General features: G+C 40.3%; 1 protein-coding gene across 2 annotated transcripts; it reads left to right on the top strand.

The window, feature by feature from the left end:
* The first annotated feature begins 595 nt into the window (after nucleotides 1-595).
* Nucleotides 596-118272, top strand: LOC126191081 (Bardet-Biedl syndrome 4 protein). 2 transcript variants are annotated; one of them, XM_049931800.1, is made up of 11 exons: nucleotides 596-617; nucleotides 784-925; nucleotides 1064-1206; nucleotides 1356-1468; nucleotides 17543-17637; nucleotides 28522-28684; nucleotides 43749-43902; nucleotides 67329-67451; nucleotides 68081-68252; nucleotides 83872-84065; nucleotides 118037-118272. In XM_049931800.1, exons 2-11 carry the CDS (start codon nucleotides 811-813, stop codon nucleotides 118166-118168), a joined length of 1404 nt encoding a protein of 467 aa, XP_049787757.1. In that variant the 5' UTR covers nucleotides 596-617; nucleotides 784-810; the 3' UTR covers nucleotides 118169-118272. The 2 variants fall into 2 exon arrangements, with proteins under 2 accessions (XP_049787757.1, XP_049787758.1); XM_049931801.1 differs by lacking the exon at nucleotides 596-617 and having other exon boundaries at nucleotides 697-925; nucleotides 1070-1206.
* Nucleotides 118273-121896: the final 3624 nt, after the last annotated feature.

Genomic DNA, 121896 nt, shown 5'->3' with positions numbered 1-121896 from the left:
AAAATACGGCTTAGTTTGTCACTGTCGCTGTTCACATTATATTGCTGGAAAATGTTCTCGGTTTTTATAAACAACTCTTTCGGTAATGTGGTCCAAAATTTCGGCAAACGTGATGTTGTAGTTGTACTTCCGGTTGCTGTAGCGGAATCGTTCATTTGTACGCTCGTATCTTCCCGTTGATCTACCATCGTTGTGCTACACTGCTTTTTATTTGTGATTTCCACTGTATTCTTTTCCGTTCGGGGACACCAATGTAGCCGCTAACTATTATCCGACGCACTTGCGTCGACTCCAAAAACCAATTCTTTATTATTACGCTGATGAACACTAAACTATGACAACCAGTAAATTACAAAGATAAACAACGGCGGTGAACTTCTTAGCCGTCACAACTATCGACTCCGGACTACTGTCACTATAATACACAAATCACTGCTGTAATACGTCGCCACAATGTCATTGGTCAAAGGCGACGAGTTGTATCCCATTCTTCAGTTGCCCCGAGTAACCTTACTGTGTTTTTCACGAAACGTTCAAGAATATAACTGACGTAATATGTAATGATGACACTCGCTCCACTCCCGAATTTGTGGCAGGGAAAAAACGTATATTTAACGGTAAATTTATTTCTGGTAGGGCGGCAATGCTAGTTGTCGGTGGTTGCTAGGCAACGTGAACCCGCAAACAGAACGCTGTTCTGTGAGCGAAGTCAATGTTTTGGTAGATATCTTGTGAATGTTGTTATTGCTACAACGCCAGTAACGTGCGTGTTACACATTTTAGATTTTAATTGGTGAAGAGTCATAAATCATGAATTCTGTAAATACACATCATGGCATACCAAACGGTCGGCCCAGTGTTGGAATATCAAATTCGGCGCGAGTGTCAAGCGTCGCCAGAAGTGGTGTGGGGAGACAGAGAAAAGGTATGATTGATTGAAAATCTGTTTAACTGCATTTTAATTCTGTTAAGAATTTTGATTTTGCAGTGATTAACCACTTGGTAGGAAGGACGTAAGAGTTTGTTCTTCCACGTTTTGTTCTCACCAGTTTTCATGTTATAGTTCCAGATTGCCCGTTAATTGAAAGTCGTAATTGGTTGATACATCTACATTACGCACGAAAGGAATTCGGGATATGTAAAATATTAATCCAAGAAGAACTCGAGAAGAGCAAAGGATTCTCTGAATTCGCAAACTATATGCAGGTATCAACAAACAGTTATCTTCATAGTTGTAGATTTTGCAGATCGAGATTATCGTATACACATTAAAAATGTTCTGTGCAGAATATTCAATTTTACGTACTTATAATAACATGACAAACATGAATTAAAAATGTATTTACGCCTTGTAGGGTTTAATACTGAGGCATGAAGGAAGAATCCAAGATTCCCTAGAGTATTTTCAAACATGTCATGCCATTAATCCCATGAACGTAGACAACATCAAGCAGGTTGCAAGATCTCTGTAAGTAATATTTTGAAGGATTTGAATGAGATAACTCTTTTTAATTCTAAGATTTCATTTCATATTATCTACTACAAATTAATTACTTACTTGCCTTCGTACATAATGTTGTGTTACTTACTGCATGTATTGAATGCTACATTATTAACAGAAAATAGTCCATTTTCAAATGTGTAATTATTTATTTTCAATTAGCCCACACATTTATTTATCCCACACATTTATTTATCCAGGTATCATCGTACAATGATATACGATTTATAAATTATAGAGTGCAGCAATCAGTCATCCTTTTTTATGTTTTATTATGCAAATCCAGATTTCGGCTAGTAGCTGGCCATTCTCAATGCACTATTTTCTAACCTCAATGCATGTACGTCCCTGTTGTTCGGGTGTCAGTCTAAAAAAGGACACCTGATTGCTGCACTCTGTAATTTATAAGTCACATAACAGTCGCTGAGTGCACCCACTTTCTGAATGGAAGGTAACCTGATATTAGATTTGTAACCAAAATACAATTAGATTAGATTACATTCAGTTTTCATTCCATAGACCTTTATGAGATAATTCTCGTGGGTGTGGAACAAGTCAGAAAGTATAAAAAACATAAAACATTTGAATATAATACTGACTACCCTGATCATTTGTCAGGTGATGGTCAAAATAGGTAAATACATTACAGTAAACTGGATCTTCTTTAATAAACTGTCAGAATGAAATGTAATTATGCACTTTTAATAAATTTATCATACACGAAATATGTAATTATTACTGTTGTGATCCAATACTGTCAAAACTGAAATGTAACAGACTTTTTACTGAAGCTGGTCTAACACTCCCTGTTAAGATATTCATCTATTGAGTAGTAGGGGAGGATATGAAGTTCCTTGAACAGGTGTTTACATGATGTTCTTGAATTTGCACCACAAATGAGTCTTATTACATGCTAAAAGCTTTTGCTCGGTTTGTCAGGTTACCCCAGGATATGCCCCTGTTTGATAGAATAGAATGAAAATAAATTGCCAAAAAAAGTACATATACACCGGATATAGGGGCCTAAGTATGCTTTTATGAGGAAAGGAGAGATAGTCAGCTGTGACTCTGATGAAGGAACCATCCTTGCACTTGTCTGAAATGATTTTGGACTTAAATCAGGATGACTAGGCTGACAGAGCAAGGTACTTTCTCCAGAATATGAGGTCAAGGTATTAACAGCTGCACTGCCTCATTCGGTTGGTCCCTTTTGTAGAAAGTACTTTCATATAAACACTGTTTGCCCTTCATCACTGCAGACATCAAAAACGTCTGCTGATGATTTCAGACCCATGAACTTGCTGCGCTGTGCCCCTGCACTAACTCCAGTCCATAGGGAAAACTGATTCCAGGCTCGTAAACATGCCACTACACTATTCCCCATACATGTCTTCATATGCTCACCTCAGACTGACATCCCCCTCCACGATGAGTGTGATGCTGGACTTGGGACAATGACAAGACAATACTATCATGCATTATAGATCTTTTCACATGATTGTATTGCAATAGTGTTACAGTATCATAATGTGATAAGGAGGTTTGTTAACCCTCCGTTATTAACCACTATTCTGAATCATATAAGTAATCTTCTTGCTAAAACATTACATACAAAGAACGCTTTAGCTGCCTTTTTAAACAGGTGTATCTTAGTATCTTTTCATCTGCTTGGACATTTTATTATACAGCTTTATTCCATGATAGAATTTACCATTTTGAGATTTTTGTTTGTTTTTCCTTGGTAATTGTAAGTCCAGACTGGCTCTTGTTCCATGAGTACTCTTAATGAAATACTTAGCAATATTTTCTCTAACATGCGTAACAGATTGGAAGATGTACTCACATGGCACAGTATGTGTACTAGTACCCACGTTTTTAAACAGGTCTTTACAATGGGTCCGTCCACTACTTCTAGTTATTATGTTGTTATTCTTTTGGCCCTTTTCTGCAGTTTAAAAACTGTATCCATCTTTTGTGTCTTCGATCCCCAGAAAAGAATCCCATAGCCAAGATTTTAGAGTACGAAAGTATGCTACCACAAAACATTTGCTGTTAAAAACTGAACATGCTGGTGACTTTTTTTTTCTACCCTCTTCGTGTGTTTGTCCCATGTTAATTGACAATCAGTATTCATCCCTCAAATTTTTTGTTACGCTATCAGTAAATTTATTAACCATGCGCAACAGAAGTGTGTTCTCTCTATAATTCTGAAGTGCATACTGTTTTTTTTTATGTTCACTGTCAGTTTATTACACACTAACCAATCGTAAACATCCATGAAGGTTTCATTTTCTTTCTTTCATAGCAGTTGAATGACTATAATGTTGTTGTCACCAGGAGAGAGAACTTGTCCTTAATTATAGGTTATGGGGAGTTACTAAGAGATTATGGAAGTTAACATTTTACAATTTGAAGCTTTAAAAAGTTGGAAAAGGTACTGTGTACATTTCACTCACCTGTGCTACTAAAATGTTTTATAGATTGTAATGGTTTCCTTCCTGTGTACATAGTAAACTTGTCTGTGAATTATTTTGTCTCCATATCTTCCTAAGTGATGAGAAAAAATTTTCATTGTGCACATGTCTGCTTAGGAATAAAACTGCTTTCAGATCAAATCACATCGCAAGTTCAAGGCATTCATGTGTAAGCTTTTGTGGTTTTTCTAATCAGGTGATATCACAAGATACACAGTTCACCTATTTATCCATACTAAATAATACACAGGAGTAAATTATTAGAGACTGATGAAATATTTGATGATTTTGTGAAATTTTGTGTGTTCGGCGGTTTTATTTGTTTATTTGTCTTTTTACAATTTAAGTACATTATTTACGTGGTGTTTGCTGCTTAGGATTTCTTTAACTTAGTTTTTTGTCAAAAAGGCAAGGAATTATAATTTTTTGGTTCCTTCGGCAACTATTAACTTTCTGAAAAGACAAGCCTGATACAAATGATAATGCAAAATTAAACAGTGCAAATGATATTTGGAGTGAAAGTGGGGTAAAAATGAAAGTAAAAGATGATTGCAGTAATAGGGTACTGCAAAAGTAGGCCTAAGTACTGTAGCAAATTCAGATACTTATATTGGGAAGCACCAGAGTGTTAATACAGCGGATGGCAGAGTAACAAAACAATTTACAGCTGGACTAGGAAGGGCACCCTCCAAATTTGCCATGTGGTTACTGACAGCCTCTTCTCAAGCTTGACAGCTATGTGCTGGGAAAGTTTTTTATATATATTCAAAACAGAGTTGAAACCAATACACTACCCTATGTTTATGTGTTTCTTGTCTGACTTATTTTACTAAAGATTTATGACCACTGGATGTGTGAACTCTTTCTACTTTTTGCACATTGTTTTCCAAGTAAGAGTGGAAGTGCTTGTACTATATTCCTCTTATGCCTCGTGATCCTACCTTGTTTAGTAATATTTTATGCTCAACTGTATGAGAAGCCTTGAACAAGTCAAGGACTATGCTTGTAACACAGCCATTCTTATCAAGAGCTTCAAGTACCAGTTTTGTGAAATCTGTAGTGGCCAGCAGGTGTATTTCACCACTTTCGAAACCACACTGTGCTTTGTTTAAAAAGTTGTTTTTGTTCATGCAACTATTTAGTCTTTCCTTAATGACTGATTCAGTTATTGCTGTGAATACAACCATAGTGAAACTGGCCTGTATTTTCAATACCCTCAGCATTATCTTTGTTTAGTAAGGGCACTACTCGTAGGCACACTGGAGAAATACCCGACTAAAGGGCTCATTTTTTATGTTTGTTACTGGGGATTTTATGCTGTCTATGCACAACTTCAGAACAGAGAGTGAAACCCCATCTACGCCTGCTTACTTCTTATTTTTTAATTTCTGCAGTGACTTCCTGGTTTTAAGCTCTATTGTGGCCTGATCATCTTTTGTGAAATCCTTGCACATAGGCCACCATTTTCTGTCACATGATTCAGCCCAGCACTTGACTTGAAATGGCTGGTGATAGGATACTCCTCCCATAACTTCTCCTGTGCCATCACTGGTACCTACCAGCAGTGCTCTCTTCTTCCGTACTGTGTTACCCTGATTGATGCTTTTGTGGTTTTACTAATTTGGTGATGGTTATTTTGAGTAGTATCTGCTTCCTCATCCTTCCTATTGGTGTGCAGAGTCTGCTGTACATTTTCTTCTCCTACACCATCTTGAAGTTCCTCTCCGCTCAACTCCGACAGATGGAATGTGTTGCTAGTAGACACAACAAAATTGTCAGACTGTGTCCTCCTCCTGTTAGCCTTCCTACCACCTGCCAGCATGTCTTTTATTTCTTCCTTTCTTGTTGCTTCATCATTTACAACTCTGACAATATTTCAGGGACATAGTCTGCTGTACATTTTCTTCTCCTACACCATCTTGAAGTTCCTCTCCGCTCAACTCCGACAGATGGAATGTGTTGCTAGTAGACACAACAAAATTGTCAGACTGTGTCCTCCTCCTGTTAGCCTTCCTACCACCTGCCAGCATGTCTTTTATTTCTTCCTTTCTTGTTGCTTCATCATTTACATCATTTACAACTCTGACAATATTTCAGGGACATATTTTTTCAGACATTCAGTTTCATTATTCTTTTGTTCCAAATCTCCTCACATGAAGACATCAAACCCGGTGTTACTGTATTTCTTCTGTCTCATTAACTGTATTTTTTATAATGTGATCTCAAGCCGAGATGATACCACCAGGATGATGACAGTAACTTGTCTTGAATGCCAGAGATTAACAACTATTAAAACAGTTTGTATAAATTAAATATTCTGTCAAATCTTAATTTTTGTGTCATAGGTAACCCACAGAAACTTGCCATGTGTAAAGTGAAATTCATTTTCCTACTTTTTGTGTGAGACCATTTTTGGAGATCGAATGACACATTTTTGATGTCATATTGGAGAGTAATGTTGCATTCCCAAATCCTCTGTGACCTTCTTTCCACCATCATCAATATCTGTCTTCCCACTTCTATCTTATCCCCACCCTCCATATTTACCAGCACTTGAGATACCACCCTCGAATAAGGGAGAAATGGAGTTCGAATCCTCAACTGGCTACCTGGATTGAAGATTTTGTGCTTTTGCTAATTTGCTGATGGGTATTTTGAGCAGGGCTCTGTGAATTCACTTCCTCGTCCTTCTCCAATACAAACTTGGGCACCAAATTTAATGGCCATGTTGTTGATGCAGTGTGAAACAGTATAGTCTTCTCCTTTCTTCTCTGCATATTTGTTTTTCCCTCTCTTGTTTTGAACATAGATTTCCCTGTGTCCTCTAGGGCTGATGTAAATATTCTGCCACTCATTTCTATCAGAAAACAAGCTTGAGAAAACTTGCACTACAATAGTTGAATCTGTTGTAAATGACCCAGCATACAAAGAGGTAATCAACAGTTTGGGAAAAAAAAAGAAAAAAAAAAAAGAAAAAACGGAAAACCACAAAGCAGCAGGAACAGGTGGAATACCAAGGAAATGCTGAAATATGATGATCATAAAATTCATGAGAAATTATTTCATCTCATTCTTAAAATTTGGCAAGATGAAAAAATACCTGATGATTGGAAGGAATCAATCATTGTCCTTGTACACAAAAAAGCAGATAAACATAATTGCAGGAATGTCCCTATTAGTCATAGCTTACAAAGTACTGTCAGATGTAATGTAGCAAAGACTCGTCGCCTATACCAAGGATGTAATAGGTGACTCCCAGAATGGTTTTTGGAAAAATAGATCAAAATAGAAAGCATATTATACATCAAACTTGACAATGGGAATATAACAAGAGCATCTGTTCGTTGTGTGTTCATAACTTTCAGATAGCATACAATTCACTGCACAGAGAAATGGTATGGGAAATCATGGCAGAATATACACTCCTGGAAATTGAAATAAGAACACCGTGAATTCATTGTCCCAGGAAGGGGAAACTTTATTGACACATTCCTGGGGTCAGATACATCACATGATCACACTGACAGAACCACAGGCACATAGACACAGGCAACAGAGCATGCACAATGTCGGCACTAGTACAGTGTATATCTACCTTTCGCAGCAATGCAGGCTGCTATTCTCCCATGGAGACGATCGTAGAGATGCTGGATGTAGTCCTGTGGAACGGCTTGCCATGCCATTTCCACCTGGCGCCTCAGTTGGACCAGCGTTCGTGCTGGACGTGCAGACCGCGTGAGACGACGCTTCATCCAGTCCCAAACATGCTCAATGGGCGACAGATCCGGAGATCATGCTGGCCAGGGTAGTTGACTTACACCTTCTAGAGCACGTTGGGTGGCACGGGATACATGCGGACGTGCATTGTCCTGTTGGAACAGCAAGTTCCCTTGCCGGTCTAGGAATGGTAGAACGATGGGTTCGATGACGGTTTGGATGTACCGTGCACTATTCAGTGTCCCCTCGACGATCACCAGTGGTGTACGGCCAGTGTAGGAGATCGCTCCCCACGCCATGATGCCAGGTGTTGCTCCTGTGTGCCTCGGTCGTATGCAGTCCTGATTGTGGCGCTCACCTGCACGACGCCAAACACGCATACGACCATCATTGGCAGCAAGGCAGAAGCGACTCTCGTCGCTGAAGACGACACGTCTCCATTCGTCCCTCCATTCACGCCTGTCGCGACACCACTGGAGGCGGGCTGCACGATGTTGGGGCGTGAGCGGAAGACGGCCTAACGGTGTGCGGGACCGTAGCCCAGCTTCATGGAGACGGTTGCGAATGGTCCTCGCCGATACCCCAGGAGCAACAGTGTCCCTAATTTGCTGGGAAGTGGCGGTGCGGTCCCCTACGGCACTGCGTAGGATCGTACGGTCTTGGCGTGCATCCGTGCGTCGCTGCGGTCCGGTCCCAGGTCGACGGGCACGTGCACCTTCCGCCGACCACTGGCGACAACATCGATGTACTGTGGAGACCTCACGCCCCACGTGTTGAGCAATTCGGCGGTACGTCCACCCGGCCTCCCGCATGCCCACTATACGCCCTTGCTCAAAGTCCGTCAACTGCACATACGGTTCACGTCCACACTGTCGCGGCATGCTACCAGTGTTAAAGACTGCGATGGAGCTCCGTATGCCACGGCAAACTGGCTGACACTGACGGCGGCGGTGCACAAATGCTGCGCAGCTAGCGCCATTCGACGGCCAACACCGCGGTTCCTGGTGTGTCCGCTGTGCCGTGCGTGTGATCATTGCTTGTACAGCCCTCTCGCAGTGTCCGGAGCAAGTATGGTGGGTCTGACACACAGGTGTCAATGTGTTCTTTTTTCCATTTCCAGGAGTGTAGAATCCCCAAGAAACTCATCATCTTAGTCCAAGTGTGTATGGAGAAGGCAGTAAGCTGGGTGACACACTGTGACTCCAGTTGTTTTGAGAACAAAACTGGGCTGAAGCAAGGTGATGCTTTAACCCTGTTTATCTTCAAAAATGTCATAGGAATTGTGGTAAGAGAAACCAAATGAGCAACAAATGAAAACATCACAGATAAACACCCAAATATACTGATGTATTCAGATGAGATAATTTTAAGAGGAAATAACAGTGGTGAAACTGACACACTGTTCAAGAAGCTAAATAATACTGCCCTGAAAGTAGATTTAAAAACTAATGAAGAAAAAACAGAATACAAGATCCAGAGTGAAATTTTCACTGTGCACTGATATGAAATTTCCTGTCAGATTAAAACTGTGTGCCAGAGTGAAACTTGAACTCACGACTTGAGCCTTTTGTGGACAGGTGCTGTACCAATTGAGCTATCCAAGGATGTCTCATGACCTGTCATCACAACTTTACTTCTGCAAATACCTCATCTGCTACCTGAATCCAAACTTCACAGAAACTCTCCTCTTCGCAGATATCACACTAACAATTTTAAAGAATCTGGCTGTGATTTCAGTCACAACTAGAAGTTGTAAGTCTATGAAGTTTGGAATGTAAGAGTTGGGGTACTGTCAGAAATAGAGCTGTGAGGATGGGTTGTGAGATATGCTTGGGTAGCTCAGTCAGTAAACAATTGTCCGCAAAAGGCAAAGGTTCCACTTTGAGTTCAGTCCAGCACACAGTTTTAGTCTTCCAGGAAGTTTCAGAACACAAGATCATACAAGGGGAAAATATGACTGCAGGACAGTGTGATAACCTTTGCATAGAAAACTACACTTTCAAGAACACTCCCAACTTCAAACACCTTAGTGTAATTATAAGTGATTGCAATAGAAGACAAGTTGAACACCAAACCAGACTACAGACTGCAAAGTTTACTTTTCCCTCCAATAACTTCTATCCTCCAAACTCTGGACCAGGAAAATCAAGCTGGAACTTTACAACACCATCACCTGGCCAGCACTGCAATACAGATCCAAAGCACAGGGCATGACCAAAAGCAAGGAGCACCAGCTCTCAGTCTTTGAAAATATAGTGTTCCAAAAATTTTTGGGCCGCATTTGACTAAGCAACATGAAGATGGGTTTGGAGATTCAACAAAGAAATAATTAAGCTAGTCAACCAACCGATGGTAGTGAAAATCTCCAAAGCAAGATGACATTTGCAAAGGGCAGGCCATGTTGTCAGAATGGAGAAAGGCAGAATAGTGTGTCAGATATATGTTATAAGGTGGAAGCTGAAGACCCCCTGGAAGACCAAGAAGCAGATGGCGAGATGAGGTGACTGCAGAATGCTGGGTTTCACTGAGTGGGAGGAGGTGGCATAAGAACTGGAGGCAGATTGTGACAACAGTGCAGGATCATCGCGTCCCAAAGAAACAAACAAAGTGAGTGTTTTCTGTGAGACATATTCCTTAGTGGTGATTTTCATGCTATTAATACACTACTTCTTTTCCTTGCAACTTGACACTGATGACTTACACACTCAATATGTCTCTCCTTCTTAGCTAGGGGGAAAAAAACATTCCTGGACATAATACTTTAATTTGATTCCTGTTGCATATTTTTTAGCATTTTCATTTAACCATACAACTGTGTAGTGTTTATACTGGTTGTTAGAATCCTAGCACTTCCTCAAAACTGAAAATGAAGTACTGATTTATGTGTGTGAAATTTAGAAAATGAAATGAATAACTGAAGAAGAGAGAGAACTAAATACGTAAAAAATTAAGGATAGCTTACCTACTGACTTGTACTCGCCAAACAAACCACAGTCAGTCCTTGGCCTCACTCATTCCAGCCTTCCATACCTTCTTGTCAGCTGCATCTTCATCTCCCAGACCCAGTACCTGCATGTCTGCCATGGCATTATCCTTCCATTTCATTGTCACTCATCCTAATGGTCTCGTTCCTTCGGCTTATCTATCCATCACTGCCTTTATTACTACAGGGTGTTTCAAAAATGACCGGTAAAAAAAATGAACGGCAATAAAAACTACACGAGCAGCGATAGAAATACACCGTTTGTTGCAATATGCTTGGGACAACAGTACATTTTCAGGCGGACAAACTTTCGAAATTACAGTAGTTACAATTTTCAACAACAGATGGCGCTGCAAGTGATGTGAAAGATATAGAAGACAACGCAGTCTGTGGGTGCGCCATTCTGTACGTCGTCTTTCTGCTGTAAGTGTGTGCTGTTTACAACGTGCAAGTGTGCTGTAGACAACATCGTTTATTCCTTAGAACAGAGGATTTTTCTGGTGTTGGAATTCCACCGCCTAGAACACAGTGTTGTTGCAACAAGACGAAGTTTTCAACGGAGGTTTAATGTAACCAAAGGACCGAAAAGCGATACAATAAAGGATCTGTTTGAAAAATTTCAACGGACTGGGAACGTGACGGATGAACGTGCTGGAAAGGTAGGGCGACCGCGTACGGCAACCACAGAGGGCAAAGCGCAGCTAGTGCAGCAGGTGATCCAACAGCGGCCTCGGGTTTCCGTTCGCTGTGTTGCAGCTGCGGTCCAAATGACGCCAACGTCCACGTATCGTCTCATGCGCCAGAGTTTACACCTCTATCCATACAAAATTCAAACGCGGCAACCCCTCAGCGCCGCTACCATTGCTGCACGAGAGACATTCGCTAATGCACAGGATTGATGACGGCGATATGCATGTGGGCAGCATTTGGTTTACTGATGAAGCTTATTTTTACCTGGACGGCTTCGTCAATAAACAGAACTGGCGCATATGGGGAACCGAAAAGCCCCATGTTGCAGTCCCATCGTCCCAGCATCCTCAAAAAGTACTGGTCTGGGCCGCCATTTCTTCCAAAGGAATCATTGGCCCATTTTTCAGATCCGAAACGATTACTGCATCACGCTATCTGGACATTCTTCGTGAATTTGTGGCGGTACAAACTGCCTTAGACGACACTGCGAACACCTTGTGGTTTATGCAAGATGGTGCCCGGCCACATCGCACGGCCGACGTCTTTAATTTCCTGAATGAATATTTCGATGATCGTGTGTTTGCTTTGGGCTATCCGAAACATACAGGAGGCGGCGTGGATTGGCCTCCCTATTCGCCAGACATGAATCCCTGTGACTTCTTTCTGTGGGGACACTTGAAAGACCAGGTGTACCGCCAGAATCCAGAAACAATTGAACAGCTGAAGCAGTACATCTCATCTGCATGTGAAGCCATTCCGCCAGACACGTCAAAGGTTTCGGGTAATTTCATTCAGAGACTACGCCATATTATTGCTACACATGGTGGATATGTGGAAAATATCGTACTATAGAGTTTCCCAGACCGCAGCGCCATCTGTTGTTGAAAATTGTAACTACTGTAATTTCGAAAGTTTGTCTGCCTGAAAATGTACTGTTGTCCCAAGCATATTGCAACAAACGGTGTATTTCTATCACTGCTCGTTTAGTTTTTATTGCCATTTCAAATATACCGGTCATTTTTGAAACACCCTGTATGTTCTCTCCTCTACTCCTCACATGTCCATACTCCTGGGTCTTTTGGTTTTCACACTTGCTATGATGTCAGGTAGTGTGTATAATTGTCTGGGTTCTTTGCTTTTCCTTGTTCTGCACTGTTCATTTTCTTTCACTGGTCCATATATTTTTCTCAGTACTTTATTTTCAAAAGTGATGAGCTTTTTCTCTGCTTTTTTCAGGATCCATGTCTTGCTTGCTTAGTACACTATTGCTTTGATGATGGTCTGATATATTCTTATTTTTGCCTGCCTAGATAGTAACTTAGATCTTATAATGTTGTGTATTGCTCCTAGATATCTTCCCCTGGCTTGAATTTTCGAGCTAGCCACTGTGGCTGAGCAGTTCTAGGTGCTTCAGTCCGGAACCGTGCTGCTGCTACGGTTGCCGGTTCGAATCCTGCCTCGGGCATGGATGTGTGTGATGTCCTTAGGTTAGTTAGGTTTAGGTAGTTCTAAGTCTAGGGGACTGATGACTTCCAATGTTAAATCTTATAGTGCTTAGAGCCATTTGAACCATTTTTTGAATTCTCGTTACGATCTTAGGCAACTGAGACTTCAGTCATGTGTGTGTGTGTTATACTTGCATGAGTATACAGGGTGTTACAAAAAGGTATGGCCAAACTTTCAGGAAACATTCCTCACACACAAACAAAGAAAATATGTTATGTGGGCATGTGTCTGGAAACACTTACTTTCCATGTTAGAGCTCATTTTATTACTTCTCTTGAAATCACATTAATGATGGAATGGAAACATACAGCAACAGAACGTACCAGCGTGACTTCAAACACTTTGTTACAAGAAATGAATTCGCAGAAGTGTACCTGTGGATGCCAATCAGCTGCTGATAGTGCCTGCACACGCTGTACATGATACGGAAACAGCTGGTTCTCCCGTAGCACTCTCCATACAGTGATGTGGTCAACGTTACCTTGTACAGCAGCAACTTCTCTGACGCTGACATTAGGGTTATCGTCAACTGCACGAAGAATTGCCTCATCCATTGCAGGTGTCCTCGTCGTTCTAGGTCTTCCCCAGTCGCGAGTCATAGGCTGGAATGTTCCGTGCTCCCTAAGATGCCAATCAATTGCTTCGAACGTCTTCCTGTCGGGACACCTTCATTCTGGAAATCTGTCTCGATGCAAACGTACCGCGCCACGGCTATTGCGCCGTGCTAATCCATACATCAAATGGGCATCTGCCAACTCCGCATTTGTAAACATTGCACTGACTGCAAAACCATGTTCGTGATGAACGCTAACCTGTTGATGCTACGTACTGATGTGCTTGATGCTAGTACTGTAGAGCAATGAGTCGTATGTCAACACAAGCACCGAAGTCAACATTACCTTCCTTCAATTGGGCCAACTGGCGGTGAATCGAGGAAGTACAGTACATACTGATGAAACTAAAATGAGCTCTAACATGGAAATTAAGTGTTTCCGGACACATGTCCACATAACATCTTTTCTTTATTTGTGTGTGAGGAATGTTTCCTGAAAGTTTGGCCGTACCTTTTTGTAACAACCTGTATATGTGTGTGTTTGCTGTCTAATTCTGACAAAGGTCTTACTGTCCAAAAGCTATCATTTGTGACAGTCTTTTCGTTGTGCTTATCTGTGACTCAGCATCTCTGCTATATGGTGAGTAGCAACTTTCCTTTTCACAATATTGTTTTCTCTCTTCTGCGTTGGTTAAGTTTCTGATTGAAACTTCCTGGCAGATTAAAACTGTGTGATGGACCGAGACTCGAACTCGGGACCTTTGCCTTTCGCGGGCAAGTGCTGGCAGAAGTAAAGCTGTGAGGATGGGGCTTGGGTAGCTCAGTTGGTAGAGCACTTTCCCGCGAAAGGCAAAGGTCCCGAGTTCGAGTCTCGGTCCAGCACACAGTTTTAATCTGCCAGGGAGTTTCATATCAGCGCACACTCCGCTGCAGAGTGAAAATCTCATTCAGGTTTCTGATTGTTAGATGGTTTGGTCCTAACTGAGCTCTTCTTCCTATTACAATGAACTTTGTTTTATTTTCATTGATACTTAGACCTATTTTCTTAGCTTCTTCCATCAATACAGTTTGCAGTTTCTCCATGTCTTCCGTGTTCCTTCCTATCGCCAAAATATTATCTATGAAAGCCAGAACATTTATTTTTTCCCCTATGATGACTCCTGCACTTTCTTGTATTACTCTCCTCAGGATGCTGTTGAGTGCAAAATTGAACATCTCCCTGTCTCACTCCTGTTTTTACCTCAAATGTTTCTGTGAAGCCCCCTGTACTTTCACTCTACACTTTGATCCTATTACACACACTTTAGTTAGATTTGTCAGCATGTCCGTATCCCACACTTTGCCATTATCCTCCACATCTCCTATCTTACTGCACTGTCATATGCTTTGTTGAAGTTATAAACATACAGAAGGTATCCTGATCAGTTCTTATCTAGTATTTGTCTTAGTGTGAATGTTTGGTTGGCTGTTGACTTACCCTTTTGAAACTCCACTTGTGCTGTGTCTAATATTTCTTCAGTGTATGCGTTGAGCTTGTTCAGTATAATTCTTGGGGTTATTTTATAGCACATGAATGATAGAGTTATCCCTCTATAGTTCTATGTCAATATTTTGTCTCTCTTCTTGTATATGGGAAATACAGCAGCAGTTTTCCATTCCTCCGGCATTACTTCTTTCCTCCACTCCTCTTTTATGAGTTCGGCTAACCATTCTTATGTCTTGTCTCCCCCTTCTTTGGTGAGCTTTGCTGATATCATTCTGTGCTTGAGGCCTTCCCATTTCAGTCTTTTTATTGCCTCATTCCCCTTCATCAGAGTTGGCTCTTCGACTAGTGGTTGTACGTTCTGATTGTTTTCTGCCCTGTTTTCATTCTTGTAGGTGTGTACCAGATTGTTCAGTAGTTCTTTGAAGTATCTTCTCCAGTTCTCTAGATTCCCTTCATTTGTAGTGATCAGTTTCCCATTCTCATCCTTCATTATTACAGGCTTATCTCTGTACTCCTTTCTATAGCTTCTCATTGTCCTGTAAAACTATTTACTATTTTTCTGGCTGTAATCCTCCTCTGCCTTCTCTATCTCTTTATTTATGAGTGATGTTTTCTCTCGCCTGATTGCTCTGCTCATTTATCTCATGGCTGTCCTGTATTTTATTTGGTTTTCATAGTTATTATTGCTCATCATTGCCTGTGTGGCTGTCTTCCTGGCCTGAACAGCTTTTCTACATATTTCATTGAACCATGGTTTGCGCTTAATATTGCTATTATTGTTATCTCTTAATAGTTCCTGTGCTGTCTCCTTCTTGTTCCATTTTGTACTCATATCTTCATCTTCTTTCATATTGCTTTCATTCCATGATCCTGTGAGTCCATTTGTAACCTTAATCTTAAACAGTTTATTCACTTGGTATTCTTTTGGCCTACTCCCATATACTCTTTGGGCTCTTTTGCCTCAGTTGCTCTTACTTCATTCATCTTTATAAGCACAGGAGAATGTTCTAATCCTATCTCAGCCCATCTCATTGTCCTAACATCAGTTACTACCTTTTTCTGTTTTTGTCTATCAACATGTGGTCTATTTAGTCCCTAGTTAGATCATCTGGTGAGGTCAATGTTTCTATATGTATGTCTCTATGGGGAAATGATGTACTGACTATTTGCATGTTTCTGGCTGTGGTGAAGTTGATGAGGCTTCTATCATCATGAAATAGAATGTACAAGCTTAACATGCATATATATGGTTACCATTGATGTTCTTGCCCAATTTTGGCATTGAAATCTTCCAGCACAATTCTGATTTCGTACTGTGATAATCTGGAGCACATCTGGTGTAAGGTATCATAGAATTCATCTTTTATGTCTTCCTTCTTGTCCTCAGTTGGGGTGTGGACATATACTAATGAGATGTTTCTGTATCTACCTTTGATTCTGTGTCCTTTATTCATAAGCTTGGGTTGTTTGCCGTAACATTCATTCCAGTCGGAGGCGGGGTGTGAGCGTAGAGGAACCCTCCAGTTTTTTGCAATGTTGAATGGTTAGTCCAATGATTAACCTTCCCACTTTATCTGGACTTGGGACTGGATGGAAGGCTATCTTCCTCCCAGATGTTGTTAATTAGGAATAGCATGGCAGTAAAAAGAAAAATAAATGAAAGGATTGTGCTAGAATTTTTAGTATGAAAATTATCTGTAAAACTGTAAATTTAATAAGGAAAGTTAAGGAAAGTAATGGCAGAATGTAAATAATTTGGAATTAAAAGAGGCCACTCACTGAATAGCAGCAGTGTGAAATGTCTTTCTAATGTTGCAATATTATGAGAGGAAAGAATTGTTTCTCTAATTGCACTCTGTAGTATATGTCTATTGATGGAAGTTCCAGTATATTAATATTAACATTACAGTGTTATAGAAAGGAAATGAGAATCATGTTGCAGATGAGATTGGTACTTGCATATATATATCAGTTTTCATTTTGTGAGGTATCTGCTTGAAATTGTGTGATAAATATGAGGTTATTTAATTATTTTAATTATCTATTGCACTCTATTGAAAAAACACATTTCCATTCAAAATCAACTAAAGCTGCACAGAATGATTGCTTATTTGCTGTGTTGTCAAACTAGTAGGCACAGCAGTGCCCGTTGTCAGTACAATCAAAATATAGTAGTTTTTATTTTGTATTAATGTTGATTTTGTGGTATTCCAATAATCGTTTTAAGGTAGTTCATTTTTGTCTTCTATAACTTTTGATGCTGCTGAACATGGGTACTTGTCCTGGCAATTGTTTGATAATATTATGAATAACATTAGTTTTGTGCAGCTTTAGTTTACCATGAGTCAATACATTACATTTTAGCAGTATCAGATGCAAAAGATATGCCATTGTCATGTGTAACTAATTTGATTATTGTATGCCATACATGACTCTTATTCCCTTTGACTGTTATGTTCTTGTATGTGAACACTCAAAGTATGTATTAGATAAATGTGAAAAAACATCTCATGGTAATTTCAGATATGTTTTACAAAAAAAATTCTGGTAACTGTGCTACACCCAGCCTTTAAACTGTATGTTTATATATACTCATTCATTGTGTAATTTAATGTAAACATTCCAATCATAGGTATCTACTTGGAAGGCACAGATTGGCCTTAGAGGCGTACCGAGAAGCAGAAAGTCTTGTTCTCAAGCCTGAATGGGATATTTATCATAACTTAGGTATTCCTTAGAAAAAAAGCCTTTCCAGTTTTCTTCTCAATTGCTGGTTTCACTATTTTGGAAGCACATTTTTGCTTGAAATATGCTGAGAAAATTACAGTACAGATTTTTATGAATTATTTGAATTACTTTCTTGCACTTCTTTCTTTGCTACTGTTTTTGCAGTGATATACGAGTATATACTGAAACCTTTCAAACTTAACAGCAAAGAGCACAAAGAGCACCACACTGCATGTTTGCACTATAGTATGGCATGAAGTTCCTTACCATACGTTTTCATTTTGAAAATGTGCCATAATTTTAAGTGTACATAGCTGAAATATGTGCATTGTGAATAGCAATACAAAAGGGAAAATAAAATCTGCAATGTTAACTATTGAAACTGAAAGTTATTTTCACTTTTAAAAACCTCTCTACCTAATATACTGATTGGGCTACAGTCGCATTTCTTTTTATCTTACATAGATGTAGCCCTCTTTTGTTTATTCATTGTGCGTATGCCACTCAGTACACTTTGCTTTGTATTAAGGTGTAACAAAAGTTCTTCCTTTGTATTCCTGTGCCTGAATTTGAATTCCGTAAACCCTATTTGGTTATGAGCCCAGTCAAAATTTCACCACAGAAGTTTCTTCATCTTGCTTTGCTGCTTGACTGTGAGGAGCATTACCTTCTCCATTGTGCCTTAATTATGTATAAAATAACTGTAACATATACATATTCTGTATTTTGAGTTCACGCAAAGGTTTCAGTGAAACAAGCTCATCCATATTTAGGGTCATTCCATCTCAAATCAATACAGAAAAGTACAGTTTTCAACCTGACCATTCCCTGTTTTTATCAAGTTTGATGTGTTCATTACACAAGAGGAGAGAATGAAAAATGTCCAATTTCAGAATTATAGCACAAGTATGACAAAAGTAATGGCTGCCTGGAGCTCTAAAAATATGTGGAGTATTCAAGTAACACCGCTGACAAAGGCAGCTGCAACTTGTGTTCTAATAGAGATAGAACTGTGAATCAGATAATTCTGGAAAGGGCTAAGAACAAGCTTTCAAGTGATATCAATCATGGTCATATCCAAATTGTGTACTTATTTAAGATCAGTTACCTTAAACTTATGACGAAGCATGGCACCTTCAAAATTTCTGGAAAAAATGTATTTGTTTTTCATCTTATACCACACAACATAGTAAAAAGTCAAGTTGAGATGACATTTGACTTAGGAGATATAAATTAGTATCTACAGCTGTGTGATACAATAAAGCAGTATAAATTGAATGCAAACTGCATTAAATGACGTAAAGTAATGAAAAACATGTTAACTGTTAAAAAGATGTTGTGATAGCAACACACAGTCAGGTATCAATAGTAATGCACCAACAGCAATCATTTGTAATATGAAAAGTGAAAATGTGGATGCTTGATATGGTTAGTGGCATAACTACAGACCACAAAATGTGTGTTAGAAGTAGAAAAAAACACACCAAAGCAAGGGCTTGTAGCCTCAGATGTTGATTTAGTTGCATTAAATGACAGTCTGGGATTCATTGGTGAGTCACTGGTGGAAATAAAAAGACAAAGAGAATACATATGTGCAGATAATGTTCGAGAAAGTGTCTGAAGTATTCCAGAAAAAAAGAGGAGGAGGATGAAACAACTATGGAATCTAAAATTATACTGCAATTGAAACAGAAATTCAAAACCAGCACCACAAGTGAGGGAGAAGATCCAAATGTTGACACTTCTTCTGGAAAGTTGGAGCATTTGAAGGATTGAAAATGAATTTGGAACCTCAAACCATTTAGGAAATGGTTTACATCTGACACTGATTGTTAATGCATACAAACACTGTCTTGTTAAGGTCATTTGCAATCTTGCACAGCCAAAGCGTTCTATGCCAACATGTGAGAACTGCCCACGTACACATTCTTTCTTTCTTTAGGAGTGTTGTATGATGATAATGGACTTGATGATATAACATACAAACCATGGATATGTACGGATAGAATAACTTTCCAGATTGATCTATTTTCTGTGGAAGTCTTCTTGGAAAACATGTTGAAAAATTGAAAAGAAACTCCTGCTGCACTACTTTACAGTCATTCAACCGTCCAAATTTCTGAAACACCTGGAAGAGATGTTTTGTGACAATGAAAATTTTTTACATGTGGCTCTGCAGAGAATTATGCATTTGTCCTGCAGGATGAGCTCCAGGGGTCTCACTGGAGCAATGCACAGGGCGATTTGTTGTTTATTATACACACGCAGAAAACTGATCGCATTTCATTTATGAGGTCTGTCCAAAAAATCCTGGAACCTTTTTAATTTAATAGCAGTGGTGTGTTGGATTGGAGTGAAATGTGGTTGGCATTGTGGCACATGCGAAATTGTGCATGCCAATTGAAGAATGACTGTCTGAGAGATTGCAGAAGAATGTAACATGTCAGATGGATCATGTCATGAAATCCTGGCACAGCATCATGCAATGCATCATTTGGCGAGCAAGTTCATCCCATGGTTCATAAGTGAAGACCAGAAAGACCTTCACGTTGCAACCTGTGAGGAGCTATTGGATCACACGAATGAGAACAAGATGTTTGTTAAGAGAATCATAACTGGTGATTCTTTGTCATGAATTTGTGCTACAGGGACAAACCGTTAATCGATGGTAATGTCGGTACATATTGTGACACCTGTGAGAAAAAATTGTGAGAAGAAAACGGGCTGAAATGTGGTGAGACAATTCATGGTTCTTGCATCGTGATAACACGCCCGCACATTCATCCCTGTTCGTGCATTTCTATTGTACAAAAAACGAAATCTGATTAACTTCATGAGGTACCATTTCCATAGAACAACCCAAGTAGTTTTATTACTTCTCAGATGGCACTGTAGCCTAGTACAGACACCACAAAAAATTTGGAAACATACCTTTTCATCAAAGTGATTTCAATAACTGTGCAGAGTGGCTAAGGACCATATAACTGTGTCGCTGGTACCATCAAGAGACTTGCTCCCCATGCCAGTCTGCAGTGCATTTCAAACTCTCAGATAATAACACCCAGACAGTTGTTTGAGTGGTGTTCCAACAACATTGCAGTGTGTCACTTTTATGAAACTGAAATTGAGTATGATGAAGCATCTCTCCTTCAAGAGCGGTTATAGCTCAGATTTGCACAGTTGCAGGTACTTTACTCAGAAGTTACAGTGAGTTATTCCCACTGCCCATAACAAAATCCAAATGAATGTTTTCCCCAATTCATCATACACCAGAAATGAATATTTGACACAGATACAAGACTCATACCTTGGTGATATCACTAGGTTTGCTGTATGCATGTACAAAGATCAGTGCTGTCTTGGATGTGTTTTAATGTTAATGAGGATACCAGTTAGTTTCCTACATCTTCAAGACTGTTTACTTTTATTTGTATACCCCAAGAAATCTGATTCTTTACTGTGGACAAGGAAGGCATTCGTACAAAGGTTGATGTGAGAACTGCAACAGACCAAATGTTCACCAAGAACTGCATTAACAGTGTTATATCTTGCTTCCCAGTATTGAGGCATGGTAAGTCCTGATGATACATTCGTCATTTCATTTGTTTATTTGAACCTGTTTGCCATACATTCCACATGTTTTGCTGGGATGGTTATATCATGTTTTCCATCACTAAAGCTCAGATGTTGTAATCTGTTATCTAGCACATTGCAAATGCTTGCTATTGTTGAATTTGTATTGCTACCTTACTGTGCATTGCTATTGCACCATCTTTTTAACAGTTAACATTTTTTTCAGTATTTATGTCATTTTATTGCAGTTTGCATTCAATCTGTATTGTTTTATTGTATCACATAACTGTAGATTTTAATTTATATCTCCTAATCTAAATGCCATCCCAACTTGATTTTTACTATGTTTTATAGTATAAAATGAAGAAGTAAATATATTTTTTCTGAAATTTTGAATGTGATGTATTTTGAGACATTCAGGGTGAAGGTCTAGGTCACTGACCTTTACTATTTACATTGTTTGAATATGGCTATGATGGATATCATGTGAAAGCTTGTTCCTAGCCTTTTCCAAAATTACATTCATCTCTGTTAGAACAGGGGGGGGGGGGGGGGGCACCAAATTCATATTCTTGAAGAAAAAAAACCTTGTTTCACAAAGTGCCTAGCATCCAGTGCACAGTGGTCTATCTATTATTCATACGATTTTGAAATGCACCCCTGTTGGATTTTGAACATTTTTGAACACATTCTAAGTTGATTTCTGAATGAATCATAAGTTGATTTTTGAATGTGTCGCATCTAGAAATAAACTTTCCTGCAGACAAAAGGGGACAGGGCTATATGAGCTAAGTGGAATAAAGCCAGATGGGTGAATGCTAACCGCTGTTTATGTGGTTCACTGGGTTTGCGAATGATCAGTATTGTTATAATTACTAGCAAAATCTATAGATTCAGTCAATCAGAGTGGAAGTAAATGACCAACAGGGATAACAGGTTCGAAAGATTACGTGTTATCTTCTCGATGTATCCAAGAAAATGAAATTTTGACACAAAATTTTTGGCCGGACTGCTGAACTAGTAAGGGCGAGTTGTACAGTCCCCAACTAGCATCCGCTTAAGTTCTGTTCTGGGAGTAGCACTGAAAACGCGTTGTGATAAACCCTGACCGGAGAATAAACGGGGATAACTAAAGTGTTGACTGTGGCAGGGTTAGTGAAGTCAACCGGAGAAAGTTTTGACACTGGCAGGAATAGTCACAGAATTAGTGATGACAAGATTGTTTGTTAGAACGAGAAAGGAGAGGAAACAGAGACATCACACAAATTATGGAAGAATATGACCGTTCCAAATTTATATAAAAATTTTATACTACTACTTTTCGATTCATGCTTGAGAAGCTGCAGCATATGAATGAAATGTGAAACTATTTCCTAATATAAAGCTTTTTGCTTGTAGTAGGCCTAATAGACATTTGATATTGGTACTTCGTGAATTATATTCTGTCGTGTTATAAAAATGACCATTTGTGCCAGAACAATCTCGTTTATTTGGTGTGCGTTACAATTACTGCAATATTAGGCAGGCCTATTTTGTTTTATCTAGCAATCAAATCTAGTAATCTAGTAATCAAATCGAGAAACCATACCAGTCTTTGGTACTATTTTTTCAGTATTAGACGATGACATTTCATTTTTTGATGTAGCAAAAAGTTTTACAAAGTTTACACCATGTAAAGCTGTAGCAATATTAGAAAGAAAAAAAATGCTAGGACTTAAGGATTGAATAAATCTGTACTGTCTTGCTTGTCTCTTGTCTTTACTGGTTTTATGTATGCTATATTTAATTTTATGTCACAAAAAACAGCAAGTTATTAGCTAATAGGTAATAAAGAGTGCAAATTTTCTGAAGAGTTCTTGCTCTCCCAATTACAAGTAATCCCATCCAGTATTAATTGCAAGGGATTTTCTTTTTTTTTTTTAAAAAAAAAGAAAAAAAATCAAAGAAAAGAAAAGGGCAGGAGTCAAACTAGCTGACTGGGAGCAGGAGAGACACCACAGGAAATTTTAATTTCTACTGTCCTGAATATAGTTTGATGGCATCCATTACAAAATATTACACGTTTGAATTCCACAGAGCGAAATACAGTGACATAAGATAGAGGAATACTTTGTGAAGAAGCATGGCGTTGCACCTAGGCCCACTTAAGACCAAATAACATGTCTTACATTTCCTCGAACACATATGCTTTATGTATCAGATTCTTCAGAAAGATGTGTGCTACGAAATGAACATATTTTTGAAAAGTCTATTTTTTTTTTTTAAATTTTTGGCGTCCTACCTCACACGCTTGAGGGAGGGATCATAGATATGGGGCTGATGCACAGGACAGTCTTAGTTCTAGTGGGGAGGTGGGTGGTCTCCACGTTACCCGTGTTTACGTTTAGTGATTTTGCTGCTTCCTCTCCGTTTATTGTTCTCTCGTCAAATGAAAACAAAACGGATTTCTGTGGTCAGGAGCTTTCAAGTGAATTAAAATACATTCACATAATTATGGAAGGCTAAAATATGTTATTAGTTTGAGATTATATTTTATGTACATCTTTCTGATAGTCAAGCAATAATCGCCTTGTAGAACAATGAAGTTATTTTTGTCAGTTTTCTAAAGAAATTTGGCTTTTATTAATCTTTTCTGCTGAGGCATTTGAAACAAAGTGTTTAATTTCACACTATTGGCCTGTTTCAACTGTTCACTGTACGTTTTTGTCTTCTAGCATGTATGGCACAATGCCATAATAAAGAACTAAACACGAGACAATACACTACTGGTACTCCAAGAAAATTTATTCCCATATCTGGACATACAAATGTGCACTTTAAGCCAAAATATGCTTTTTAGTATGGTTCATGAAATTCCGATGCTCTTTTAGTATCATCTAATGTTTTGTTTCTTTTATGACATAATGTAAGATCTTTTAATGTTTTAACGTACCAACATATGGGGTTCCTATGTCATCGTAGCTACGCAATCGCGGTGATGCCAGTTATGTGGTGCTCTCCGGCAACTGCTGAAACGAACATATTTCTAACAGGTCGCAGGAAAATATTGCGAATGGTTATTTGAGAAAAGCTTTACTTAAAGTAAATTACCTTTCCTGCAAGGTGAACAATGTACAGGAATGTACGATGAAGTTTTCATCTTATTTGACTCTCATTTAAAAATCAACTCTTTGAGGATGACCATTTAGAAGAATTTCAAACCCAAAAGGTCAGACATTTATGTCGTTGTTAAAAATTTAACTGGCATGTTTCTGTGATGTGTCTTGAAGCGGGGGAAAAAAAAAAAAAAAAAAAAAAAAAAGAATCAACATGTGTGAAAGCTTAGCTTCTCTTGCAGCTTATTAATTTTTGCAGCTTTTTAATTTTTGAAACCAATGTTATATGTGAAAGCTTTTCTGTTCCTGTAACAACACTATGTATATTAATTTAAACCATTAGCTTTTCCTATTTGTGTGTTCACACTACTTAACAGTGATGTTGCTATTGACTGACTACATCTTGTGTCCTATGCTCTGGATATCTTCTGTCATCAGCTGGCGAGATCACGTGACATGAGCTATGACTGGCTTACAAAAGCACATCACAATCTCAATTTCAATGCTTTGGAAAGTAACATGCGGTGTTCGGTGTAATTTGAATATATACTTTCGTAATATGAAAATATGCTGTGTACCTGTTGCTGTCCTTCAAAGATCTTTCCAAACCTGTTTTTTTCCCGAGTTTCATTTTCTAAAGTTCCAGGAAATTCTATGCCGGTGTATAAAACCATAACCATTCAAAGGATTGATGTGTTTTACAGTTCTGAGGAAAAGTATACTGTCACTTAACAGGGAAAAAGTGTATTTTCACCCAGGAGAAAGTGTATTTTTAACCGGTAAATCTGGAAATTTTTTTTTCCTTGTCTGTGTATACACCCTGAAAGGAGTGACCCCCTTCGTCACCCAATACCACCCCAAACTGGAACATCTGAACCACATCTTACATAAGGGCACTGATTGTCTGTCATCATGCGCTGATTTGAGGGACTTCCTTCTCAACTCCACAACATCCTAGTCCATCCCTGTGCCACTCTCAATCCCAATCCCTTGCCACAGAGATCATAAATCTGTGGAAGACCCAGTTGCAAGACCTGGCTGATCCAACTGCCCAGCACTTCTTATTCGAGTCCTGCCATGGGCTTATTCTACGCCATCAGAGGCTGGGCGACCTGTAAAAGCAGTAATGTCATATACCAGCTCTGCTGCAATCATTGCACAGTTTTTTGTGTTTGTGTGACTACCAACTTAATTTCCACCAGGAAGAATGGCCAGTGACAAACTGTGGCTACCAGCAAAGTGGGCCACCCTGTGGCACAACATGCACCTGAACATAACATGCTTGATTTCAATTGCTGCTTCACAACCTGTGCCATCTGTATCCTCCCCTTCACCACCAGCTTTTATGGACTTCACAGATGGGAGTTATCCTTCTAACACGTTCTCCACTCCCAAAATTAACCGTTTTTCAACTTACAGTAACCTACTATCTCCACATCCTCCACCCAACAGTTTCCACCCCCTCTGTCCTATCACCTCCTCCCAGTTCACATCCCCTCACCCTCATTGTGTGCTGCTACCTGCCAATGCACCAACTGGTCTTATCCGCTTCTCTGCTCCTCTGGTTTTATGCTCTCCATATCTGACCCCCCACAGTATCCCAACACTGTGCTTGCTAGCCTTGTCCTGCTGCCATCTACCGTAGTCCCTACACACTTCACCAGACAGCATTCTTCTCTCCCCCACCTGTTCTCTGCTGTCCCTATCCCTTCCCCACCCCACTCTGGATTGCTGCTTTTGTTCAGTGCGAGAGTTGCATTCTGGCCACAGCAGCTCTGTGTGTGTGTGTGTGTGTGTGTGTGTGTGTGTGTGTGTGTGTGTGTGTGTGTGTGTGTGTGTATGAGTTATGCCTGCTTGTGTGAATGTGTGTGTATTTTCATTTCTGATGAAGGCTTTGGTCACAAGTTCAATGTGTGATAGTCTTTTCATTATGTGTTCCTGCAACTTGACATGAAATATTTATGTTGTTAGCCTGTTCTCATTCATTCGGTAGAGGTACCCAATGAAGATTTATCTTTGCTTTGCCATTACTTCTGATATTTTCATAGCTCTCCTTGTTACATTTTCCAACCATTTATAGTTTGTGTGGAAGCCACTATTTTTCTAGTAATCCAGCTTTCAAGTATTTCTATTCTGTCCAGCTTATAGTTCATCCTTAGTATTTACATGCACTTAAATATGCTGGTCTTACTGCTGTGGTATAGTGTTTTAGTTTTGTTTTTCTTGATATGCATGTTTTGTGCAAGATATTTTTTGTCAAGTAATATAGTATACTCTTCCCATTTCGTTAGCTCTTACACCTATTGCAAATTTTTCTAGTCCATTCTGCTGTATGTTTTGTCCAAGATATTACGAATGATGATGGAAATAGGATCACACTTGAGGAAGTGGAGAAAATGGTTAATAGATTGCAGTGCAACAAAGCGGCTGGGTTGGATGAAATTAAGTCGGAACTCATCAAATACAGTGGAATGTCAGGTCTTAAATGGCTACACAGGATAATTAAAATGGCGTGGGAGTCGGGACAGGTTCCATCAGACTGGACGAAAGCAGTAATCACACCAATCTTTAAACATGGAAACAGAAAAGATTGTAACAACTACAGAGGTATCTCTTTAATCAGCATTGTGGGTAAAATCTTCTCAGGTATTGTTGAAAGGAAAGTGCAAGTATTAGTTGAGGACAAATTGGATGAAAATCAGTGTGGGTTTAGGTCTCTTAGAGGTTGTCAGGACCAGATCTATAGCTTACGGCAAATAATGGAGAAGTGTTACGAGTGGAACAGGGACTTGTATCTATGCTTCATAGATCTAGAAAAGGCATATGACTGGGTTCCTAGGAGGAAGTTATTGTCTGTTCTATGACATTATGGAATAGTAGGCAAACTTTTGCAAGCAATTAAAGGTCTTTACATAGATAGTCAGGCAGCAGTTAGAGTTGACGGTAAATTGAGTTCATGGTTCAGAGTAGTTTCAGGGGTAAGACGAGGCTGCAACCTGTCTCCACTGTTGTTCATATTATTTATGAATCATATATTGAATACAATAGACTGGCTGGGTGAGATTAAGATATGTGAACACAAAATAAGTAGTCTTGCATATGCGGATGACTTAATTGTGATGGCAGATTCGATTGAAAGTTTGCAAAGTAATATTTCAGAGCTAGACCAGAAATTTAAGGACTATGGTATGAAGATTGGCATCTCCAAAATGAAAGTAATGTCAGTGGGAAAGAGATATAAACGGATGGAGTGCCAAATAGGAGGAACAAAGTTAGAACAGGTGGACAGTTTCAAGTACTTAGGATGCATATTCTCACAGGATGGCAACATAGTGAAAGAACTGGAAGCGAGGTGTAGCAAAGCTAATGCAGTGAGCGCTCAGCTACGATCTACTCTCTTCTGCAAGAAGGAAGTCATTACCAAGACTAAGTTATCTGTGCACCGTTCAATCTTTCGACCAACTTCGTTGTATGGTAGCGAAAGCTGGGTGGATTCAGGTTACCTTATGAATAAGGTTGAGGTTACGGATATGAAAGTAGCTAGGATGATTGCAGGTACTAGTAGATGGTAACAATGGCAGGAGGGTTTCCACAATGAGGAAATCAAAGAAAAACTGGGAATGAACTGTATAGATTTAGCAGTCAGGGCGAACAGGCTTAGATGGTGGGGTCATGTTACACGCATGGGAGAAGAAAGGTTACCCAAGAGGCTCATGAGTGCAGCAGTAGAGGGTAGGAGGAGTCAGGGTAGACCAAGGAGAAGGTACCTGGATTCGGTTAAGAATGATTTTGAAGTAATAGGTTTAACGTCAGAAGAGGCACCAATGTTAGCACTGAATAGGGGATCATGGAGGAATTTTATAAGGGGGACTATGCTCCAGACTGAACGCTGAAAGGCATAGTCAGTCTTAAATGATGATGATGGTGATGATTTAAATTTACTAACTCATTCTATTTTATAAGTTTGTGTTTGTGTATTTTGGTAGATTTTTTGTATGAATTTTGCTTTTCCAGTTGAATGTGTGACTTGTGAGACTAGTTCTACACTGTGTTCTTTCCAGAAGATGGATTTATTGAATTTTTTCCATTTTATTTGTTTATTTTTAAACATGTTCTGCTGGCAAAATATTACTGTTTAAATGACATGTTTTATTTAATCTGTCATAGAAAGTAATGTGTAGAATAGCAACAACCTTAGTTCTTATGTTTCATGTAGGCATGTGTCTCCTGCACCTAAATGAAAGGGTTAAAGCAAAAGAATGCATTTCGAAGGCCATTGATTTGAGCCGCCAAGAATGTTCCTACGTAGCACTTGCAAAAATATACCTGCTTGAGAACGATATTGGTGCTGCAGTTAATGTATATAATGCAGCATGCAGGTAAGCATTTCTTGTTGTTTATAACTAAGTATGATACAGGGAGAATGGTAAACATGTAAAATTTGGTGGGTATAAATTACTAATGAACATCTGTATCTTAAAAAATCTTGTAAATAGTAAGCATGTAGCCATATCTGCAAATGAATGTGTAATGTGAGTGTAAACTGACTTGTTCTACAGCATTACAATTCACCTTACAAATAGTCCATGGAACATGAAACAAACAAACTAACTTATGAGGTGGTGGTTTGTACTAATTAAGACACTCACCACAGCATTCCTCGGACACCTGACAAGTCCTACAGTTCCAGAAATGCTCTGCCAAGCCTCTAGGCCATCACAATCTGTCCTCGGTCAAACTCAGATAGATTGCGTGCTTTCCCCTTTCTACACACAGACAGCATGCTCACTGATACTACGTGCACTGTGCGTGTGTCTGACTAGCATTCATTCCTCGCCAGATGGTGCTGCTATCACCTGGGTGGGTTTATGTCGCTAGTAGGTTGGTGGTCCTAATGTTCTGGCTGATCAGTATAAGTAGATGGTGCTATAACTGAGTAATCGTTTCAATCCCCCAAATTCCTCAACATGCAAACTAAACTTACATCCACAAAAAGAGCCACAATCCACCACCTAAAAACTGATCCTGACCTTATAATCCTACCTGATGACAAAGGCTCCACCACTGGTGATTCGACCACAAGGATTTCCTGGCAGAAGGACTTCATCACCTGTCAGATTCATCCACCTACAATCCCTGCCACAGTGATCCCATCCCAGAAATCCAGCAGGATCTCCAGTCTCTCCTCAAATCCTTAGGCCCATCCCAGAACCTCTCCCCAGAGTCCATCTCTCTCCTCACCCCTGCTATTCCCTGCTTACCTCCTACATGCTTCCTAAAGTCTATAAACCCAGCCGTCCGGGACATCCCATTATGGCCAGTCACTGTGCCCCCACTGAGAGAATCTCTGCTCTTGTAGACAACACCTTCGGCCTATTATCCACAACCTATCTTGCTATATAAAAGATATCAACCATTTCCTTCTCCAACTCTCCACAGTTTCTGTTCCTTTACCACACGGTGCCCTCATCATCACTATTGTGAGGTCTCCATTTACACTAACACTCCTAATGCCAATGGCCTTACAACTATTGAACTCTACTTTTCCAAACGCCTGATGAATTCCAAACTCACCACTCACCAGCTCCTTTGTAGTCACCATGACCAACTATATTCTCACCCACATTTACCTCTCCTTTGAAGACACTACCTACAAACAAATCTGGGGTATGACCATGGGCTCCTATATGGCACCATCTTGTGCCAACCTATTCATGGCCATCTAGAGGAATCTTTCCTAAACACCCAGCATCTGGATGAGGGTAAGGATGCCCTATCTACATTCCTCCAGAACCTCAACCTCTTCTTCCTCATTCATTTCACCTGGTCCTACTCAACCCACGAAGTCACCTTCCTCAATGTTGATCCCCATCTCAAAGATGGCTATATCAGTACCTCTTCTGTCCATATCAAACCAACCAACTACCAGCAGTCTCTCCACTTTGACAGCTGCCTCCCACTCCATACAGCCTACACACCCATGGCCATCGCATCTGTAGTAATGAGCGGTCCCTCTCTAAATAAAGGGGGTCTCGCTGAGGCCTTTACAGATTGTAATTACCCTCCCAACCTTCTACAATCGTCCGTGCATTAGCTTTCCAGTTAACCAACACCTCCCAAAGTCCCACCATTTGGCTACAGAGGAGCATTCCCCTTGTGACTCGGTACTACCCAGGTCTGGAGCAACTGAATTACATTCACCGCAGTTTTGACTCTTTCTCGTTGTGCCTTGAAATGAGAAATGTCTAACCCACTATCCTTCCCACCCCTGCCACAGTGGTATTCCACCGCCTGCCGAACCTACACAATGTCCTCGTCCATCCCTACACAACCCCTGCTCCCAACCCCTTGCCTCATGGCTCATATCCCTGTAATAGACCTAGATGCAAGACCTGTTCCATACATCCTCCCGCCACCACCTATTCCAGTCTGGTCACAAACATTACCTATCCCATCAAAGTCTGGGCTACCTGTGAAACCAGTCATGTGATCTACAAGCTAAGCTGCAACCACCGTGCTGCACCCTATGTGGGCATGACAACCAACAAACTATCTGTCTGCGTGAATGGCCACTGACAAGCTGTGACCAAGAAACAACTGTACCACCCTGTTGCTGAGCACACCGCCCAACATGACCTTCATTTCAGTGACTTCTTCACAGCCTGTGCCATCTGAATCCTTCCCACCAGAACCACTTTTCTGAATTGCGCACATGAGAACTCTCCCTGCAGTATATCCTGTGTTCCTGTAACCCTCCTGGCCTCAGTCTTCGTTAGCCATTGTTCTTACCCATCTAGCCCCCGTCCCTGTTCCCTCTCCAGTGCTACATAGCTCTCTAGTCCATCAATGCATCCAGTCTTTTTACTTCTCTTCTTTTCCACTATGCGCCCCCCCCCCCCCCCCTCCCCCACTCACCATCTAACCTCCCAATTGCATTTAGCTGCCCTAGTCTCCACCTCATCCCTGCACGCTCCCAGCAGCACTTTGCAGCACTTTGATGTCCCCCACCTCTACCCAGCCATCTCTCCCCCTCCCCTTCCCAGCCTTCCTTGCTCCTACGCAGTTGCCTCTCCCATAATGCACTGCTGCTTGCAGTCTAGCTCCATGGCTGCAGCTGCCTGAGACTGCCTGAGACTGTGGTCTTATGTGTGTAAGTTGTGTGTAAGTTTGTTGGTTGTCATGCCCACATAGGGTGCAGCACGGTGGTTGCAGCTTAGCTTGTAGATCACATGACTGGTTTCACAGGTAGCCCAGACTTTGATGGGATAGGTAATGTTTGTGACCAGACTGTCTATTTTTGACAAAGGCCTTGTTGGCTGAAAACTAACATTCTGACAGTCTTTTTGTTTTGCATTTCTGCGACTCAGCATCTCCGCTATATGGTGAGTAACAACTATCCTTTTCATAATATTATTACAATAATCAAACACATTTACTTATCTTTTGAGAAGCAGTCATGTGGAACACAACATGCATTTCCAGTCTCTGAATAAAGTCTTTTGTCAGCTCAGTACTAAACTATCTTTCTAGCTGCTCTGGTTCTTGTGGACCTAACTAGCTATGACATCGACAGCCTCTGTCCAGTGAAGCCGAGCTATCGAACTGAGGAGACGATCTGCACTGACGAACTCACCTCTGAGCACTGCTGTTGACGTCCTTTATATGTGAGTGCTGGAGAGGGCATTGTGTAGTGTAGTCTTCCCAGAGAGGGGAAGCGCGGCACCAGATTTGCATATACTGCCATGCTGGCACTACCACTCAGTGTCCACAGATATTATTGTATATGCTAGCAAGCATCTGACAGCCAGTGCACAAGTGGTGTCATTTGATGACACGACAAAAACTGTAAAGGGGTGAAGTCCAGGGACCTTGGTCTTCAAGAGAAGTGACCATTACTGACAATTAATCTTTCAGGGAATGTTAGGTTTACATGATCTGTCACCTTACAACTAGAACATACAGAGACCTATATGCTGGAAGAACATACCCATCCTCCCAGTTGAACGAACTCCTTCCAATAAGTTTATTATTCTAGAATACCAGGTACACCAAGATCGCTTGTAACAACCAATCTCGTCATCTCTGATATTTCAGAATAATGAAACACGTCAGATCACCCCCCAGCAGTTGACACAATGTCATCTTCCAATAATGATGGAAGCTCATTTTCAAGTAAGTCTGGGTAACAGGACTCTGTAAGGTGATGAGATAACACATCAAGTCCAATCTACAGGTTGCTTATCATCACACATAGCACATTTACAGAGAAGTGTTCATAGAAAATGTGTACCCAAAAGCATTTGAGTTTTTTTCGGACCACAGATTTGAGTTAGAGTGTAATTGATACCATCATGGATGAAAGAGCAAACAGTATTAATTGGGCTATTCAACCATTTGCAACTAGCCAGTGACAAAATTCTAATTGTATACCTTCTCACTGTCAAAGGTACTGAATACACTGAAAATGATATGGGTGGACACCCCACATACATAATGTCCACTATATTCTTTTATATGTGTAGAAATTCTGCACATGCTTGTTGAAGGACTATGTTCTACCAACTAAATAATGTCTTATGCGTTGTCAATGATTAGTTCATTTGAACTCTCAGATAAAACATGATGCAAGGTTGTGCATCAATCTGTCACAGTTTAGTGAAAATACAAGTAAACACTCTTGAATCTGATACTTTGCAGTTAGACAATCATTTACCATATTCTCTACAAACAGCAGCAGCGTTTCCAGTACAAAATCCGTATGTAAACACTGTATCGGTGTACTCTGCATCTGTAAATGTTTTCAGTGTTCGTAAATGGTATAGCAGAATTGGCCAACAAATCATAATGACAGATTGAAAAATTCAGTTAGATAAACACAAGCACAACTTCACAACTAGAACTTCAGGACAAAAATGAATAAACCCGTAGCAACTGCAGTACAAACACACAAAATGAAATTTATCTCTGTAAGCAGCTGTCTCTCTGTAACCAATAAAAGTTTGGTATTGTTATGTGGAATGTTTTATTCAAATTAATTTATGCTACCACCTCTCCTGAAACATCCTTTATATGGGCTGACAACTGTATTTCACAATAACAAAGTCTATCTTTCTTTAATTAGAATTATCTTCTTGATCTCTTCTTTTAGTTTCTTACGAGATATTCGCAAGAACTTTTACAAATATTCATGGCAGTACTTTTTTTGAAAGTGGTTTTATACCTCTTGCCTTCCACTTCTACAATTTACCATGAGGCTTATATTTGAATGTATCATTCCGGATAAGTTGACACTTCAGAAACTCTCTTGTTATCTGAACAGATAATTTTGCCCACATAAAACGAAGCATTTCTTGAAGGTCTCACTTTCCCCTCACAGCCTATTCTCTTTTCTGATATTACATGCCACAACAAAATTAGTTTCGCCCCACTTGAACGGTTTTCCTCTGTGTATCATGCATACTGTTTTGCACCTTCAAATGAACTAGACCCGTGGTCTAGGGGTAGCGTCTTTGATTCATAATCAAAACGTCTTCGGTCGCGGGTTCGATCTGCGCCACTGCCTAAATTTTGATAAATAATCAGCATTGACGGCGGAAGACTTCCGACATAAGAAGTCAGCCTCATTCTGCCAACGGTCTTGTCAAAGAGGGCGGAGGAGCAGATAGAGGTTCAGGGCACTCTCTTGTCCTAGGGGTGGGAAATTGCCCCTAAAGGTGGAAGAATCAACAATGATCAACGACATGAGGATGCAGAAGGCAATGGAAACAACTGCATTAAAAGACACGTAACGTGTATCCACAGGACATGTGGCCTGTAATTGAAGAAGTGTCATGATGATTTCTCCATTGGCAAAAGATTCCGGAATAGTCCCCCATTCGGATCTCCGGGAGGGGACTGCCAAGGGGGAGGTTACCATGAGAAAAAGATTGAATAATCAACGAAAGGATAATGTTCTACGAGTCGGGGCGTGGAATGTCAGAAGCTTGAATGTGGTAGGGAAGCTAGAAAATCTGAAAAGGGAAATGCAAAGGCTCAATCTAGATATAGTAGGGGTCAGTGAAGTGAAGTGGAAGGAAGACAAGGATTTCTGGTCAGATGAGTATCGGGTAATATCAACAGCAGCAGAAAATGGTATAACAGGTGTAGGATTCGTTATGAATAGGAAGGTAGGGCAGAGAGTGTGTTACAGTGAACAGTTCAGCGACCGGGTTGTTCTAATCAGAATTGACAGCAGACCAACACCGACAACAATAGTTCAGGTATACATGCTGATGTCGCAAGCTGAAGATGAACAGATAGAGAAAGTGTATGAGGATATTGAAAGGGTAATGCAGTATGTAAAGGGGGACGAAAATCTAATAGTCATGGGCGACTGGAATGCAGTTGTAGGGGAAGGAGTAGAAGAAAAGGTTACAGGAGAATATGGGCTTGGGACAAGGAATGAAAGAGGAGAAAGACTAATTGAGTTCTGTAACAAGTTTCAGCTAATAATAGCGAAGTTCAAGAATCACAAGAGGAGGAGGTATACTTGGAAAAGGCCGAGAGATACGGGAAGATTTCAATTAGATTACATCATGGTCAGACAGAGATTCCGAAATCAGATACTGGATTGTAAGGCGTACCCAGGAGCAGATATAGACTCAGATCACAATATAGTAGTGATGAAGAGTAGGCTGAAGTTCAAGGCATTAGTCAGGAAGAATCAATACGCAAAGAAGTGGGATACGGAAGTACTATGGAATGACGAGATACGTTTGAAGTTCTCTAACGCTATAGATACAGCAATAAGGAATAGCGCAGTAGGCAGTACAGTTGAAGAGGAATGGACATCTCTAAAAAGGGCCATCACAGAAGTTGGGAAGGAAAACATAGGTACAAAGAAGGTAGCTGCGAAGAAACCGTGGGTAACAGAAGAAATACTTCAGTTGATTGATGAAAGGAGGAAGTACAAACATGTTCCGGGAAAATCAGGAATACAGAAATACAAGTCGCTGAGGAATGAAATAAATAGGAAGTGCAGGGAAGCTAAGACGAAATGGCTGCAGGAAAAATGTGAAGACATCAAAAAAGATATGATTGTCGGAAGGACAGACTCAGCATACAGGAAAGTCAAAACAACCTTTGGTGACATTAAAAGCAATGGTGGTAATATTAAGAGTGCAACGGAAATTCCACTGTTAAATGCAGAGGAGAGAACAGAAAGGTGGAAAGAATACATTGAAAGCCTCTATGAGGGTGAAGATTTGTCTGATGTGTTAGAAGAAGAAACAGGAGTCGATTTAGAAGAGATAGGGGATCCAGTATTAGAATCGGAATTTAAAAGAGCTTTGGAGGACTTACGGTCAAATAAGGCAGAAGGGATAGATAACATTCCATCAGAATTTCTAAAATCATTGGGGGAAGTGGCAACAAAATGACTATTCACGTTAGTGTGTAGAATATATGAGTCTGGCGACATACCATCTGACTTTCGGAAAAGCATCATCCATACAATTCCAAAGACGGCAAGAGCTGACAAGTGCGAGAATTATCACACAATCAGCGTAACAGCTCATGCATTGAAGCTGCTTACAAGAATAATATACAGAAGAATGGAAAAGAAAATTGAGAATGCGCTAGGTGACGATCAGTTTGGCTTTAGGAAAAGTAAAGGGACGAGAGAGGCTATTCTGACGTTACGGCTAATAATGGAAGCAAGGCTAAAGAAAAATCAAGACACGTTCATAGGGTTTGTCGACCTGGAAAAAGCGTTCAACAATATAAAATGGCGCAAGCTGTTCGAGATTCTGAAAAAAGTAGGGGTAAGCTACAGGGAGAGACAGGTCATATACAATATGTACAACAACCAAGAGGGAATAATAAGAGTGGATGATCAAGAACAAAGTGCTCGTATTAAGAAGGGTGTAAGACAAGGCTGTAGCCTTTCACCCCTACTCTTCAATCTGTACATCGAGGAAGCAATGATGGAAATAAAAGAAAGGTCCAGGAGTGGAATTAAAATACAAGGTGAAAGGATATCAGTTATACAATTCGCTGCTGACATTGCTATCCTGTGTGAAAGTGAAGAAGAATTAAATGATCTGCTGAACGGAATGAACAGTCTAATGAGTACACAGTATGGGAGAAAGACGAAGGTAATGAGAAGTAGTAGAAATGAGAACAGCGAGAAACTTAACATCAGCATCGATGGTCCGAAGTCAATGAAGTTAAGGAATTCTGCTACCTAGGCAGTAAAATAACCAATGACGGATGGAGCAAGGAGGACATCAAAAGCAGACTCGCTATGGCAAAAAAGGCATTTCTGGCCAAGAGAAGTCTACTAATATCAAATACCGGCCTTAATTTGAGGAAGAAATTTCTGAGGATGTACGTCTGGAGTACAGCATTGTATGGTAGTGAAACATGGACTGTGGGAAAACCGGAACAGAAGAGAATAGAAGCATTTGAGATGTGGTGCTATAGACGAATGTTGAAAATTAGGTGGACTGATAAGGTAAGGAATGAGGAGGTTCTATGCAGAATCGGAGAGGAAAGGAATATGTGGAAAACACTGACAAGGAGAAGGGACAGGATGATAGGACATCTGCTAAGACATGAGGAATGACTTCCATGGTTTTAGAGGGAGCTGTAGAGGGCAAAAACTGTAGAGGAAGACAGAGATTGGAATACGTCAAGCAAATAATTGAGGACGTAGGTTGCAAGTGCTACTCTGAGATGAAGAGGTTAGCACAGGAAAGGAATTCATGGTGGGCCGCATCAAACCAGTCAGTAGACTGATGGAAAAAAAAAAAAAAAAAAGAAATACAGTGGGAAAGTCTACATAGTCACATCAAACATCAGAGGAGTTTCGTCCACCTTCGCTGTTTGGCTTAGTTCCATAACTGGTTTTCTTTCGATGTTGAATGATAAAGAGATGGAAAGATAATATTTTCTCTTCATACTCTTGTGGCATTTTCTGAGATATTTGGGTTTTTGTTCACATGCTAAGTCCATGACACTTCATAAACCTGTAACACCAACCAACACCACCATTACAGTCTGTTAAGTTCCATTATGGTGCTAGCTTATAAGCATGTATTTAAATCATTTCTGTATTAATTCCAATGCCCTATAGACGGAGTCCTTGAATCCATGTCAATATGTCACCTAGTTTTGGCCATTTTGCATTCAGTCCTCTATTTGTACATTTAGTCTTCCTCCTTTCTTCTTCTTCTTCTTCTTCTTTTTTTTTCCTAGCCTGCCAAATTGTGAATAGTTTTTCCTGTTGGTGGAGGACCAAATTGTCCCTGAGCTGATCTGTTTCCAAGTTCTTCTGCATATGCTATTACTTTCAATTTATAGCCTGCACCTTTTATTTTTTTCCATTACAAAACTAGCTACTAACAAAAATATTGCAGCATTACCGATAACACAAATCACTTTCAATTCAAATTCACCGTGGAATGACGCATTATAGGGTAGACAGTGTTCTGGGTTTGTGACAGCGGGGTGGGAGGAGATAGTGTTAGCAAGCTTGTGAATCCCTGAAACTTGTGTTGATGACATTGGTTTACTGTTGCTGTCAGTTGAATCCAGTGTTGCCAGATTGAGATAGATTTCCTGTGGCATCGAGTATATGGCCCTTGTAAGACTGACAGGAATTTTACATGAAACACTGGACATTTTTATATTAATTGCAAGCATAAGATGCACCTGAATTTTGGTGGCAATTTTCTAAAGAAAAAAGAGCGTCTTATGGTCCGTAAAATATGATAGGTAAAAATCATTTACTTAACTCAAGGAGTTGCTGAACACAAATGCAGACAGATCCACAAATGCAGACAGATCCAAACTGAGTATCTAGAAGATTCCAGGTCCATAGCCAAGCCATAATGCACTAATGACTAAGAGAGAGTCTGAGTACTCACATACATAGTAGACACCATGCTAAAGGGGACTGATGATAGCTTGTGATGGCCTCTTATTCATTTTTATTATGGTGCTGTCTGCAATGGCCAAGGAGGATGAGTCCTTCGAGAGACCATTGGTTGGCAGCCATGGTTGCTGCATAGCTGCCTGTAATGGTGGTAATAGGAATGTCTGGTGCCAACTTATGTTTTACAAATTGAGACACTCAGCTTGGTGTCTGTGGCAGACAACACTACAGTGATCAGTGATCTTATTCCTTTTCCTGAACTGAAATAATTCACTTATCTCACTGAGTTCTTCAGAACCATTGCCTTCCCTGAAACATATAACATGGTCCAGCCTGGAAAAGCAGTTTAAAAGAAAGGATTCACTTATACGTTTCAATGGGGTGCATAAAATTTACTCTCTCATAGCTGAAAAGAGAGTTCATTCTATCTGGTCTGACTTAAGCTACTAAATAAAGCAAGGTCTTGGTTAAAGTCTGTAGTACTTTAGCAGTACACATACCACTTCCACGTCTGCCCTGATGTGAAAACATACGGTACTTGATCAAAGTTTTACTATTCATGTCATTCACACAGCATATTACCTAATTGGAAGTCAGCATAAGTACGGTACTCATGGCCAGTTGTCCAATTGACCATAACTTTAACCAGTCAACAAACAGCTTTAAATTCCACACAGTATTCTTCAGTGTAGTATGCTTAGCCAGTGCTACACACTTCAACACTAGTCAGTAATCTAAAGTTTCTGAAATATGATTGGCTAGTATGTTAAACATCCCCCCCCCCCCCCCCCCCCCCCCCCAATATGGATCATGGACCTTGCCATTGGTTGGGAGGCTTGCGTGCCTCAGCGATACAGATAGCCGTACCACACATGCAACCACAACAGAGGGGAATCTATAGAGAGGCCAGACAAATGTGTAGTTCCTGAAGAGGGGCAGCAGCCTTTTCAGTAGTTGCAGGGGCAACAGTCTGGATGATTGACTGATCTGGCCTTGTAACATCAACCAAAACGGCCTTGCTGTGTTGGTACTGCAAATGGCTGAAAGCAAGGGGAAATTACATCTGTAATTTTTCCTGAGGGCATGCAGCTCTACTGTATGGTCAAATATTTTGGAGATAAAATAGACTTCCATTTGGATCTTTGGGTGGGGACTACCCAGGAGGATGTTGTTATCAGGAGAAACAAAACTGGTTTTCTACAGATCGGAGTGTGGAATATCAGATCCCTTAATTGGGCAGGTAGGGTAGAATATTTAAAAAGGGAAATGGATAGGTTAAAATTAAATATAGTGGGAATTAGTGAAGTTTGGTGGCAGAGGAACAGGACTTGTGGTCAGGTGAACACAGGGTATAAATACAAAATCAAATAGGAGTAATGCAGGAGTAGGTTTAATAATGAATAGAAAAACAGGAACACAGATAAGCTATTATGAACAGCATAGTGAATGCATTATTGTAGCCATGACAGACACAAAGCCTACATCCACCTCAGTAGCACAAGTTTATATGCCAGCTTCTGCAGATGGGGAGAGATTGAGGAAATGTATGATGAGATAAGAGAAATTATTCAGATAGTTAAAGGAATCAAAAATTTAATAGTCATGGGGGGGGACTGAAATTTCATAGTAGGAAAAGGAAGAGAAGGAAAAGTAGTAGGTGAATATGGACTGTGGGAAAGGAATGAAAGATGATGCGACCTGGTAGAATTTTGCATAGAACATAATTTAATCATAGCTAACACTTTGTTTAAGAATCATGAAAGAAGGTTGTATATGTGGAAGAGACCTGGATACACCAGGAGGTTTCAGATTGATTATATAATGGTAAGACAGATTTCGGAACCAGGTTTTAAATTATAAGACATTTCCAGGGGCAGATGTGGACTCTGACCACAATTTATGAACTGCAGATTAAAACTGAAGGAACTGCAAAAGGGCAGGGTTTTAAGGAAATGGGACCTGGATAAACTGAAAGAACCAGAGAGTTTCAGAGGGAACATTAGGGAATGATTTACAAGAACAGGGGAAAGGAACACAGTAGAAGAAGAATGGGTAGCTTTGAGAGAAGAAATAGTGAAGGCAGCAGAGGATCAAATAGGTAAAAAGAAGGTGACTAGTAGAAATCCTTGGGTAACAGAAGAGATATTGAATTTCATTGATGAAAGGAGAAGATGTGAAAATGCAAAAATGAATCAGGCAGAAGGGAATACAAACGTGTAACAAATGAGATTGACAGGAAGTGCAAAATGGCTAAGCAGGAATGGCTAGAGGACAAATGTAAGGATGTAGAAGCATATATCACTAGAGGTAAAATAGGTGTTACCTACAGAAAAACTAAAGAGACCTTTGAGAAAAGAGAACCACCTGTATGAATATCAAGAGCTTAAGCAGATAACTGGTCCTAAGCAAAGAAGGGAAAACAGAAAGTTGAAAGGAGTATATAGAGAGTCTACACAAGGGAGACGCACTTGAGGACAATATTATGAAATTATGAAAATGGAAGAGGATGTAGATGAAGATGAGAAGGGAGATATGATACTGCGTGAAGAATTTGACAAAGCACTGAAAGACTTAAGTTGAAACAAGGCCCCAGTCGTAGACACCATTCCGTTAGAGGTACTGATAGCCTTGGAAGAGCAACCATAACAAAACTCTTCCATCTGGTGAGCAAGATGTATGAGAAAGATGAAATACTCTCGGACTTCAAGAAGAATATAATAATTCCAGTTTAAAAGAAAACAGGAGCTGACAGGTGTGAAAATTACCAAATTATCAGTTCAATAACTCACTGTTGTAAAATACTAACATGAGTCCTTGACAGAAGGATCGAAAAACTGGTTCAAGCCGACCTCAGGGAAGATCAGTTTGGGTTCAAGGTAAATGTAGGAACACATGATACAATACTGACCTTACAACTTCTCATAGAAATTAGGTTAAGAAAAGAAAAACCTATGCTTATAGAAGTCGTAGGCTTAGAAAAACCTTGTGAAATGTTGACTGGAGTACTCCCTTCCAAATTCTAAAGGTGGCAGGGTTAAAATACAGGGAGCAAAATCCTGTTTATAATTTGTACAGAAACGAGATGGCAGTTATAACAGTCGAGGGGCATGAAAGGGAAGCAATGGTTGAGAATGCAGTGAGTCAGGGTTATAACCTATTCCTGATGTTATTCAGTCTGTTTATTGGGCAAGCAGTAAAGGAAACAAAAGAAAAATTTGGAGTGGGAACTAAAGTCCAAGAATAAGAAATAAAAACTTTGTGGTTTGCTGCTGACATTATTTTGTCAGAGACAGCAAAGGACTTGGAACAGCAGGAACAGAATAGACAGTGTCTTGAAAAGAGGATATAAGATGACCATCAATAAAAGCAAAACAAGGATAATGGAATGTAGTCAAATTAAATCAGGTGATGCTGAGGGAATTAGATTAGGAAACAAGACACTTAAAGTAGGAGATGAGCTTTCCTGTTTGGTAAGCAAAATAACTAATGACAGTTGAGGTTGGGAGAATATAAAATGTAGACTTGCAATGAGAAGAAAAGCTTTTCTGAAGAAGAGAAATTTGTTAACATCAAGTATAGATTTAAGTGTCAGGAAGTCTTTTCTGAAAGTATTTGTATGGAGTGTAGCCATGTATGGAAGTGGAACATGGACTATCAATAGCTTAGACAAGAAGAGAATAGAAGCATTTAAAATGTGGTGCTACAGAAGAATGCTGAAGATTAGATGGGTAGATATATAACTGATGAGGAGGTACTAATTAGAATTTGCGAGAAGAGAAATTCGTTGCACGCCCTGTTTAGAAGAGGGTATCGTTCGGCATTACACATTCTGAGGCATCAAGGGATCACCAGTATAGTACTGGAGGGCAGGGGGAGGGGGGGGGGGGGAGTAAAAATCATGGAGGGATACCAAGAGATGAATATAGTAAGCAGATTCATAAGAATGTAGGTTGCAGTAGTTACTCGGAGATGTAGAGGCTTGCACAGGATAGAGTAGCATGGAGAGCTGCATCAAACCACTCTTTGGACTGAAGACGACACACACTCTGAACTACTCAGTTTCTCAGCAAAATTCATATTAGGATATTTAATGCAAAACAACTAGAGCACTGAGCTGAATCTGTACATCTAGCATATTCAAATGTCTCCTGCTTCCAAAATGCACATTAGTTCTCCTCTCCAATTGGCTGTAGCCAATCAGTTTTGTAGCTATTCTTGAACAACATGCAAAATTCCTTCCTTGATCAATCCTCAACATCAAATTTAATGTAGTCATATGCCATAATATGTATTTTTCAAAAAGCAAAGAAACTCAAACAAACCCCTCTTTACTTATATTAAGTACAGAAATAAATATTTAGTTTTCAAAATAGCTAAACTGGCTATTTTACATTAAGCATTTCATGCCTTATATGTGACTGACTACATGATTACATAATTTGATTCATGGACTCGTTCATTAATCATTAACACCCCCTCATTTATTCTGACAGTGTAACAGATGAAAATAATAATGTCAAAATCAAACATTGGAAACTCCAGGTAGGAATATCAACAATGCAGGAAAAGACAGATTGCTTCTTTTTGTAAAGAAGACATGTAAGTTGCAGATAGGCACAATTAAAAGACACTTACATAAAGTTTTCGGCCAGAGCCTTCATCAGTAAAAGAGAAATATCGCACCATTCATGCTCACAAGCAAGCACATCTCATGCATATCTCGACCCGAGATGCTGGAGTTGGTGGTTATGTATGCTTGCTAGCATGTATAATGATCTGTGTGTTGTTGTTGTTGTTGTTGTGTGTGTGTGTGTATGTGTGTGTGTGTGTGCACGTGCGCAACTTAATGTTTTTCTTTACAGTAAGTAGCAGTCTGTCTTTTCCTACAGTGTGGTAAATAATAGTGACAGACAGCTGAAAATAATAATTACTGCTTGAAACTGACGCCATGACATAAAATATAATTTTATGAACATTAAATTCTGGGGGTAGTCTATTTACTGCTGTCTGACACGCAGTTGTATGCCAACCCAGGTAATCCTCCTCATTTCACATTCTGAGCTTTGGACCAGATGACGATGCAATTATGAAATAAATTGCCTAAAAGTTAATGCTGCAGTTGGAATATCTGGAAGTGAGTGGATTTAGCTGTGAAGGAGTTCTTAGTGACATACTAATGTTTTGTAGATATGAGTACAGTGCTTTTATTATCTAGCCTCTCAGATGCCATTACAAATGACTGAATTTTCTAATGAGAAGGGCAGAAAAGTACAGAGGACCAGCACCAATGTTATTTATTTCATTTATAATGATTTCAGTCAAGATCTAAGTGTTGTGATTTATGTTTTCTGAGCGCCTGTATTAAAATTTTCATTAAACAATGTCATGGGGAATTCTGTTATCGATACTTAGATTTCATAAACCCTCAGTATGTTTTGTAACTGTGATGTTTAATCTTGGCAAATATGTTTTGTCATTCCTTGTAACAATATAATTAATGTGCTGAAAAATTGTTAATTGTTTTTCAGCATATACCCAGAAAATTCTGACCTTGCTACAACTCTTGGTTTACTTTACATGAAACTTAGGGAGTATCAAAAAGCATTTGAGAAGTTGGGTTCCGCTTTAGCACATAACCCATCTTCAGCAAAGGCATTGTTGGCAATGGGTTCTATAATGCAGGTAAGTACCGTAATTTGTATGATGTTCATGTTATTGGGCGAATCTCTTTTGTTTGGATGCAGTCTTTAGTGATCTGAGCCGTAAAAATTTTTTTTTAAAAAAAAAGCATTAACCTCGCAATATCAGTATCAGAATCTAACCATGTTCTATATATTTTAAATCAAACAACGGAAAATCCAGGATGGAATGTAACAATGTTAGGGAAAGAAATTGCTGCTCACCATATAGTGGAAATGCTGAGTTGCATATAGGCACAACAAAAAGACTGTTACAATTAAAGCTTTCAGTCAACAAGGACTTTGTTGAAAATAGATCACACACACACACACACACACACACACACACTCACACTCACACTCACACTCACACACTCACTAACACAAATGCAACTCACTCACACATGACTGCAGCCTCTGTGTGGCTTCAGTTGGCTATATGCAACTCAGCATCGCTGCTATATGGTGAGTAGCAACTTTCCTTTTGATAATATTGTTACTTCATATTGTAAAATTTTTTTAAAAAAATGTTTATTGCTTTTAATGGTTTCTTATACCAGATTCCACAACTATTTCAAATTTTTCAGAAAAACTTAACCCAAAAATTTAAGGATTAGTGGTGAGCATGACTTTCAACAGCAAATGGCATATTCAAATTTTGAGATTCAGGACCTTTCTTACACATCTACATGCCTTTAAAAAGTATGTTGTGTCAATGACAGTTAATGAATTTTTTTAGCATAAAGCAATCCCCCACCCCTTTTTGGTAGTACATGTTATGCAAAATGCACTCATATTGCTAGGGTTAAAGAACTCAGAAGAAAGATGAAACAGGAAAGATGAAGAAAAACAACTGCTTTCATAAAGAAAATGAAACATTTACAAATGCAAAATTAACACAGTAAAAGACAAAACTGCTGTATGGGTACTTGGATAGGGCCATCCTGTGGAAATCCATGATGAAGGAGAGTGTTTTTGGAGTAGTAGTAGTAGCAGGCTCCATTGTATTTGTTACTCGAGTGTCCCTCAAAAACTATGTTGTTTAATTGTTTTGTGTGATATTGTAAGGCATAATCTGCAGACATTTGTCTTTGTTTTGTGAAATGTGTGGCTGTCAAGAAATATCAAGTAAATAATTGTGCACACTAACAATTTTGCATAGAGGAATTATATTTTTCTTGGATAAGAGATGGATGTTAAAGGAAACAAATACTCTTAACTGTAGCTAAGCATAAAATTGTAATGACAAAGAAATGCAAAGCAAATGTTCAAAAATGGAATAAAGTAAAGGAAATAAAATAAGAGAAGCCTCAAAATGGTGCAGGCGATTGTAGTGTGAGATGCGCGAGTCTGGGCACCATGTAGGTCCCTGTTTCCAAACAGCCAACAAATGTTGTTTGTGTACATTGTGTGATCACGGTCTGCAACTCACTGTTCTAAAGACAGATTGGTATTGGATATCGAAGATACATTGTGTCGTGGGACAGCAATGTTCCATCAAATGGTGAGGTTGCCAGACAAAACATTAGTACCATGCCACATCACAGTGCGGAGTGCCAGACTGTGAAAGTGAGTTTATTAGTGGCCATTTATAATGCAAAAAGTTAATATGTAGCTTCTGCATTGAGGAATTAGCAGTGATAGTAGCTGAATTTATGTATGGCCAAATTCGTATTCGTAATACATATCCTTGACAAAAGTTACATGGTATGTGTTCTAACTGGGAACACAAGGAAACAAAGCTGTAAAAGAGATACAATTTCTTGGACCCTCATAAAGTCACTACCCACATCAGGTGTCGCTTGTGTAGTGCTGCACAGCAGACCTGGTGACGGCAGTCCTTGATTAAACTGCTTCTAGGGGCCACTTCGTGTAGTTGTGGGCACACTGTTTGAATGCCAGTGTGCACTCCATTTGTCATAGTGACCTGACTTATGTGTATGCTATGAACAGTAGGTGTAATAATTGGTGAGTTACTACACGTCTCCTTCCTTGTGGGGTGTAAGATCAGGTGTCACTGTCTATAATGTTGTGACTGAAGACACATCTGTGGCATCTGTAGTGGTGCCAGGGGCGGGAGACAAAGGCACAAGAAGTTCCCGATCTGCCAGGACCAGCGAGTACAAATGAAAGTGCACAGGACTGGCAGCAGGGGGCAGGAGCCATATGGATGTCAGAGTCTATGACAAGGGAACCTTGCATACATAGTGATGATGATGGACTGCAGTGGAGAGTTTCTGGTGATAGAGACCCAGCTGCCATCCCTACTGACAGTGTTACCTGCTCAGCCCAGTGAGGGGCACTGGCAACGGGAAGCAAATTGTGCCATCGGTGCTGACAAATCCCTCACTGTCAGGGTAGACGGGCACAGCCAGGCCCATTCGACACCCAGAGTGTCCACGGCTGACAAAGAATGGGGCATCGGGACTGAGGAGGGGATCTTGTGCCCATCTCAGGGAGCAGCTGGTTCCGATAGCATACATTGGTGCGAACTGTGAGGATGAGGTGACCGTGCTGGCAGTGGATGAGGACTTGAATCTGGGGTGGGCACTGTCCAAATACCCTGGCATAGAGTGGTGTGCCAACTGTGATGTTGGCAAAACTGGTGCCACTGGGACATGCCTGCCTGGCAGCAAGAGGTTGAGTAGTGTCTGTGGCTGACAGCAATGCAGGAGCTCAGTGGGATTCCTGGCACCAATTGGTGTCGCTTTGTAAGAGCTTAAAAAATAAATGTGAGGGCCTTATTGGCTGGGAAATTTTCTACGTATGTACACATCTGTTTCTTAAATGTTTGGACAAGGCATTCTGCCCCACCATTCGACTGCGGATGGAAAGATGGCACTGTGATGTGGCAAATGCCATTGTGTGTACGCAGGTACTCGAAGGATTGTGCCACAAACTGAGGACCATTGTCTGAAACTGTAATGCAAGGCAAGCCTTCTGTGTTGAATATCTTCACCAGGACCTTGGCATGCATCTGCTGTCACAGACGAATGATGAACAACATAAGGAAAATGAAAAAAAGCATCAATTGCTAATGACCAGGGAGTGTCTAAAAAGGACTGGAAAAATGTTAGTGGATTTTTTCCTAGGGCTGTGTAGGGGCCATCCATGGCAAAAAAGCATTGCTTGGTAATGCCTGCTGACCCAAACACTTGCAGCAGGCTACAACAAAGTGTTCCACCTCTGGATTGCTGCCCGACAGAAGCACATGGCAGCACGCCGACAGTTTTGTGTGAAAGACCCCCTCATTGACCCTCGTGTAATAAACAGAGGGTCTCCTGCCACAGAGCAGCTGTAATCACAATGCAGGGAGTAAATCCTTTGATCGACGGGAAAATAACGCCATCCAAGAGGGAGGTTGTGGGATTGAAGGGACCAGACTGCTACGGTCATCGGTCTCCAAGAGGGAGAGGTGGTGGTGCAACTCATAAAATTCCAAAGTGGGTTCAATGCCCAGCCCAATAGATAGTTGGATAACCTATGTTGTGTGCTGCATATTACCTCCCAGAGCACTGGATCCTCCATTGTAGCAGAGCAGTATGGGAACTGGTGATGGGGAGCCATTCACCATGTGCCTCACCTCTGCATCTAGTTGAAAACCAAGCAGTCACTCCTGGTCAGACGAGTGATCAGGGCACATGGTGAGCAGGGAAAGAGCATCCATGTTTGCATGTTGTGATGTGGGACAGAAATGGATTTCGAAATTGTACCAGGATAAGAATAAAGTCTATCACTGCAGACGATAAGCAGCTTTGTCCAGTAAGAACACCAATAGGTTAAACAGAGAAACCAAGGGCTTATGGTCAACAATTAAATGAAATTTTTGCACCATACAGCAACACATGAATTTTTTTTAAATTGTGGAGCAAGAGCTTCTTTTCCCACCTGAGAATAATGTCACTGGGCCGATCTGAGTGTTTTCAACACAAAGGCAGTTGATTCAATGCCATCTGAATGGTGATGGGCCAGGACAACCCCTACCTTGTACTGGGATGTCTCTGTGGCCAGGTTGAAATTTTGCAGGACATTTTACAGCGTGAAGATTATCCTTAAGCCACACCAAGGAATGCTCACAGGGTGCACACTAAACAACAGGAGCACTTTTCCAAAGCAGTAGATAAGAAGGGTGGGCGATAGTATCCACTCTGGGAATAAACTTGTGATAGTATGCCACTTTTCCCTCAGGGGCTGAGCATTCATTTGGTGGGTATGGATTTGGCAATCCCAGGATTCCTGAGGTGGGGACTGGTAAGTGCTGCCAATCCTCTGTCGCCATGAGCTACGGACATGCTTCAGGGACCACTATATGGTGTGGCAGAGGGACGTTCTGTGTCATAGGCAATGGGCATCTTGGCTTGTCTGCCTGGACCATGAGGAAGGAAAAAACCTCTATAAAAAGCCCTAAATATCAAGGTATGAGGTGCATGGCTGTGGGGATGGAACATTTGTTAGTGGTAACCTGCCGTTCTTCAGTTGTTAAAGCTTACTCAGACAAGCAGGGCTCTGTCTGAGCAGACCTGTATTTCCCTAGCTGCTCATGTGACCAAGATGGAACCCTCAAAATTAAATTCTTTCACTCCCAGTTGAATGGGAATCAGCACCCAATCCAGCAATAGGGCTTATGTGGCCCATCCTCCTGACTCAGGGATCTTTCAGAGTACTTACGTTAATGGTAACAGAACGCATGCTGCTGGTCAGAATGCATTTTATAATTGTTAAGAGGAAGGCATCTTCGACAAAGTTTCCCTTTTTACATTCAAAAAGGTTTACAGGGAATTGCAGTGAATTTAAAATCTGTCAAGTGATTGTGCACTGAAACACTTGGTAGAAACTTTTAATTTCCAACAAGTAAAAAAACCACCAGAAAGTCAATCAGACAATTGTGTTGTGGAATGCTGTTGGTAGTAACTGTTGGTTTCCAACAAGTAAAGAACTTCCAGAAAACTCAATACTTGGGGAGTATGCAATAGAAACTGAACTGCTCAATACCTTGAACTACAGCAAAGGTGTTGTGCCTTGCAGGGATCTGATTGAGATTCTGAGGCAAGAACTGAAAGCTGAGTGGGCCAAAGAAGGCATTGTTGACATGCCAAACATAATGAAAAGGGTGGATGGCAATCTGATCAGACCAGACTCATTTATTCTACATTTAACAGCACAAAACTTCCAGACCATGTCATGATAGATTTGCTTTGCCTAAGCATGTGGCCTTATTTCTGCAACCCAGTGTACTGTTTCAAGTGCCAGTGCTTTGGGCACACTATTCTCAGTTGTAAAGGAGAAACCACTTGTTGCAACTATGGTAAGGCCACCCACAAAGGAGTTGGTTGTTCATCTCCTCCAAAGTGTGTCAGCAGCTCTGAGGATCACACAGTCTTGAGTAGAGACTGCTTGAAGAAAGGAAGAACCAGGAGATAAAAACAACAAAGTTCATCCCTTATAGAGAAACCAAAAAGATCTAGTAGGCCATGCAGCTACCCATTTTTGTTGCCTCCTTTGCTTCCATTCTCAAACAGCCAGTCCAGAAAACCAATGCTGCTACACAAACCGATGTTTCTAGTGTCAGCCCTAGTACCTGCATTTGTCAATGCACTTCTGCACTGCAGATTGGAGGTTCAAGATGGTAGGATACCTGCCATCATCAGTACATGGCTCTATCATATAAGCTCCCTGATTTAAGGGAGATAAATGGCACTGAAGTAATCTATCTGGAGCTGAGTGGCTTAACTGTTGTTTCAGTCTACAAACCACTGAATATCCAGTCGCCACTCCAGTCTTACCCTCTGTACCTCAGCCATGTATATACGTAGGTGATTTCAACAGCTGTCATGCCACTTGAGGTTATAAAACGATGACGATAATGGAGAGCAACTAGTAGAACAGGTAGAAGGGAAAAAAAACTTAGTATTAGTTATGATGCCAAAGAAATGAAAACCTTTGGTTCTGATAGGTGGCAGACTGGTACCAAACCTGACCTGTGCTTTCTCTCCACTGATTAAAACACACTTCCTTTGAGTCATACCAGAAAAGTCTTAAAAAGCTTCCAAAGAAGCCAGCACCACCCTACAATAATAAATACAGGGCTTGAGATACCTGTAATAAATTCCACTAACAAGCAAAGATGGGTTCCAGGAAAGTTAACTGGGATCAGTACACTGGAGGTTGACAGCAACCTATGTTGGATAGCCCCAAAAGTAGAAAGCTACAAGAGATTTGTGAGAGTCATCATTGGTGCATCCAAATGCAATGTACCACGAGGGCTCAGGAAACATTACATCCCTTGCTGGGATGACACAATAAAAAACATATATGCAGAATACCAACAGACTGAAAACCCTAGAGCACTGAATGAAGCCAGAAAGTGGAAATGGATGGACTTGACTTCCAGTTTAAATTTCATTCATTCAAGCAGAAAGGCATGGACATTATTAAGGAAACTTGGAACTGCAATGAATGTTTGCTGTCAGCAGCCAAAGAAAACACCACCAGAACTAGCATTACTCATCGGATCAAGAGCTAAGAAGGTCTCTATGGACACAACCACTAAAGAAAAGATAAAGAATGAACTGAATGAAGAAATAGCTACCTTCATGATAACACCACCTTATCAGATTCCTTTAATGAAAGAGAGATAAATGAGGCTATCAACACAGCAAAATTGTGGTAAGAAGCAGGACTGTATGGCATATTACATTAATTTATAAAACGGACTGTGCTGGGGAACATGGAAGAACTTGGGTGAAGAGGTTCTACAGTGATGCACTCAAGTCTGGAAAAGTAGCTCAACAGTTCAAAATTGCACATAACACTAACAATCCTCAAGTGCGAAAAGCAAGTAGAGGGCCCCTCAAGTTTCAACCCAGTTGCACTGCTAAGCACATCCTTCAAACTAATGGAGTGACTTACCCGTAGCAGAATTCAAGGAATAATAAATAATATAACTCCAGCATATCAGGCTGGCTTCAGAAGCCAGCGCAGCTGCTATGAACAGGTTTTAGCCTTGACTGCCTACATTGAGGCTCAATTCCAAAAGAAACTAAATACATTAATGGCCTTTGTTGATCTGTTAGCAGCATGTGATACTGTGTGGCTAGCTGGACTACTGGTGAAACTAAAAATCATCTCCCAAGCAGAAACTGACAAAACTTGCGGGCAGTATGTTAACCAACCATTACTTCAGGGTTAGTGTTGGACAAAACAGAGTAAGTTATTTACCATAAAAAATGGGCTTCTCCAAGGACAGATTCTCTTCAACTGTGTACCAGTGACACACCAAACACTACCAGCAAAAAGTTTTGCCATGCCAATGACCTCGCTATAGCCACACATACCAGCACACTTGGGAAACTCTTGGGTGACCTTTTCAATCGACTCAACCTCATGTGCCTTAATGCTGGAGCACCCATGTTCCTTACAGACTCCATGCATTCCTGTTCCCATTTGGACCTACCACTCTGCACTGCCAAGCTTCCCCATTGTCTCAAGTGGTCCTTTCTCTCCGACACATACGTGAGCGACCATTTCCCATGTGCTATCCATTTGCTGACTCTTGCCCCACCTGCATGTAAATCCAATTGGCAGCTTTCTAAGGCTTACTGAAACCTTTACTCCTCCCTGGCGACCTTCGACGAACGTTTGTTCAGTTGTGATGACCAGGTAGAGTACCTTATGAATGTTATCCTTATGACTGCAGGACATTCCATACCTCGAAACTTCATCTTTACCGTGTTGTGTCCCGGTCCCGTCGTGAACTGAGGCATGCCGCGATGTGATTTGCATGCAGGAATGTGCTCTCCATGCTTTTAGCCATCATCCTACTATGGTGAACAGTCTTTTTTTATAAACAGTTATGTGCGTAGTGCCATTGAATTCTTCAGGAGAGCAAAAAATCTAGCTGGATTTCATTTGCACATTCTTTTAGCAGTTTCAGTCTCTCTTCTGTCATGTGGGGCAACCTCCGTCAGCTCACTGGAACCAAGGTCCATTCCCCAATTTCTGGCCTGACCATAGCAGGTGATGTTATTGTGGACCCTACTGCTATCTCCAACACCTTGGACCAATATTTTGCAGACATTTCGAGCTCCACCCACTATCACCACACCTTCCTCCCTCAGAAATGAGTGGAGACTCTGGTGATATCCTCGTCCTCTCAGGATTGTGAATGCCACACTGCTGCCATTGCTATGAGGGAGCTAGACCATGCTCTTACTTCCCTCCGATCTTCCTCCCCAGGTCCAAACCATTTTCATATTCAGATGTTGTAACACCTTTCACTTGCCGGCAAGTACTTTCTCCTTCATACAATCACAGTTGTGCCTCCCCAGGGGCTCGCCACTCTTTAGCGAGTTCGTGCTTGACTACCATGGGGCCCAAGCCTTTGCAGCATTTTTTCCCCTTCCGTGCTGCGTGTCTATCCTCTTGTTCTTTTTCCCCTTCCTTGGGGAACATGTCAGGGCTATTTTTGTAAATGTATTCTGCGCTTTCAGTAGTTAATATCATAATACTCTCCACTGTTTTTCATTCCTTTTTCCTTTCTTTGTTCACCTTCTCCTACTGTTCCTCCACTTTGGCATTTGAGGTTCCTCTTTTTCTTCTTTCTCCCTGCGCACTCCTGAAGGCCGGCCCACGAGTCTGATGTGTAACAAGTGACCGGGTAACGCATAATTCCCAGCCACAGGCCAACAGGTAGGGTTCGCACGTACTCCCTGGTACAGGCCAGGCCCAGGGAGGCTTGATTACTTGAGCTGATAAGTTCTCAAATTGCTGATTGGTCCCTCTGTCAGCTGTTTGGGAGGTGTGACCTGAGGTCATCTAAGGTGGGTGTGCCCTCTTCTGGAAAAGGCCCCCATTTGGAAGGAGCACACCATCTGGCAGTCATGGGGGATTTTCTCACAATGGACCAATCATCTTCACAGTCAGTAGTTACGAAACATAAACGGAATGAGGCTAACTATTCAAAGATCGTCCTAGCTGCACCATGGTTCCTCGTGGCTTCACATACTGAATACGGTCAGTCCTTCACTCCAGTAAATCAGTTTGTTATTCAGAAAGGTGTTGATGTAATTGCTGGCCCTGTGAAATCCTGTTCTCATTTACACAGTGGCACTTTGCTTTTGGAGACTACTTCAGATTTTCAAGCACTACAGCTGTTTGCACCTTCATTCCTCCATGGGTGTTCTGTTTGTATTGAGGTCCATCAAACGCTGAATTCGTCCTGTGGTGTTATTTACACTAGGCTGCTCAATGGTCTGGCCGAGGCTGAAATCCGAATGTACCTCTCTAATCAGGGTATATAGCAATCCATCGGGTGATGAAAAAAGTAGATGCCTCCTTAGTGCCCACACATACTCTCTTGCTCACCTTTGATAGACTGGTTCTTTCATCAAAGATCAAAGGAGGTTATGAAGTATCACAGTCAGACTGTATATTCTGAACCCGATGTGCTGCTACCAGGGTCATTGTTACAGCCACAATTGAGAGTCATGTCGACACCTGGTCAAATGTGTAACCTGTGGTAGCAGTGCTCACAAGGGTGATTGTCTGCCTCCTCCTCCCACTGCATCAACAGCAATGGCGACCATGCCGCATCCTCCTGCGATTGCTCCATGTATCTCAATGAGCGGGCTGTCCAGGAGATCTGGATGAAGGAAAAAGTGCCTTATCCAGTCGCTCACAAGTTGTTGGCTCATTGGAAACCCTGCGTTCTACCATCTCACACCTACAGTACTGTTCTTGCTACATTTCGCTCCACAAAGGATGTGGCCATGCAGACATGCAACCTCAAATTTAGCACCGTGGTTGTGAAGTCACTCAGCATCACAGTGGTGTCCCCGTCTCCTCCTCCAGCTGTGCAACACACCACCAAACTTTTGGCTCACAGTGTGAAGTCACCAGCTACACAATTGGCAAGCTGGAAAGAACAGAAGGAATATTCACATGAAGACTTTCTAAGTCCCTCCAGCTAACCAACATCTGAGTCTTTCTCTGCCAACTGGAAACACTCCAAGAAGTCAAACAAATGCAAACGGTCTTCTCCTTCACAGACTTGGAGATCCTCTTCAATGTTATCACCACATGATACCCTTGTCTAGCCAACCTCCATGTCGTTGGTGCACACCATCAACTTTTTTTCTGCCCTGGACTCTGCAGACCAACAGAAGGAGAATGCCGACACTTCTGTAGATATCACGGAGCAGGACCCTCCTGCCTCCATGCCCTGCAGCAGCAACTCTTTGAAGGCTGGCACTCGGCAGCTGCTGAGGTGACATCCCTTCATTTTTTCCTCATCATGAATCTCCTCCAATGGAACATTCACAGTCTTTGATCCAACAAAGAGGATTTATGGCTACTCTTAGAATCACAGTATCGACTTGTTCTCAGGAAAAAAAATTCCGTCCCATGACTGCTTTGAGCTCTCACATTTCTTCCCAGTTCATTTTGACCTTCCCCCTGAGGATGGCATTCCATCTGATGGGGGAGTCATGCTGCTCATACGACATGATGTTCATAGTCAGCCCTTCTCCCTGACTACCCACCTTCAAGCTGTTGCATACATTTTCCTTCCTCACTTGACCTTTTCCCTTTATACCATTTACATCCCTCCGTCATACGATGTCATCAGGGCAGACTTCCACCAGCTTATTGGGTAGCTACCTCACCCCTTTCTGCTGCTCGGCGACTTAAATGTGCTCCATCTCCTTAGGGATTCTCCCAGAACCTATCAGAGAGGTGCCCTCTTGGCTGATCTCCCCAATCAACTTAACCTCTTCTGCCTTGACACAGGAGTACTCATGTTCCCATTTGGACGTATCCTTCTGCACTGCCCAGCTTTGCCCATTGTCTTGAGTGGTCCGTTCTCTCTGACACATACACAAGTGACCATTTCCCATGTGCTGTCCATTTGCTGACTCCTTCCCCACCAATGTGCACACCAAAATGGCAGCTTACTAAGGCTGACTACAGGTTTTACTCCTCCCTGGTGAAGGTCAACGAGCAACATTTCTGCAGTTGTGATGACCAGGTAGAATATTTTACAAATGTTATCCGTACCATCAGAGAATGTTCCATTCCTTGCACTTCCTCTTTACTATGCCGTGTTCTGGTTCCTTTGAGGACTGAGGCACGCTGCAACACAATTCAAACACAGACGTGCTCACTGTGTTTTTAACCATCATCCTATGATGGCAAACAGTGTTCATTATAAACAGTATTGTGCACAGTGTTGTCACATTCTTCGGGATAGCAAAAAAGCTAGCTGGATTTCATTCACTAGTTCTTTTAACAGTTACGCTCCTTCTTCCATCATGTGGGCCAACTTCCGACGGATCTCTGAGACCAAGATCCATTCCCTAATTTCTGGCCCGACAGTAGCAGATGATGTCATCGTGGACCCTATTGCTATCTCCAACACGTTGGGTCGCCATTTTGCGGAGATTTTGAGCTCCTCCCACTGTTGCCCTGCCCTTCTCCATCAGAAACGAAGGGAGGAGGCTTGGGCAATACCCTTCTCTTCTAAGAATCATGAGTACTACAATGCTGCCTTTTCTATGAGGAAGCTAGATCATGCTCTCACTTCATCCCGATTCTCCACTCCAGAGCCAGACGATGTTCACATTCAGATGCTGCAGGCAAGCACTTCCTGCTTAATACGTACAACCATATATAGGCAGAGGGCATGTTTCCCAGACGATGGCATGGAGCCACTGTCATACCCATACCTAAACCTGGTAAGGACAAACATCTTCCTTGTAGCTACTGCCCCATTTCTCTCATCAGGTCTGTTTGCGAGGTGATGGAATGTATGATTTATGTCGAGCTGGTATGGTAGCTTGAGACTCGCAATTTACTATCCACTGCACAGTGTGGATTTCGAGTCCACTGTTCTGCAGTTGACCACTTTGTCAATTTGTCCACCCATGTCATGAATGGTTTTCTGTGGAAATCTCAGACTGTGGTCGTGTTTTTTGGTTTGGAGAAAGCCTACAACACTTGCTAGAGGACTGGTATCTTTTGTACTATCTGCACATGGGACTTCTGTTTTTCAGGAATTTTTAAAAGACCGAGTTTTCAAGGTATATGTGGGTTCTGCCTTGTTGGACACCTTTATTCTGGAAAATGATGTGCCTCAGGGTTCTGTCCTGAGTGTTGTTCTCTTTGCTGTCGCCGTTAACCCTATAATGACCTGTCTCCTACTGGGCATCTACAGCTCTCTTTTCGTTGATGATTTTGCCATCCATTGCTGTTCTCCACAGATATATCTCATTGAGCGGCATCTTCAGAGGTGTCTTGATTATCTTTACTCATGGAGCATCAACAATGGGTTTCGTTTCTCCACTGACAAAACTGTTTGTGTGAATTTCTGGTGGTGCAATTGGTTTCTTCCGCCATCTATACGTCTTGGGTCTGTTGCTCTTCCGTTCATTGAAACTAAGAAATTCATGGGCTCATGCTTGATAGGAAACTTTCATAGTCCTCCCACACGTCTTACGCAGCAGCCCACTATATGCAGTCCCTTAGTGTCCTAAGTGTCCTCAATGGTACTTCCTGATGTGTAGATCACAGATCGAATCACCCTCCTCCATTTGTACCGGTCCCTTGTCCATTCGGAACTGTACTATGGGTGTTTCGTTTATGCATCTGGATGTCCGTCCCTTTTACGCTGCCTCAATACTATCCACCATTGTGGCATCTGTTTGGCCACTGGTGCCTTTTACACTAGCCCAGTATTCAGAAGCTGCCAAACTATCACTGTCCTACGTCCTTGACTTTCTTCTCAGCAGATATGCATGTGGCTTGTCTGCCATGCATAGCCACATATCCTATACCTCTTTCTTCAATGACTACTTTGATCGTCAATATGGGGCACGTCCTTCTTCTCTGTTACCTCCTCGAGTTTGCTTTCAGTTCTCTCTCAGGCAGCTTAACTTCACGCTACTTTCAACTTTTCGGTGGGTGCAAACCCTTCACTGCCTTGGCTTTGTGTGTCAGCCTGTGTTCACTTTGGCCTTCATTCGCTTGCTAAGGACACCACTCCAGCCTCTCCCTTTTGCCTTCAGTTTCATGACCATCACATCGAACTGATGGCTCTTTCACATCGAACTGATGGCTCTTTGACTGACCGTGGTGTCAGGTGTGCCATTGTCATTGGCATTGACGTTTTTTCAGTATTGGTTTCGGAACATTGCTCAGTATTTACAGCAGAGCTCTTTGCCCTGTATTAGGCCATGCAGTACATCCGGCAACACAGGCTTTACAATTGTGTCATCTGCTCAGACTCACTCACTGCCCTTCAAAGCCTCTGTGTGCTGTACACTGTCCATCCCTTAGTGCAATGGGTCCAGGAAAGCTGTCACTTTCTCACTCTTGATGGAGCCCATATGATGTTCATGTGGGTTGCCGGTCATGTCAGTCTGACAGGAAATGAGGCCGCTGATGTTGCTGCCAAGGCTGTAGTCCTTCATCAGCCCGCTAGTTCGTACATTCCCTCTGATGTTCTCCTTGTAGCCATCTGTCAGCAGGTGGTGTCACTTTGGCATCACCACTGGTCCTCCCTTCATGGTGACAAGGTCCATGTTATTGAGTCCCTCCCAGCAGCTTGGACGACCTCCTCTTGACTGTGTCACCATGAGGAGGTCATTTTAACTAGGCTGCGTATTGCGCATTGTCTTTTTAGCCATCGTCATTTGTTGAGTGGTGGTCCCCCACCACTTCTTTTCACATTGCACTCAACTTTTGACGGTCCATCATTTCGTGATGGAGTGCCCTTCCTTTAACCACTTACCTTTCATTTATGTTTGCCTTCTGAGTTATTGGCTGTTTTAGTGAATGACACATGAGCTGTCAACCACATTTTACTATTTATTCGTTGTAGCAATATGGTGAAGGCCATTTAATTTTTAGTTCTGGACCTCCGTTTCTTTATGGCGTGGTTTATAGACCTTTCTCCATGTCCCTGTTTTTAACTGTCTTCACTTCTGTCGATTGGTGTTCTACAGTTTTGACATGAGCACATATGAAACTAGTGGTTTTTGTACCCTAAAACAAAACAAACAAATAAACAGTTGCATTTGTGCATATGGCACATTTCCCAGATGCTGGCATGAAGCCACTGTAATACCCCTACTTACGTCTAGTAAGGACAAACACCTTCCTTCTAGCTGCTGCCCTATCTCTCTCACCAGCTGTGTTTGCAAGGTGATGGAAAGTTTTATTCATGGTCAGCTGATATGGTGGCTCGAGTCTCACAATTTACTAGCCATTGCACGGTGTGGATTTTGAGTGCGCCATTCTGCAATGGACCATCTCATCACTTTGTCAGCCCATGTTATGAACAGTTTTCTGCAGAAATACCAGACTGTGGCTGTGTTTTTGGATTTGGAGGAAGCCTACAACACCCGCTGGAGAACTGGTATCTTCCGTACTCTATACGTGTGGGGCCTATACATGTGGGGCCTCCATGGCCACCTGTCCCATTTCCTTCAGGAATTTTTAAAGTACAGAGTTTTTTGGGTACGTGTGGGCTCAGCCTTCTTGAACACGTTTATCCAGGAGGAAAACTAGTGGTTTTTGTGCCCTAAAACGAAACATAATCTTCTTTGCTATAGCCATTGACCCTATCATGGACGATTTCCCGCCAGGCATCTCTGGCTCCCTTTCCATTGATGACTTTGCGACCTGTTGCAATATACCACAGACCTACCTCCTTGAGTGCCATCTTCAGCAATGCCTTGATCATCTTTACTCATGGAGCATCGACAATGACTTTTACTTTTCCACTGACAAAACCGTTTTATGAATTTCTGGCAGTGCAACAGGTTTCTACCACTGTCTTTACGCCTTGGACCTGTTGCTCTTCCATTCACTGAGCATATGAAACTCCTAGGGCTCATGCTGGACAGGAAAATTCTTGGTCCTCCTATGTGTCTTACCTGCCTCCACGCTGTACCTTGTCCCTCAATGTCCTACGTGTCTTAAACGGTACTTCCTTGGGAGCGGATCAAACCACCACCCTCCTCCATTTGTACTGATCCCTTGTCCATTCAAAACTACCCTATGTCTATTTCGTTTTTTCATCTTCACATCCATCCATCTTATACAGTCTTAACAAAATCCACCATTGTGGAACATGTTTGACCTCTGGTACCCTTTACATTAGCCTCGTTGAGAGAGTCTATTCAGAAGCTGCTGAACTGCCACTGTCATATTGGTATGATGTCTTCCTCAGTGGATACACATGCTGTTTGTCAGCCATGCCCCACCACCCGTCCTACACCTTCTTCTCTGATGCCTCCCTTGACTGCCCTTGACACAGTGGGGCAGGCCCTTCTTCTCTGTTACCTCCCAGAGTTCACTCTCAACTACTGCTTCAGAAACTTAACTTCACACTACCTTCCAAGTTCCCAGTGGGTGTGAACTGTTCACTGCCTTGATTTTATGTGACAGCCCATGTTTATCTTGGACTTCATTCGCTTTCTATGGACACTACGCTGAATTTGATCTGTCACTGTAAGTTGATCCTTGCATGCAACTTAGTGATAGCACCTCTCTGTACATTGATGGCTTTAAGACTGGTTGTAGTGTCAGGCATGCCTTCATCAAGAACATTGCTTGATTTTTACAACAGAGCTCTTCACCCTCTGTCAGGCCACCCTCTATATCTGGTGACACAGGCTTTTCAATTTTCATATGCTCAAATTCTGTCAGTGCTTTTCAGAGCTCTGTGTGGTATACACAGTCCATCTCTTAGCACTGAAGGTGCAAGAAAGCTTCCACTTGCTTGCTGTTGAGGGAGCCACTGTGATGTTCAGGTGGGATCCTGGTCACGTCAGTCAGTCTGACAGGAAGTGAGGCTGCTGACTCTGCTGCCAAGGCTGCTGTCATCCTACCTTGGCCTGCTAGTTCTTGCAGTCCTTTGGATGAGCCCCATGTTGTTGCCTATTTGCAGGTGGTGTCACTTTGGGTTCATCACTGGTTTTCTCTCCATGGAATAACCTCTGGGGAACTAAACCTCTCCCAGCAGCTTGGCCAACCTCCTCTCGGCCCTCTTATCACGAGCAGATCATTATAGCTAGTTTGCATATTGGGTACTGTCCTCCTAGCCATCACCATTTGTTAAGTGGTGATCCCCCACCACTTTCTGCTTATTGTCATCAACCTTTGAAGGTTCATCATTTTCTGACCAAATGCCTTTTTTTTCTTACCACTTATTTTCCAGTGTATAGGTGCTGTCTGAGCTATCAACTGTTTTAGCAAATGTCACACTGGTTGTAGTCCACATTTTACTTTTTATCCATCATAGCAATATGGCGAAGGACATTTAATCTTTGGTTCAGGACCTCTGCTGTCTCTGGGATGTATTTTGTGGACCTTTCTTCAAGGGGAAGTCTTTGTTTTTAGCTCATTGCTTCTATCAATTGGGCTTAATGTATAGTCACTTTTTTTAACTTCTTTTACTTATTCGTGTTATAAGGTTATGACATGGGCACTTATGACTTCAGTTATTTTTGTCCAATTAGAGAGAGAGAGAGAGAGAGAGAGAGAGAGATATGCTGTTTTGATTTCGCGTCTAACAGGATCCAAAGGTAGGATTCGATCAAGTTGATTTCTGAAAAGTATTGATGCCAAGAACAAGGACGGGCAGAGGGTTGAGTGTGATATGTGCCATGAAATAGTTTGTGCAACTTAACTCTCGGGCAAACAGATCTGAAAACTCAGAAGACAAGGGACCCATTTCATGATAAGACATGTGGTCCAACACTAGATGCATCGCATCCATGATAGAAAAACTAAAGGAAGCAAAGGCATCTAACCCAAACAAATTTTCAGTGCTCACATCATCAACAATTATGTGTATAATGGAATGGACTACTGACTTGTAAACTGTGTCAGCTGTGGCTTGGCTGAGAATAATAGGAATCTGCTGTTGGTTATAGTTTGCCAAGTGACACTCGACACATGTCAGTGGTGGTGGGGACCCCAGCCTGGTGTACGTTTTTATGTTGAGTAGGAGCACTGGTGCCCTCACGTCAACTTCTAGGATTAATGGCTTATCCATCACCTGCGCTTCAATGTAAAATTGTTCTGGCCTGCAAACAATGGTGAATATAACAATGAAACAGTATGAATATCATGCCCATTGATTCCTGCAGTGACTCTTTGGGGGGGGGGGGGGGGGGGGCTTAAAGATTGACGTACCATTGCTATGTGACCTTTTTTTCGGGATACCCAGTACGTGGGTCAAGCCACGAGCTCATGCTGTAGGGAACAAGGAGGACACAAAGAAAGTGGTGTTCACTGTTCCTGTTGCCTACAACATGTTTGTCCATGTCAGCCCAATTGATTGGCTTGTTTGTATTGCAGCTACCTCCTCTGACATCCCCCTCCCTCAGTCCTGGTGCACCACTAGGCTCCATGTGCCAATACTGCACACTATCAACAATGGCAACATAACTCCAACCCTGTAACTGGCGGCCCACAGCATGGAAGACATTGAACGACTGTGCAATGTTCAAAACCTCTTGTAACATAGGATACTCAAACTGAAGGGCAAGTTGATGCACCTCCTTATCTGAGCCAGGATGAAAGATTGCATCTCTGATCATTGTGCACACATAACACTGAACTGGCATGACTGTGGCGATAAAGCTTGGTCACGTAAGCTTGATACAGTTTCTGCAGCTGTTTGTGACATTGTTAGAATTCACCACGTGCAGCAACCATATGCATATGCTTGTGGTAATAGGATAGGAAACAACACACAGTGTCAAAGAAAAGTGGCACTGATTCTTATAGAAGAGGTAACTGGCACAGCAAGTGATACATATGAGGCGGTATCCACCGTAAGGAAAGAGCCTCAAAGACCTCCGTGGCGGCACCTGAGTCTGTGTCAACATAGCTAACTACTGATCCAACACAGCTGTTGCAGAAGGGACTGGAATAAAGCCTCCATGGGAGAGTCGAATGGCAGAAAGACTACAGAATCTGAAACCTGCAAAAATTCTACCCTTGATGTAACTAATTATGTTCTAATTAGTTACACAAGGAAACACATGAAAAAGAGGTACAATTTACTGGGTCACAGGATAACACCCATAAGAAAATAGTGAAAGTAGTTTACATTTCTCGAAGACATTAATAACTGAGGTCCTTGAGCCCCATGCACGCCCATATAAAGATGCTATCCACATTAGGTGTTGCTGGCATGGAGCTATGTGTGCAGAGCAGACCTGGTATGGTGGTGAGTGACAGAGCTACCCCTGGTGACCGCCTCAGGTAGTTGCAGGTACACCGTTTTGAGTGTTGGTGTGCACTATGCTGGCTAAGCGGCTTGACTTACATCCGCTTTGGGCACTAGGTATAGTAATCAGCGTGTTACTACAGTATGTTCTACACAAGGCAAGGACCTGAGTGAGTGGAAGAAATATTGAACAAACCTTTCACAACTTCAGTATTTAATTGTTCAAGATAACATATGCATATAAACAGTATAACAATAATTAGAAGGCAGCACACACTTCCTTTACATATCATTTTCTTTTGTGGCAAATAACTTTAAGGAGAAAAAAAAAAAAAAAAAAGGAAACTGAAATTCTATCCCTTAATGTAGCTAGCTCTTACAATATTGAAACAAATTTCGTAATAAAAATGCTTTAGGATGACCATGTGCATTGTTGGCTTTTTTGTTAGCCTGTGTATTGTGAATATTTCTCTTTCAAATATTGACTCCATCCCGTGGGAGAACACTTACAGGAAAACCATTGATACAATTGAGTCAAAATCTGAAACAGAATTGTCAGTGAAGTACAACACTTAGCACTGAAAGCACATTTGTTAGAGGCATCAATGTATAGATAGAACAGAACTGCCCCCGGGATGGAGAAAACTGCTGTTCATACAAAAATAGAATATTTTAGAGTATGCAAACATTACAAGCAGAATAAACTTTGAGAATCTTCTAGAAATGGTAGATACTGAAAAAAAAATGTTTGCCGGTGATCAGATTTGGAGTGGCGACATACAGCACACCAGACAGTGATGGTAACCACTGCTTCTCACTGTGTGCAGTACAGCTCATGGCAGTATCTAATTCTCATGCAACCTTCATATGAAAACAAAGAAAAAAATTAAATTAAGAAGCCAAAAAAGCACAATGTACTTGACTATAACATAAGTGTAGTTAGATTAAGTTCAGTCACTCTCATTATACCACTGTTTGCTATGTTCCATGCCATTCTATTCCATTAATGTTTGTTGTGAGACCCACCATTTTAAATACATTGTGGGATGTTTTGACATGATTGTCTAGGTCATAAACAAATGTTCAGTGGTAATCAGCTAAAGTTGATTCTTTAATTTGTCATACACACAAAGTTTGGACCTGTATCACTCATTTTCTCCCAAATAGATTCTTTCTGTGTTCACAATGTAAGCACTGACCAAGGTGGCACAGAAGTTAGTATAATGAACTCACATTCAGGAAGATGACGATTCAAATTCCAATCAGGCCATCCAGACTTAGGTTTTCCATGATTTCTCCTAATTACTCAAGGCAAATGGCTCGATGTTCCCTTTGAAAGTGGATGACTGAGTTTCTTTCTCATCTGTCCTTGATTTGAGCTTGTAGTCTTTCTGTAATAACATCATTGTTGACAGGATGTTAAACTCTGATGTTCCTCCCTTCCTTTTTCACAATTTAAATGCTAAGCTTTCAGTAAGAGTTAATGGTCACACACAGTCTATACTGATGATACTCAGTATGCGATAGAGTATACATTGCAACACAATAGTTACTTCTTTGATTCTGGCTTGACCATGTGATCAGTTTGGATTCTGTGCTCCTGAACCTGCACTGTGCAGCTACACTGGTACAGATCTCTACTGCAGGTTCTTGACTGCCATGATGCACCACCCATAACTGATCAGAATTTTTTCCGTTATTGTGTAACTGCTTTCTACTATACTGCTCCCCACCCCATTTTGAAGCATTTCCTATACTGTTTCCATTACTTTGTCTCCTCCTTAAAAATTTGCTTTGTATCTCTTTATCATTCTCATATTTTGCTTTTCTGCAGTTGACATTTTTTTAATGTTTATCCCTTATATCTGATAAATAAATCACATTCTATCTTCATTTGATTGGGTTTTCAAATCTCGTCTGATGCAGTCTCCAACAATCAGTCTTTCTTTCTCATCCTGTCTGGTAAGTCTCCCCTGACCCAGGATTCTGGACAACTTTTCCGAACTCTGCCCCCTTTCCTAAACCAACTCTGCCCCTTTTCCTAAACCTCACCAGTCCTTTTCCTTCACCTCTCTTCCTTCCTCTTTAAGCCTTCTGCCAGATGAAGGAGCGAGCCACTGGCTCCAAAAGCTTGCCCACTTTAATACCCTTACGTGTGTGCTCTCCTGTGCTTTCTGAGTAGATTTTTTTATCTATCCAATACATTACATTTGCAAAAATTTATTGTTTATATTTGATGATAGCAAAGAAGGGAAAGCAGAAAGGTGGAAGGAGTATATAGAGGGTCTATACAAGGGCGATGTACTTGAGGACAATATTATGGAAATGGAAGAGGATGTAGATGAAGATGAAATGGGAGATACGATACTGTGTGAAGGGTTTGATAGAGCACTGAAAGACTTGAGTCGAAACAAGGCTGCTGGAGTAGACAACATTCCATTAGAACTACTGACGGCCTTGGGAGAGCCAGTCCTGACAAAACTCCACCATCTGGTGAGCAAGATGTATGAGACAGGTGAAATACCCTCAGACTTCAAGAAGAATATAATAATTCCAATCCCAAAGAAAACAGGTGTTGACAGATGTGAAAATTACCAAACTATCAGTTTAATAAGTCACAGCTGCAAAATACTAAGGCGAATTCTTTACAGACGAATGGAAAAACTGGCAGAAGCCGACCTCAGGGAAGATCAGTTTGGATTCTGTAGAAATGTTGGAACACGTGAGGCAGTACTGACCTTACGACTTAGATTAGGAAATGAGACACTTAAATTAGTAAAGGAGTTTTGCTATTTGGGGAGCAAGATAACTGATGATGGTCGAAGTAGAGAGGATATCAAATGTAGACTGGCAATGGCAAGGAAAGCGTTTCTGAAGGAGAGAAATTTGTTAACATCGAGAATAGATTTAAGTGTCAGGAAGTCATTTCTGAAAGTATTTGTATGGAGTGTAGCCATGTATGGAAGTGGAACGTGGACGATAAATAGTTTGGACAAGAAGAGAATAGAAGCTTTCAAAATGTGGTGCTACAGAATAATGCTGAAGATTAGCTGGATAGATCACATAACTAATGAGGAGGTATTGAATAGAATTGGGGAGAAGAGGAGTGTGTGGCACAACTTGACAAAAAGAAGAGACCGGTTGGTAGGACATGTTCTGTGGCATCAGGGGATCACAAATTTAGCATTGGAGGGCAGCGTGGAGGGTAAAAATCGTAGAGGGAGACTAAGAGATGAATACACTAAGCAGATTCAGAAGGACATAGGCTGCAGTAAGTACTGGGAGATGAAGAAGCTTGCACAGGATAGAGTAGCATGGAGAGCTGCATCAAATCGTTTAAGGACTGAAGACCACAACAACAACAACAGCTTCATTCTTCAATCATTTGTATTATTCATGTAGTCTATAATGTGGCATACAGGCATAAGATCCAGTACATTCCTCTATGACATTTAATGTTCATAGCAAATTTTTTGCTCATTGATTTTTGTTGTGTTAATGCAGCAAATTTCTGATATTGGTGTGGGAAGCTCAGTCAGTTGAGCATTGCCTGTGAAGGCAAGGTTGTGTGGATTGGAGACCCAATCTGGCACACTGTTTTAGCCTGTCTGCAATTTCCAAAACTGTGCACACTCGATTGCAGAGTGGAAGACTCACTGTGTAATTATAAGATGCACTTTACATTTGATGTAAGGGTAGAGGTACGACTTATGTAAACAAGGGTAGTCTGATATGGGAGCAGCAACATATTACAGCTTTCCTTGTGTCATTTGGTTGCTGATATTTCAGGCTGTGTAGGACTGACAGCAACATATTTCTCATATTTTTCTAATCAAAGGAATAAATACATTGATGGGTGAGAAGGCAACCATTCTTATCCAAATGAGAATAGCGTTGTGTGTGAATAGTAGACTCCATTGAGATGGCCTGATGATTACGAAAGTAATCTGTCCATCATCATCAAAACAATCAGGAACAGTTTCCACCATTGTTTTGGTCTGTTCAATATATTAGCCTCACAATTTTCCTGTATTTTCTGAAGTGCTGTTCCACCACCAACCCGTTCCAGTCCTCTCCTTTTTTCTGAATTCTTGGTCTTTTGCCCTAGAGCTTCAGTTCATGCATTTTTCTTGAAATTCTATCGCATGTTATTCTCTTAACACATCCGTACTGCTTAAGCCTTGCAGGTTCTATCCACTGTTTCTAAGTGTTTCTGTACCATCTCCCAGTTTCTTAATTTCGTTGAGTTCATTCTTGATACTCCCCCTCTGCTTCTGTGAAATTTCATTTTATATGCCTGTATCTTGCTAAAGGAGATCAGATGTGGAAGTGACCATAAAAACTGAATATTTCTTTCATGCCCCACAAAAATAGCAATTTCCCCCACTTTCAAAAGTGTATGGTTTGTTAATATTTGCACTTTTATTTGCCTTAAAATGTTGTGTGTAGCTTGTGGCCTCTTGCTGTAGTCACTTGCTTTTTTGGTTCAGTGATGCTTGGCAACCAGAAAAATGGATTTTTCTTGAGTTTTGTCAGTCACTTTGTCAGAAAGATTCCACATACATGTTGAAGAAAGCTGTGACAGGTAACAGAGCTTATAAACACATTACTTTATTTTTTGTTGTCATGAATTAAGATTTGTAAAGATTGCTTTCTCCATTCCTGATAATATCAGACATTACTACATATGATGTCTGTGACTTTAGCTTTTCAGTTTTGTTTCCATGTTTGTGGTGTACAAAATAAAAAGAGTGAAGAAATTTAATATTAATCTTAAGTTCTGTAGCAATCAGTTTAAAACTGCAACAGTTACCAGGGATGCTGTGGAAGATTGATCTGTGCAACAAGAGAAATTGCCATGTAATAGTATCAAATGCAAACTTCCTTTTATGTGGGGACTCTTTTGGCCGTTACGTGTAGTTAATGACAGACAATATTGTAACATTCAAATAAGAAAGCTGAAGTGAAAAGGTCATGTCCAGAAGTGAATCGGAACGAAGTAAAGACATTAATGGAACCACCTTTCAAGTGGAAAATGTATAAAATGGCCCCAGCCCCCTCCCCATAAAAGGCAGTCGAATTGTGAAAATTAATAAAATATTGTTTATGGAAGTGTGTCATAAAACTTTCAGGAGTGTTAATTCCAATTGCTTTATTGTTACTCAAAAAGGCCTTACTTTCATTTGTTTCAGGACCATAAAGACTGTGAGGTAGCACTATCAAAATACAAAATTGCTACTCAGTATGCACCTGAATCTGCACCATTGTGGAGTAACATTGGAATGTGCTTTTTTGAAATGAAAAAGTTCATTGCAGTAAGTCATTGTGGTATTACAAATACAAAATGCAAGTTCAGTGTACTGTTCTGTTCTCATTTCTTGTCTTTTCTTCCTGCCCATTCATTGCATTTTGTACAACCTTCACAGAGCACAGACTAAACACCTCGACCTTGTCATCGTGTGTTAAGATTTTCATCATACCACCCTAATTTTGATTTTCTTTGATTTTCTGAGATCAAATACAGGTAATTTGAATAGCAGGTTGGTTCTTGCAGTGAAACAATGCCCAAGGCTTCCACTATCAAATGTCAGTTTGCATCTGTGCTTCATATTTAATGACCTTATTGCCAATGTGACATTATGTGCTAAAAGTTTTTCCATTGTTTTGTTGAATCTTCTTATTCTGTCAATGATCCCAATTCTAAATTATTTTCTCCATTCTCTTCTCAATTGTTTTTTGTCCCTTCTTATTTATTTAGTGCTATTATTCGTCTCTGTCACCATCTTAAAAATCTTATTGGCTCCAGTATAAAGAGTACTACCCTTTTTCCTCCTGCTTAATAATGTGTAACTAATTTCCATTGAGCACTATTTGTAATTTGGTTTGCCACTTCTTAACTCAGCACATTACTTTCTTTTTACAATTATGACTTGTGTATTTTCAGGCCATCAGCTGCCTTAAGAGAGCAAATCACCTGTCTCCTTTTGATTGGAAAATATTATACAACCTTGGACTGGTTCATTTAGTGACACAGCAGTATGCATCAGCTTTTCATTACTTGTCTGCATCGATAAATCTCCACCATAGATATGGGAATGCATTTATGCTGCTTGCTCGTAAGTTTATTATACTGAATTAGTTATCAAAATATTCAATGAATTGTACACTGTTTATAAAAAGCTAACTAGTGGCACACAGTGACATTGTTTCAAGGAATATGAATTGTTCAAACTGTATAAATTTGTCACAGAAAAGAAGGGGAATCTGAAATGTAGTGGAAAAATATTGGCCAGCTATGAGTAGGACTCCATACAAACTTCATTATGTATATATTATAAAATGGATAGATTGCCACTCACTATACAGTGGAGATGTTAAGTCGCAGACAGGCACAACAAAAAGTCTGTTTGTTTAGCTGTCTTTTTTTTCTGTCTGCAACTCAGCATCTCCACTATGTGGTGAGTAGCAATCTATCCTTTTCATTGTATTGTAATTCAATCCCGTCTCCGGCCATCCTGATTTAGGTTTTCCGTGATTTCCCTAAATCGTTTCAGGCAAATTGCTGGGATGGTTCCTTTGAAAGGGCACGGCCGATTTCCTTCCCAATCCTTCCCTAACCCGAGCTTGCGCTCCATCTCTAATGACCTTGTTGTCGACGGGACGTTACACACTAACCACCACCACCACCACCACCATCTGTATTGTAAATATGTATACAGACAGTTCATCCATCCTGGGAATTGAGGATACTGACAGTTTTTGCTTGTTATTGACATTCATACTGGCAAGATATTGGTCCTGAAAATTCAGTTTTTTGAGAATCTTTTAATTATAATTTTGAAATAAGACATTTGACAAAAAAAAATTCGTTTTATATGACATAATTACATATTTACACTTTTCAAATGTTTTTTCTTTACTTGCACTGTAAAACATTGCTGTTTCTGTAATATTGATTCTAGGCCAGTGGGAAGTACCCTATAGGTTTTGATGAGCAAATTTCTGGCTATCAAAGTATGTGACATAAATGGCCATATGTTGTGATTACATTGACTTAGAAGCTTCAGCTTCAATTCTTTGCACCAACAAAGAACCATGTGTGACATAAATTTCAACTTGATATAACTACTTGTTCCTGAGAAAATGGGTTTTTAAGAGTGATATAACTACTTGTTCCTTAGAAAATGGGTTTTTAACAGTCTGACAGACAGATGGACGGAAAACAAAGTCATCATATAAGGGTTCCATTTTTACTGATTGAAGTACAGAGCCATAAAAAAGGCTAAAAAGCTACTAACAGACTTCTGTGGATCAGTATTTGCTCCCAAAAAATTTTATATATCCAAGAAACTAATACTTATGACAGGATAGCAAACAGGATTGTTTAAAAACTGACACAAATGGCAGCTTTTAGAACTAGAGATTTCTTCATTTGAGGAAACTGTGGAATTGAACTATTTGGGGATTAAGTGAAAAGTCATTTGATATCCTGTGTGAAGACACTGGAGTTCTTTGCAGCAGTGGTTCCTATTTTCTTAATTGACAGGAATCCTCGGCATTTGCTTCGAATTACAGGCTTTAGCCTGGCAGTAAGGATCTCACTGTAATGTACACTGTTTATTGTTGTGCCCCTTTCCCTATAATGTTCCAGTACTGGACCTTGTGCATCTCAAAAAACTTTAAGCATCAGTTTTTCAGGGGATGGTTGGGTCTTGCACTTCTTCCTTAATGGTGAATTTGGATGTTTCCATTCCATGTTCTGCCGTTTACTCTCCGGCTTGTTATGATGGATCCATTTTTTGTCACCTGTCTGTTTTTTATATTACAGGCAATCCTAGAACATTGGCTCATAGGACCTGTGTAATGCCTGAAGCTGACAGCTTGCTTAACAAACTAATGTACCTGCAACTGGTATTCAAGAAACTTCAATATTCGTCACAACGTTTAAGAAAGTCTTTCAAGAAATAATGATAATCAACCATGGGAAAATGTTAAATAGTATTTCTTGCATGTGTAAGGAATGTTCCTTTAAAAGTGCTAGATTCATGAAAATGTTTGAACAGAGGTTCTCTTCAGCCAATTGACCAAGATGGAAACCTTTGTGAGGGCTGTGAGGAATGAATTTTTTTGTGAACGATAGGCATCTACAAAGTTTTGTGTGACTGTGTACAATAGACATCTAGCATACTAAAAGAATCAACAACATAGGAAAAGAAAGTGAAGATAGGAAAAGATATATTGCTACATACTGTAAAGAATGCATGTCAAGTTGTGGACAGGCGTGATTAAAAGACACTCACCTGTAGTTTTCAGTCACAGCCTTTGTCAGTAAGGAGGACACACACACAACATACAGACTTCCACACAAACAAGCACACCTCATACGCTCACGACTGCCAACTCCAGCGTCTCTGGCCTCACACATCATAACTTTAAATTACTTACCAGACAGCAATGTAATATTTGGTGTCCTACAGAAGAAAGTAAGAACTGTCCAGTTACAATTTCATCATTAGCGCCAAAAAATTTTTGGCCTATAACCAATAAAATCGTTACTTTAATACCAATAAAATTTATATTCTAGCTCTTCACTCCACTTCTTAATCAGGTTTCCAAGTTAATGTTACCCTGAATTGTCAATAATTATACAGAAATAGAAATTCCATTACTGATACTGAGGAGGTAGAAATGAAGAATCAGTTAAAAATCATTGTTTCTGAAGGCAAATTGCAGACATGAAAGGCTATTTTGCTGAATTTTAATATCTGGATGAACAGGCAAATACAAAATCCAATCAAAATCACTGTGCTCGCATACTGATGGTAACATTTTTTGTCACTCTTGCATTGTCTCATACTCATATAAATAAAAATAAATAAATATGAATATAATAGAGGGAAACAATCCACGTGGGAAAAATATATCTAAAAACAAAGATGATGAGACTTACCGAACAAAAGCGCTGGCAGGTCGATAGACACACAAACAAACACAAACATACACACAAAATTCAAGCTTTCGCAACAAACAGTTGCTTCATCAGGAAAGAGGGAAGGAGAGGGAAAGACGAAAGGATGTGCGTTTTAAGGGAGAGGGTAAGGAGTCATTCCAATCCCGGGAGCGGAAAGACTTACTTACCTTAGGGGGAAAAAAGGCACACACACACACATATCCATCCGCACATACACAGACACAAACAGACATTTGTAAAGGCAAAGAATTTGGGCAGAGATGTCAGTCGAGGCAGAAATAAAGAGGCAAAGATGATGTTGAAAGACGGGTGAGGTATGAGTGGCGGCAACTTGAAATTGAGGCTGAGGCCTGGCGGATAACGAGAAGAGAGGATATACTGAAGTGCAAGTTCCGATCTCCGGAGGTCTGACAGGTTGGTGTTAGTGTGAAGTATCCAGATAACCCGGACGGTGTAACACTGTGCCAAGATGTGCTGGCTGTGCACCAAGGTATGTTTAGCCACAGGGTGATCCTCATTACCAACAAACACTTTCTGCCTGTGTCCATTCATGTGAATGGACAGTTTGTTGCTGGTCATTCCCACATAGAAAGCTTCACAGTGTAGGCAGGTCAGTTGGTAAATCACGTGGGTGCTTTCACACATGGCTCTGCCTTTGATCGTGTACACCTTCCGGGCTACAGGACTGGAGTAGGTGGTGGTGGGAGGGTGCATGGGACAGGTTTTACACTGGGGGCGGTTGCAAGGGTAGGAGCCAGAGGGTAGGGAAGGTGGTTTGGGGATTTCATAGGGATGAACTAAGAGGTTATGAAGGTTAGGTGGACGGCGGAAAGACACTTTTGGTGGAGTGGGGAGGATTTCATGAAGGATAGATCTCATTTCAGGGCAGGATTTGAGGAAGTCGTATCCCTGCTGGAGAGCCACATTCAGTGTCTGATCCAGTCCCGGAAAGTATCCTGTCACAAGTGGGGCACTTTTGGGGTTCTTCTGTGGGAGGTTCTGGGTTTGAAGGGATGAGGAAGTGGCTCTGGTTATTTGCTTCTGTACCAGGTCGGGAGGGTAGTTGCGGGATGCGAAAGCTGTTTTCAGGTTGTTGGTGTAATGGTTCAGGGATTCTGGACTGGAGCAGATTCGTTTGCCACGAAGACCTAGGCTGTAGGGAAGGGACCATTTGATGTGGAATGGGTGGCAGCTGTCATAATTGAGGTACTGTTGCTTGTTGGTGGGTTTGATGTGGACGGACGTGTGAAGCTGGCCATTGGACAGATGGAGGTCAACATCAAGGAAAGTGGCATGGGATTTAGAGTAGGACCAGGTGAATCTGATGGAACCAAAGCAGTTGAGGTTGGAGAGGAAATTCTGGACTTCTTCTCCACTGTGAGTCCAGATCATGAAGATGTCATCAATAAATCTGTACCAAACTTTGGGTTTGCAGGCCTGGGTAACCAAGAAGGCTTCCTCTAGGCGTCCCATGAATAGGTTGGCGTACGAGGGGGCCATCCTGCTACCCATGACTGTTCCCTTTAATTGTTGGTATGTCTGGCCTTCAAAAGTGAAGAAGTTGTGGGTCAGGATGAAGCTGGCTAAGGTAATGAGGAAAGAGGTTTTGGGTAGGGTGGCAGGTGATCGGCGTGAAAGGAAGTGCTCCATTGCAGCGAGGCCCTGGACATGTGGAATATTTGTGTATACGATCAAAGGCAGAGCCACGTGTGAAAGCATCCACTTGATTTACCAACTGAGCTGCCTACACTGTGAAGCTTTCTATGTGGGAATGACCAGCAACAAACTGTCCATTCACATGAATGGACACAGGCAGAAAGTGTTTGTTGGTAATGAGGATCACCCTGTGGCTAAACATGCCTTGGTGCACAGCCAGCACATCTTGGCACAGTGTTACACCGTCCGGGTTATCTGGATACTTCCCACTAACACCAACCTGTCAGAACTCCGGAGATGGGAACTTGCCCTTCATTATATCCTTTCTTCTCGTTATCCGCCAGGCCTCAACCTTCGCTAATTTCAAGTTGCCGCCACTCATACCTCACCCGTCTTTCAACATCATCTTTGCCTCTTTACTTCTGCCTCGACTGACATCTCTGCCCAAATTCTTTGCCTTTGCAAATGTCTGCTTGTGTCTGTGTATGTGCGGATGGATATGTGTGTGTGTGCGAGTGTATACCTGTCCTTTTTTCCCCCTAAGGTAAGTCTTTCCGCTCCCGGGATTGGAATGACTCCTTACCCTCTCCCTTAAAACGCACATCCTTTCGTCTTTCTCTCTCCTTCCCTCTTTCCTGATGAAGCAACTGTTTGTTGCGAAAGCTTGAATTTTGTGTGTATTTTGTGTTTGTTTGTGTGTCTATCAACCTGCCAGTGCTTTTGTTTGGTAAGTCTCATCATCTTTGTTTTTAAAAATAAATAAATAAAGTAACAACATCTTACTATACTTCAATACTGACACTGTTTTGCTCTGATCATCTCACATTTCACTTGCCATATTTATTTCTGACAGTCATCGTTTGTGTATTTATTTCAGATGCCATACATTCATCGTGATGTATGAGTATAAATTAAATTAGTAGCCCAGTCAATAATTATATTCACACATTAACAAAATAATAATCTGCAGTGCAACTGTCTACACTCAGCCCAGAGCACATCCCAGCAACAATATTACTTGACAAGAACTTCCTCATTTCTTACACTAATTACATGTTGGAACAATTTAGCTCACCTATACATTACTGAGCAATGCACAGTTACAGGTATCAAGGAATTAACCCTTTGACTACTGTTGACAAGTTAACTGAATGTGCTCTTCCTCTCCCCAGGTGCTGTTATTAAGTGCAGCCTCAGGGTTTTCCTTCAGCACTATCGACAAGTCAACTAAGACTCCCCCGGCTAACCCGTCAGTGTTGATGAGAGGCACCTGCATTCTGTTGATGAGTTTAAGCATACGCAAATTTCTATCCTTTAGCTAAGTTTTATTTTGGTATTTTGTCTGTTGTGATCTCATTTTGTTCCATTCAGCTTAGGTTTATGTCTTATTGTTCATCAGAATTGCATCACAGTGTGTTTCTCATCATCTGTTCAACAAGGAAAACTGTGGTTGCACTGAGGCAGAGATTATGGAGATACAAAGAGCAACACTGACAACACATTGTTGACAAAAGCAGTAACTCCTCCACAGATTCTGAAACTGACTATTCTGCACCACATGTGTCAGCAAGGGTGAAACTACAGTCTTATGACTCAACTAGAGCTGTAATGATAGTTTTTATCAGTCCAAACAGTTTGAAAGTTTGGATTTTTTGGAGTGGGGTACCAAAATTGATTTGGAAACAGCTGAATGAGAAGTCCTCTTTAAATCTCTGTAGATTTTTAACATCAGTAACTTTGCAAAGAAGTTTCAAAGTTAGAAACTAATTTTTTTACAACTTCAATAATGTTCATTTCAGTGGTGACAAATCTCAGATTGACTGAAAGAGACATGACAAGAAGCACTTCCGAATTAATTAGCACAGGGCAAGGCAGGCCACTTGCTTCATCCCAGCCCAATGCAGGCGACTTAGCACAGATAGGTGGGTTAGATGATTAGATTAGATTAGATTAGTACTTGTTCCATAGATCATGAATATGACACTTCGTAATGATGTGGAACGTGTCAGTTTAGTAAAAGGTGTCTATACAAGATATTACACTACACAAAATATTACATGACACTTAATATTTTTAATTTTTTTTCTTTTGTTTCTTTTTTTTGTGGGGGTTGGGGAAATTACCCACTTACTATATCCAAAAATTCATCTAATGAGTAGAAGGAGTTGCCATTAAGAAATTCTTTTAATTTCCTTTTAAATGCTATATGGCTATCTGTCAGACTTTTAATGCTATTAGGTAAGTGACCGAAGACTTTTGTGGCAGCATAATTTACCTTCTTCTGAGCCAAAGTTAGATTTAACCTTGAGTAGTGAAGATCACTCTTTCTCCTAGTGTTGTAGCCATGTACACTGCTATTACTTCTGAATTCATTCGTATTGTTAATATCAAATTTCGTAAGTGATTATATATATTATGAGGCTACAGTGAAGCTCTCGAGCTCTTTGAATAAGTGTCTGCAGAATGATCTGGGATGAGCTCCAGCAATTTTTCTGATTACACGCTTTTGTGCAATGAACACTCTTTTACTCAATGATGAGTTACCCCAGAATATGATGCCATACGAAAGCAGAGAATGAAAATAGGTATGGTAAGCTAATTTACTGAGATGTATATCGCCGAAATTTGCAATGACCCTAATAGCATAAGTAGCTGAACTCAAATGTTTCAGCAGATCCTCAGTGTGGTTTTTCCAGTTCAACCCCTCATCAGTGCATACACCTGGAAATTTTGAATATTCTACCTTAGCTACCGATTTCTGATCGAAGTCTATATTTATTAATGGTGTCATTCCATTTACTGTGTGGAACTGTATGTACTGTGTTTTGTCAAAGTTTATGAGAGTCCATTTGCAGAGAACCACTTGATGATTTTCTGAAACACATTGTTTACAATTTCACCAGTTAATTGTTGTATGTTGGGTGTGATAGCTATACTTCTATCATCGACAAAAAGTACCAGCTTTGCATCTTCGTGAATACAGAATGGCAAGTCATTAATATATATTAAGAACAGTGCAGTGTTCATCTCAGCGTATAATGTGCATGTGTGCACCAACCAACTGGGTAATATAACAATTTACACACTAGGGGATATAATTAAACATTCTTAACCCTTCACTATAACAGTTAAACACAATCACTGTTGTTCATACAAGGCACATAGCTTTCATCAAATTAGTTTTAAATTGCTATTATGCAGGCTTACATAAACATCAGATCCAAAGTTCTCCTATATTGATACCAGGCGACAGTGTTATCTCAAAACCTCCATGACTGTGGGTGAACGAAGAATAGATTATCAGCAGTTTTATAAAGTTCAGAGGCATTTCTTTCACTGTAGCTGAATACTATGTTTCTCTCAGCAACTGCATGAATTATGACTTTTAAATGTTTAGCATTTCCTCAGTTTTTAGGATGTTTTGGTAAAGGGAGCAATGTAAATGCCTCTGGAAGACAACATAACCCACTGGGATGATGACTTCCATTTTATACCATTCCTGGTGTCCAATAATGCCGTAACTCTAAAAACTATGGACAGACATTTTTGGAAGATCATTGTTTGGTATTCTGTGACTTGTCACCAGTTTTTATGGATATCCATCTCCTCATGAACAATGGCATGCTTGCACCTTATACTGAGCAGCAATATGGTTTTTGTAATAATAATAATAATAATAATAGTGATAATAATAATAATAATAATAATACTTATGCTATACCAATATTGACCTATTCATTTGGAGTAGTGAAATGGAGTAACACAGAACTAAAAGCACTCAGTACACTTACACGATCACAATGCCACAAATATAGAATACATCACATACATTCAGCAACAGAAAGATTCACATTAAGCAGAAAGGAAGGAGGAAGGGGATTTATCGACATAAAAAACCTACATTATGGACAGGTACCGTATTTACTCAAATCTAAGCCGCACCTGAAAAATGAGACTCGAAATCAAGGACAAAAAATTTACCCGAATCTAAGCCGCACCTGAAATTTGAGACTCGAAATTCAAGGGGAGAGAAAAGTATTAGGCCCCACCTCCAAATCGAAACAGAGTTGGTCCATTGTAATATGAGACACAATTTAGGTTGAATGACTGACAATACAGCTACAGTAGTCGTAAGCTTAGCAGTTAAGCTTTACCAGGAGCCATTGCTATGCGTCAGGCGCTCCGTCCGTATTTATACGGGTACCCTTCCTTTTTCATGTGCTTTGTCTGGTTTGAATTGATTGCTTATTTTCTTTGATCTGACAAGTGCCATTCTCTTTGTTATAGTTGTTTACGTCACTCTAAGCTGAAAATGCATTACTGTACTGTGTCATGCATTGTTGGTCGCATTCTGATAATGAGTGTTTATGACATGTCACCACACGCGGCATGACTTGCTTTTGTACCCGCTGCCACCGCTTACAATAGAAAAAAGAGAGTTCTGAATGAGAGTTTAGCGAAAAATTTTCTCCGTTTGAAAATCTTTGCAGACGCCTCTTTAGTACATTACATTCTGCTCAGAAATTAGAGTCATGTTAGATTTAAAAATCTAGTGAATTACCGTGCTTCATTTCTGACTGTATCACTATTAGGCATAAGAATAATACGAATATAAACGTGACATGATATGTATATTCTTCCGCGTTTGCTGTTGTCTCACTCTAGTTTCATAGTTTATTAGGCAGACAGGATTTAAATGAGATAGCAGCAAACACGAAAGAATACATAGCAAAATGTTTATATTCATATTATTCTTATGGTGAAGAGAATACTGCATGTGATTCACAATTCATAAAAGTTCCTATTAGCAACTATCTCTTCTCACAGGTAGGAAAAAATTCAGTTGGCCATATTGACAAACATCCCAAACAGTCTTGCCAGTCGGATTTTCGTAGTACAGTGAAATGCTGCTACATTCGAAGATGAAAAATACGGAATTAGTATTTACTTCGTTGGATAGTGTATGAACATGCAGTGTTCGAAACTCGGGGTGGAGAAAAAAGCTCGTCTTCAACTTTTTTTTTTTTTAATTTATTTACTGACGCAGAGGTTTTGGCGCTACATGTATTCGACGGCAGAAGTTAGTTGTGGTGGCACCTACCAACATTTTTCAGAACTTCTGCTTACTTTGCACTTGATTCTAAGCCGCAGGTGGTTTTTTGCATTGCAAAAACTGGAAAAAAAAAGGGCGGCTTAGATTCGAGTAAATATGGTAGACAATTTAAGAAAATTCTTTATAGAACGAGCAGAAACTAGCAAAATACACAAAGCAATCACTCATATAAATACATTGGCTACACCATTGCAATTTCATAACCACTTCTACAACCCTTTAGATCACATAACATCAACAGATACAAAGAAAGTAAATTGGAAAAAGAAAACACTACATGGCAAGCACCCATATCATCCAACACAGCCGCACATCGATCAAGACGCATCCAACACATGGCTAAGAAAAGGCAATATATACAGTGAGATGGAAGGATTCATGATTGCAATACAGGATCAAACAATAAACACCAGATATTACAGCAAGCATATTATAAAAAATCCCAATACCACAACAGATAACTGCAGACTTTGCAAGCAACAAATAGAAACAGTAGATCACATCACAAGCGGATGTACAATACTAGCAAATACAGAATACACCAGAAGACATGACAATGTAGCAAAAATAATACATCAACAACTTGCCATACAACATAAACTAATAAAACAACACGTTCCCACATACAAGTATGCACCACAAAATGTACTGGAGAATGATGAACACAAATTATACTGGAACAGAACCATTATAACAGATAAAACAACACCACATAACAAACCTGACATCATACTCACCAATAAAAAGAAGAAATTAACACAACTAATCAAAATATCCATACCCAATATAACAAATATACAGAAGAAAACAGGAGAAAAAATTGAAAAATACATCCAACTGGCTGAGGAAGTCAAGGACATGTGGCATCAGGATAAAGCTGACATTATACCAATTATACTATCAACTACAGGAGTCATACCACACAATATCCACCAGTACATCAACGCAATACATCCAAACTTATATATACAACTACAGAAATCTGTAATTATCGATACATGTTCAATTACCCGAAAGTTCCTGAATGCAATGTAACACATAACGTACAGTTAAAAGGAAGTCACGCTTGATCAAGGTCCGCGTCACTTTCCATTTTTAACCAGACATAATGTCTGAGCAAGGAAAGAAATAATAATAATAATAATAATAATAATTACCCAAAAGTTCCTAAATGCAATATAACATATACCATACAGTTACAAGGAAGTCACGCTTGACCGAGGTCCGCGTCACGTTCCATTTTTAACCAGACTTAAGTCTGAGAAAAAAAAGTCAATAATAATAATAATAATAATAATAATAATTATTATTATTTATTCTGTGTGTTTGTGCAGTTTCATGTATGATGCATTTCTTGCCTCTGATTGTTACACTTTTTCTGTTGACTCTGTCATCTATGATGCACATGCTCTGATATTTTACTGTATATTTGTATATCACATAATTTTACAGTGTCATGTTATAAACAGTAATGAATTTACACTCATAAGTCTGTCACTGCCTCACCTTAACAATGACTTGAAGGTTTTCTATCAAAATATCATATGAAACGATGAGTTCCCAGTTGCATGCTCAAAAGTTAGTAACCCAGACAACTTGTTAAAAACAACTGTTATATTTACTTTGCATCAATATTAGTCAGTGAATAGTTTCAGCATATTATGGGTACCCAACTACTTTCCATATTTTCAGAGCAATGGTGAGGTGAATGCTGCAACAGTTTCTGATGGTTTGAGAACAGATTACTAACATCATTAGAGAATGGGGACGAAACATGAAGAAGCCAAAATAACCTCACTACAGAGATTACTTTGAAATCCATCTACATGAACTTGTGTTCATTTACCATTATGTTCAGGGTTCCAATAATTCATTTTATTTCAAATAATCTTATGTTGAACAATATATGAAAGATAAAGGGCAAGAGGTGTTTTGTGCATAGGAATACAGATGTGGTTTGCAAATATTGTAAATTACAGTGATAAGTGAAATAATGACATTATATCACACAGCTCAACAAGAATTATGTAATTTATGTGTCAGACTTACATGTAACAAGTGAGTAATTCTGTAGCATTGCAAATAATAAGAATTGTAATACTAACAATTAGTGCAATGAAGGTTTGAGTGATTTTAATACAAATTAGCCTCTAGATATTCATCAACTGAAAAAAAGGTGTACAAGTAAGTAAAAATATTCTTAACTTTGTTTCTAAATTACTTAGTTGTTTCTGATTCACTTTCCAAGAGTGGAGCTTTTCTTGACACAGACAAATCTGGTGTAATGAAGGTTCATTTAGTCATAAACTTCAGTTATCAACAGCTGAACCAATCCATTATGTATCATCCCAAAATATATCACTCTCTGTATAAATTATGAGAAATGTGCAAGTTTCCTGCATAATGTGCTCAAATATATGGGGAAACCAGATGTATCCATTGAACAGAAAACAGAGTAAATTTTTATACCAATATTTAGAATTATGTTGATGGCACAAACGATTTCAGTCATGAAAAAGAGTAATTTCTATTCCATCATCTTTCAGGCATTCATCTGGCTTAAAATTATTTCTTCTTCCAATGTTTGGCTGAAAACATTACAGCCATCTTCAAAGTGAGTAGCTTGCTAGATTTAAACCACTTGACACAATACCCTGGAGTAAATGCGAGTGCTTGGGAGACAACACTGTCAGCACTGCAACAAGAGGATCAGTCATAGATAAAATTTTATGCATCTAAGACTAAAACACAGACCATCCACTTTAATAATCACATGTGTGTGTGTGGTGTGTGTGTGTGTGTGTGTGTGTGTGTGTGTGTGTGTGTATGCTACACAGTGTTGTCAAGTGGTTTAAATTCTGCCAGCAATTCACCTGGAAGATGGCTGTGAGGTAATCAATCAAAATATTTGAAGAACAAATTATACTGCCCCAGATGCACACCCAAAAGATGTTGGAATGTTCTGTCGACTGGGGAAAAGGCAAGAAATAATGCAAGTTCTATTAACAATGGAGAGAGAAAAACTAGTTTCTTCTGTGAGTTGTCCACAGCTCTTTAGGCCATTTCTCGCCACATCGTATCCAACCTTCTTGGTCCATGTATAAAGTCTTTCAAATTTCTTCATTGCATATCTCCTCCATGTGATTTTACCATTCTGCACAGGATCTCTGGTATGGAGGTTGCCAACATAGTACTATTTTCCACCATATGCCCAAACCATTTTAAATTCCATTTTCCCTCTCTTCAGTGATTTACATGGCAGTTTTCATTCATTTCCTGATTTCTTTTTTTAGGATCTTCTCTTGCCTTCATACTCTATGACTTCTTCTCAAAAAACCAAGTTGCACAGTTTCAGGTCTTCTTCGATCACGTTTCGTTATTTCCCAGGATTCCACTCCTTATAAAAAAGTTTTGTGTTCTTGATTCATAAAACCTTTTTCTTTTTGTTAATTTAATCTGGCCAGAAGATGTTTTTCAGATTATTGTTTGCTTGTTTAGCTCTGCCTTATTTCTTGCTTACGGGAAACTTGATCTGAGAGTACAACTCCTAGATTTTTATATTTTTTATATGCCTCAGTAGTTTTTCCATTTGTGATAATCTTGTTTTAGGAAAACGAATATTGTTAGTCCAGCTTTATTGTATGTTTCTAAAGTTTTGTCCATCATGTACTCTATATCGTAGTCCTCTGCAGTCAATATTAACTGATTATGAGTGAATAATAAATTCAGTAGGAAATCTCTATACCATATCAAGGACCATTCCTCCATACTTTCTGATCCATTACTTAAGAACTTAATTCAGATAATGTTTAAACAATGTAAAGCTATTGCTTGCTCATATTACTTGGGAGATTTCATATTGTTATTACTGGATCACTGTTTAAACTTAATACATAAGTGTATACTCTGATACTGAGCGCTGCGGGTTTCGAATCCGCACCAGATGGCATGGACCTCGATTACCACTAGAGGTCTCTACAGCCGTTGCGCCGTAAGCTGTGGCTGCGCGCGCTTCTGGCCCGCTTATAACCTGAGGGCACCATGGTGGAGCATGTGGTCCTAGCAGCCAGTAGCGATGTACCGTATCCTGTGTATATGCACCTGCCTCTCGCTCAGCTAAGCAGTTTGATGTTTGTGCGAGTCTGTCGGCATCTCGGCTACAGGCAGCGTGTTTACTGTACTTTGTTTTCGTTTACGAGTGGACATTGTCGATTCGTTTAGTTGTCGCTTATGACTCTGTTGCTTCTTGCGTGTTGTTGTCATAAGGTTTTGCTCGGTCGTCCGCTGTTGTTCATGTCCGTCCTTTCCCGTTCATATGTTTGTTGACAGGCCATTCCCGTTTGGTCCCACCTCACTTCGTTCTTGGCAACCCCGCGACTGGAACGGTCGCAGTTACAACATATACAGCACTAAACAGTGATTCAGTTTTGTTTAGTCAATTGAATAGTAGCAAAATTTGTGTCTCAATTTGCTTGTTGGTACTTACTAGAAGATATTTGGTGTTACTCCACATCATCATTTACAAACTCATACATTTGCACTCCTACATATCAACTTAGCCTCAGGTATTCCACCAGGAATTATTATGTGCAGTTGAAACTATTTATGTTCTTCACTCAAGGAGTAATTTGTAATCCAGGTGAGTATCTTACATATGTGATAGTACATGCTGGTTTACTAAGGTTTGTGCTGATGTTGCAGAAATGTTGGAAATAAACTATTCTCATTATTGTGTGAAATATTTGTATTTGCTAAAATATGCTTAAATTTTTTTATATGTGCTTAAGCACAAAATTTTCCAAATGAAGATGACTCTACAGTTGAAACTGCAATTGTGATAAAGAAATAAAGCTAAAGCAGAAATTTCGCCCTACAAAAAGCATAAATTATTTGTTAATGTGATAATGGAAGAGCTTTGATGGAACATAAATAATCGATTGATGGAATATGAATTACTTGTTAACTGTTTTAACAAAGCACTTTGTTGTCTGTTTGAAATACTGTATGAAATTATTATTACATTTAACTTTAAAAAAATTCAGATGTGCCTCAAAGAACCACAGACAATTAATGGTTAGCATTTATTTGGACTTGGACCTTGCATTAATATACCTGAAGTCCCACAGGTGATAGATTGCAGGTGTGAAAAAAATATATAAAAATGATAGTTTTTGTACTCTTGTCACAATATGACATTTCTTGAATTGTTTTGTGGTCCTCTCTTACTTATTCTAAAATTATTACAGATGATACCTACTTTTTCTTCACAAACTTAAGGACTCATTAACATCCTTTTAAAAGCATTGACAAAATCTCTTCAACTGTTTGAGATCAGTTGTCTTAATACAGGCAAAATAATTTTCTCAAAACCAAAAAATGTGACCAAAACTGTACAAAAATATGTTCGAAGTCTAGTGGCACTGTGTTCAATCTGTGGATCATGTATCTGAGAACAGCTTGTTTTTGAGACTGTGGGTGGTTTTAGGTTTGGTGTGGTATTGTGTCTATTGTGGTGGTTTTCTGTAAATACTGAATGAGTGTTGGTTATTTTTCTGTATGGCAGATATATTTAGGAAGTTTATTTGACCTGCTTCTTTCTCTGAAGTGATCTTCACTTTTATGTAGTGTGTTTATCTCTGTGTGCAGTTGTTCTGTCTTCAAGTCTGGAGCATTTACTAAGCAGAGGGTGTCATTCATGTATCACCATCACTATAGTAGATTATATTTTCTTGGTAGCATTTCCTGAAATATAACATAGTGAAGACTTTCACTTGCCTTTCACACTAGTTATTTCACTTGTTGATTTAATTTAATGTTCCTTCTTAACACTAAGGATGTAACGAATGTGATAGGGTATTGCAGTTCACAACTAGTGCTGCAATGTGTTCACAGTTAGTGCTGTACTGTGTCCTTTCTCTTATTTTATCATATTATCTTACATTATACTTATAAATTCATTTAAAAAGTACATGCTACAATTTTCTCTGTTGGACAGTTACGTTGAAGAAACTGGGAGATCCAGACAATGCTCAAAAGGCTTTTGAACAGGCTGCACGCCTGGACCCAACAGATGCTTCCATACCTTTGAACTATGCCATATTTTTGGCTGCTAATGGAAGAAAGGAAGAAGCTGCAGTTCAACTGAAAAGCTTCCAAGATTTAGCACAGCAAGGAACAGTTAACCAGGAGGTGAGAATAATTAGTCTATGACAATATATGTCTCAGACATGGTTGCCAGATCCTTCTTTGTCTTTTTATGTTATAACAGTTTTGCTATATTCATAGGCCAAACAGATAATTGTGGTGGAAATTAAGAAGACAGTGGGTGCTTATTCTGGAAGCATCTAAAAGAAAATAGAATGAGGCAGAATTTGACAAAATCTTCCTTTAATCAATGCCTACAGTAGGAGTGTTGAGAATCTTGTAACTGAATACCACTATTAATTCACCCAAAACATTCATGGAGGCATAAAAGTGGTTTTACTGCAAAAGCTTACCGCCCATGTTTCACTTCCATACATGGCTACATTCCATACAAATACTTTCAGGAACGACTTCCTGACACTTAAATCTATACTCGATGTTAGCAAATTTCTCTTCTTCAGAAACGCTTTCCTTGCCATTGCCATGATGATGATGGTCGAAGTAGAGGAGAGGATATAAAATGTAGACTGGCAATGGCAAGGAAAGCGTTTCTGAAGAAGTGAAATTTGCTAACATCGAGTATAGATTTAAGTGTCATGAAATCGTTCCTGAAAGTATTTGTATGGAGTGTAGCCATGTATGGAAGTGAAACATGGACGGTAAATAGTTTGGACAAGAAGAGAATAGAAGCTTTCGAAATGTGGTGCTACAGAAGAATGCTGAAGATTAGATGGGTAGACCACATAACTAATGAGGAAGTATTGAATAGGATTGGGGAGAAGAGAAGTTTGTGGCACAACTTGACCAGAAGAAGGGATCGTTTGGTAGGACATGTTCTGAGTCATCAAGGGATCACCAATTTAGTATTGGAGGGCAGTGTGGAGGGTAAAAATCGTAGGGGGAGACCAAGAGATGAATACACTAAGCAGATTCAGAAGGATGTAGGTTGCAGTAGGTACTGGGAGATGAAGAATCTTGCACAGGATAGAATAGCATGGAGAGCTGCATCAAACCAGTCTCAGGACTGAAGACCACAACAACAACAACAACAACAACAACAACATCATATGTTGATAGGTATCAACTTACACAGGCTTCACTGGCCAGCTCTAGAACAGAAATGTGGCAAAACAGTAAAGAATAACCAGTAACATTTATTAAGAGTATGTCACAAAACAGCATTTATCTTTAGTACAATTGGTGTATAGCACTTGATATGCTATACTTAATGCAGTGAAATCAGAATAAATTTATTGTCTTTTAGCAGCCTATAATAATGTCATTATAACTGAATGTAATATTGTAGACACTCACGATTGTCCCACTACTCTGTAAATAGCAACTGCTAAGTCGTAACATTGTCTTCTCAGTGGATCTCATAGAACTGCGCTCCATAGCATAATTGCAAGAGCAGTTTTGAGCTGGCTGCGGTTACTGAACTGTCAGACTGCTCGATTGTAACTGTGAGTATCTGTAGTACATAGTGTTTTGTGTCTGGTGGAAAGATATCCATCTCTGCCAGTACAAGGCAGAACCAGTGTAGTCAGCACTCCCTTTGGCAGCTCTCCACATTATTGGCAGATGTGTACAATGTGTAGGTGGACATGGCATGGAAGCAGAAAGTGATCTGAATTTGTCAGCGCCATCTGGAGGCTGCTTCTCGGAACCGAGAGGTGCCGGGTGAGTGGTTGTGCTTCTGTTGGTGGCACCCTCTTGTATTTGTTGTGTACCCTTAAACCTGACATGACAAAGAGATATTGTTTTTATGAGAATCCACAGTAAAACAAATTTGGGAAATTAGTAAACCCAGTCTTTGGATAAATACAGATGACTTCTTCTACATGCATCCAGAGTTAGTACATTTCATATATGCGCAGGAAACAATGTATTGATGTGACCATAGAGTAAGAATATCTATGGAGTGAGCATTCAGAAGCGCAGAATGAAATTTTTGTTGCAAACACCTGAAAGTCACATGGGTGTAATGCTACTACAGGCAGATACCACTAAAAAGCACTATGGGTTTTGTACACATGTTCATTGTCTGCAGCTGGTGGTCAAGTAGTTAGCATCACTGCCTGTAGATCACAGGGTCCTGGGTTCGATTCCTGGCTGACTCAAATTTTATTCACAACTGGGTGTTTGTATTGTCTTCATCACAAATATGTGCAAGTCTCTGAAGTGGCACCAGATAGAAAGACTTATACCAGGCCCAGGCAGCCAAACAACCCCAGAGGCTAGGTCCCAGCTATTAATGTCATATGGTCATTTCATAAGTATACTAATAATTCTTGTTTTATAACTGGAATGAACTTAATTTCTTAGACTTTTCTGGTGATTTTGTGACGTCTTGTTGAATCGGGTGTATTGTTGGTGGTCTGCGTTTTTCTAACACAATATTTCGATTTCGTACCTTGGCGTCTTCATCAGGTGCTTTCTGCGACTGAACAACAGGCTGACCATGTCCCGTATTCATATCTGGACCATGTCTGGCATTCCCTACACCATCCATTCCCACTGTGACCATGTCGGTTGGTCGCCAGATGTTCCATCTTCCGTTCGCGCCCACCTCCGCTGTTTTCCCCGGTGGCAGCTATTTCATGGTGTTTCCTACTAGGTCCGTGCCAGCCAGGCTCATTCCTCACACTGTTGACAGGCTGTGTTTGTTGTTGGTGACTGTTCCAACTTTCTCCAGTGCCCCTGTCATTCTTCTGGTCTTGTGTTTTCTTCCGTTGTTTTTGTAATAGGTCCAAAGCCGGGTTCCACACCATGCCGAGTTGATATCCAGTTTCCCGGTTTATCAAGTTCTCTGCAATCTCGATTTCAATTGATTCAGTGATGACACTATTCCAAAATATGGGGGTCTGAGATAAGATCCTGGTTTTATCATAATTCATGGTGTGCTCAAGTTCCAAGCAATGTTCTGCTACTGCCGATTTAGTGGCTTGTCATAGCCTGGTATCCCTTTGGTGCTCTTTACATCTTATGTCTACAGTCCTGGTGGTCAGGCCAATGTGAGACATACTGCATTCATATGGGAGACACCAGGTTTTCTCAATCCGAGATCATCCTTAACCATTCCAAGAAACACTTCGATGATCTTGTTTGTTGGGCAGAACACGCTCTTGATATTGTGCTTTTTCATTATTCTGCTGATCTTAGCAGATATAGGCCCTGCTTATGGTAGAAAGGCTACCATTCTGGTCTCTTTATCTTGTTCTTCTCCCTCAGTATCAGGCCATGTGGAGGGGTTTAGAGCCTTGCGGATGTCCCTTGTTGAGTATCCATTGTCTGCGAACACTTGCTGTAGGTGTTCTAACTCTGCTGCAAAGCTGTCTGAGTTGGACAGTGTTTTGGCTTCGTGAACAAGTGTTTTCAGCACCCCATTCTTCTGTGCTGGATCATGGCAGCTGTCAACTTGTAGGTATAAGTCGGTGTGTGTAGGTTTTCTATACACACTATGGCCTAATGTGCCATCTGTCTTCCTTTTCACCAGGACATCCAGGAAAGGAAGTTGACCATTATTTTCTAGTTCCATTGTGAACTTAATGCTGGGGTGTATCAAGTTCAGATGGTCAAGAAACTCACGCAGTTTTTTCCGACCATGTGGCCAGATGACAAACGTGTCATCAGTGTACCTAAAGAAATAGGTCGGCTTGTAGGCAGTGGTCATAAGTGCCTCATCCTCGAATCTCTCCATAAACAGATTTGCAACTACTGGAGATAAGGAACTACCCATCGCCACTCCTTCAGTCTGTTCATAAAATTGACCTCCACATAGGAAAGAGGTCGAGGTTAAGACATGCTTGAAAAGGTGCAAGACAGCTCCACCAAATTTTTCACTGATTAATCGAGTGTGTCCTGAAATGGTATCATAGTGAACAGAGACACAACATCAAAGCTGTCCATGATGTCTGTGTTAGAGATTAGTAGGTTTTTGAAACGTTCCACGAAGTCTGATGAGTTACAGATGTGATGGACGCACTTTCCCACATACGGTGCTAACATCTTCTTAATGTGGGTGACTGTAGGATAGGTGGTTGCACCAATATTGCTTACAGTAGGATGCAACGGTATACCCTCTTTATGGACCTTGAGCAATCCATGTAATCTAGGTGGTACTGGTGCCTTAGCTTTCAGTTACTTGACAACCTTCTCAGACCATCCTGTTTCCTTGACCAGAGCTCTGGTTTTCCTGTCCACTCTTATCGGTGGGGTCATTCTCTAGTGGACTGTAAGCAGGTTCCTGTAAAAGCTGACCGGGTTCCCGGGTTCGATTCCCGGCGGGGTCAGGGATTTTCTCTGCCTCATGATGACTGGGTGTTGTGTGCTGTCCTTAGGTTAGTTAGGTTTAAGTAGTTCTAAGTTCTAGAGGACTGATGACCATAGATGTTAAGTCCCATAGTGCTCAGAGCCATTTGAACCAATTTTTGTAAAAGCTGACTGATCTGCTCATAGTTGGTCTTCAACAGTACGACAGTAGAGTTCCCCGTGTCTGCTGGTAACACCACTATGCTTTCATCTTCCCACAAACTCTTGCGGGCCATCCTCTCATCTCTTGAAATGTTTGTTTTGGGTGGTCTGGCTTTGGTGAGTGCCCTGTACATCTCTCTCCGAATCTCTTCTGCAACACTTGGTATTTCCACAGAGCTGATGAAGCTGGGGATTGGCAGGTTTCTAGGAGTGACTGCAAAGTTGAGGCCCCTTCCGAGCACTTTTAAGGTGGCATCTTCTAATGGGCAACCACTCGAATTTACCACCTTGTGAGTACCATATGCCTGTTGCACTTTTTTTATTCATGCTCTCAAATTTCGCCAGTTGTCGAGCTGTAGCATTGTGTTTAATGCATGCCATCAGCAACCATGTCATACCGTCCATCCTGTTCCAGTCCTCTGGTACTAAGTTGTTTGCCAAATCCAGGTGTAGTCGAAGCAGATCCCTGGAGGTAACGTCCAGTCTATGCCGCATATCACGGATCCTTTCCCTTACCAGGCCCATACTGGCACAATGCTGGATTCTGGTAGCAGCCTTAGATGTTATATGGTGTTTAGTTTTGGCAAAAAAAGACACCACATCATCTTCCTTGCACCTAAGAAGGAAACTGAGCACGCTCACCATCCTCTCTTTGCACTGTCGTAACTTCTCCAGTAACTTCATCTTCTTGCATATTTCCTCCCCGTAGAGTCTTGCAATGTAATTTCTTAGACTTTCCCGGTGATTTTGTGACATCTCGTTGAATCGGGTGTACTGCTGGTGGTCTGCGTTTTTCTAACACAATATTTCAGCATCGTACCTCGGCATAAAGGGGTACACCATGAAACGGCCACCACTGGGGAAAACAGTGGAGGTGGGTGCGGACGGAAGATGGAACATCTGGCGACCAACCAACACGGTCACAGAGGGATTGGATGGCATAGGGAATGTCAGACATGGTCCAGACATAAATATGGGACACGGTCTCAGCCTGTCATTCAGTCACAGGAAGCACCTGCTGAGGTCCCCAGAGGACAAATGTAAGGATGTAGAAGCACATATCACTAGGGGTAAGATAGATATTGCCTACAGGAAAATTAAACAGGCCTTTGGAAAAAAGAGAACCACTTGTATGAATATCAAGTCATAAGCAAACAAAAGCAAGCGGAAAGGTGGAAGGAGTACATAGGGGGTCTACACAAGGGAGATGTACTTGAGAGCAATATTATGGAACTGGAAGAGGATGTAGATGAAGATGAGATGGGAGATATGATACTGTGTGAAGAATTTGACAGAGCACTGAAAGACCTAAGTTGAAACAAGGTCACAGGAATATACAACATTCCATTAGAACTACTGATAGCCTTGGGAGAGCCAGCCATGACAAAACTCTTCCAGCTGGTGAGCAAGATGTATGAGACAGGTGAAATAACCCACAGAAGAATATAATAATTCCAGTTACAAAGAAAGCAGGTGCTGACAGTTGTGAAAATTACTGAACTATCAGTTTAATAAGTCACGATTGCAAAATATTAACATGAATTCTTTACAGACAAATGGAAAAACTAGTACAAACCGACCTCGGGGAAGATCAATTTGGATTCCTTAGAAATGTTGGAACACATGAGGCAATACTGACCCTACGACTTATCTTAGAAGACAGATTAAGGAAAGGCAAACCTATATTTCTAGCATTTCTAGACTTAGAGAAAGCTTTGGCCATGTTGACTGGAATACTCTCTTTCAAATTCTGAAGGTGGAAAGTGTAAAATACAGGGAGCGAAAGGTTATTTACAATTTGTACAGAAACCAAGTGGCCATTATAAGAGTCGAGGGGCATGAATGGAAAGCAGTGGTTGAGAAGGCAGTGAAACAGGATTGTAGCCTATCTCCCATGTTGTTCAATCTGTATATTGAGCAAGCAGTAAAAGAACCAAAAGAAAAATTTGGACTAGAATTAAAATCCATGGAGAAGAAATAAAAACTTTGAGGTTTGCTGATGACACTGTAATTCTGTCACAGACAGCAAAGGACCTGGACAGCTGAACGGACTGGACACTGTCTTGAAAGGAGGATATAAGATGAATGTCAAAAAAAGCAAAATGAAGATAATGGAATGTAGTATCAGGCAATGATGAGGGTGTTAGATAAGGAAATGAGACAATTAAAGTAGTAAATGAGTTTTGCTATTTGGGGAGCAAAATAACTGATGATGGTCGAAGTAGAGAGGATGTAAAATGTAAACTGGCTATAGCAAGGAAAGCGTTTCTGAAGAAGAGAAATTTGTTAACATCGAGTATAGATTTAAGTGCCTGGAAGTCCTTTCTGAAAGTATTTTGTTTGGAGTGTAGCCATGTATGGGAGTGAAACAAGGGCTAAAAACAGTGTAGACAAGAAGAGAATATAAACTTTCAAAATGTGGTGCTACAGAAGGATGCTGAAGATTAGATGGATAGATCATGTAACTAATGAGGTGGTACTGAATATAATTGGGGAGAAGAGGAGTTTGTGGCATAACTTGACTAAAAGAAGACATCAGTTGGTAGGACACATTCTGAGGCATAAAGGGATCGCCAATTTAGTATTGAAGGGAAACATGGAGGGTAAAAATCATAGGGGGAGACCATGAGATGAATACACTAAGCAGATTCAGAAAGTTTTAGGTTGCAGCTGTTATTTGGAGATGGAGAGGCTTGTAGAGGATAGAGTAGCATGGAGAGCTGCATCAAACCAGTATCTGGACTGTTGACCATAACAAGAACAACAATAAAAAGGGTAAAAATGTTATTTTTTTAAAAACTACTTGAAAATTAAGGTGTGTCTTATAATCTGTAGCATATTATGGTCTATAAAATACTATATGTAACTTCATAAAAATACTGAATTTCCTGCAGAAGGTGACTGAAAAAGTGAGTCCTTTCTTCTGCTTACTTTCTTAACAAACATGTCAGAAATTGTATTAGTAATTGTTGCCCATTGTTGCTGTTAAAGATATTTATTGCTATTGGACAGTTGTCGTTAATGCTATCAGAACATCAGATATTTAAAGTTTACTGTTGCTAAATGTAAGTATTTTTCACTGATTATGTTTACAGCAAGCTCCCAATTACAAGGGATAATGTATATCTGAGACTGCAACGATCAGGATACTGAAAGCTGCTATTTACTGTATTTAGAGGACATGTTACATGCCATATTTGAAAGCTCACTGTAAAATGAAGACTTCTTTGCGAAATTACACTTATAAAATGCACACTATTTTGTCCCCCTCGCTTTCAGTTCACCTTCTTTCTTTTTCTGTGTTGTTCACTTTTTTTCCTGGTAATTGTTTTTAATTTCTGGAGAGCTAAAACAATTATAAGGTCAAATAAACTTTGTCCTGTGTAATCTAATTACAGACCAGTATGCTTCGGTGTGGTGGTGTGCTTTATAATGAGCGCCTTATACACCTCGTCTTCACTCTCATCCTCTATCAAGTATACTTCATTCACTAAATTTGTATCACGTAGCTGCTCAAATCCCGGATTGTGGGAGTTGTTATTTAATCACTTGCAGAAGTTTTTGCCATAAAAGTCTTCACTACAAAAAATTTGGTTCATAAGAATGACAATCAATGATTGCAGTTTGGTAAGTGGAGGGGAGGGAGGGATTGTGTTGGGTGGGAAGTGTAAAGGCAAAAAGAGGCAGGAAAGCAGGAAGAAGTGTTGCAGATGGGTTGCTAGAGGCTCGGTGCAAAGCAGCAGGTGTGCAGGATAGGAATGCGGGAGGGAACTGTGACAAATGAATGGGCGAGGACGTGGTACTCAGGCCGCAACTCATGAGTTTGTGTGGCATACAGTGAAGACACAAAGCTATGTATCCACTGAGGGGAGGATATATAAACAAATCTGTAACATAGCTATGGGCATCACCATGGCACCCTCATATGCCATCTTATTTATGGTCCATCTAGCCTCCCAAAACCCAAACCACCTTGTCTGGTTCATGTACGTTCATCCTTGTGACTGGAGGTCTGAGGGACTTAGCCATTCTCTTATGTAGTAAACTGGAACACCTACAGGCATCCTTGTGATGCTATTTATTATATGGCTACCAGTTTTGGTGCTTCAGGGCACCATCTTCAAGCCTTAACTTATGCTGAGGGGTTAATACACTGGTGTACAAAATTAAAGCAACAAACAGAAATTTTGCAAGTTTGTGTATATTTTGCTACAAAATAGTATAAACAGGTGATAGTAAAGTAGAAACATGGTGAGAACACAGAATGTAAACAACTTCAATATGCACAGTGTTACACCATCCGGGTTATCTGGATACTTCCCACTAACACCAACCTGTCAGAACTCCGGAGATGGGAACTTGCCCTTCAGCATATCCTCTCTTCTCGCTATCTGCCAGGCCACAATCTCCGCTAATTTCTAATTTCAATTTGCCGCCGCTCATACCTCACCTGTCTTTCAACAACATCTTTGCCTCTGTACTTCCGCCTCGACTGACATCTCTGCCCAAACTCTTTGCCTTTACAAATGTCTGCTTGTGTCTGTGTATATGCGGATGGATATGTGTGAGTGTGTGTGAATGTATACCTGTCCTTTTTTCCCCCTAAGGTAAGTCTTTCTGCTCCCGGGATTGGAATGACTCCTTACCCTCTCCCTTAAAACCCACATCCTTTCGTCTTTCCCTCTCCTTCCCTCTTTCCTGACGGAGCAACCGTTTGTTGCGAAAGCTTGAATTTTGTGTGTATGTTTGTGTTTGTTTGTGTGTCTATCGACCTGCCAGCGCTTTTGTTTGGTAAGTCTCATCATCTTTGTTTTTCAATATGCATAATGGTAGACAAAAATGTTCTTTGTTTTTTTCCAACTTAACAGATTTTCACACACATTTCGACAAGTGCCTAATGTGCTCAGTATGGGGTACGACCATCTCTGGCAACAATACGGGCCTGACAACAACGGAGCAGGCTGTGAATGACATCATTACTGTCATGGTGAGACAATAGCACCCAGTCTTTCTGGAGTTCTGCTCACAAGTCTTGGAGAGTGCTTGGTGGATGCTGACATGATTCAGCCTGTCTCCCTAGTGCACCCCAGACATGCTCCATGGGTTTTAAATCGGGAGAGTGAGCTGGCCACGCCATGTGTGCAGTATCTTCCGTTTACAAGAAAACATCAACTTCTCTTGCTCTATGAGGTCAATCATTATCGTCCATGAAGTCTGGGCCCGCCCCACCTTGCAGCAACTGCACATGAGGCCACAAGACCTCGTCGCAACACCTGACAGCAGTTAAACTGTGCCGATTCACCCATACAACTTCATGAAGAGGTGTTCATGTGGTCAACATAATCCCTGCCCACAACATTAAGCATCCTCCTCAATGTCAGTCTCTTTCCATAATGTTTACATCATGAAATCGTGTTCGATGTTCCCTCCAGATGTGACTCTCAAGACCAAATCGGGACTCATCTGTGAAAAGAACATTGGCCCACTATTCGACTGCCCAGATAGTATGTTGATGACTCCACTCTAAACATTCCTTTCTATGAAGACATGTCACAGGTACACATACAGCAGATCTCCAACAATAAAGGCCATTCTGCCGAAGTCTTCTGTAAACCATTTGTCTCGATACAACATGTCCAGTGGATGCTGCTAGGTCAGATGCCAGGTGCCATACAGTACTAAGGCGACACTGTCATGCCCTTATATCCAAATAATCATCCTCTCTTTCTGATATCACATGTAGTCGGCCCTGTTCTGGTGTTTGGGGTGCTGTTTTCCACATGTGAGAAACAACAGAACGATTCCCATTAAGCCATCGGGCCTCCTCACTTTACGACTGTCCTGCTTCCATTCTCCTTACGATCCTCTACCCCAGGAAGTCTGGTAGGTGTCTTCTCTGTGCCGTACTGCACCATCAGTGATTGTTTATACAGTCACTGATGCTGCAGTATGATTGTGGATGTGGGACTACCCGGCAAACACTACCCCATTTGGTACATGCCCTGATGTCATCATTGATGTGGTTGTCCATTGACCAGAATGCTGTTTTTCATGCAGAATGTGATTGTATGGACATCTGTTGACAATTTGTATGATTATAGAATGAATTAGACACAAGACAGGGGAATAGAGGTTTGTTGCTTTAATTTTGAACATCAGTGTACCGTCTGCATACACGCTTTATCATTGGCCAACATCTATAACTGGTTTTCACAGACTACCTGTAACAGCGATGTTATCTCTTTAACCATCAACTTTCAACTATAGTTGATGGTTGGAGAGACAATATCACTATTACAGGTAGTCTGTGAAATCCGTATCATTTACACAGGTGGTGTTAACCCCCCAGTGTCAGTTAATGCCTGAAAATAGTGCGCTGAAGCACTGAAACTTGTAACCGTATAATAAATAACATCGTAAGGATGGCTGTAGGGGTTCCATTATATTACGTTATCTGGTTCAGGTTCATTGATGACATCTTCATGATCTGGTCACAGGGTCAAGACCCCTATCCTCATTTCTCCACAACCTCAACAGCTTCTCTCCCATCCACATCACGTGGTCCTCCTCGACCCAGCATGTCGCCTTCCTGGATGTTAATCTCCACCTCTGTAATGGCTCCATCCATACCTGTGTCCAACGTCTCTGACTGCCAATAGTACCTGCATTTTGAGAACTGTCACCCCTTACACACAAAAAAGTTGCTGTCATATAGCCTGGCCATCTACAGACGGCATATCTGCAGTGGCAAGAATTCCCTTGCATAGTAGGCTTAAGGTCTCACATATTCCTTCAGAAACAGGTGCCACATGTAGTCTGCAAACGGATTTTCCCCTATCGCATCCACACTCAACCCTGATCATCCAACCAAGAATCAGATTGTAAGGTGTATGCCCCTCTGTGTCACCCAATACCACCCGGACAGGAGCAACTGAACCATGTCCTTCACCATGTCTCTGATTATCTATCACCAGCCCCAGAAGTTAAGAACATCTTACATATGATCCTTCCAGCCCCTCCTAAAGTGATCTGTCATCCACCTACACAACCTACACAACATTGTGGTCCATCTTCTGCTCTGTGTTGCTCCAAGCTGCTAGCTATCTGTCCCAGCACCTCCTCCTGCCTCACATCTATTTCTTCATCTAACAGTCATCTGACTGCAGAGGCATCTGTTCTCCAGGTTAGAAGCAGCCTAAAATTAACTTTGAAGTTCACAACCTCAGTTTTAAATCTCGAGAGTGGGTTATGCCCACCCTCTCAACTATCTTTGAGAAAAATTTTTGGTAAAGGGAACTACAGAAGGTAATTGGAAACAGAAATCCTCCACTGCCATGAATGGTGTGATGAAGCTGTCAGATTGTGGAGCTTCCCACAAACTCAGCATAGGGGATACCATGCAAACAAACACATCCACTCAAAACCCTGAATGTCGATGTGTTCTTGAAAACAGGATCAAACTTATCACTGTTTTGGGGATGTACATCTACATGACTACTCTACAATTCACACTTAAGTGCTTGGCAGAGGGTTCATCAAACCATTTTCACATTACTTCTCTACCGTTCCACACTCTAAGAGTGTGTGGGAAAAACAAACGCATAAATCTTTTCCGCTCTGAATCTTCTTATTTTAATACAATGTTCATTTCTCCCTTTGTAGGTGGGTGTGAACAAAATATTTTCACTGTTTGAGTAGAATGTTGGAGACTGAATTTACACAAATAGATCTCACCACAACATAAAATACATTTGATTTAATGATTACTAAGCCAAATCCGTGACTTTCTTTCCTATTTGACAATAAAACAAAATGAGCTGCCCTTGTCTGAATTTTTTCAGTGTCCTCTCTGAAATGTGTCTGGTAAGGATCCAATACTGCACAAAAATACTCTTATCAGATGTAAGTGACTGATAGAGATGGGTTGGAGGAAGGGGCCTCACAGTGTCAATCAAACAGCCTATAATTCCAAATGTTTTATTATGGTACCCCACTGTATCTCCGTACAAGAAGTGTCAGATCAGCAGCGGCGTTCAGCGGACTCCTGCATGTTGTCGCTTTGCAGTGCTGACAGAGCGTATCATTGACCCGGCAGTGGCTGGTGACGCAACTCCTTCTGTCAGCAGCAAATCCAGGAGCAGATAGCCTCAGCTAGCTGTGACCGTGTGTGCTCTGGCAAGGCTCACACACCCCATGCTGTCTGGAAGGCAGCAAGCTGGTGATGGATTGATCCACTGCAGTGAGTTGATGGCCAGAGAGATGCTTCACCGGGCCAGTACAGGTCCATTGTGGCGGTGGCTACATGTCCTGCTGTCTCTGGGTGGACTTCCCTGACGTGGATTTAAACCGTGGTCCACGAACAGCATTCCATGCAGCAGCCAAGTTACACAGCTCTATGATGATAGAGCTGCAATACTAACAGAAGTGGCTTTATTATAAATGGCTAGGTATTTACAAGCTTCCGAGTTGTGCTTGTTTTGGGTTTACTATGCATTGTGGCACGTGTGCTAAACATTTTGGTAGCTACTGGTTGGCTACTGCTGTGTCAACTGTTTCCACATTGTGCCAGGTCAAGTCGCCTTGCAACATCATCAGTGTTGTTTCTTTCTGGTACTGTTTCTCCCTGTAATACTGGTCTCCATGCTGAGTTAATGCCTCCATGGAAATTAACTCAGCTCCTAAAATCTGTTTCAAAGCAGCCAGATTAGTGGCTGGTAACACTTCCATAGGTTCCTTTGACCAGTATAGCCAAGGCTGTGAAATGCCCAGATGTGTTATTCCTGAAATTGTGGCAGGTGGACAGAAAGTATGTCCCACTGTTTTGCATGATGTTCTGTTTATTAGCAAGCCATTACCACCCAGTTCCATCCTTTTTGCTGCCATGAGGTTCTCCTGTTCATAGCAACTGGTTACTACTATCACTTTATTGAAGATAGAGTACAACCAGTGTGCCCAACATATTAGAAATACAACTCAGACCTAATCACCTCTTTTGTGCAATCCTTGCCTGTTTTCTGACCCAGCAGTAACTTCACTGTGCAGGAGTTTTGACTCTGTCTCACAGCTCTGTTCAGACAAACCCTAACTTCACCCTGTAACACTTCTATAACTCTCCTTCCTCCATTTCCACACAACTGCTCTAATCCTCTGCAATTAGCAACAACCCCTTACCCCGACAAACTTCCTCAGCATCCCCCACATGACAGGATACACATTGACAATGTAACATTGGTAGCACGCCTGCTTTCATGCTACTGTGAAAGGAGACTGAAATGTACACCTATGCTCCATCAGTCCTTGCTTCCACTGTGGCTATGTCAAAATTGAAAGGCAAGTTTTCATGGCTTTGTTCCATTAACATCTGTAATTTGGGTGGTAGTTCTTTTTGCACATTACCTTCATGCTTCTGATCATGTTTCAATAAGTGCATCACCAGTTGTCCTCGCACGGCATTTCAAATTTCAATACTGATCTGCGTGCATCCCATACTCTGTTCACCAAGACTGCAGCCACTTTGTTATCATTAATTCCCTACCATATCACTTTGGCTTGCAACATCTTTGGGTAATTCCATGTCAGTTTGGTGCAGCACTCAACCAGCCCTACTCAGATTTCATTCAAATTTGATGCATCCAGTGATTCAGATAAGAGATGGAAAACTACCAATTTGCAGAGGTGTTTGACAATTGTGATGAAAGTTAGAGGTCTGGAAAGTTTGGAAATTGTGTGAAATTTACATGTGTGTGTCTAAACATAAATGACTATAATTCTGCTTCTAATCCACATGCAGTGATAAAGCTTGTGTCACTGAAGAACTAATGAGTAGGGCTTTACCATTGATATGCAACATAGCAGGTTTCTAAGAATTTTCACATTCTAGGTCACTGTCCTCAACCTTTGATCATGAGTATCTATTGTGTCAGGACAAAAAACAGAAAGGTACTGCCCCAGTATGCTAATATAAATGTGATAAATGTCTAGATGATACGCCAAAGGCATCATGATAAAAAATTTATTTCGTCTACGTCACTACACAACAGAAAGCAGTACTGTAACAAGCACTGTTGTTCCAACAAACATAGTAAAAATTTTTTGCTGTGAACAGCCAAAGAGATTTTATTTCAACCAATCATGCTTGATTCATGCATTTAGCTTTTTTAATCAAACTGTATTGTACATATGCTGACAGTGTAATGGTAACACCGACAACTTTAAACAGCAATCGATGCTAACATTAAACTCTGTGAGGAATTTCTGATCATGAGATAACCTAATGGGAACAGAAAAATCAGACTAGGATTCATTTCCGAAACACTCCAGCAGAGTATAACCAACAGCAAACAGGTGGGTCAGGAACAGACGTCTCCCAGCACAAAAGCAAGTTGTAATATTACATATTCATATCGGTCGCCAGCCTAATTAGACATTCTTGTGTCAAGCAATATAATAAAGCAGAAGGCAGTGCGAAGACTAATCTAACCTTCCTTGACACACACACACACACACACTATATCTATTTACACTACAACACAGTAACCTAACAATGCAGATAAATGCACTACCAACTTGGAAGTCAGACAAACAACTGGCCAATGACATAGCAAACAGTAACAATGTGTACCTTAAATGAAATAGATGCAGCAGTTTATTAAACTAATCGCCAACACACATGAAACTAATAGCAATACTAAACAGAGAAGAGCATAAAATGATTCTGACTTAAATCAAGGGATCATACTCTGTAATGATCATACTCTATAATTCCCATGCAGTCATACTCAATAACATCATTGTTTAGTACAGGGTCTCTATGCCTGTGCATTAACCAACTTGCAATAGAATCGCTAACACAGTAAATATTTCTTTCTTACGATTAGTTTGAAGCAGTTAAACAGAAAGCAAATCTAACTACACTGGCTCTGAAGGAGCGTTTGCTTTGCTTCATTAACTAAGTAGCATAGCACATGAGGGCCCTTGAACTTTAATGGTTTGAAGAACCATGCTCATTAACAAAACTACTCAAGTATGTGTGAGAAGTGGTAAATATTCTCATCAATAATTATTAAGTAAAGCACAACTAACTATAACTCTTTAAATAACAAATGTGTTTTGATAAGCACTCTTGTAACCTACTCAAAGTATAGTTGGCTGTGCAAATGTCAACACAACATTAAATTCAAGTTCAAACACTTTCTCCTGAAATGAACCCTCATAAAACTGTAATTCTGATCAAAGTGCATAAATGCAACAATTAATAATCTTCTTCACTTCAAATCAATATTATTTTTCCTTAAACTAACAACTTAACTATTTTCAGGCAGTTTTTCAAGTAAGGCAAATTATTCAAGAAAATGACTGCAGATTGATTTTAAAATGTGCTGGAAGTGGTGTATTTCTCAAACTATAAAACTGAACCTTTAACACTATCACTCCACACATTAGGAAGTAATCACAACTATTTTTACAGCTGTTGATTAAGTCTTTCCATAATAAATTAGGATACTTAAATTCACTAGGATAGGATTCCTGTCCAGGTTTGTGGTTTGGGATAATCATGGGTGTAAGATAAGAGTTTTAAGCAACACCATGATTATTATTAAAATCAACCAAATTTCATGAATACCTGGTCCATTAACAGAGTGCCAAATATAAACAATTTAGAAGAAGGCTGGTGGCACTGGTGGCATAATTTTCAGTGGCTGTTAACATGGCGGCGATGCTGTCATGGCAATACTATTGGCCTCACCCTGTTACAGATCTTCTTGGTGTCGAAATTATATTTTTACGAGGCCAGAAACCATGCCATAATAATAGTATCACCAAATGCAGCATCTGAAGCCCATAAATACTGCTCTTAAGCTCCTCAGGCCTCAAAACTCGAAGAATATGAGTCACAATGATTCACTACTGCTAGCGAGATGCTAACCACAGCACTTCTCAGCCAAGTCTGCTTACCCACTTGCCACTTGTGTGCCAACCACACCTTTTCAACTCTGCCAGGCTACTTCATAGTTGTGGGGCTTCCCCACATCTTTTACATTCACCCTAGATTCCTGTGGTGTGCGTACTGTAAGACCTTCAGTACACACACCATCAGATTATTTGACTTGTCGCTCTAACGAAGTAAGCGAGTGTCAGCAATATGTCTTGTGGTCTTATCGTGGCGTGTTTATCTTCTGCCGTTAGGTCAGACGATAGAAATGCCACTTGCACGCTTAGAGTAGCAGATTGACGGTGACCAACTTTAAATAGAACTTGATTAATTTTCACACACATTTATTAAAATAATAAAAAGCATAGACATTACGTAACTTGATTCTGGATGCTGTTTACAATTGACAATCTGAAGTTCCTTTGGTCTTGGTACGTTAATTTTATTCTCACATATCTCTGATACTTGACAAAGTGTCTATTCATTTATCTTCATGGCTATGTGCAGGAATATGATGACCTTATTAGGTGCAGACTGAAACTTGATTATAGACTGGTACGGACAAATGTAGACTGGTACAGACAGGTGCAGATAAATGCAGACTCATACAGACTAATGCAAACTGACTGATCGGAGGTCTGTACACTCGTTATAATACCTCGTGCATTCAGGTATCATTGCGCGAGTGTGATCCGCAAGGAGAAAGGGTTCTATGTTAGCAGCAATCTCATTGGCTGTGTTACATATTAATACGCAGATCGGCGGAAGCAGAATTTGGTCCGTCTCTAAGGCAGCGCCATCTTGTAGTGCAGAGATGGACGAGCGCTGCGCCTTCGCTGTTGTGCTTAGCGCGGCACGCTCTAGTGGGAAAGTTGTGTACGCGCTGACTACACGGAACTATGTACACAACAATTCCCTAACTATGGAACAAGTCGTTTACAGTACATTATATAACAATCATTCCAGTAATTACTTAAATCCACAAGCCCAGTCTAAACAACAATGTTCAAAAAATTCACATAACTGAAATATGTATTCTTAGTCAAAGAATTTCCATTACAGATATGTACAACACTCGCTACAAATTGACATAGAAATATTGATACAGATACAAAATAGATCAAAAATAGGTGTTACAGTGGTATTCCGTGGTAGTCTGTAAAAAAGAATTTCAGGTCAAAATTCTGCTGTTGCAGTCCATTTAAAAAAGAAGGTAATGCAAAAGTATAGAAGAATTTGAAGAATGTTGAGTGGATGTTAAAAAAGTTCATGAAATGTGTTCGCTGTTGCAAATATGAACAACCATCAGCTGTATAATGGAATGGTGACAATGAAAATGTGTGCCAGGCTGCAACTTGAACTCGGACTTCCCACTTATCGTGAGCAGTTGGCTTGCCATTAGGCTATCTGAGCATGCCTCATGCCCAATCAATACATGCATACGTTGTCAACCACATGTCTACAACCTTCACTGGTAGATCTATTATGTACATTCCCATACAGGGGAGACATTTTAATTGATAGTCGCTTGCTCGGTGTGGGTGGATAAGCTGGGCAAGTGACTTTCAACTTTTCTGGTACCATTTCTCATGGTCCCAACGTAGGTCCTGTACACGGCAACTGATCCTGCATACAAAACTGTGACTGTGTACATTTGTCACCCGTCTTCTGTTCTGTTCACCATTCCTTAAACTAATTACTTAGTATTTGCAACACTGATACTTTCCTGTATTTCTTTCTAGGTTTATGTATAACATGAAAATCAACTTCACTCAATTGTAATGCCCATCATGTCAATCTACTAGATGGATCCTTCAGCCTCCTCAACCATTTCAATGCTGCATGATCTGTTCACACCCAAAACTTCTTTCCATAGAGAAAAACACTTGATGTAGGTAATTCAAACAATGGAAAATCCAGGATGGAATGTAACAATACCAGAGAAGGAAAGTTGCTACTCACCATATAGCAGAGATGCTGAGTCGCGATAGGCACAATAAAAAGATTCACACACTCATAGCTTTTGGCCATTAAGGCCTTTGTCAGCAGTAGACACACACACACACACACACACACACACACACACACACACACACACACACACGCGCGCGCGCACACACTCACACAAATGCAACTAGCACACACGTCTGTAGTCTCAGAGAGCTGAAACTACACTGCAGCTCTCTGAGACTGCAGATGTGTGTGCAAGTTGCGTTTGCGTGAGTGTGTGTGCGTGTCTGCTGCTGACAAAGGCCTTAATAGCCAAAAGCTATGAGTATGTGAATCTTTTTATTGTGCCTAGTGCGACTCAGCATCTCTGCTATATGGTGAGTAGCAACTTTCCTTCTCTGGTATTGATGTAGGTGATTCCATAGATAAGGCTCAACATTTCCATTGTGTGGACTTCTTTCTCGATGCATAGGCCACAGGATGTTCTGCACCTTCAGCCACCTTCCTCAGCACACACTGAGGTGGGGTTGGTTGTATGGCATGACTGAATGAATTCATTATTGAAATTTGGAGACACTAAGACTGAACTCACTCTCAAAATTTCTTTCAGTTTCCCAAAATCGTGACAATCTTCCAACCATATAAATCTTGAACCTTCCTTTAGCAATTGCGTTAATGAATTGGCAATATCTGAAAGTCCATTTATGAACCTTCTATAATAATTCACAATGCCAAGGAATGATTGCAGTTCCTTCACTAACTTAGGTACAGGAAATTCACATGTAGCTGTAATTAACTTTGGTTCTGTCTTAACCCTATCCTTATTTACTATGCAACCAAAGTATGCCACCTATTCTAGTACAAAATTACACTACACTGTACTCAGTGTTAAACTTATAGCCCTTAACGTCAAGAATACGTCTCTTAGGCATTGTATGTGCTGCTCCATGTTACTCACAAACATGATTATCATGCACTTGTAAAATGTACACTTTCACATAAGGAAATATCACAATTAATAAAATATTCTGGGCTCTTATGCTGTGGTCAAATGTATTTCACATTTAAACCTAATGTTTTGTCCCTATCTGCGGAGTACATTTTCAAGAGGGATTGTAGTTCCTTTGAATTCTGATTCACACCTAGCTCACTGCTGAATGCAGCAAAATTTCGTTTACGTATGCTTCCGCACAGTGGTGTGACATCACATGTCTTGAATACCTGAGTCCTGTTGGCTGTTCTTGATTCTCATCTGCTGTTTATAGGACCCCATGGTAGAAGACTGGTACACATCTTCTTCAGCAGTGGGATTCAAATGTCATTCAGTTTCATGTTATCCTTCGTGTTCAAACACCTGGGTTATAACATCTGGGTTATCTCTATGACCTCTCTCTATTACCTTTCATGGTATCTGCTTGTGGCTGCCAGTACTTGAGTCCTATCAAAATGAATGTGGTGATCTCCTGGCAGCAAAGCATGTTCCGCAACAGCTGATCTGTCAGTCTCCCCCCCTTCTGCAATTGCCCTTGTGCTCTTCTAGACATTTTTGACCATTCTTTTTATAGGACCTATGTACAGCTAGTCACAACTACATGGAATCCTATAAATTCTTCTGCACATGCCTCATCTGTATCAGTCCACATATATAACACCTTAAATTGGCCAAAAAAAAAAAAAAAGAAAAAACAATTTAACTTGCAGTCCTGTTGACATGTCAAATTTCCTTGCATTCTACTGCTGATCTGACAGCTGCGCACAATTAATTGGAACCAACATACTTTCCTTAACATTTATGAAGGCAAGACTCTTAAAAATGCGTCAAGCGCCCTCTACTCAGCTTCATGTAAAATTAATTCATTCACCACAGCATTCTGTCCCACCCATACAAACAACCATTGATCTTCATTATCCAGTCTACAAATTATTCCACTAATTCTCCATGCCTCTTTATTACCATGCCCTACTGTTGTCTAAAATGCCTGACACTGTTCTGCTTTCTGTATGTTTAAATAACTGCCTTTCAAATTCTTCAACTGTTTCAGCTACTTTGAGAGCCCCGCATAAGCATTAACATTTGGTTTCCCAATTAATTTTAATCTTGGTACCGTAAAAGACCATTTGTCCATCTGTCCCAAACTCCTAAGGGCCTCCACAAATGCTTGCACATACTCAGTTCACTTACCAGAGAAAGGAACAGCTAAACTTGCAATTGACAAATCTATATTTCACTGTACTCCAAGTTGGCCACATAACTCCCTATTGCCAGATGTCAGTTGTGCTACCCTTTTCAAAAATATATGTACTGCCCCTGGTTCTGATACTCCTTGCAACTCTGACTCTGCCAGTGCCTAGCCCTTCTCCATTCTTATTTTGGAATACCAGCAATTACAAAATGTACAAATTGAATTACATGAACTTAATTCTTACACCTAGTCATCAGCCATTTTTAATTCCTGCCACTGTCTAGCCATGTATCTGTAATGCTTAAACGGGAATCATACTACTGCTACTGACTGAACATGGCACTGAATGACCATCCAAGTTACACTGCGTATATCTGACAGGTACTAACCAATCATAACCCCATTACCTCTAAAGTGTGACAAATCCACCAGATCCTTACTTTTAACAAAATTTATGTTACAAAAAGCATTGTGGTCAAGTTTTTTCCGTGACAAATAGACTTTGATGAAAATTAAATTTCTTGACTAACCGTAAAGCAGGTTTAGACGTTGAGAAAGGTGATGACAGTAGTCTGATAGCAGTTGTAAGCAGACTCGTGGAGATGAGATTGGGGTAGAGGGACACTTCCCAGTGCCAATTAAACAGGCTGCAGTTCCAAATGCTTTATTATGGCACCCTGCCTTAGCCCAGTACAGGAAGCAGCAGTGGCAGTCAGTGGCCTCGTGCATGTTGTTGTCCCACAAAGCTGTCAGAGTGCAGTGTCAGCTGGACAGCAATGCACGACCGAAGTGTTTTTGCGTGGTTCATGAACTGTGCACTGTTCAGAACATGGCAGACCGGTAATTTAATGGCAGTAATACACTGCTGCCTAGTCAATGGCTGGCAGGCTGCCAGCCAGGGCCAATACTGGGCTATTGTGGCAGCATCTCCAAGTCCTGTGGTCTTGGAACACATTGCCCTGATCCTGAGTTGAACTGTGGCCCCCAAACAACATTCCAGGTGGCAGCAAAGTGATGATGATAGCGCTGTGATACTAACAGAAGAAATGGCTAGGTATCGAGCTGCTCTTATTTGGGGTATACTATGCCTTGTGGATCGTGTACTAGACATTTCAGTGGCTCCTTGTGTGGAAAGGCTTGTGGCATCTACCACTTGTCTATTGTTGTGTCAACTGTTTCCACACCCTGCCAGGCTGGCTCGCCTCACAATGCTATGATGGCTGTGTTATATTTCGTAAAGCGTAACACCCACACTTGACTGTGGCTGGTACTGCTGTAATTCACCTCCCACTTCGCATGTTTATGACCAAAAACGGCCTGTGCACTATGTAGAGGATGGGCAAGTGTATTGTAGGCAGTGTCTTTAGTAAACCTATTGCATCTTCTTAGTGTTCTGCCAGATTAGATTGTTACTTGTTCCATTGATCATGAGTATGACACTTCGTAATGAAGTGGAACATGTCAGGTTAATAAAAGGTGTCTATACAGGATATTACACTACACAAAATGTTACATGACACTTTTTTGTGGGGGTTGGGGAAATTACCCACTTATTATACCCAAAAATTCATCTAATGAGTAGAAGGAGTTGCTAGTAAGAAATTCTTTTAATTTCCTTTTAAATGCTATATGGCTATCTGTCAGACTTTTGATGCTATTAGTTAAGTGACCAAAGACTTTAGTGGCAGCATAATTTACCCCCTGCTGATCCAAAGTTAGATTTAACCTTGAGTAGTGAAGATCATCCTTTCTCCTAGTGTTGTAGCCATGTACACTGCTATTACTTTTGAATTCATTCGGATTGTTAATAACAAATTTCATAAGTGAATATATATATATATTGTGAGGCTACAGTGAAGACCTCTAGCTCTTTAAATAAATGTCTGCAGGATGATCTTGGATGAGCTCCAGCAATTATTCTGGTTACACGCTTTTGTGCAATGAACACTCTTTTACTCAATGATGAATTACCCCAGAATATGATGCCATACGAAAGCAGAGAATAAAAATAGGTGTGGTAAGCTAATTTACTGAGATGTATATTGCTAAAATTTGCAATGACCCTAATAGCATAAGTAGCTGAACTCAAATGTTTCAGCAGATCCTCAGTGTGTTTTTTCCAGTTCAGCCCCTCATCAATGCACACACCTAGAAATTTTGAATATTCTACCTTAGCTACTGATTTCTTATCAAAGTCTATATTTATTAATGATGTCATTTCATTTACTGTGTGGAACTGTATATATTGTGTTTTGTCAAAGTTTAATGAGAGCCCATTTGCAGAGAACCACTTAATGATTTTCTGAAAAACATCGTTTACAATTTCACCAGTTAATTCTTGTCTGTTGGTTGTGATAGCTATACTTGTATCATCGGCAAAAAGTACCAGCTTTGCATCTTCGTGAATATAGAATGGCAAGTCAGTAATATATATTAAGAACAGGACCCAAGACCGAACCTTGCGGCACTCCATTCTTGATTGTTCCCCAGTTTGAGAAATCAGTTTTTTGCATATTATGTGAACTGTTTATTTCAACTTTCTGCACTCTTCCAGTTAGATATGATTTAAACCATTTGAGCACTGTCCCATTCATACCACAGTACTTGAGCTTATCTAGAAGTATTCCATGATTTACACAATCAGAAGCCTGTGATAGATCACAAAAAATCCCAACGGTTGACTTCCGGTTACTCAGAGCTATTAATGTTTCATTAGTGAAAGTATATATAGCATTTTCTGTTGAAAAACCCTTCTGGAAACCAAACTGACATTTTGTTAAAACTTTATTTTTACAAAGGTGTGAAGCCACTCTACAATAAATTACTTTTTCAAGAATTTTGGATAAGGCATAAGAGAGATTGGGCGGTAGTTGTTGACATCAGACATATCCCCTTTTTTATGCAGTGGTTTAACAATGGCATACTTCAGTCTATCTAGGAAAGTACCCTGCTTCAAAGAGCTACATATGTGGGTAACAAGCCCACTTATTTCTTGGGAACAAGCTTTTATTATCCTGCTGGAAATGCCATAAATTCCCTGTGAGCTTTTATTCTTGAGAGAGTTTATTATCTTCCTAATTTCAGAAGGAGAGGTGGGTGGAATTTCAGTTGTATCAAATGGTGTGGGTAAGGCCTTTTCCATTAACTGCCTTGCTTCTTCTAATGAACAGTTAGATCCTATTTTCTCTACAACATTTAAAAAATGATTATTCAAAATGTTTTCGACTTCTGGCTTGTTGTTTATCAAGTTTCCATTCACTTTGATGGTGATGCCGTCATCCTGTACTCTTGGTTGCCCTGTCTCCCTTGTAATAATATTCCAAATTGTTTTGATTTTGTTATCAGAGGTATTAATCTCAGACGTGATGCACATGCTTCTGGACTTTTTAATAACCTTTCTTAATGTAGCACAGTAGTTTTTATAATATTTGGCTGTTTCTGGGTCATTACCCTTCCTTGTTGTTAGATACAGTTCCCTTTTGTGGTTGCAAGATATTTTTATTTCTTTAGTAAGCCAAGGTTTTTTGCATGGTTTCTTATTATTAAATTTAACTACTTTCTTGGGGAAACAGTTTTCAAATTCTCTTACAAGTGTATCATGAAATAAGTTACATTTTAAATTAGCATCGGGTTTCTTGTACACCTCATCCCAGTCTAACTGCTGAAGATTGTCTTTGAAATTTCTAGTTGTTGAGTCATTAATTGAATGCACAACTTTGGAGGGTAGTTTTGAATTACTGAATGGAGCTATGTCATATACTGTAACTAGCTGAGCATCATGATTAGATAGGCCATTCTCAACAGGACAAGAATTTGTGTTTTTAAACCTATCTTGGTCTATAAAAGTGTTATCTATCAACATGCTGCTGTCCTTTACTACCTGAGTAGGAAAATTAATGACAGATGTCAAATTGAAAGAACCGAGCAAGACTTCCAGGTCATTCTTCCTATTACGCTCTTTCAGTGAATCAACATTGAAGACCCCACAAATAATAATTTGCTTTCCCCTATCTGACAGATAGCACAACAAGGCATCCAAGTTTTCCAGGAATAAATGAAAGTTTCCTGAAGGGGCCTATATAGTGTTACAATTGTAAAAGAGCCCTCCTTCAGTTTAAGTTGACAGGCACATTCTCCTATATGTTGCTTTAGACAAAACTTTTTAGTATCTAAGCTTTCTACACAGTGATAACTTTTGACATATATGGCAACTCCTCCTCTCACCTTATTCTCTCTACTCATATGTGCAGCTTGTTTATAACCACTGGTATTTACCTTCTCCATATCAGACACAATGTCTTCAGTTTGCCTTCCCCATAACGTTATCTGTGTTATATTCCAATTTAAAATGTTTGTAATTGTAAATCCTAAGTATTTAGTTAAATTGACACCCTTTGGATTTGTGTGATTTATCATTTAATCTAAATCTAATGGATTTCTTGTAGTACTCATCCGGTGATCTTACATATTTCATTATTTAGGGTTCATTGCTACTTTTTGCACCATACAGATATCTTGTTTAAAGAGAAGGAAACGTTTACATACTGACTTTTCAAGAGATCAGATACCTGAATGAACATCCAATAGAATCAGAAAGGTACAGAATCTATAACGGAAAACCTGTTATAAATATAGCTCAAATGTGATGACTCTATGAAGCCATTGTAGTCAAAAAGAATATAATAGAATCCATCAACAGTTTTACATCACCATCAAAGAGGAATAGATGAGATGAGATGAAAAAATAACAGGTGAATGGAGGGAATCAGTGGTTATCATCCATATACACAAATATAGAGATAAATGAAATCAGAAGAACTGAGGGGGAATTTCATAGCTAGTCACAACATACAAAATACTGTCATGTATTATATTGTGAAGACTCACCTTTTTTACTGATGACATAACAGGGGACTACCAGAATGGTTTTTGAAAAATAGATCAACAGTAGACAGCATATTCTGTGTCAGGACCATCAATGAAACAGTATTGATATACAACAAGGACATTTATTACCCATTATAGACTTTTTAGAAAGCCAACGATTAAGTGCACAGAGAAACTTTATGGGGGATCATGGCAGAATACAGAATCTCTAAAAAACTTGGCATCCTGGTCAAAAGTTGTATGGAGAAGATGGTAAGCAGGGTGACATACTGCAGCCCAATAAAATTTTCTCGGGCTTCCAGGCACGTCAGGTGGTTAAAATCCCATGAGCTTTCGACTGAGCTCTCCTCCGTCATTGTCAAGTGGTAAGACTGACTGTTGTGTCGCCATGGCCGCGTCGTTATATAGCTGCACTGCTGGTTGTGACATCACTAGTGCTCTCTTCCTCACCATATATAGAAATGTTTTCATCCCGTGTCTGTCGCACCTGTTTTAACCTCACGATGGCCAAGCCCCAGGCTGTGCTGAGCTGCAAACCACCATCCTTGTTGATGGTGTTTTCAGACGTTTTTATTTCAATAGCTTCTTTTATGACACTATCCCAAAATCCCTTCGTCCTCATAATGACAGATGTTTCATCTAATAGAATTTGGTGTCCATTTTCTAAGGCATGTTCTACCATGGCTGATTTTTCTAGATAGCGTAGGCGTAAGCACCTCTCATGTTCTGTCCGGCGTTGCTCCACAGTGCATACTGTTTGGCCGACGTAGTAACAGCCATACTGACATGGTATCTTGTACACTACAGGAGTTCTAAGCCCTAGATCGTCCTACACAGGTCCCATGAGCTATCGAATTTTAGGCAGCTCCTGAAGAGATATAACATTTCATCGGTGTTCAGGCACCCAACAAAAATTCGACAGCTCAAGTTACCAGAGAAACCCAGAAAATAAATGGACAACTTTTGGGAAACTTGACGATGCAGCATCCAAAATTCCTCACCATGTTAAAATGTTGCTCAGTGAACTCATTGCCCAAGTGATTTGAGAAAATAAAAGTAGAACAATAGTGGGAGACTACCGAGGACATGTAAGAACCAATGATGATGGGGAAAGACTTGCCGCATTCTGTAGATGATCCAACCTGCAGCTGAACATACTTCAAAGCCCTCCGAAGGAAAAAGAAAATGTGGAACACAGTGCTAAGAGAGTTACAGATTGACCGTGTTACATTAATAGCACAATAGCGAAAAGAAATACTAAATTTCAAAAGTAAGTAAGAGTGCAACATTGACTCTAACCACAACCTCCCAGAGATTGAAGTAATATTTCAGCCAAACAGACCAATGTGAAAGACCAAATCTAAAATCAATAACTGAAGCAAGAGAAGATGGGAACCATGAAAACCTGTCTAATATGGAGATGAACAGCTGTGAAGAAATCAAAGAAGCCTTAATGTAAGCATCCAATAGTTTGTAGGCTCTTCACAAAAACAGAAGCAAAGATGATAGAATGAGAAATCTGACAAAACACTTGAAGGAAAAATACCCTGAAATAGGTGGAACTTGAAGATGACTGAGGAAAACTGGAAAGACTTCAAGAATGAAAGAGAAGAAACAACCAAGATCATTAGAGCAGAGAATAGGAAAATGACAAAAGTAAAATGCTATTTATGGATTCTTCCATTATATCTTGGTAGAACATTTCCATATTTAAGGTTTAATATCAAGTACACTGTTTTTGATCTACTGATTTTTGTTTATCTTGAACTAGATTTTGGCTTATTAGGCCATCTTCAGGAAACAATTGACTAGCTCCTGAAAGTGACAGTAGTTCGATAACTGAACATTTTAGATGAAGATACAATCACTTGCATATAGTGTGGTACATCAAACTTGTTTCTTTGTGTTGAAATTACACTTTACACAATAGACAATGTACAATGGACAATGTTAAGCACTATAATTAGCTAAACTACACAATATTACAGGTTAAATGTTCTCCAGCCTTCGTCCCCCACCCCCGAGGACCATAACAACTAGGCTGATGGTACACAAACACAGCTGGAGATTGCATAAGTCAGACTCCACCTGTGCCGAACATGTGCTGAAGGAAGGATACAAATACCAAATCCACAGTGTACTGCTACATGTAGGCAACAGAGGAAGAAAAGTAAGACTATTAGAAGCACTTGAGATAAACAAACATTTAGCTTAAAATCCCCAGCTGATTCTGAATGCTCAATTTCAATTGACTACATTGCCACTTTCAAGCTTCATGTGTTGCTATCAAAAAGCTATATACTCACAAACCGCCACAATGACACATACTGCTACACAAAATTAAAACATAACAGAATTTCCTACTCCTCACCACACAATCTTCAACAATATAGATTGTAATACTTTATATTTGAATAGTGGACTATATTCAGTATTGCCCATTGCATAACAATGTTATTTACAGTGTAAAACATTTTTGTTTCTCAACATAAGTTACTAGTACTGTGTTAGGTAGCTTTCAACCAATTTCACGACCTCACAGACCTTGGCATTGTAGCCATATACCCTGTAATAATGTAAGATTATTTATTCTAATGACTGTGTGTAATACTGTCCATTGCCTAGAGTTTAATTTACAATGTTGAAAAACACGTCTGTTGCATGACATAAATGAAGAGTACTCTGTTTAACGGTATCTCGGGTTAAGAATCAAGTTTAATACACAACACTATATGCAAGAAACTGTATCTTCATCTACAATGTTCTATTACCTGGAACAACTGTCCTTTTCAGACGTTAGTTTGAAAAACAAAAATGAGTGGAGGATTAAACTGTGTACTTATTATTCAACCTTAAAAGAGTAATGTGTAAAAGGTGGAGGAAGAGTTCAAAAAGAAGAATGCGAGTGACTTTTACACAACCTCCAGAGAGACACTACAAAGAAACCAGCCACCATGTCTGTGATTTAGGCAAATGAGTGTTAGCATGTTAAAATGACAAAGAGAACAGTCAGCTCTTGACTGTTTCATAATGCTGTCAAACTGTGAAGAGCCTCTGTAAAGATGGGATTCTCAGAAACAAATCCACTGTAATTTAGACTCCAAACCTTGGTAAAATTAAGCATGTAATCATGGAACTCAAAAATAATAAAGCACAAGGTGAAGACAGCATTGCGGCAAAAATGTGGAAAATTGGAGAGGATGTCACTGCAGATGGAATACATCGCCTTATAGAAGAAACATGGAAAACTGAAAAGATACTAGAAGACTGGAAATGTTGGTTTCCAAAAAGGCAGGTCCTGGGTGGAACAGATATTCAACTTCAAGTCCATTATGAGAATTGAGCAATAAGAAGGAAGAATACAATAGTAATTTTTGATTTCAAAAGATTGTATGACTCAGTTGATGGTCAAACTTTTTTAGGGTTTCAGAGGAATTTTGACTTTTGGATAATGATGGAAACTGTAATACAAACCCTGAAAGACACCTTCCCAAAAGTTAAGTATTTTTCGAGAAATCTCAGAACCTTTGAAATAAAGACAGGGGTCAGGAAAGAGAAATATTAACCCCCAATTCTCTTCAGTATCATCCTGAAGAAAATAATGAAAATCTGGGAAGAACTCTTAAGTTGGGAGGAGTGAGTGAAATACACCTTGGGAAGAAAGGAAACAACTTTGAAATCAGGTATTTAGCTCTTTTAGCAGTGACCTGGTCCTTTTAGATGGAAACTGGAAATCTTGCATGAAATCACTGGAAAAATAGGTCTAAGAATCTCATGTGAAAAGGTGGAATTGTATGGAACATAGACAGCAAGGATAGAAATACTTGGAGGTAAAATATGGGAAGATTAAAAGACAGATTAATTTAAATACCTCAGAGAATGAATCCAGCCCAGTGGACTGGATAGAAGACAAAGTAAGAGCCAGAAAATTAGACATTGCGTGACACTAACACAGAACAAGTACAACAAATGAACAATATCCTAAAGACCAAAATCAGGCACTGTAATCCAATTATAAATTCAGAAGGCATTTCATCTACATCTACATCTACATTTATACTCCGCAAGCCACCCAACGGTGTCTGTTTATTTAGAATAAGGATCAGTCATGGAAGTACTTGAAAAGAAGGAAAGGAAGAGTCTGAGGAAAATTCCAGGACCCCAAAAGACTACTGGTGGAACTTCAAAGAATAGGAAAAAATGAAGAGATCCATAAGAACATCAAAAGGATTGTGGACTAAATGTGTAAACAACAGTTGAAATTTCATTAGCCCCTAGCTAGAATGGACAAAAACCAACTTTTTAAAACAGACCTTGTCATATCACACATTTAAAAGTTCACTTTTAAGTAGTGGCAGCTGGTGATCATGTGCTACATCACACTATAATTTCACACTAAAATTGTGTCATTTCTCTTCAAGTGTAAGCTGTAAATCATGCTAAAATTATGCCAATTCGTTTCGAATGTGAGCTGGAAATCCCACTAAAATTATGCCATTTCTCTTCCAATGCATGTTGGTATACAAATAAAATGGACAAAACCATGATTTGTGGTGCTGCCTCCATGATGACCAGTACCAGTATAACCAATATCAAGTACTGAAATGATGGTCAGCCACACTATGATAAAGTCAGAGAAGGGATGCAGATGTCTGTTTTCAATAACACATGCTCTGATCTTATATCATCCCTGCTGGCACTGAGGGTGCTATGTTGCCCGCAGAAACAGGTCAATATTGTTTGTTGAAAATACATGAAAATTATTGTGAAAGTATAGAGTACAAGCAATTTTAGAGGAGCAGCTGACATATTGGTACTGTAGCCCAGTGGCTAAGGGCACCAACTGGCAGTTTGCTGGGTTAGGTTCGATTCCCAGTGCTACCATCATGTACTTTTTTAATTTCTTGTGGTGTTAAATGATTATTATAAGATTTAAATATATTTAAATGGTTCAATTTATATATGCAAAATAAATATGGTCAACTTAGCTACAATTACTACCCTTATAAGTCAAAAGGCTATTATAGGGAGTGGTAAAAAAGAGCAAATATATGAGGAAATTTAGTATTTAAGTCTATGGAAAGAGTTGTATATCTGGGTTTGATGTTCGCAATACACTTTTTTGCTTTCTTTGTTTATTTTCGGTAACACTGATATGTGTAGTATTGGGGAAGTGAAAGATCTATGACATATTAAAGCATTAATAATACTAATAATAATAAATAATAGAAATCATAGCAACATACTTGATCTATTGCATTATGTAAAACTAATATTGCAACAATTTTAAGTCATGACATAGTGCAACACAGTCTGTTTATTTTTGTAGTATTGTAGCACATTGGTAAAATTTTGCATGAACCGCCACTGCTTCAAAGTGGGTGGGAGAGGTGTAAAGAGATCCACAAGAAAGTGTCATTATACTAGAACTGATTGAAACTAAGAAGGATTCAGGAGCAAAATGCAGGGGGGAAATCATTTGAAGAGAAACCATTAAAAAAAGAGGTCCACACATTACATTTTTAAGAAGGAGAAAAAGCGAAGAAGTGAGAGACTGAATAGGTTCCAGGAAGATAGGATAAGAGTAGCCAAGAAGCCTACCATGAGGTCCACAGTTGGCCGAATTCAGAAGAAAGAAGGAGGATGACTGGCCATTGTGTTCATTGTAATGGACATGTTGATGACTTAAACTGCTTTGGCTATGAAACTGTATATGTACCTAGTACAGATAACCATTATATTATGTGAGCTCAAAAATGTTGTCATGTACTAACACTGAATGCCATTCACCCAGAATAGTGGCAATACTGCAAACACAAAATATCCACTCAAAAGCCACATGTTACATCTTCACTCATGTGGTATGGGAACTTACTGTCTGGATAATACTTGTATTGTTGTTATTGTGGTCTTAAGTCCAATGACTGGTATGATACAGCTCTCCATGCTACTCTATCCTGTGCAAGCCTCTTCATCACCAAATAACTACTGCAACCTACATCCTTCTGAATCTTAGTGTATTCATCTCTTGTTCTCCTTCTACGATACTATAATGCTTGTATTCAGTCAGCATTCTCTGTATTAACTTTGTGTGTTGGGAGTTGCTATGAATATTAAAAGTTAATTCATTGCTAAATATTTCAGGTTGCCTTAGTGAATGAGATTTTAATTTCCGAGACACTCCTGTGTCTTCCAAGCTTCTGTACAAAGAGTGAGTGAGTGAGTGTGCGAGTGTGCACATGTGTGCATAGCCACAGTTTGTTGTTGTTGTTGGTGGTGGTGGTGGTGGTGGTGGTGTGATATGTAATATATTTTAGTGTAAAAGTTGTGTGTGTGCTGTCTTTTACTGCTTTGTTTTTATATGCACAAATGTAAAGCATTTTAGGTGTTAATCATAGTAGAGTAAGATAATACGAGACTGAGTGAAAGACCAGGTAGCTGTTGTTTGTAAAAAAAAGAGAGAGAGAGAGAAGAAGAATTAAGTGGTTCAACAAATTATGTGAAGGTGCTGTTGATTGAGAGGAGATAAGTGTTGAAAGTAGTGGTCGTATAAAACATGTTAAAGGACACAGGTGTTAATTTTTCTGTTCCAACAAAACAATTGAAACCTTTAATAAGTGACAGGTGGTTGTTAGTTTTGTGGTAGGTCTCAGTCAATGACAGGGACGGGGAGGGGGGGAGGGAGAGAGAGAGAGAGAAGAGAGAGAAGAGAGAGAGAGAGAGAGAGAGAGAGAGAGTTGGTATGTATCTGTTGTGATGTTTGATGTTGCCAAAAATTAAATGGCTCAGATAATAAAGTGTGTTTGGTGTATCCATGCATTGTAGACAAATTCTTGTAGATGGAAAATTCAACTGTGATGCTTTAAAAGCTCCGATGTTCTGTTTTTGACACTGGGGGAGGCATTTCTTCTGTGCATCATGAAAGCCCTTCCATTTGTTTCCCATTAAACTGTATCTTCATTTAACATAAAGTCTTCTGCATATGGGACTGTGTCATAAAGCCTTCTGGGTATGGTACTCCGCCGTATTATAAATAACCGTCACCTGTGTTTCAGCTATGGCTGCAGTGGCCTCCTCTTGGGTCTACTGGTGTACTTTTTATGGTAAAGTCACGTATATTTGTGTAGATTGCTCTGCTTTGCATGACATTGTGTCATAGTTCTAAAAACTAAAGATATTATTGGTTGCTAGTGGCGGGAAACATCTCTTGTTGTTAGTGTACCCTGTTAGGCTCAGATTGCTGGCAGTCAGGATGGTGCAAGCTTGAGTCTATCCTCTCTATTCATGCTGGGGTGTTTTAATATCTCAATGGCCTCTCATATCCTATATTTCACACTCCCTGGGTGTGTGATAAGTACACAGGTTTCAAGAATTTTATTTTCTTGCGTCAGTCTTCTACTGTTTGGCCACTGCATATTTGTTGTGCTGCCAAAGTTGAATGTACCACTCATACTTCTGTATGTTTGCTGCTGCAGGCTTGCTGGTTTTACTGATGTAGACTGGTCCAAACAAAAGAATGCACAAAAGACTGGACATCAACCAACTAAAGCTAGCAGCACACTTACCATATGTGAAGAATGTCATCAACAGAATTGGTAAACATCTGCATGGGTTGGTGTCCAGGCCATCCTCTACAACACCTGCAAGATTCAGAATGTATTAGGCTCGAACAAGGACGAGGTAAAGAGTCTGCAGGTTGCAGGTCTTGCACAATGTAGACTATGAGTGTGGTGAAATCTACATCGACAAAACTTTCAGATCTGTAGCAATACACATATAGGAGCATGAGCAGTACATTCAACTGGGGCAGCACAACAAATCTGCAGTGAGCAAACGCCATGAAGACTGTGGCACGAAAATAAAATTCAATGAAAGCTGCATTCTGGGACGGTGAAACACAGGATCAGAGAGGCCAATGAGATATTAAAACACCCTAACAACATGAACAGAGAGGATGTACTCAGACATGCACCATCCTAGCTGTCAGACATCAGAGTTCAGCTGGCTGCACTAACAACTCGAGACAGATCGTTATGAGCACTTAACTGCCACTGCATGGCCTTTGTCCAGCATGAGGAAAATGAGAGTCCATATGCCAGTTGTCAGTGTCTAACAATCATAGTGCACTTTGTGAAGAACAATAGAATAGGAACTTCTTCTACCACAACCTATCATGTAATACCTTAGTTTTTTTAGGACTGTGACCTTATTTTAAGTTCAGCACACCATTTTTGCCAAAATATAAGGTGCTGTACAACAAGAATACACTGGCTGACCCAGAAATGACCAAAACGTTGGTGATAGTTATTTACAATAAAAGGCGATTCCATAGCCCAAAGGCTTATGTTAACTGATTCTGGCTGTGGAAGCTTATACAGTTATATCTTTCTTCATTTGTGTGTCCTGAAACAGAGAAAAAGAGGGACTTTGGGAACATTAACTAGGAAAGTTTGTATGTAAGTTGCACTGATTCATACATGAGCAGTGTAAAGGCTGGAATAATGTTTGATTACTGCATGGTAGTGTAAGGATAGATTAAATCCTAGATAAGACTGAGAGATAAGAAATTCATTATTCTTCTTTGTTTACAGATGCTTGAGGTTGCAAGCAAAATGTTGGAAACACTTTCTGTAGAAAGTGCTGCTTCCTTATCAGACAATAAGCCTGCTGATGTTCGTACACCCACACCTGATTACCCCCATATGGGTCCTGATGAAGTCTGAACAATTGTAACAAATTAAAATTTATTTAGTTGGTGTAATAACAATGACGTGGCTTTTATATTTTGTACATTCTGTGAGATGAAATTAAAGTATAAGTTATTGTGAGAAGGGTGTTGTTTTTTTTTTTTTTTTTTTTTTTTTTTTTTCAGCTGTTGGCTCGTGTTGGCTCGTGTAAAGCAAGGAGCAGTCTTTGCACAACCTTGAAATCTTATCCAGATCAGAACAAATACTTGCACTGCTTCTTCCAGACAGTACTTCACTGTAGATAAATGATCATCTGCAAAACACCAGAAGTTACATCTGTATCTATTAAATGAACATGTAGATAACACGCTAGACACTTCCTACCAAGAAGTCCTCAATCAATAACCAAGTCATGAAATTTATTTGATTCCCCATTCGCTCATACTTTACTTAACAAATGTTGTAGTGAGACAAGTGCTTTTTGAAGATCAGGAAATATTACACTCAGTTAATCTCCTTGATCTATGGATTTCAGGTTGTCACATGGGAAAAGTATTGACACCAGTGATACTGGATGGTAATTTTGTGGATCATTTCTCCTATCCTTGTTCTAAAAAAGCTACTTATCATAATAGTTTGTTTGAGCGATCTATGGTGTATTATGGTCAAAAGAGGGTCTAATTAAACCTCAAATTCTGTATAGAATCTAATAGACATCAACTACGATTCTGTGTATGCGTCACATAATAGCACATTGGTAATGTCATGTTTACTTGCAGAGTAATGTGCAATACAGGACCTAGCCTATTTAGCCTCTTCACTCTCTGGTGGTCTTCCCGCCTTCACATGCCCCACTGATAAGTTCTGCATTTCTTAACATCAAATGGAAGACTGTTCCAGGTCTTAGGGGGATTACCATCCCTCGTATTATCCTCTTATGGTTGAGAAAAATCAGCAAGAAAGCCCATTAAGTGGTTCATCTGTTGAGGTGCCACCCTAATTATCTCAAATCCTGGTTGGCCAACCGACTCACTTTTGCAACTGGTGAGATCACTTGCACAGATGTGATGAGTGCCTGTGCTTCTCACCAAGAGTGGACTGGAGATCATCTGCCACCATACCCATCCTGTGGTGGCCAACCTGGCATCCAGACAGAGAGACAGGGCATGTGCAATACCTGAAGTGTAGCTGCTCCTTTGCAAAGCTTCATAGATCACCACCTCCTGCTCTTGTTTCCTAATAGGAGACTTTAAGGGATGAAGAGACAAAGGAGGAACACAGTAGGCACAGCAAGACTTTGACATCACAGTGGAGCATCATCTCTGAACATCTGAAGGAATTTACAACCATTTGGGGCAGAGGACAGTGTGTTTCCACCAGAGGACAGCATAACACAACCTATACAACCTGTTGACACTGCCATTTTTGGAGCATCTAACAGGGCTTCCTGCTTGTGCTCCGTTTCTCAGCTTTGGACAACGTTATCAGTCTATGCTGGGGATCCACCTTCACCCCCGTAGGTCTAGTCCACATGTGCTAAAGGCAGTAGGCTTGAGGAAGGAGGTGAAGACCTGGCCACCTCAGTGTTCTCGAAGCTGCCATGAGAGGTGGATGTGGTACTGATCATAGTTTACCAGAGTCGTTGTTGCCTTCAGGAGGAATCATGGGAGCTGTGTATATTGACTTCTAGATAACACCCAATACTCTGGGGCTTGTGGACTTCTAAGTGGACCTCTTCACCAAGAAGCTAATCTCTGTTGCTGGCTCCATCAGACCCTCAGGAGATCAGCATTTGTTTGCTGGGTACAAGTTTTGTGAACCCAGGGATTGTGAGAATGGGACAAAGCTCTCTGTCTCGAGATATGTTGTTCACTGATGATACACATCACTGTTGAGGTTGAACAGTCATTTAGTGGGCAACATTTGGGGAAAGTGCAACACCTCAATGGTGTAAGGCTTACTGAGGCAAGTGGGTCTCTCTGAGTAGACCCTTACTTCCCTAGCTGCTCATGAAACCAAGATGGAATCCTTGAGATCTTCTCCTCCTCCCAGCATGATGGCTGTACCAGTTGGGAGTACTCACACCTATTCATTCAAACGAATGAGGGAGGCTAGTCCTTCTGATAGTCAACATGTGTTTGGTAATGGGGCTGAAGCAATCATAATCATAATGTTTTTTAAGTGATCAAGAGGAAGAAGGGGATGCTTGAAAAACCCGTCTATATTCATAAAGGCTTAGAAGGGTGTGTTGGCACCTTAAAGTCTATCAAGTGATTGTGAAATAGTTATTTACTGGTGTAAACTAACAGTGCAAGGCAGGTGGAACTACTTAGGAAGTCATAAAAATTTGCTGATTGTGACATAATTGTTGAGTTGCATAACTCAGTTAACTCTAGCATGGATGTAGTCACACACCATGACATTAGGGAAACAGATGTAACAGAGCTGAAACAAGAGTGGGTATTAAAGAGAATAATGGACGTGGAGCAAAGGACATAGGAATAATGAAGAAACTGAGACTGGTGAAGTGACCTGTGGCAGTGTGGAGAGGAAGGCCATGAAGCTGGGACTCACTATCCGTCTCCAGCTGTCTGTTTTAACTGCTCTGAGAGCAACCCAGTCTGGAGCCAAAACTGCCGTGTTCTTTGCTGAGGAACTCAAAATTCAAGAAATAGGCAGCTACGACAGAAGAGACCAGCGATGTTCTCGCATTGAGCATCAGGAAGGCATCCCAAAGGAAAATGCCTCAGAATTCCCACTTTCCTCAAAGCAGAGTGCCTCTCAATACCCTCTTTACCCCTCGCCCTTGAGGGAAAAGATCTCAGCATTCAGGTCAAAAGCTGTCCCTGGCATCATCAAACATCATTCTCATGTGTCTGACTCATGATGAGGACATTGTGTATTTTGATGCCTCATCTTCAGACTCCTCATTTTAAGCAGATTGACGTACCTGTACTTGGATGCTACAACGTACCTGTACTTGTATGCCATCACCCATGCAGGAAAGATGAGCTTACTGGTGACAGGGCAAAAGATGGCGTAGCAGTATTTGTCAAGGTCACTTTCCACTCCTCAGCTGTGCCCTTAACCACAACACTACAAGTGGTTGCTGTTTGGATACTGGCCCATGTTGCACTCATGGTGTGTTCTGTGTACCTGCTACTCCATGAGCCCATTGACAGTGAGATCCACACATATCATCTTAATGAACTAGTCTGTCCCTTCTCCTTATAGGGTATTTTAAAACACTCAGTGCACTATGTGGTTCTAACACCACTTGCCTCAAGAGTCAGATACTTGAGGATCTAACATGCAGTGCAGGTATTACATTGATGAATAGGTGTCAAGGTATACATTTTAAGACCACTAAAGGTTCATCTACAGCCATAGACCTCTCCTCCTGCTTGCCTGTCCTTGCAGACACTGCTCATTGGGGAGTGGACGACAACCTTCATGGCCACACCCTGTCTGGATTCATCTGCCCAATGGAGCAGATGCCGGAAGGAAGCTGCCGACCCAGTTCTTCAGAAAGGCCAACTGGATGCTTTACAGGCAGTTAGTTGTTTTTGAGTAATGCAATGGTGTCCAGGACTGGGTGGATCGCATTACAGCTGTGAACCATGCCACTGGTGCATCCATCCCAAAGTTAGTGGGGATGTCTAGGAGACAATGTGTCCCTTGATGGAATGATTGTTGTTCTGCATCAAGGACAGGAGAGAAGCTATGTGCAGATTCAGTCTGTGTCCTATGGATGCGAATCTTGC

The sequence above is a fragment of the Schistocerca cancellata genome, chromosome 6, assembly GCF_023864275.1.
Source record: "Schistocerca cancellata isolate TAMUIC-IGC-003103 chromosome 6, iqSchCanc2.1, whole genome shotgun sequence".
NCBI lineage: Eukaryota > Metazoa > Arthropoda > Insecta > Orthoptera > Acrididae > Schistocerca > Schistocerca cancellata.
The sequence above is the reverse complement of the archived record's forward strand: the minus strand, read 5'-3'. Positions and strand labels throughout refer to the sequence as shown.

Coding starts and splice junctions, on each gene's coding strand:
- LOC126191081 (XM_049931800.1), top strand. CDS start 811: ATGAATTCTGTAAATACACATCATGGCATACCAAACGGTCGGCCCAGT. Junction 1,469..17,542: donor AAGCAGGTTGCAAGATCTCT/GTAAGTAATATT, acceptor TTCCAATCATAG/GTATCTACTTGGAAGGCACA. Junction 68,253..83,871: donor TGCATTTATGCTGCTTGCTC/GTAAGTTTATTA, acceptor TCTGTTGGACAG/TTACGTTGAAGAAACTGGGA.